A 102,287-nucleotide genomic window follows, 5' to 3' on the forward strand; every position below is an offset into this window, starting at 1 on the left:
GCATGAATGCATGGCAGGGTTTCCATTAGTTTGTAATTGGTGGCCTTTGGCCTATGCTACTGTTGATTGCAAAGACGGAGGCTGTTTAGATTGAAGTAGAACAACAGTTAGAGAGCCTATAGTGGAAAGCCTACAAGGCAGAGCTCCAGACTGCAACCATTTAGTCACATTTTGCGACCTTTTGACTTGGCTGTGCAAGTAAAAAAATGTATTGGTCGCATCGATGCGAGCTGCACATTCCTTCACATCACTCAAAACATACTATTTTTTAGGAGGCTAAAACCATGATTTGGTCAAACAGTAAAGTACAATATCCTCACTATTCCTGTAATGAAAGTGTCTGCCTGCCTGTAAGATTAATACATGGCTCATAGCTGTGGGTATTATCTGTAGAGATAGTGATCTAGTAGTTGGGTTTTGTTTCTACATTAAATGTCCCGTTTGATTAATACATTGCTCATAGCTGTGGGTATTATCTGTAGAGATAGTGATCTAGTAGTTGGGTTTTGTTTCTGCATTAAATGTCATGTTAGATTAATACATGGCTCCTAGCTGTGAGTATTATCTGTAGTGTTACTGAGCTAATGTGTTTTGAGTTTCCACTTACTCAGGTGCTGAATTATTAGTTTAAATTAGCCTATGATATTAGAGCACGTAAAGATGCAGGCAAATTCATCTCTGTTGAACAAGAAAATGCAGGCCACTGTGCAACTCACTATTCAGGTAGGATGCCATTTTTGAACTTCAATGTATTATTATTTTCGTATTTATAATAATTTGTTTAATCATTATTATTATTATTATTATTATTATTATTATTATTATTATTATTATTAGATATAATTGTTATTATTGTAGGCCTATTTATTAATCTAAACCAGTTATTTAAAAATGTTAAACATATTTTGTTTCAGTCTGAATTAAATTAAGTTCGATCTGTCTTTTTAATTGTGTATTCTTTCATTTAAGATAGGTTATAAGTAGGCATGTTGTAAAATAAATATCATTAGCCTATTGCTGTTATTTTTGGGGTACGGTAGGCACAAGTGTTTCTTGGTAATTGCTGCAAATTAGCCTGTTAAACTTTTGTTAAGGTTTAAACCAGTTCGGTTGAGCTATTTTCCTTGGCCAAATTAATGTTTGTGTTTGCCGCAATATAATATCCTTCTCGTATTTGTCCTATAGACAACGGCTTGACTTACTTTTGATATTACCTTAATACATTTTAGAAACCTTTGCAAAGTTTTGGTGTGGTGCGGCATTTAGCCTAGAGTCGTGGCCAAAAGTTTTGAGAATGACAAATATAAATTTTCACAGTTTGCTGCTTCAGTTTGTATGATGGCAATTTGCATATACTCCAGAATGTTGTGAAGAGTGATCAGATGAATTGCAAAGTCCCTCTTTGCCATGCAAATGAACTGAATCCCCCAAAAACATTTCCACTGCATTTCAGCCCTGCCACAAAAGGACCAGCTGACATCATGTCAGTGATTCTCTCGTTAACACAGGTGTGAGTGTTGACGAGGACAATGCTGGAGATCACTCTGTCATGCTGATTGAGTTTGAATAACAGACTGGAAGCTTCAGAAGGAGGGTGGTGCTTGGAATCATTGTTCTTCCTCTGTCAACCATGGTTACCTGCAAGGAAACACATGCCGTCATCATTGCTTTGCACAAAAAAGGCTTTACAGGCAAGGATATTGCTGCCAGTAAGATTGCACCTAAATCAACAATTTATCTGATCATCAAGAACTTCAAGGAGAGCGGTTCAATTGTTGTGAAGAAGGCTTCAGGGCGCCCAAGAAAGTCCTGCAAGCGCCAGGACCGTCTCCTAAAGTTGATTCAGCTGCGGGATTGGGGCGCCACCAGTACAGAGCTTGCTCAGGAATGGTAGCAGGCAGGTGTGAGTGCATCTGCACGCATAGTGAGGCAAAGACTTTTGGAGGATGGCCTAGTGTCAAGAAGGGCAGCAAAGAAGCCACTACAGAGATTGGACTGCTGAAGACAATTTCTCTGTTGAATCCCCTTTCCGATTGTTCCGAGAGCAACTCTTCCAACCATCCAGGAACAGTTTGGTGACGAACAATGCCTTTTCCAGCATGATGGAGCACCTTGCTATAAGGCAAAACATCAATATTTTTTCTCAATTCCCATTGAGAACTTGTAGTCAATCCTCAAGAGGTAAACAAAACCCCACAAATTCTGACAAACTCCAAGCATTGATTATGCAGGAATGGGCTGCCATCAGTCAGGATGTGGCCCAGAAGTTAATTGACAGCATGCCAGGGCAGATTACAGAGGTCTTGAAAAAGAAGGGTCAACACTGCAAATATTGCCTCTTTGCATCAACTTCATGTAATTGTCAATAAAAGCCTTTGACACTTATGAAATGCTTGTAATTATACTTAGTATTCCATAGTAACATCTGACAAAAATATCTAAAGACACTGAGGCAGAAGACTTTGTGAAAATTAATATTTGTGTCATTCTCAAAACGTTTGGCCATGACTGTACTATACTGCAGGCCAACGACATGAAGGTAGTGCGCTCTGACACAGCAACTGGCTCCGCTCCGTCAATTGAACTTGAGGTGAGGAAGAATGTTTTAGGCCTACCAGAGTTACTCAAACAAACTAACAATATAATGCTTATCTTTATAAAAAAATATTCTGATTACAATTTTGGGAATTAGCTTCCTTCTGTATACTTATATCTGTATAGTAGACGCAGTAGCCTGACAAGTATAAATAAATTAAATCATTGTTTTAGGAAAGTAAAAACCAATGAAATGATAGGCTATAAAGTTATGCATATTCTTTACCTTTATTTAACAAGGCAGGTCAGTTAAGAACAAATTCTTATTTGTAATGACAGCCTACCCCAGCCAAACCCAGATATTTCTGGGCCAATTGTGCACTGCCCTATGGGACTCCCAAGGACTGCCAGGTGTGATACACCCTGGAGTAGAACCAGAGACGCCTCTTGCACTAAGATGCAGTGCCTACGCCACTCGGGAGCCCCAAATGCATATGCTACACATCGAAACACAAGGAATAGTGTTTTTGTAATATATTATATAGTCTGTGAGGACATGTAAATGTGGCTCATTTATCCATTAATGGCACTGGCTGCGTGGCCTTATATGTTAAGCACCCACTGCATATGGATGACCGGGTACATTTCTCTATTGTCCGATAAATTAAAATCTTCCCCTGGTCACTTGTCTGGCGCAAAATTTTCCAGAAAACCTGGTGCATGTATGTATTGTGGCAAACCTCTTCAAGGTTATGAGCGTTTGTCACAAATTAAGTGGGAATCGTCCACCAAATCACCCCAGAATGAGAGTTCTTTCGAACAGGACAGTACCTGTGTGTTTGTTTCTCCGTCCTGGTCCACCCAAGCCGTAGGCAAGGTCAAGGATAGCAGGGTTCGGTACACGAATCGGGTTCTCAGTAGGTCCAGGACCAAACGTCAACAGGTAAGTCCAAAACAGTCCAGCTCATACACGGTAAATCCAGCCAATCTCTATTGTCTCTTTCTCTATGGTTCATAGATCCTTCCAGCCCTCTCTCTCTCTTCCTGGTTTTTCTTGACCGTTTATCTGTGGGTCGGCTCCACCTTCTGAGGGTTCCCCTTGCTTCTGGGACTTGTAGTTTTGGCAGTCAGTCATTTTGTGATCTGTAGTTCTGATCTGGGTGGCCATTTTAGTGATCGGGCAGAGCCCGTTTAATAGTTCTGCTCTCACATATCTGCCATTTATCACTCGACCCCCTTCTTTTCCACACATCTCCCCCCCTAGATCCGACCCCCTAGGTCGGGCTACCGCAGCAAAATATGCATGCATGCGGGATAACCCATCCACATTTCCCATTTCCTTACCTGCTCTGTGTTTTAAGTCAAAGTTAAACAGTTGGAGACTCCAAAACCACTGCATCACCCAAGCGTTCTTCTCTTTAGCCCTATGCATCCAGGTGAGTGGGGCATGGTGAGGGTGAAGTGGTGCCCCAGCAGGTAGTATTTCAGGCTTTCTAGAGCCCACTTTACTGCCAACGCCTCTTTCCCAACGACTGAGTAGTTGGTTTCCCGTGGTTCCAGCTTCCTGCTTAAAAACAGGATGGGGTGTTCCACCCCTTCTACCTCTTGGGATAGCACTGCTCCCAAGCCAACCTCTGAGGCATCCATCTGAACCACAAACTCTTTCTCAAAGTCTGGTACCACCAGGACAGGATTACAGCAGAGAGTCTCCTGTAATGTCCTAAATGCTTTTGTGGCCCTTTCATCCCATTTGACCATGTTTGGCCCTCTGGCTCTAGTCATGTCGGTGAGTGGGGCGGCTACTGGTGCATAACTTGTGATGAACTTCCGGTAGTAACTGGTCAGCCCTAGGAAGGCTCGAACCTGCTTCTTATTTACTGGTTTCGGCCATTCTCTAATTGCCTCCACCTTCTTACGTTGTGGTTTGATTAATCCTCTTCCCACAGTGTTTCCCAGATACTCTGTTTCCTCTAACCCCACATAACACTTGGCAGGGTTCGCGTGATCCCTGCCTTTCTAAGGGCGTCTAACACTGCCTGTACCCGGGGTAAGTGGGATTCCCAATCTGGGCTGTAGATCCCTAAATAGTCATCTAAATAAGCTGTGGCGTATGCTTGGTGCGGTTTTAGGACCTTGTTCATGAGCTGTTGAAAGGTGGCTGGGGCCCCGTGTAAGCCGAATGGCATGACGGTGTATTGAAACAAACCGCCAGGGGTTGCAAAGGCGGTCTTTTCTTTTGCCCTTGGGGTCAGAGGAATTTGCCAGTACCCTTTTGTCAGGTCCAGGGTCGTAATGTACCGAGCTTTACCAATTTTCTCCAGTAGTTCGTCTACATGGGGTAGGCATCAAACTTGGAGATTTAATTTACCTTCCAAAGGTCGTTACAGAACTACAAAGACCCATCGGGCTTGGAGACCATCACAATTGGGCTAGACCACTCACTATGTGACTCCTCGATCACTCCAGCTGTCAACATTTTCTCTGCTCTAATCGCGGCATGTCGAGCCTCGGGTACCCGATATGCTCATGCTCACTTTTCTCCCTGGTAGGGAAACGATATCATGAGCCGCAACCTCAGTTCGGCCGGGTACCTCTGAAAACACATCTCTGTTTTTCTGGATCAGGGTCTTTACTTCCTGTATTGGTGCTGGGGACAGAGTAGGTAAAAATTTACTTCAGCTGTCTCCTGAGTGTGTGTGGGGTATGTGACCATTAGTGTTTCTCTCTCTCTCCATGCTTTTAACAGGTTTATGTGATAGATCTGTTCCTGGGGCCGTCGACCTGGCTATCGGATCCAATAATTAACTTCCCCTATTCTCTCCAGTACTTCATATGGTCCTTTCCATGTGGGTAGTAGTTTGCACTCTACCGTGGGGATCAGCACTAACACCTTATCTCCCGGTTGAAATTCCCTCAGGGTAGCCTGCCGGTTATAAGTGTGCCACTGGTGCTCTTGTGCTTGTCTCGTGCTCGCTGACGATGGGCATGACTGTGGCTATCCTGTCTTGCATTGCCGTGACATGCTCTATGACACTAGTATACGGGTGGATTGGTGCTCCCAGGTTTCCCGGGCGATGTCTAATATTCCCCGGGAGTGCCTCCCAAGTACCAGCTCAAAGGGAGAAAACCCCAGCGAGGCTTGAGGAACCTCTCTAATGGCAAACATCAGATACGGCAACATGCAATCCCAGTTTTCCCATCCTTATCGATGACCTTCCTGAGCATTGACTTCAGGGTCCTGTTGAATCTCTCAACCAGTCCGTCTGAGGATGGTAAACCAATGTCCTCAACTTTTTCAACTACCACAATTTACAAAGGTCCGGGACATAAAGGGGGTCCCCTGGTCAGTAAGTATCTCCTTTGGAACTCCTACCCTGGTGAACAAGAGCACTAATTCCTTGGCAATATTTTTGGAAGCCATCGTCAATGGGAATGGCTTCTGGGTAGCGAGTGGCATAATCTAGAATGACCAGAATGTATTGGTGCCCTCTGGCGGATTTGGGTAGTGGGCCCACTATATCCATCGCTATCCTCTCAAATGGCGTTTAGATTATGGGGAGTGGCACTAACGGGCTTCTAACAGCTGGTCGGGGAGCTGTTATCTGGCACTCCGGGCCTTCTCCACAATGCCGAGCCACTTCAGCCTGAATTCCTGACCAGTAAAACCTCCTTACAATCCGGTCTCGGGTTTTAGCGATACCAAGGTGTCCACCCAGAATGTGCCCATGAGCTAGATCCAGAACTGTCCTCCGGTACCGGGTGGGGACCAACAACTGTTCACCCATATCAACCCCTATTTTTGAGACTCTGTACACCAAACCCTTTTTCATAATGAAGTGGGGAAAACTATTAGGCATCATCCCATCATTTATGGGAGTACCATCTACGACCTGCACGTCTGCTCTGGCTTGCTGCAGGGTTGGATCCTGGTTTTGGGCCATCCCGAAATTAGTCAAGGACCCTGCCAGGTCTGCTGGTTCTAGATCGTCATCCTCTGGTTTCAGATAAACCCCAGCCCCACTAGTACCGGGCTGTTCGTTATCAACGAGGTTTGCCACTTCATCCTCATCCTCCCCTACTAGCACCTGTGAGGTTGGCCCCTGGGAGACCTCTTTTCTTGGCTTTGGTTGAAGACCCCATGCTGCTTCCTGCTTGGTCAGGGTTGATGGCTTCTCAAATATGCCATTCTTTTGGCCTAACTTCGCAAAGTTAGAAAAGTATCTACCCAATATTACATCATATGGCATCTTTGGGACCATGCCGATCTCATAATCCAGCAGACCGTCCTCTGTTTGTGTGCTCACTAAGGCTGTGGGGTACAGACGGGTATCCCCATGAATGCATGTAACACTGATATCCTGACTTGTATCCAGTTTATGAGTTGGCACTAGGTTTGCAACGACCAGGGTTAGCATACTGCCGGAATCCAGCAGTGCTTCAACTTCTTTCCCTTCAACCTTCACCCTGCACATATGTTTGTTTCTTGATCTTTCAAGTAGAGTGGTTACAACAGGACATGCATACCATATATCATCTTCTTTTTCACCGAGGTTACATTGCTTCTTTAATAGGGCAGTAGGCTGCAATATGTCCTGGTCGATTACAATTGTAACAGATAATAGGGGTTCGGGGGGGGGAGACCTCCCGGTTTCCGTTTTTTTCCTTAGTTTCTCGGCCCGATTCTGATTTTTTCCTCATGGCCCCACGCTGCTCTCTTCCCCCTCCACCTGTTGGGACAGTCTTACGCTGTCCACTGGTTCGCCCAGGCCTGGGGAATGGGAATCTTTCATCCTGTGCTTACTCAGCTGTTCCTGCCGTACAATACCGTTCAACCAGGCCCACGAGATGGTCGGCGGGAAGTACCTCGTTCTGGCCAACCCATCGTCGCACTTCTTGGGGTAGACCTCGCTGAAACTGGTTGAGTACGATGGTCTCGACAATCTCTGCGGAGGAACGGGCCTCCGGTCGCAACCATTTCCGTGCCAGGTGAATCAAGTCGAACATCTGTGTTCGGGGAGGTTGTCCAGGTCGGTAGGACCACTGGTGGAAGCGGTGTGCCCTCACGGTATCGGTCACTCCCAGTCTAGTCAGAATCTCTCCCTTTAGTTTATCATAATCCTGTGCATCTTTCAACTCCAGGTCGAAATACGCTTTTTGAGCGTCCCCGGCCAGGTACGGTGCCAGAAGCCCTGCCCGTTCTTCTTTAGGCCACTTCTCCCTCTCTGCAGTCCTTTCGAAGGTGGTAAGATATGCTTCCACATCATCCTGTGCTGTCATTTTTTGAAGAAAATGATTGGCCTGCCTCTGGGTATTTGCAGCTGGTAATTGAGCTCCAATTTGGCCCGCTAGCCCCTTTAGGCCTTCTCTTAACTCCTGGGTGTTTCTCTCTTGCTCTCCTCTGAGCAGCTGGTTGGTCCGGTGCTGGACCTGTAACATGTCCTGGTACATTCGCATTGCATCCTGATGAGCTATTTGTTGAGCTCTAGTTGCCTCTTGTTGGGTGGCCGCCGCTTGTAACAGGGCCTGTATGGCTCCCTCCATACTAATTTTCCTGAGAAACTGTCCTAACCAAACAAACCACAAAAAAACTGACTCCCCTTTGGAGTGCTAACTGAACATAATTTTTTTCCTACCTAACCAGCGGTATGGTTAGTCCATTACCCGTATTCTCCACCACATGTGGCAAACCTCTTCAAGGTTATGAGCGTTTGTCACAAATTAAGTGGGAAACTGTCACCAAATCACCCCAGAATGAGAGTTCTTTCAAACAGGACAGTACCTGTGTGTTTGTTTCTCCGTCCTGGTCCACCCAGGCCGTAGGCAACGTCAGGGTTCGGTACACAAATCGGGTTCTCGGTAGGTCCAGGTCCAAACGCCAACAGGTAAGCCCAAACAGTCCAGCTCATACACGGTAAATCCAGCCAATCTCTATTGTCTCTTTCTCTTTGGTTCATAGATCCTTCCAGCCCTCTCTTTCTCTTCCTGGTTTTTCTGGACCCTTTATCTGTGGGTCGGCTCCACCTTCTGAGGGTTCCCCTTGCTTCTGGGACTTGTAGTTTTGGCAGTCGGCCATTTTGCGATATGTAGTTCTGATCGGGGTGGCCATTTTAGTGATCGGGCAGAGCCCGTTTATTAGTTCTGCTCTCACATATCTGCCATTTATCACTCGACCCCCTTCTTTGCCACAGTATGAATACTATTCTTCTCCCCACTATTTTTCTCCCCGCAGGGATGATGAGGTAATAGCAGCAGCCAGTCTGAACTATGACCCAGCTGTTTCTGCTGTGGCCGAGAGGTTCGCTACAGGAAACACCATCACTAAGAAAGAGGCTGAGTACGTGGCTACCCACATCCCTCTCTCTCACTGTAAACTCATTATTTTATTTTCTCCAGGCAGACAGACAGACACAAGCACACACGGACACACACTGTAATACAGTGCCTTCAGAAAGTATTCACACCCCTTGACTTTTTCCACGTTTTGTTGTGTTACAGCCTGAATTTTAAATGGTTTACATTGACAGTTTGTATCACACAATACCCCATAATGTCATAGTGGAATTATGTTTTTAGAAATCAAATAAAAATGTGTTTAAAAAGTCACATAAATTGCATGGACTCACTCTGTGTGCAATATTAGTGTTTAACATGATTTTTGAATGAGTACCTCATCTCTGTACCTCACACATACAATTATCTGTAAGGTCCCTCAGTCAAGCAGTGAATTTCAAACACAGATTCAACCACAAAGGCCAGGGAGGTTTTCCAATGCCTCACAAAGATGAGCACCTATTGGTAGATGGGTAAAAGTTTTTTTTTAAAGCAGATGTTGAATATCCTTTTGAACATGTGAAGTTATTCATTACACTTTGGATGGTGTATCAATACACCCAGTCACTACAAAGACACAGGCGTCCTTCCTAACCCAGTTGCCGGAGAGGAATGGCTGTGAAAGGAGCAAACTCAGGAAGGACCAACAACATTGGAGTTACTCCACAATACTAACCTAATTGACAGAGTGAAAAGAAGGAGGCCTGTACAGAATACAAATCCCCCCAAAAATGCATCCTGTTTGCAAAAAGGCACAAAAGTAAAGTAAAACTGCAAAAAATGAAATTAACTTTATGTCCTGAATACAAAGCACTATGTTATGGGCAAATCCAACACAACCCATCATTGAGTACCACTCTTCATATTTTCAAGCATAGTAATGGCTGCATCATGTTATAGTTATGCTTGTCATCCACAAGGACTAGAGAGTTTATTTCAATTTTTTATAAATAGCTCAGGCAAAATCCTATTGGAAAACCTGTTTCAGTCTGCTTTCCAAGAGACATTGGGAAACATCTTTCAGCAGGACACTAACCTAAAACACAAGGCCAAATATTCCCTGGACTTGCTTACCAAGATGAAAAGGAATGTTCCTGAGGGGCTTAGTTACAGTTTTGACTTAAATCAGCTAGAAAATCTATGGCAAGACTTGAAAATGGCTGTCTAGCAATGATCAACAACCAACGTGACAGAGCTTGAATTTTTTTTTTTATAATAAATGTGCAAAAATTGTACAATCCAGATGTACAACGCTTTTTGAGACTCGCCCAGAAAGACTCACAGCTGTAATCGCTGGCAAAGGTTATTCTAACATGTATTGACTCAGGGGGTTGAATACGTACTGTATCTAATTAAGAGTTTTTTTTAAATAAATGTTTTACAAATGTTTTTTTTTTTATCCACTTTGACATTACAGAGTATTTTGTATAGATTATTGAGAAAAAATTGACAACTATATACATTTTAATCCCAATTTGTAACACAAAATGTGGAAAAAGTCAAGGGATGTGAATACTTTTTGAAGGCAATGTATCTCTTTCCCTTCTCTTCCTCACAGATCAGATGACCTGAGGTGGCTGAAGCTGAAACTGTCCTGATCATCCCTCCTTCCACTCATCCGTCTCAACATCACTTCATCTCCGACACACAAACACAGAATGTCCCCCCTCTGTCCATCTCTCCCTCCCTCCTCCTCCTCAGGCATCTCTCCTCATCCCCTCTCTCTTCCCCTTCTTCTGAAGAACAAGTCGTCTGGCTGGAGGCTCGACAGACACAGAAGAGACCTATCAGAAGAGGACGACGTGACATTTCTGAGTTATAACCAGTAGTGTAGTGGAGGGTAATCGCATGTAAACGCCGTATTTGCACTTTTTTTCATTTTGTGCGAGCGTTTTCTCACCTTTTGCAGAAAAATGCATAGAAAGTGCACGGGGCGTTACTTTACCCACTGATAACGGCGATCAGCACCTATTTTACCACGACATCACTTGTTATGACATCAGCCATATAGCAGGACAACACTCAACAGTTTGTCTGTTCTGTTCTTAGCCAGTTTGTTTAGAGGTGGGGGGAGACAGAAAAAACAGTGATACCTCAGATAAACAGATTTTGTGGGTTTCAATTTTCATTTACAAGGATGAGTTTTATATGTTCTCCGTTTTGGGGAAACTACATGGTCATGGTGTCGCCAATGCCCACATGTTGATGTAGACATTTCTTACTTCACATTCTGAAAATGGAGAAGAAGAGATGACAGAAAGGTAGCCGTGTGTGTTCTACTGTAGATATGGTAGTCATGGTAGCTACCCACTGGGCACACACTAGTTGAATCAATGCTGGTCAAAATGAGATGAAAGTAGTCCTGGTTGATGATTTTTTTCAAATCCAATGTATTTTCCACGTTGATTCCACGTCACAATACGTTGACCAATTACGTTGAAACAACGTTGATTCAACCAGTGTGTGCTCAGTGGGTAGTGTTCTACTGTTGACACGATAGCAACATGATGACATGCCAGGTTGGAAGTCATGGTAGCTGGTGTTCTACTGTCAACATGTCAACCAGTGGTGGTGGCATAGTCTGAGTTTACACTTACTTTGAGTTCCATGGAAGGGGTTGCTAGGTAGGACGTTGCCGGGGTCACGGGCAGTGGAAAAACACAGGTGACCTTAATGGCCGCTGTGGCTATGTGGATGGACCAATCAGAACGCTGTTTGGGGGATTAGAGGGACAGAAGGCCAGGGCCGAGGTCTTTGAGGCAGGGATGCTGAATTAGGCAACCTGAACAAAACAGGCTGGAGAGAGAATAATAGACATGGACAAACACAACACAAAAAGATAACACCAAAATGCTTTCAAAAGAACTGCTGTGCTTCTCTCTCACCCATCTCTCTTTCTATCTCTTACAAACTCCCTCTCACCACACTGGGCAGAGAGAGCGTTCGCTAAGTGTGTTGATGAGGCACAGGCCTACAGTCGAAACTAATAGGATCGAAAGAAAGTTAGCGCGGCTCTTGGATCAGCTTTCTCCATTCAAATCTTACTTTAACATTCAAATTTTTGATGGGTCAGCTCCTAGAAAGATATTATCTATGACTGCAACTATTAGCCTACCCCAGTGGTCGCCAACCGGTCAATTCAAATCAAATCCAATCAAATTTATTGGTCACATACACATGGTTAGCAGATGGTATTGCGGGTGTAGCGAAATGCTTGTGCTTCTAGTTCTGACAGTGCAGCAATGTCTAACATGTAATCTAACAACTCCTCAACAACTACCTAATACACAAAAATCTAAGTAAAGGAAGGAATAAGACTATATAAATATATGGATGAGCGATGACAGAGCGGCATAGGCAAGATACAATAGATGGTATAAAATACAGTATATACATATGAGATGAGTAATGTAAGATATGTAAACATTATTAAAGTGGCATTATTAAAGTGACTTGTGATCCATTTTTTAAAGTGGCCAATAATTTCAAATCTGTATGTAGGCAGCAGCCTCTCTGTGTTAGTGATGGTTGTTTAACAGTCTGATGGCCTTGAGATAGAAGCTGTTTTTCAGTCTCTCGGGCCCAGCTTTGATGCCCCTGTACTGACATAGCCTTCTGGATGGTAGCGGGGTGGACAGGCAGTGGCTCAGGTGGTTGTTGTCCTTGATGATCTTTTTGGCCTTCCTGTAAAATCGGGTGCTGTAGGTGTCCTGGAGGGCAGGTAGTTTTCCTCCGGTGATGTATTGGGCAGACCGCACCACCCTCTGGAGAGACCTGCGGTTGTAGGCAGTGCAGTTGCCGAACAAAGCAGTGATACAGCCCAACAGGATGCTCTTGATTCTAAAAACTGTAAAAGTTTGTGAGGGTTTTAGGTGACAAGACAAATTTCTTCAGCTTCCTGAGGTTGAAGAGGCGCTGTTGCACCTTCTTCACCACACTGTCTGTGTGGGTGGACCATTTCACTTTGTCTTATACTACATAAGAAAAAATGTATAGTTACAGTAACCTCAAAACATTTAATGGATATGTATCTAGTGCTTGGATAGTTTCATCTGACCACTGGCTTAATCCCATTCTTTAACTATTATATTTGGTTGAGTTGGAGACATGACTCCAACATATCATTTGTTAACTTGTCAACAAGTTAATATGCTATTTATTGTATTTCGAAAGTGATTTTGAATTGTGTTTGGTTGTCAATGCAACCAAATATCAACATTTAAAGGAGATGTATCTTCCACTTGGATAGGTCCATCAATGGCACTGATTAGTCTGGCTTTAATTCTAGTTTGTCTTCAAATTAATAATTGATATGTTGGATTCACGTCAATTGCTGTTAATGACTTTTGCAAATGCTATAGGCCAAAATAGCATCATTGATGATATACAGTGCATTTGGAAAGTATTCAGACCCCTTCACTTTTTCCACATTTGTTATGCTACAGCTTTATTCTAAAATGTATTAAATAGTTTTTTTCCCTCATCAGTCTGAACACAATACTCTATAATGATAAAGCAAAAACAGTTTTTTAGAAATGTTTCCAAATGTATAAAAAATAAATAACTGAAATATTCCATTGACATAAGTATTCAGACCCTTTACTCAGTTCTTTGTTGAAGCACCTTTGGCAGCGATTACAGCCTAGAGTCTTCTTGGGTATGACGCTACAAGCTTAGCACACATGTATTTGTGGAGTTTCTCCCATTCTTCTCTGAAGAATCTCTCAAGCTCTGTCTGGTTGGAGGGGGAGCGTTGCTGCACAACTATTTTCAGGTCTCTCCAGAGATGTTTAATGGGGTTTAATTCCGGGCTCTGGCTGGGCCACTCAAGGACATTCAGAGACTTGTCCTGAAGCCACTCCTGCATTGTCTTGGCTGTACGCTTAGGGATGTTGTCCTGTTGGAAGGTGAACCTTCGCCCCAGTCTGAGGTCCTGAGCGCTCTGGAGCAGGTTTTCATCAAGGATCTCTCTGTACTTTGCTCTGTTCATCTTTCCCTCACATGTTGTGTTACCCGATCAGGAATGCTGTTAAATATAATTGATTTTAAGTTTTATTTGAAGCACATTTGTATTATTTAATTTATGCATAAGTCTTCATTTTACACATTCTGTCCTTGAGGTAAGGACCATATTGTGTTGGTTCTACTTGAGGATTCATTCAAACGCTGCATAGAATTTATTCACTACAGTACATAAATATTTAGCAGGACTCCTTCAGCTGTCAAAAAAATGCATAACAAAGCATAACCATAATTGTGTCTTGGGAAAAAGACACTGAAATAATAGACAAACACCTCTTGTAAGAACCAACTCTTCTCAATGCAAACGGACTAGGGGCTCTATTTTCAGCTGGTATTAAGCCAGAACAATTGCCAAACACACATTTGTTTGAAATTTCTATCTGTTAAAGCCTGCGTTCTTCTGTTTTCAAACCTTAGTGCCTGGATTGGTAATTTACTTGTTTACTATTTTGCTCTTTTGCACCAGTATTTCTATTTGCACATCTATCACGCCAGTGTTACTTTGCTAAATTGTAATTACTTTACTACTATGGCCGATTTATTGCCTTACTACCTCACGCTATTTGCACACACTGTATATAGACTTTTCTATTATGTTGACTGTACATTTGTTTATCCCATGTGTAACTTTGTCACACTGCTTTGCTTTATCTTGGCCAGGTCGCAGTGGTAAATGAGAACTTATTCTCAACTGGCCTACCTGATTAAATAAAATAGGCCTACTGATGGTCAATATTGATATTTAACATATAAATAGGAGACAGAAAGTCGGAAGACCAATTTCAAGTAGCTAGGCATACAGTACCAGTCGCAAGTTTGGACACTTACTCATTCAAGGGTTGATCTTTTTTCACAATTTTCTACACTGTAGAATAAACGTGACGATATCCACTATGAAGTAACACATTTTAAATCATGTAGTAACCAACAAAAGGTTAAACAAATCTAAATATACACTGCTCAAAAAAATAAAGGGAACACTTAAAAAACACAATGTAACTCCAAGTCAATCACACTTCTGTGAAATCAAACTGTCCACTTAGGAAGCAACACTGATTGACAATACATTTCACATGCTGTTGTGCAAATGGAATAGACATCAGTTGGAAATTATAGGCAATTAGCAAGACACCCCCAATAAAGGAGTGGTTCTGAAGGTGATAACCACATACCACTTCTCAGTTCCTATGCTTCCTGGCTGATGTTTTGGTCACTTTTGAATGCTGGCGGAGATTTCACTCTAGTGGTAGCACGAGACGGAGTGTACAACCCACACAAGTGGCTCAGGTAGTGCAGCTCATCCAGGATGGCACATCAATACGAGCTGAGGCAAGGTTTGTTGTGTCTGTCAGCGTAGTGTCCAGAGCATGGAGGCGCTACCAGGAGACAGGCCAGTACATCAGGAGACGTGGAGGAGGCAGTAGGAGGGCAACAACCCAGCAGCAGGACCGCTACCTCCACCTTTGTGCAAGGAGGAGCAGGAGGAGCACTGCCAGAGCCCTGGTAAATGACCTCCAGCAGGCCACAAATGTGCATGTGTCTGCTCAAACGGTCAGAAACAGACTCCATGAGGGTGGTATGAGGGCCCAACGTCCACAGGTGGGGGTTGTGCTTACAGGCATTTGCCAGAGAACACCAAGATTGGCAAATTCGCCACTGGCGCCCTGTGCTCTTCACAGATCCAAGCAGGTTCACAATGAGCACATGTGACAGTCTGAGACGCCGTGGAGAACGTTCTGCTGCCTGCAACATCCTCCAGCATGACCGGTTTGGCGGTGGGTCAGTCATGGTGTGGGGTGACATTTCTTTGGGGGGCCGCACAGCCCTCCATGTGCTCAACAGAGGTAGCCTGACTGCCATTAGGCACCGAGATGAGATCCTCAGACCCCTTGTGAAACCATATGCTGGTGCGGTTGGCCCTGGGTTCCTCCTAATGCAAGACAATGCTAGACCTCATGTGGCTGGAGTGTGTCAGCAGTTCCTGCAAGAGGAAGGCATTGATGCTATGGACTGGCCCAGACCTGTTCCCCAGACCTGAATCCAATTGAGCACATCTGGGATATCATGTCTTGCTCCATCCACCAACGCCACGATGCACCACAGACTGTCCAGGAGTTGGCGGATGCTTTAGTCCAGGTCTGGGAGGAGATCCCTCAGGAGACCATCCGCCACCTCATCAGGAGCATGCCCAGAAGTTGTAGGGAGGTCATACAGGCACGTGGAGGCCACACACACTACTGAGCCTCATTTTGACTTGTTTTAATGACATTACATCAGTTGGATCAGCCTGTAGTGTGGTTTTCCACTTTAATTTTGAGTGTGACTCCAAATCCAGACTTCCATGGGTTGATAAATTTGATTTCCATTGATATTGTTTGTGTGATTTTGTTGTCAGCACATTCAACTATGTAAAGAAAGTATTTAATATGAATATTTCCTTCATTCAGATCTAGGATGTGTTATTTTAGTGTTCCCTTTTTTTTTGAGCAGTGTATTTCAGATTCTTCAAAATAGGCATTCTTTGCCTTGACAGCTTTGCGCAATCAAACCCAGATTAGTCCGTCAGACTGCATGATGGTGAAACGTGATTCATCACTCCAGAAAATGCATTTCCACTGAGTCCAATGGCTGTGAGCTTTACACCACTCCAGCTGACGCTTGGTATTGCGCTTGGTGATCTTAGGCTTGTGTGCGGCTGCTCGACCATGGAAACCCATTTCATGAAGCTCTCAATGAACAGTTCTTGTGTTGACATTTCTTCCAGGGACAGTTTAGAATTCGGTAGTTAGTGTCACAAACGAGGACAGATTTTTATACCTTTCAGCACTCTGTGGTCCCGTTTGGTGAGCTTGTGTGGCCTACCACTTTGTGGCTGAGCCGTTGTTGCTCCTAGACGTTTCCAGTTCACAATAACAGCCCTTAGTTGATCCGGGCAGTTCTAGCAGGGCAGAAATTTGATGAACTGACTTGTTGGAAAGGTTGCATCCTATGACGGTGCCATGTTGAAAGTCACTGAGCTCTTCAGTAAGGCCATTCTACTGCCAATGTTTGTCTATGGAGATTGCTTGGCTGTGCTCAATTTTATACACCGTCAGCAACGGGTGTGGCTGAAATAGCCGAATCAACTAATTTGAAGGGGTGTCCCCATACTTTGGCAACGTAGTGTTTAATATGGTGGTGGTCAGAATACAGCCTATCTGTGGCAACGGCTTCATTTAGTCCAGCTCCACCCAAAATGAATAGCATGCTATTCTCAGGTCAGAATGTGCATAAAGGGAAGTACATTCCATTTACATGTGCATAACTCAGGTCGGAATCACAGCCATGGTGCAGACAAACTGTCCAAATCCTCTGTTAAACATTTAAACAAACCATCAATGCTAGGCAGGGTAACTGTAGCAGGCATGTTGGTCTGAAATCAATTTGTGGGGGATTTAGAGGCCTCATGTGAGTGTATTGAGTTGACAGACTGGTCAACCATTTCCTGCCCAGGGTGAGTTAAAGGAAATTATACAGGCAGGAAGCCAGTGCTATGGTAACGCTGTTGTATGCCAACAGTGCTGTAGTCCTATTGCATCCTCTGAAGGATATTTTAGGGACTACAGTGAACCATGTAGTCTTCTACATTGACCAACTCAAAAGTACTTTTTTAAACAAATGTTTAAACTAATTTCGTAACCAGAAGTTGATATTAAACACTTTTTAAAATCCTGTTTAAGGCACACTGAGATGAAAAGCATAAATGTACTTCAAATTCACATTTATGTAATTCATGAGTAAAAATCATATGGCTATAAATTAGTGGTTCCTCATTCTCTAGCACTGAAGTTCAGCCTTCACACTGCTAATTGATGATTCCCTGAGTATTAACTCTGTCCAAAGTATGCAAAACCAATCACAATGTTGATCACAAAATAAAAGCCTGCAGACGAGCGACGCTATTGGTGTTGCTGGGGTAAAGCAAGACCACTAGCATCGGCCCACAGCCTCTCTATCCTCTATACAGTATTCCCACTGCTCTCAGGATGGTGGCCTGAGCCCCTGCTGCCATCACCACCTGTCTGTGGAACAGGTAGCGCTCGCGTCCATTAACCTGGTACACCTCCAGCCTCTCCTCTGCCTGGTGGTCCTACAGAACACCATCCCACCTCAGGCTCTCCTTGGCCTGAGCACTGAGCTCTGACAACCCCCTCAGAGGATGGAGCTTGAACTCCTCTGGTGCCAATGGAGGCACTCTTCTCTGACACAGACATTTTTGTCATGTCTGTGCATTCCGCTCCTCCTCCTGTCCCTCTGCCCTTGGTCAGCTGGTCTTCTGACTCCTGAGGGGGCAGCGTTGGTGTGATGGTGGTGCAGTCTGGGGTTTCTCTGTGGGACAATGGTAAAGCGGATAAGATGATTACTGGCCCCAACTCAATAGGCTACTGCAGTGTGACAAAGCGCACTGCATCCAGCCATCAATTGCTTCCCAAATGGCACTACGTTTGACCAGAGCCCTATGGGAATGTGGCCAGTTGGGATAGACTTGTATGTGGTAGGAGGGGAAAGAGGCTTGCGCTAATGGATTAGGTGACACTAATGGGGCCTAATGACACTGGGGCTTTCATCTCTACAGGGACACCTGATCCCAAAATACTTATGTTCAGCTCATCAGCAGAGTTAAAGTCAGGACTAGGGTAGGGAGACCTGTACTAAATGATAGATCGGGAGATAAATAGTCCTGTGTGGATCATTTGGTAAAAGCAACGTCAAGGTTGAGTGTTTACGCAGGGATCACATACTAAACACTTTTTCACTCAATGAATACAATGTAGACTTATCTTTTAATATGTAATAAGGTGTCAAAATGAACCCAAATCATTGTACAGTGTTAAAATAATCACAAACCTGTCTTCTGAATTCAGGGGAGTGTCAGGACATTCCAGCACATCTGTTTTTCTTTGCTGGTGTCCTTCTCTTTGGTCTCCATGTTTGCGGGCAGCTGTGGAGTTCACACTTTATTCCCCCGCATCCCCCCGATACAAAATGGACTCAGGTGGACTCAGGTGGACGTAACATTTATCATACTATTTGGAGTGTTAGGTTTCATATGCTATATATTGTGTGGATGTCCATCCATTTTGTGTATATACAGTCAAGTCGGACATTTACATTCACTTAGGTTGGCGTGAATAAAACTTGTTTTTCCACCACTTCTCAAATTTCTTGTTCACAAATTATAGTTTTGTCATGTCGGTTAGGACAACTACTTTGTGCATGAGAAGTAATTTTTCCAACAATTGTTTACAGATTATTTCACTTATAATTCACTATCACAATTCCAGTGGGTCAGAAGTTTACGTACACTAAGTTGACTGTGCCTTTTAAACAGTTGGAAAATTCCAGAAAATTGTCATGGCTTTAGAAGCTTCTGATAGGCTAATTGACATTTGAGTCAATAGGAGGTGTGGCTGTATTTCAAAGCCTACCTTCAAACTCAATGCTTCTTTGCTTGACATCATGGGAACATCAAAAGACATCAGCAAAGACCTCAGGGGAAAAAAAAATGTAGACCTCCACAAGTCTGGTTCATCCTTGGGCGCAATTTACAAATGCCTGAAGGTACCACGTTCATCTGTGCAAACAATAGTATGCAAGTATAAACACCATGGGACCACGCAGCCATCATACCGCTCAGGAAGGAGATGTGTTCGGTCTCCTAGAGATGAACATATTTTGGTGCGAAAAGTGCAAATCAATCTCAGAACAACAGCAAAGGAACTTGTGAAGATGCTGGAGGAAACAGGTACAAAAGTATCTACATCCACAGTTAAACGAGTCCTATATCGACAGGCTGCTCGGGATGAAGAAGCCACTGCTCCAAAACCACCATTAAAAAAAGCCAGACGCTGGTTTGCAACTGTACATGGGTACAAAGATTGTACTTTTTGGAGAAATGTCCTCTGGTCTGAAACAAAAATAGAACTGTTTGCCCATAATGACCATTGTTATGTTTGGAGGAAAAAGCAGGAGGCTTGCAAACTGAAGAACATCCCAACTGTGAAGCACGAGTGGTGGCAGGATAATGTTGTGGGGGTGCTTTGCTGCAGGAGGGACTGGTGCACTTCACAAAATGGATGGCATCATGAGGTAGTAAAATTATGTGGATATGTAGACGCAAAATCTCAAGACCTCAGTCAGGAAGTTAAAGCTTGGTCTGCCAAATGGACAATGACCCCAAGATGGCTTAAAGACAAAGTCAAGGTTTTGTAGTAGCCATCAAAGCCCTGACCTCAATCCCATAAATTTGTGGGCAGAACTGAAAAAGCATGTGTGACACAAGGAGGCCTACAAACCTGACTCAGTTACACCAGCTCTGTCAGGAGGAATGGCCCAAAATTCATCCAACTTATTGTGGAATGCTACCCTAAATGTTTGACCCAAGTTAAACAATTTAAAGGCAATGCTACTGAATACTAATTGAGTGTATGTAAACTTCTAACCCACTGGGAATGTGAAAGAAATGAAAGCTGAAATAAATAATTCTGTATTCTGACCTTTTCACATTCTTAAAATAAAGTGATGATCCTAACTGACCTTTTAGATTGGGAATTTTTACTAGGCTTAAATGTCAGGAACTGTGACACAAAGTTTAAATGTATTTGGCTAAGGTGTATGTACACTATACAGTTGACGTTTGTGAACACCCCTTCAAATTAGTGGATTTGGCTATTTCAGCCACCTGTTGCTGACGGGTGTATAAAATCGACCACAAAGCCATGCAATCGCCATAGACAAACATTGGCAGTAGTTGGCCTTACTGAAGAGCTCAGTGACTGACCGGGACACTGTCATAGGATGTGAAATTTCCAACAGGTCAGTTCAGCAAATTTCTTCCCTGCTAGAGCTACCCCGGTCAACTGTACAGTTGATCCTTAAAGTTGCGGTACACCCTGCGTGCTGCTACATTTTGTGGCACATCATTTAATTCTCAGCCACTTCTGTTATTGCTAGTTTAACCACCAGAGGGCAACTTTGAGAAGCATTTTGTAGTCGCAGGTAATGTCAATACGGAATACTAACTTTTTTTCTAATAACTAGTATATTGGATTGATTTTATTTAATATTGTTTCCATTCAGACCATTTCGCTCTCGGTGCGTACACTGGACGTTCTAGTCTTTAAAAACTACAGTTACAACCCCAGTCAATCACCCAAGCTAATGTTGGCTAGCTACTTCCAGCCACAAATGAAACCACTCTGGTTCATTGGGCTCAGTGCTAGTAAATTATGCTCAACCTAAGGGATGTTTATGAGTCAAAGGTGAAGGTGATTAGCTCACTAAAGAACTCTGAAGCCAAAGGTGTTTGGGCTGGACTCTACCTTTCTTAACTACAAAGAGTCACTCATTGGCCCCATTACTAAGGTCACCAACACATCTATTGGTCTCGGGGTGTTTCCAAGGGTATGGAAGTCGGCCATAATAACGGCCATCTTTAAATCGGTCGACCCTGCTGACGTGAGTAACTACAGGCCCATTAGTATACTACTACCTGTGGTGTCAAAGGTTGTTGAAAAGTGTGTAGCAGAACAACTGATTGCCCACCTCAACAACAGCCCCTTCACATTACACTCCATGCAGTTTGGCTTCAGAGTGAAACACTCCACAGAAAAGGCCAACTGCTTTCTTCTGGAAAATGAAGTCCAAGATGGACAAAGGGGGCGTTGTTGGGGCTGTGTTTCTGGACCTAAGGAAGGCTTTTGATACTGTTAACCATGAGATTCTCATCACAATTGTCCAAGTTCAACTTTTCCCCTGATGCCTTGAAATGAATGAAATTATACCTTGACGGCAGAACTGTGTCAGAGTGAGCAATGAGCTGTCGCCCACTCTTAGCTACGATGTGGGCGTGCCCCAAGGGTCAATACTGGGGCCCCTCCTGTTCAGCCTGTACATTAATGATCTGCCTTCTGTCTGTACTGGGTTTGAAGTTCAAATGTATGCAGATGATACAGTGATTATATATGTGCATGCAAACAACAAGTTGCACAAGAACTCACTACTGTAATGGTCCAGGTTACAAAGTGACTCGTGTTTGCATCTCAATATGAAACTGTTTGCATGTTCTTCAGAGGGAAACAGATGGCTATGTGTCAGGGGAGAAGCTCCAGATGGTATCAGATTTTAAGTACCTTGGCATTATACTTGATTCCAACCTCTCTTTTAAAAAGCATGTGAAAAAGGTAATTCAAATAACAATTCAACCTAGCTTATTTCCGATTTATACGAAGTTGTTTGACTACAGAGGAAGCAAAACTGTACTTCAAATCTGATTCTCCCTCACTTAACATACTACTTGACTAGTTGGGCCCAAGCTTGCTGTACAACATTAAGACCTATTCAGTCTGTCTACAAACAGGCTTTCAAAGTGCTTGATAGGAAGCCCAATAGCCATAATCAGTGTTACATCCTCAGAAAGCATGAGCTTCCTGAGTTAGGATAATCTTGTGCAATACACTGACGCATGTCTTGTATTCAAGATCCTAATGGGCCTGGCTCCCCTTCCACTCAGTATTTTTGTTAAATAGAAAACCAAAACATATGGCAGCAGATCCACAAGGTCTGCCATGAGAGGTGACTGTATAGTTCCCTTAAGGAAAAGCACCTTCAGTAAATTTGTCTTCTCTGTGAGAGCTTCCCATGTCTGGAATACACTGCCATCAGACACACAACTGCACCACATATCACACTTTCACAAAATGCTTGAAGACATGGCTAAAGGTAAATCAGATTTGTGAACATGGTCCCTAGCTGTGTGTTGCCACTTTCCATGGCTGTCTGTTCACTTTGTTGCTTTTATGAATTTTGTCTTGCTGCTTTTTGTTCTATGTTGCTAGTCATATGTTGCCATTGTCTATATTGTAATTGTTTTTAATAACCTGCCCAGGGACTGCGGTTAAAATAGCTGGCTGGCTAAAACCGGCACTTTTACTGAAACGTTGATTAATGTGCACTGTCTCTGATTAAATAAACAACTCAGCTCTGACCATTTTACTCGCCCTAGCAGAGCTGGTAAGGCAGTTTTAGTGTTAACCAGCGCATTGGTGACTAATGGGTCAAAATACATTTTGAAATCTGTTATTCAATTAGTGTACCCACACTGCTCGTGCGCGCCAACGAGCTTCTGCGTTGCCAAGGGCTAGAATAGAACTCCTATTTCTGATGCAGATCGCGCTGCAAGAAGCTAAAACAAGAAGCTCAAGTCTGTTCAACACTGGTCCGACCAATCTGATTCCACGCTTCAAGACTGCTTAGATCACGTGGATTGGGATATGTTCCACATCGCGTCCAACAACATTGACGAATACGCTGATTTGGTGAGCGAGTTCATTAGAAAGTGCATTGACGATGTCATACCCATAGCAACGATTAAAACATTCCCAAACCAGAACCGTGGATTGATGGTAGCATTCGCGTGAAACTGAAAGCACGAACCACTGCTTTTAACCAGGGCAAGGTGACCAGAAACATGACCGAATACAAACAGTGTAGCTATTCCCTCCAAGGCAATCAAACAAGCTAAGCGTCCGTGTAGAGTCACAATTCAACGGCTCCGATGAGGTATGTGGCGGGGTCTACAGTCAATCATGGATTACAAAAAGAAAACCAGCCCCGTCGCGGACCAGGATGTCTTGTTCCCAGACAGACTAAATAACTTTTTTTCCCACTTTGAGGACAATACAGTGCCACTGACACGGCCCGCAACCAAAACCTGTGGACTCTCCTTCACTGCAGCAGATGTGAGTAAAACATTTTAAAAGTGTTAACTCTCGCAAGGCTGCAGGCCCGGACGGCATCCCCGGCCGTGTCCTCAGAGCATGCGCAGACCAGCTGGCTGGTGTGTTTACGGATATGTTCAATCAATCCTTATCCCAGTCTGCTGTTCCCACATGCATCAAGAGGGCCACCATTGTTCCTGTTCCCAAGAAAGCTAACTGAGCTAAATGACTACCGCCTCATAGCACTCACTTCCGTCATCATGAAGTGCTTTGAGAGACTAGTCAAGGACCACATCACCTCCACCCTACCTGACACCCTAGACCCACTCCAATTTGCTTACCACCCAAATAGGTCCACAGACTACGCAACCACACTGCACAATGCCCTAACCCATCTGGACAAGAGGAATACCTATGTGAGAATGCTGTTCATTGAATACAGCTCAGCATTTAACACCATAGTACCCTCCAAACTCGTCATCAAGCTCGAGACCCTGGGTCTCGACCCCGCCCTGTACAACTAGGTAGTGGACTTCCTGACAGGCTGCTCTCAGGTGGTAAGGGTAGGTAACATCTCCACCCCGCTGATCCTCAACACTGGGGCCCCACAAGGGTGCGTTCTGAGCCCTCTCCTGTACTCCCTGTTCACCCATGACTGCGTGGCCATGCACGCCTCCAACTCAATCATCAAGTTTGCGGACGACACTACAGTGGTAGGCTTGATTACCAACAATGACGAGACGACCTACAGGGAGGAGGTGAGGGCCCTCCGAGTGTGGTGTCAGGAAAATAACCTCACACTCAACGTCAACAAAACAAAGGAGATGATTGTGGACTTCAGGAAACAGCAGAGGGAGCACCCCCCTATCCACATCGACGGGACAGTAGTGGAGAGGGTAGTAAGTTTTAAGTTCCTCGGCGTACACATCACGGACAAACTGAATTGGTCCACCCACAGAGAAAGAGTCGTGAAGAAGGCGCAGCAGCGCCTCTTCAACCTCAGGAGGCTGAAGAAATTCAGCTTGTCACCAAAAGCATTCACAAACTTCTACAGATGCACAATCGAGAGCATCCTGTCGGGCAGTATCACCGCCTGGTACGGCAACTGCTCCGCCCACAACCGTAAGGCTCTCCAGAGGGTAGTGAGGTCTGCACAACGCATCACCGGGGGCAAACTACCTGCCCTCCAGGACACCTACACCACCCGATGTCACAGGAAGGCCATAAAGATCATCAAGGACAACAACCACCCAAGCCACTGCCTGTTCACCCCGCTATCATCCAGAAGGCGAGGTCGGTACAGGTGCATCAAAGCAGGGACCGAGAGACTGAAAAACAGCTTATATCTCAATGCCATCAGACTGTTAAACAGCCACATCTAACATTGAGTGGCTGCTGCCAACACACTGACTCAACTCCAGCTACTTTATAATGGGAATTGATGGAAAAATACCTCACTGAGCTCGAGCTGTTTTGCAAGGAGGAATGGGAAAAAAATTCAGTCTCTCGATGTGCAAAACTGATAGAGACATACCCCAAGCGACTTACAGCTGTAATCGCAGCAAATGGTGGCGCTACAAAGTATTAACTTAAGGGGGCTGAATAATTTTGCACGCCCAATTTTTCAGTTTTTGATTTGTTAAAAAAGTTTTAAATATCCAATAAATGTCGTTCCACTTCATGATTGTGTCCCACTTGTTGTTGATTCTTCACAAAAAAATACAGTTTTATATCTTTATGTTTGAAGCCTGAAATGTGGCAAAAGGTCGCAAAGTTCAAGGGGGCCGAATACTTTCGCAAGGCACTGTACATACAAACACCCCCACCCACAATGTATAGCCGGCATTAGCATGAGAAGAACTTACCACTCCAAACGATGTCCTCTCTGTAATACCTACATGGTTCAAGCAGACCACCATAGTCCCTGTGCCCAAATATTCCTCCATTTTGTAATCAAAGCTTAGCTAGCTAAATGAATCGTCCAACAATTTCTGTCTCACTTTCCCGATCAATTTATTCTAAAATTGTGTGTACATCTGTATATCTAGACATAGATTTAGCTTTCCCTGACTTAGTCGCCATAGTGATTGACATATAAACAGCTGAAGATGCGCTTTACCAAATAGTGCTGTGCGTAACATGCGCTCCTTCCAGTATGAATCTTCAATGGCGAATGACCCACTTTACGCCGGAGTTTACTTCTTGGGTTGGTCTTCCAACACAACCATTACATATTGCCGTTTACCTCAGCTCATTGGCTATCTACCCAGCTAGATTTCAAGATGATCAGTGGGCATTGGGTTAAAATACTGTCAATCAATGAAACAGCGGGCAAATCATTGGTGCACAATGTCATTACTTGTTGTCTTTCTTTCAGTCAATACGTCCCGCGAAATGACCCATCATGTTTGGTTGTGTTACAAACAAACCAGTTGATTGCAATAAAACCAAACATGACTGGAAAAGTCACGTTTAGTGTGTTTTTACATCGAATGTGTCGTCAAATTGAATGAGACGGAATTCACGACAAGCGGTTCACAAAATGTTTTGTGTTAGGCTATAAAAATGTATTTTATCAAACAGAAGACCATTCATTGTGTAACAATGAGCATTGGGATTGCAAACAGTGGAAGATCGTCAAAGGTAAACGCTTTATTTTATTGCAGTTTGATTTTGTTACACCTGTGCTGGTTGAAATAGTTTTTTATGGGGCTCTATCCTAAGATAATCGCATCGTATTTCGCAGTAAATCCTTTTTTAAATCTGACAACGCAGTTGGATTAGCAAGATTCTAGGCTTTCGAATCATGTGAGACACTTGTATTTTCATGAATGTTTAATATGACTATGTAGCGATCACCATATGTAGTCAAATTTAATCCCGCTAACGGGTTCAGTGCGCAGAGGTTAATGTAATTCTAAGCGTCACTCCAGTCAAAACAGGCTCTGCGAACGTTCAATTCCATTCATTTGCTATGGGCTCACGCTATTGTTCCAGTGTAGCCAATGTTAAGCTGTTTTTCAGCCTTGGGTGACCCGTTCTATTTTCCAGCCTGTTGATAGCCAGAGCGAATTTACGAAACCACCCAAATGTTCATTGAGAAAGCACAACGACTATACCATTTAGCTAACCTAAGAATGACGAGAATAATCAAGTCAATAAACGTTGGGTAGTTTGATAGCCTATAGTTAATATACTGGCAAGTTTGATGTATAACTACTAACGTTAGGTAGCTAGCTAACATACCGGTACATACTGCTGTAATGATATGCTATGTGGTTCGTAAGGACAGAGTAGCTAACATTGTCAGCCAACATAACGTAAGGTAACTTATTTGAAAAGTCATTACTTTATTACATAGAGTAGCAAGCTAACCCTTGGTCGTTAGGGCAAATCTGGTCTAATAGGTGTGAGAAAAAAAACTAATGTTAGCACGGCTATTAGACTATTCTTTAGTAAAGGTTGAATAGTCTATTGTTCAGCTGTTCCCATCTCATTATTTTCCCTTTTCCACGCATCATTCTGCTCCTGAGTGGCTCACTTGTGGGCGTGCTGGCAGGATATGGCAGCATCTTCAGTTGTCAAGAATTCTGCATACAGTAGCACATTTGTATGAAGGTGTGGTTATTTACAAGTAAATTGTTATATGCTATGGAGATAAATTTGTGTATTTGTCACAAGCAACTTTTTTTTATTTCCAATCAAAAATGATTGTTCTGAAACCAACTTTTTTCCAACCCAAAGGAATTCAAATCGGACACATACGAAGATGGTATCTCAGGTAAGCAGCACTGGGCTGTATTGATGTATCCTGAAAATGACTTCTGCTGCTTCACATTTACTTTTGCGTACGAGCATATCTTGGTTATCTTCATATCTATAAAAAAAGCAGTTCTCTTTCAGAGAGCGAGCTGATCAAGGGGTCAAATGTAGATATTGCCAGATGTTCACTGTCCAAGGAACAGGCCGTGGAAGCTTTATTACTGGCAAGTGTCCATAACAGGGGTAATTAAACTGTTCTGTTTTTCTCCATCTCTGCCGGTCTTGTTGTACATGGAACCTGTCTCACATGCATTCATTAAAAAAACCTTAATGTCAGCTGCTAATTTTCAGACTTGCACCACACAAACACAGTCCAGTCCAGTGAAAATGGCTATAAGTTATGACTTCCCTGCGGGTTAGCCTTGCAATAACTGTTGGATCCTGTGTTTTACATTATAGCCATTACCATATATATGATTGCATATTATCTGCTGTTGGCTTGTGTGGATGTATGTATGTGTTATGCAACATAGCTGACTTGAAACATTGTTAAAAGTGTCAGGGCCATGGGCCTTTCTCATGATGGAAAAATACAGAGTAGCATGAAGACGAACTGTTCAATGAGTTGGAGGGGGCACATTCAGAGTGAGGGGTTGCAGAACAAGCGGTCTTTTGTTAGATAACAGGAGCCAGGTGCGAGATAACGGTATGGAGCATGAGCGCATGGATGTTCTTCACAGCAACAGTTACATCTATCAACAGAAGCACCAAGAGGCGGGGACCCGCCTGAGCGCCTGCAATAGGCTGAGCAAGTTTAAACCACTGTTTACATACATCTTATCAGTTCCCTGTTCTGCCCTGCGTGGTATTACAGTGAGCCCGTATATACGAAAGTTGCATTTGCCATTTATTACTTAGCTAATAAAAAATACATAGTATAAAATCGGTGACTCATTGTTATATTTATCCTGATACCAGATTCGAATTTATGCAACCTTAACAGATGGTGACCCCGACATGATCTGGTAAAGGACATCGCTGGACATTGGTGTGCCAGCCGATTGGCCAGTTCTGTCGTCGTCGGACGGTGTGTCTCACAAATCCTGACCGGTCAACTAAAAAAGGTAAGCAGACACCTGTTGTGAAAAACTAAAGTTCTGCACATTGGAGTTATCCAAATTTAGTTTTGTGAGACACCTGTTTGATGTAAGTTACTAAATTTAAACTATTATGATGTGTGAGATTGTAAAATAGTTGAGAAAGTAATATCTCCATTGGCAACTGCAATTTTATTATTGATCAACAATACTTAATGATGCATTGTGTATGGGATGTACTAGTATGCCTGTCTGGTAGGTGGTAACAGAGAACACTTACTACATGTATGAATGGTGGGTAACGGGTGACCACCAAAGTGTGAATGGATAGTCTGGGACTACATGTATGATTCATTCTAGTTGATTATAAAAGTGTGACTGGATAGTCTGGGACTACATGTACGAGTGGTGGGTAACGAGTGACCACCAAAGTGCGAATGGAAAGCCATATGATGCGAATGTGATGTACTAGGCAGGGCCAAGTGTGAATGACGGATAATTAAATTGACTAATTGGGACTTGAGACTGATTTAGCCCTATGGAGAGGGTCTCTCTAAGGTCCTAACAAAGCATAGGTGTGTGTGAAGTACATCGGGTAGTAAAGTCGGCGCACTGACTACCAAATTTGAGTGAGGCATTAAGTTGTTCTAGAAACGTGATCCGGTCGACATATTAGTCACGTGGAGTGATTGTATTTTTTATTTTGTACATTTGGTACAGAAGTAAAGGTGATAATCCGGGGGACACTAGACTACTTAATACCCTAGGGGACCCACAGTGCATAATTGAGTTCTTACTTTAGACCTAATTGGGGGCCAATTTAGCCGTATGGAAAGGGTACCACTTGGGTTTGAGTAAAGGCATAGGTTGTTGACAGGATTGTTGTGTACATAAAATTCTGTTGGAAATAGAAAAGGTGTTGAAAATGCTGAAGTCCACTTTAAAAGTGAATGGAGGAAAAGAAAGTAAAGAGTGGAAGAGACGGGGTGAGAAGCTATACAGAGAATGGATAGAAGATGGTGCCATTGCGTCTCCTACTGGTCTGCTTACTGCAGTGAATGAAGATTTGTGTGTGTATGGTGTAAGTTGAAGCTTACTGGCGTGAATTAAGATTTGTGAGACTCAAATCGTGTGGATGAAATACGCTTGATATTCAGTCTAATATCGGTATGAATGAGGTCGGGGACCAAGCGAGTGTGGTACATTAGGTATTACAGTTGGAGCTGGTACCGGGGAGAATGTTTAAAAAGTTGTGGACTTGCACATGAGACGTTTGCACAGAGTTATATCATTGAATATTGAGGGGGTGTGCATGACTGTTGGAAAAAGTGTTCAACTCTATTAACGTAAAATTCTGTGTGTAGATTCATATCATGAGGTTTGAACTATACTAATATTGTAGAATTACATAATCAACATCTGAACATACTTACGTTAAACATTAATTGAGCCACTGAGTAATAGATAAGATGTACGGGAGACGGGGCGAAGGGTGTGGTCGACGTAAGACGGGAGTGGTGTTCTAACCAAGTGCTGAGAAATAAGGTAAGGTAGATTTATTTTGTTATTTTAATTAATTTATACAAGTACTTCCCGGTTATTGATTTTGGTTTGATTGTTCAGATAACACCATTGAAATTAATCGGGAGGTTAAGGTATACTAACATTAGAATCTGTTTTCATTATGGGGAACAATGAATGGCCCGCAGAGTGGATTGCAGGCTGATTTTATTTTATGTTAAAGGGACAGTGTACGTTTATCACAGTTGTGTGTGTGTGTCTAATGGCAGGGTATTTAAGAAGTATTTTGGGGAGACAATTTGGAGAAACAGGAATGTAAGACATGAAACATCGAGACAAATTGTTTGAGGGGATTATTATTAGGTTTTGTTTTTGTAGTAAAAGTTTGGGTTAAGGGGATTTCCATGTTCCCAGAGACATGATATCTTAAAGGGGTACACTCACATATGGAATATTAGGAGTTTTTATTTTCTGAGTCTTAATTAAATAGGTGAAATCTTTTGATAAAGGAATGTTGTTTAATATAGTAAGAAACACTTCTTTGGAGGGGTGGTATGACTTATGACCTCCATTGTAACTTTCCTTTGTGGTCTGATCAGCCTCATTGGAAAGCCATTTGGATGGAGAATCTAGGGTCATTTGTAATACTGATATTAAGGTAATTTAATTCAAAAAGGCAGTGAAATTTACATTATAGTGTCATTATATTTTCTCTGATGAACGTGGTGTGAAAATTAGCTAGGATAAGTTTTAATTATGGTAGACTCATGTTAAGTATTTGGGACATATTTTGAGCCAACAGGGCAGAGAAGAAATTGAGATATTTGTGTTTGGTTTAAACACCTGTGTACAGGAGTGCCAGTGTACCTGTGTAATGGGGGAGGGTGTCCGTATGGGGATTACATGATAACCAACTTGGGACAGTTCTAGGATTGGAGAAGAGGGTATCCTTATAGCATAGGGGATCCCACAAAGGTGGATAGGTTTTCCATGATATGGGGGAAACCTGGGAGCACTGTTGAACTTTGTAAAGGTGATGAAATCCTATTAACCATCAAAACTATTAAGCTCTCTGATGCAGGCACTTACACCATCGGACTACAAAGGACCAGGACAGACACGATGGGTGTGTTTTCTATTAAGGTGCTGCCAAAACCAGAGGTCCCAGATGAACCAGAGCCAGACACACTCCTCTACCACCCCTGGACCGAACCTGCCACCTACCACCACTGTGTCAAATCTCATTCAGGTAATTAACGTTAGAGACTATTCAGCTATTGATCAATTAGGCACTGAGACTGGTTTTGATGGTAGGGACAATTTGTGGCTGTCTTATATGAGGTATACAGCTAAGACCCTGAAAAGAAAGGACTGCATGAGTTACATGAAACATTGGTCATGCTAGACCTGTTCTGGCTACACACCCATTTGCTATAGGAGAAGGAGAGGGGTGGTTGTGTATTCTGAGAGGTTTTTACCAGGTTCAGCCCAATTCAACTCTCTGTTCCTCTTTGAGCCTTGTGTTTCCTACAGTACCTCCTCATCGGGCCCCTTGGGGTGTTAAGGCATATGGAGGCAATTACAGTTGCATCACGGGTACAGGTAATGGCATTGATTATGGGAGATTGCCTGAAGCTGATTGCAGTAGTAACATAACCATTAATTCCACTTGGCCAGTTACAGGCCTAAACCAAACTAGTGGTCTGGCTGATGTGTGGTGGATCTCTGGACCCAAAAGAGTGCTGAGACCCATTCTTAGAGGAGACTGGCAAGGTACGTGTGCTCTGACCAGTTTGATAATTCCACTGACCATTGTTGATGTTACTGCTGAACAGCTGTTGGGTTCTGTATCCAGGGGACCTGAAAACATTCCATCCCATGGGAGACATAGACGTAGTGCTCCATGGACAGAGGATGTAGTTGACATACACACTAACCTGTTGGGAGTGCCAGTGGGGGTTCCTCATGAGTTTCAGGCCTTGGGTAGGAATGATGGACTCTGGCACTTACTACCTATTATAGGTCCAGCCATAGTGGATGCAAGGCAGACTGCATGGATTAATTACATCTACTATAATCACCAGCGTTTTGTGAATTACTCCCGTGATGCACTCACTGGTGTGTCTGAACAGTTTGAGGCCACATCTAGGGTTGCCAGACAGAATAGACTTGCTTTGGATATGCTTCTTGCCAGTCAGGGGGATGTCTGCAAGATGTTCGGTGAACAATGTTGCACGTATATTCCTAATAACACCAGTCCAGATGGTAGTATATCTAAGGCCCTTAGTGGGCTTGATGCACTATCTGCTGAGATGAGGACCATGGCGGGGGTGGAGGAGTCTGGACTGTTCTCTTGGTTGGGAGCCTGGTTTGGTAAGTACACTGGTATGGTGGTTACTGGATTTCTGACCCTAATTATTGTATTTTTGTTATTGCTTATGTGTTGTGCTGCTTGCATCATACCGTGTTTTAAGAAGTCTGTTACAGATGTGGTGAAGGCTTCAGGCATGATGCCTTTGCTTGATGCTCCAGTTGGAGATGCTGATACTGAATCATGCTTTCAGGGGAGGATGGGACTGACTGAGGTTGACCCATGGTATGTTGTGGGTGAGGTAGTAGAATAAATATTACAACACCACATGTTCTTCACAGCAACAGTTACATCTATCAACAGAAGCACCAAGAGGCGGGGACCCGCCTGAGCGCCTGCAATAGGCTGAGCAAGTTTAAACCACACCCAGCCTCTACTGTGATAGGCCAACAGACGGGTTGGAACTGTCTATCACAGTATAAAGAATACCGTTTACATACATCTTGTCAGTTCCCTGTTCTGCCCTGCGTGGTATTACAGTGAGCCCGTATATACGAAAGTTGCATTTGCCATTTATTACTTAGCTAATAAAAAATACATAGTATAAAATCGGTGACTCATTGTTATATTTATCCTGATACCAGATTCAAATTTACGCAACCTTAACATAACCAAGTGATGAGACACATAGCCTTCTATATTTAAATGTTTCAGGTACACTTCAATAGGTGTCTGCGTCACATAGTATCTTCTATTGTTTGTCCTCATGTCTGTTTTTCAGTATAGAGTACTCTGTAGCCACTTAGTGTGGACACCAGGTGAGACCACACACAATCACTTGGTTGGGTCAACAGGAAGCATTATTAAAGATACTTTACATTGAAATACAGACAGATGTAGTAGTCCCAGAGTTAATGTTCCAAGGTCAGTTTGGAATTTCACCTCCTGATTTAAGATGACTGGCCGTGTTAGAATAAAACAAACCGGGTTTAATCATGCTCTCTCTCTCTATCCATCTGTCTCTCGTCTGCAGGTATGTTTTGATGTGAGGAAGCCAGTCCCGTCATTGCCACCTCACCCGCTCTTAAGATAACCTTGGGCCCCTAGTTGGCCCGACGGTTGGTTAGGAGACACCGCAATTGTGATGAACTGAGAGAATATTAGGGTAGCACTGTAATTCATTAAACATATGCTGTCTGCCGCTGTTCTTACCTCTCCCCACCGAGTCTTCCTCGGTTTATAACGCTGTTTCTAGTCTATTGTATAGTTACAATATGTAATCATTGTCCCAGGAGCAGCAAACACTGAAGTGTAGAATTGTAATGCAGATACAGTATCATTCAAATAATGGAATTTGATATGACTGAAAAAATGTCTCAGATTCATACCTGAACCGCACTTTTATTTGCCAAGGAAGAGTACACGAGCAGTGAATATATTCAATGTACAGGCTACGATGTGGGAATCTCATGCGTGGTAATAACTACAGTACATGTATATAGGACTTGCATCCTTGGCACAAAGTTATTATATTATACTCTAGGCCTATCCATAGGCTTCAATGCCATTCAGACTTGAAGTTGATACAACTATGATAGCTGAGGTTTAGGTTCTGAACTAATAGTCATACCAATCTAACATCTTTACAGTCCATACACAGATCAGCTACGTACTGTAGCTAGCTACACATCCATAGGCAGTTATTTTTATCCTCCACTACACAATAAGCAAGTAAATAGTTGGCTACCTTACTTCAGCTGCATTGCAAGGCAAGCTTATAAATTGTACATTCAATGCTTTAGCTAGCTAGATTCTTTACATCTACTGTTTCACAAGACAGCCTGGTTTGCTGGTTTTTGTGTCCCTAAAACTAACACAAATTACAAATTAATTCTAACACTAGCTAGTCAGGTAACTTGCTAAATGGAGGTTTTCATGAACTATGACAATATGCACAAACGTCTCTACATTAAACATTCCTCTCAATTGTACTTTTTTTTGCTTGACTCGACTTCATAAAAATGTACATTTAGTTCCCCCGTAATGTTTTGTCAGCCATCTTTGAACGCCGCAAGGGTGGCTCGCATCAAAATTTGTCATTGGAACCACTGTTCATAAAAAACCGCAACTTTTAAAGGAGGATCACTAAGTGCTGTTAATGTGAAGTGGAAATGTCTAGGCGTAACAATGGCTCAGCTGAGAAGTGATAGGCCACACAAGCTCACAGAACGGGAGTGCTGAAGCGCATAAAAATCATCTGTCCTCTGTTGCAACATTCACTACCTAGTTCCAAACTGCCTCTGGACGCAACATCAGCACAAGAACTGTTCGTCGGGAGCCAAGCAGCCGCACAAGCCAAAGATCACTATGCGCAATGCCAAGTGTTGGCTGGAGTGGTGTTAAGCTCGCAGCCATTGGACTCTGGAGCAGTGCAAACGGGTTTGGCAGATGCCAGGAGAATGCTACCTACCCGAATGCATAGTGCCAACTCGATAGTTTGGTGGATGGTATGGGGCTGTTTTTCATGGTTCGGGCTAGGCCCCTTAGTTCCAGTGAAGGGAAACTTTAACACTACAGCATACGCAATTTTGTGCTTCCAACTTTGTGGCAACAATTTGAGGAAGGCCCTTTCCTGTTTCAGCATGACAATGCCCCTGTGCATAAAGCGAGGTCCATACAAAAATGTGTAGAGAGGTGTGGAAGAACTTGATTGGCCTGTACAAAGCCCTGACAACTCCATTGACGCAAAGGGGGACCAACTCCATATAAATGCCCATGATTTTGGAATGAGGTGTTCAACGAGCAGGTGTCCACATACTCTTAGTCATGTAGCATAGCTAGACACACACACCTCTCCAGCAAAACCAGAATACTGGACACCAGAATGTGTCAGTCTGTGTACACGTACGAACAATGCTACAGCATACAATGACATTCTAGACATTTCTGTGCTCCCAATTTTGTGGCAACAGTTTGGGAAAGGCCCTTTCCTGTTTCAGCATGACAATGCCCCTGTGCACAAAGCAATGTCCATACAGAAAGGGTTTGTTGAGATTGGTGTGGAAGAACTGGCCTGCACAGAGCCCTGACCTCAACCCCATCGAACACCTTTGGGATGAATTAGAACTCCGACTGCGAGCCAGGCCTAATCGCCCAACCTCATTAATGCTCTTGTGCCTGAATGGAAGCAAGTCCCCGCAGCAATGTTCCAACATCCTAGTGGAAGGCCTTCCCAGAAGAGTGGAGGCTGTTATTACAGCAAAGGGGGAACCAACTCCATAATAATGCCCATGATTTTGAAATGTGATGTTTGATGAGCAGGTGTCCATATACATTTTGTCATGTAGTGTATGTTATGAATTGAAATTCATATAATATGTTACGAGTTCGCAAAACGTATTTGACTAATTCCAATTTGTTTTGGCTAACGTTAGCTAGGTATAGTCTAAAACCAGAATGCCCGACGGGGATTGTGCAAAGGTAATTCTCTTTGCGCACCCAACAGCATCCAGGTCTCCACCGAATATGGATGGGAGCCACAGCTGTTGACTGAGGTAAACAATGCAATTGTATAAACAATTATTGCATATACTGTAGTCTTTCAAATTTGTGATTGACTTGGAGTTGTTTGTCTTACTATTTTAGTATAACGTACTTTCAGATCACTGAAACCCCACCTGATGTGGGAGTTGTCGAACTACACTACCAGTCAAAAGTTTGGACACCTACTAATTCCAGGGTTTTTCTTTAATTTTACTATTTTCTACATTGTAGAATAATAGTGAGACTTCAAAACAATGAAATAACACACATTGACACATGTAGTAACCAAAAAAGTAAACGTGTTAGCCAAAAGCAGTGGTGGAAAAGGTACAAAAATCTCATACTTGAGTAAAAGTAAAAAATACTGTCATAGAAAATGAGTCAAGTGAAAGTCACCCAGAAAATAGTACTTCAGTAAAAGTCTAAAAGTAGTTTGTTTTAAATATGCTTGAATATTAAAAGTAAATGGAGCTGCTGAAATATACTTAAGTATGAATAATAAAAATTCCATTAATGCAAACAAGACGGCACACTTTTTCTTGTTTTTTTTTCTCGTATTTACGGAGAGCCAGGGTCATACTCCAACACTCAGACAGAATTTAAAAACAAAGCATTTGTGTTTCGTGAGTCCGCCAGATCAGATGTAGTAGGGATGACCAGGGATGTTCTCTTGATACGTGTACGAATTGGACTATTTTCTGTCCTGCTAAGCATTCAAAATGTAACAAGTACTTTTGGGTGTCAGGGAAAATGTATGGAGTAAAAAGTACATCATTTTCTTTAGGAATGTAGTGAAGTAAAAGTAGTGAAATATAAATAGTAAAGTACAGATACCACAAACTACTTAAGTAGTACTTTAAAATACTTTACACCACTGGCCAAAAGGCCTGGTTCCACCCTCTTCAAAAATATCACTCACACTGGACCAAACGTATCTATCATAACCATGTCCTTAAACCAAATGCCCGACTCGATATTAAACTTCTCCAAGCCAAAATATAATTTTAGCCCCCTCCAGGGACATGCTAAACCCAGTAGTCCTTCCACCTCAAACACTCATTAGTTCAACACTCTAAGACTCCAGTGCTGTGGTCACTAGTTACCACAGAATTGGCCTTATCGTAAAAATGTATGATTTAAAAAAAATAGGTCTTAATTTAAGATTTGGCATACGATTAGCAGTGTGGTCAAGGTTAGGTTTAAAATCAGATTTTAAGATGATCAATTGTAGAAATAGGCAGGGTTTTTTCCTTTGTGGCTGTGGTAACTAGTTACGACCCTGTGCTGTGGGAAGGAACGGACTGATATTTGATTGATGGAAAAATTCAGCCAATGGTTGCAGCAATAGGCGGCTGTGTCAGGAAATGTATTGGTCAGGAGTAAAACGTCCTGTACCCAGAGCCATCGTGGATTTACTAATGCAGACAGATTACAAGCAAAGGCATGCGTTACAGCTGTGCAAACCCCGGATTTACAACTACAAACCATTTTGAAACAAATTAGACGTTCAATTTGTCAACCCCGAGCTTCCAGATTCGGCATGTGCAAATATGTTTTATTCACAGAAGATTCATAATTCAAAGTTTTCTAAATGAGTTGAACGCTTGCAAATGTGAAATTACATTTTTCACACATGATACAAGGTTTCGAAATTAAATGACAAATTTGCGAATTATGATACAAACTTGCAAAATGAACTAACACATTTGTTTATCGGATCTCAGGGATCTCAATGTGCGACCAGGAAATTCAACATGTGCGTACTTTTAGTATCCGGTGTCCCAAACCTTCCTCGAGGACAGTTGGACTGCGCGTGCGCGCCGTGCTGCCAGCCCACGCGCGGTCCGGAGGCGGTAGTGACGCCTGACTGAAATACAGCAGCAGAAAACAAGATGTCACCCAGCAGGGTCTGAGCAAAAACAAAACATTTGATCGGCTTTTTTATTATCGCAGAACAAGGACTATGAGACAGATCATTCATAGAAGGGTGAGTTGATCTTGTTTTGCCATAAAACGAAGCGGTAATGATGACGATGTGGCTGCAGATTTATTTTTGTGCGCCTCCCGTCTGTCTCAAAATGGCGAAGAGGCTGTTACAGTAACATAAGGTTGGGAAACTGATTCTTGTAGCTAGATAATGTCATGATCTTGCTCTGATACATTTCTTATGTTGCCTCACAGTGAATGTTTTGGCATTTGCATCGAGTTTGTTTACATGGCACGTTAACTGGATGGATTTTAAACATGGCTATTTATATAGCAATTAACCACGGTTCAATTGGTTCACTTTAATGGTCGGGAGGTGATTGATTAACTAAGATATTTATGTACGTTATGTGGAAACGACAATGTCATGTTTGACAAGAGGACTTTGGTAGTAAAATGGTAACGATTCTTTAGCCATCCCGTTAGGTGGCTAGTTAGTTAGCTGGAAGGGCGTGTTAATTGGCTATCGCTGCAACCTTGTCCCAGCTGGCTAGCTAACGGTAGCTGTTAACATTCCTTCGATGTTAGCTATATCATACACTGGTAAATTGGCTAAACCACATATTTTAGTCTCACCTTTGCAGTAATGCAAATGTTTAATCTTGCTAAGGAGTTGCCGACTTATGTAACGTTAACCACTAACGTTAGCCACCTAGCTGGCCTTTTGGAAAGTTCATTTCAGAAGGTTAGCTAGCCATCTAAATGGTTTCCTGTTAACGTTAACTAAATTAGTAACATACTTTCTTGCTTTGGCGGTGGTTCATCATAAATAAGTTGCACAGAACGTGGTCCTGTGGTTGGCTGGCGGCCACCTTCCAGAGGAAGAGCGGTACATCTCGGCAGAAAACCTGTCTCCCTCCAGCAGGTGGCGTTTCGCCCACCAAGCAAGGCGTTTTGGTATGGAGGGCAATGGGTGTCAAATTTGGTAAACAACAAAACATGTATGGCTTGTTTGCTATGGGATTTTTATTTGCTCAAATAGACATTTCGTAATGTTTAAGTTGTGAGCAGTGTACTGATATAAGTAGGACGCAACATGACGTCAACTGTCAGAAAAAAACACTCGAGTTGTCTTGAGATTCAAGGAATGAGGCTTGATTTGATTTATTAGGATCCCGATTAGCTGACCCCAATGGCGACAGCTAGTCTTGAAAAGGGGATTACATACATTGAAAATACAATTTACATACATTTAAAAACAATTTAGTGTGTGTGTGCATCTGTTACACATACATGTCAGTATATAAACAGAAGTATGTCACATGGGGGAGAGGCGTTGTGCCGTGAGGTGTTGCTTTATTTCTTTCTTGAAACCAGTTTTGCTGTTCACTTGTACTATATAAGATGGGAGTTCCATACACTCATGGTTCTGTATAGTACCTTACATTTCCTTGAATTTGTTTTGGACCCGGGGACGGTGAAAAGACTCCTTGTGGCATTCTGGTGAGGTAAGTGTAAGTTGAATATTCAATACATTTTGGAATTTGTAACATTAATGTTTCTTATAAAAACAAGAAGTGACACAAGACATGCAGTTCTGTTCTCTGCCAGCTGCAGCACTTGCCCATATGACTGGACAATAATCAAGATGAGCTAAAACTAGAGCCGGCAGGACTTGCTGACCATGACAGTTTTACAATCTGTCTAATGTCATATCTAGGGTGTTCCTAATTTGTGGTGTGTTGCTTAGGGCACTATCCCAAGTTGATAACTACATAAGTCTACAGCTGAAAGGCACCAGCTTCAGGCAGTCTACAGGGATGACCTATTGACCTTGGAGTAAATTTTCAACTTTACTAAGGCTGGTATTTTGTTCAGACCCTTAAGTGATCCGAGCATAAATCCTCAGTAAATATTCCATTGTACGTGTGCGTTTATGTTTACATAAGCGCACATGCCAAGGGAAAGAACCAAGTATCCTGATGGATTCATTCTGAACAGGTTGCAACCTGACTTCATCAGATAATTTCCATGTCGATGCCTGGAGGTCAGTAAGAGTTTACGTCAACCTCAGCACATATGTTAAGGTGTCCGGTAGTAGTTTTACTGCACATTAATGTGTCTTACACCATTATAGACGCCTTCATACCTATCACCACTATCTCATAGCCATGTTATCCACGGAGGAGCTAACCTCATGACGGAAGTACTCTATAAGCACTGAGCCAGTCGTACGCGGTGTGATCATGGTTCATGACTCCTGAATGGAGGGTTCTATTAGTGGTATGTGTGTTGACCATCAGAAGTGTGTTCTGGAGATTCTATTCCACGTGTTGCAATCTGAGTGACTAACTCATCTGTCGCTATTATCAATAGCGATTTGACTTGTGCAGTCTCTAATCCTCTTACTGGTTGTTGCTGGACTGACTGGTAGCATTTTTTTTATTTATCAACTAGGTAAGTTAGTTGAGAACAAGTTCTCATTTACAACTGCGACCTGGCCAAGATAAAGCAAAGCATTGCTACAGAAACAACAACACAGAGTTACACTTGGAATAAACAAGCGTACAGTCAACACAATAGAAAAAAAAGAAAGTCTATATACAGTGTGTGCAAATGGCATGAGGAGGTAAGGCAATAAATAGGCCATAGTAGCAACGTAATTACAATTTAGCAGATTAACATTGGAGTGATAGATGATCAGATGATGGTGTGTAAGTAGTGATACTGGTGTGCAAAATAGCAGTAAAGTCCATTAAAAACTATGTGGATGAGGTATGTAGATTGGTTGGGCTATTTACAGATGGACTATGTACATCTGCAGCGATCGGTTAGCTGCTCAGATAGCTGATGTTTAAAGTTAGTGAGGGAAATATAAGTCTCCAGCTTCAGTGATTTTTGCAGTTTGTTCCAGGAAGGAAGGAAAGGCAGCCAAAGAAGGTGTTGGCTTTGGGGATGACCCGTGAAATATACCTGCTGGAGCACGTGCTACGGGTGGTTGTTATCGTGACCAGTGCGCTGAGATAAGGCGGGGCTTTACCTAGCATAGACTTATAGATGACCTGGAGCCAGTGGGTCTGGCGACGAATATGTAGCGAGGGCCAGCCAACTAGAGCATACAGGTCTCAGTGGTGGGTGGTATAAGGTGCTTTGGTAACACAACGGATGGCACTGTGATAGACTACATCCAATTTGCTCAGTAGAGTATTGGAAGTTATTTTGTAGATGACATCGCCATGGTCAAGGATCAGTAGGATAGTCAGTTTTACTAGGGTAAGTTTGTCGGCGTGAGTGAAGGAGGCTTTGTTGCGAAATAGAAAGCCAATTCTGGATTTGATTTTGAATTGGAGATGTTTGATATGAGTCTGGAAGTAGAGTTTACAGTCTAGCCAGACACCTAGGTATTTGTAGTTGTCCACATACTCTAGGTCAGAACCGTCCAGAGTAGTGATGCAAGTCGGGTGAGCAGGTGCGGGCAGCGAACGGTTGAAAAGCATGCATTTGGTTTTGCTGGCGTTTTAAGAGCAGTTGGAAGCCACGGAAGCAGACTTGTATGGCATTGAAGCTCGTTTGGAGGTTGGTTAACACAGTGCCCAAAGAAGGGCCAGATGTATACAGAATGGTGTTGTCTGCGTAGAGGTGGATCAGGGAATCATTCGCAGCAAGAGCAACGTTGTTGATATATACAAAGAAAAGAGTCGTCCCGAGAATTGAACCCCGTGGTACCCCCATAGACTACCAGACGTCCAGACAACAGGCCCTCCGGTTTGACACACTGAACTGTCTGCAAAGTAGTTTGTGAACCAGGCGAGGCAGTTATTTGAGAAACTAAGGCTATTGAGTCTGCCGATAAGAATGTGGTAATTGAAAGCCTTGGCCAGGTCGATGAAGACTGCTGCACAGTATGGTATTTTATCGATGGCGGTTATGATATCGTTTAGCATTGGTACTCAAGGGGACCAGTTGTCCTACCGATTTTATTCAGAAATGTTATCCTACAGGAACAGATGATATGGAGCATTTTACTAGTTTTATTGTAGTTGAATCTACACATGGCAAGGCATGACTATTTTTGCTATTTGTTTTGGAGGTGGAAGTCCACTGGACTTCTTTTACAACCAGTGTAGGACACCTCAGTAATATCTTAGATGTGTTCTAAGATTACCCCTGTCTAGGGGCCTGTCTGCTCCTCACTGTTCTCATAGGGGAGTTTACAACTAGATTTGTTTTCCGCTCTGGCGGCCTCGTACGGTGATGCACGTAGTCTCGACCACCACCACCAGCGGTTGGTATCACAACCAAAAAGGTTGGACCCTATGTACAAAATGTCAGCGGCCGCATAATGAGAATGACTGTAACCTTTCAACCAAATCACCTGGTGTTTGTGCTTCAAAATGCTCAGTGGCTGTTTCAGATTTCAAAAGCAGTTCCTCGGCAATGTTTTCATTTCCTGCTTTTGTCAATAGTTGCTCGGTTCTCTTCATGTCAGCCATGTCTTGCACGTGCTTCAGCTGTGCACTGCAGTATTGCGATCAATCCTTTTTGGGGTGGAGGTTCACTAATATGACAACCAGCCCATTCATGAGCTTTCAATACGACTTTCCTCAGTACAAAATCCTCGACGACCCACTGTGCTGTCAGACTCGGCATGCTCATGGGGCTGATATCGCTGGTCCAATTGTCAGTCGTGATGCTACTACTGTGTAACTCCGGTAGGACAACATCTGAAAAATAGTTTGCTTGATAGTGTACCGGTGCTTGACCAGTCGGCGAAAGCCAACATCGCCCACGACAGAGAACAGTTGATTGTTAAGGAAAGCAAGAGCAAAGAAAGAATTCGGCAGACAGGGTGGGCGGGTCGTCACGTGTTACAAGTGTAGCGCAAAATTTTACGTGGTGTCATTACGTCATGTACCTATGTTATAGGTATGCATGTCTGCTTTGACATTAGTTTTGCACATTGCTGTTAAACTAGACATCGGGGTCGATGTTGGCAGTTTTGGCTAATATCGGATGATTCCGATATGTTCACCTACTACGCATCCCCAATTTATTACTACGAGGTAGGATACAAAGTCTGAAAATTAGGCTTTTCATTTAACCAGATTTCATAGCTTTTGGCAATGGCTCACAGAACTTGTTTTTGTTCTAACATCTGTCCCCCTGTGTTTATGACTAAGTCGGAAGTTTAATGAAACAATATCAAACCATTTTTTTTGTCCATTGAGTGCTAGTGTAGAATTTTACAATGTATTAAATATAGAATTTAACCTTCTGAACCACCCATCCCGGATCCGGTATAACTCATCAGCAACGCTGAATAGCATAGCGCCACAGTCAAATAATATTACTAGAAAATATTCATGAAATCACAAGTGCAATATTGCAAAACACAGCTTAGCCTTTTGTTAATCCACCTGTCGTCTCAGATTTTGAAATTATGCTTTACGGCGAAAGCAATACAAGCGTTTGTAAGTTTATCGATCGTTCGAAAAAACAATAAGCACACTTAGCATCAGGTAACTTGGTCAGAAATCAGAAAAGCAATCATATTAATCGTTTACCTTTGATCTTCGGATGTTTTCACTTTCGAGACTCCCAGTTAGACAACAAATGTTCCTTTTGTTCCATAAATACATTTTATATATCCAAATACCTCTGTTAGTTTGGTGCGTTATGCCCAGGAATCCACAGGAAAAAGTGGTCATGACATATGCAGACAAAAATTCCAAATTATATCCATAATGTCCACAGAGAAATGTCAAACGTTTTTTTATAATCAATCCTCAGGGTGTTTTTCAAATATCTATTCCATAATATATCAACCGGGACAGTTGGCGTTTCACTAGGACCGGGAGTCGCAATGGCCGCCTTTCTCTTTTGCGTTCAACTCACTCTGAGAGCCCCCACCTATCCACCTACGCAATGTGGTCGTTCACGCTCATTCTTCAAAATAAAAGCCTAAAACTATGTCTAAAGGCTGTTGACACCTTAGGGAAACCATAGAAAAAGGAATCTGGTTGATATCCCATTGAGTGGCTGCTGCCAACACACTGACTCAACTCCAGCCACTTTAATAATGGGAAATGATGTAAAATATATCACTAGCCACTTTAAACAATGCTACCTAATATAATGTTACATACCCTACATTATTCATCTCATATGTATATACTGTACTCTATATCATCTACTGCATCTTTATGTAATACATGTATCACTAGCCACTATGCCACTTTGTTTACATACTCATCTCATATGTATATACTGCACTCAATACCATCTACTGTATCTTGCCTATGCCGCTCTGTACCATCACTCATTCATATATCTTTATGTACATATTCTTTATCCCCTTACACTTGTGTCTATAAGGTAGTAGTTTTGGAATTGTTAGCTAGATTACTTGTTGATTATTACTGCATCGTCGGAACTAGAAGCACAAGCATTTTGCTACACTCGCATTAACATCTGCTAACCATGTGTATGTGACAAATAAAATTTGATTTGATTTGAAATGGGCAATAGGGATGCATAACAACAGAGGTTTCAAAAACAGGGGCACTTCCTGATTGGATTTTCCTCAGGTTTTAGTCTGCAATATCAGTTCTGTTTAACTCAGACACAATTTTGACAGTTTTGGAAACTTTAGTGTTTTCTATCCTAATCTGTCAATTATATGCATATTCTATTATCTGGTCCTGAAAAATAGGCCGTTTACTTTGGGAACGTTATTTTTCCAAACATAAAAATAGTGCCCCCTAGCTTCAAGAAGTTAAGAGACACTGGAGCTTTAGATTCTTTCTCTAAAGAGTCTGATACTGGCAGTTGTGTAATGGTATGTGGTATGGGTTTAGTTCCATTCTCTTGTCCTTTACATGAAGTTACCCTAAAATGTGGTCTGGTAGAGGGTGATGTAGATGTTGGGGTTAGAACCCAGTTGCCAGTAGAGGGAGTCCATTGTTTAGGGTAATACCTGATGCCTTAACATTACCAAAATACACATCTGACTTTGTAGCCTTTGAGTTTGTTGGCAAGAAGGTTGATTTTACTTCTGTGGCAATCACCCTCCTCCCTCTCATTTTGTGTGGATTAAAGATGTTTTTCACTTTAGTAAATTGGAGAAGATAAAATATACCCTATCTTCTGACAGATTCTACTGAATATGGCCACCTTTCTTTGCTTATTTTTATTTAAATTGGCAAGTCCGTTAAGAATAAATTCTTATTTACAATGATGGCCTACCCCAGCCATCATTGTCCGGATGATGCTGGGCCAATTGTGCACCACCCTATGGGATTCCCAATCATGGCTGGTTGAGATTTTATTTATCGGACATTTGAGAAATTTACTGCTCATCCATATGCAATGGGTGCGTTCCCCAACTAGGGGGCCGCGTACCAAATCTGGTTTGCGGTAGATTTTATTTGGCACCAAGTTTTCTGAGCAAAACAAATATATATTTTATTTTGTTGGACATAAGACTATAAAATCACCAACAAATAAGCTCCAAGTGATTTTAATTTTGGAAATGTGTTCCAAAGTATTCCCACGCGTGGTGTATTAGGTACACCAGTCTAATACCAGGTCGGACCTCCCTTTGCGTCCAGAACAGACTGAATTGTTGGGGCATTGAAACGTTGCTCAATTGGTATCAAGGGACCCAATGTGTGGCAGGATAACATTCCCTACATCACATATGTGAACAATATATGTAGTCAAAAAACAATTGCATTTTGTCATAAGTTAACAAGCAATATGTGAAAACTGTTGTGGAAATCTGCAGCGCTCAGTCGACTACAAAACTCAAAATGCAATGCTCTCTAGAATGTTTGCTGGCTAGCTAGCTAGAACACGTAGCTACACACAATACCAAAGTCAATATCAGCATGTGAAGTAGTTAGCGAGTTGTAAAATCCCTGAAAAACTGCAGTATCAAATGAGGAGTTACATTCTCACCATATATGATCCATCTTCATAATCAACAGTAGCCTAGGCGCCTGTCGCGCGCCGTCTCAGCAGCAGGTGAGGCATGCCTGTAAGGCAGCGTTCAAGGAGTGAGAGTGGTTCTGAATCCCGGAACATTTGTCTGGCTACAATTTTATTTATCGACTTTGATTGGCCAAAAGCCGGCAATTACCGGTTAACGGAAACCCTGTGTGTTTTAAAACCAACCAATAACTCTCTGTCCACATATCACTCACTTTATACAAGATGTCACCCTCATTCGCATCTCACATAGTTTCCTAGCTCTCTCAACATGCAGGTGCCGGTCTTTTAACATACACATACAAGATGCAGTGTACACACTGACTAGATCCTATTGTACACTGACTCACCCTAGTTTTGCTATGTCTGGATTCACCTCATGACCCATTATGGCTTCTCGTAGCTTTTTAAGCTGAGAGAAGAGGGATTTGGTTTGGGAAATGTGTGACAAGACAGTGCTGTCTCTGCAGTTTTAAAGGCTGTTACTGTCTGACTGACTACCTGACCGGGGGCTTTAAGTGAATAGAGGTGGGTGGTGGTCCAGGCTCGTGGTGGTGGGGCAAACATTCAAATAATCAAATCTTGATGATGAGTTGGCTATTTGAATCAGCTGTGTAGTGCTAGGACACAAACCTGGCTAGTACACAGACACAATCAGATGGACAAAAGACAAACAACTGGCCAAGTCCTACTTTGAAATGATATGTCAACTTTTGTTGCACTGAAAGTTTGACTGGAAGGGATTGGACTGCAGTGAAAGTTATTCACACGTGTACACAGATTTACTTCCAGTGTGATAAGGGTAGTGCTCCATAGTATTTTGATTGACTCAACATTGAAAGAGTGATTCGTTTTATTGAAGGATCATGAAAGTCATGCCTGTTTCTCAAAAACATTGCAACTTTAACAGTTTGTTAACGTTATATTTAAACTTTCTTGTCCACAAAATACGTGTGAGTACACCCACTTATTACTCAACCCCACACACACACAAACACACCAGTCCTGGCAGAGCTGAGTTGGCTCTTGCAGGTGTCAGAGCTGGCATAGGCTTGGTGACAATGTCATATGTGAGAGGTCAGGCTAATTTGGTTAGCGGCCTATTTATGAGCTGGACAGTCAGTGCTGCCTTCCTGCCTGCCTTCTCACCTTTCCCTTGTCCCCTCCTTTCTCCACAGTCCCCTCTTGTAATAAGCCAGCCCACGACAGTTTGTTTCACAGAATGAATGACTTGATGGCATAGTTTATTCTCGTGGTTCGGTGTCTCAACATGAGACAACAGACAAACAAACCGAATTCCACCTGTGAATCCTTGTGGACCTTTATTTATTTATTTATTTTACCTTTATTTAACCAGGCAAGTCAGTTAAGAACAAATTCTTATTTTCAATGACGGCCTGGGAACAGTGGGTTAACTGCCTGTTCAGGGGCAGAACGACAGATTTGTACCTTGTCAGCTCGGGGGTTTGAACTCGCAACCTTCCGGTTACTAGTCCAACGCTCTAACCACTAGGCTACCCTGTTTCTGGTGTGTTGTGGTCTTTACTTAAACCCTGTCTCATTCTTTTTGTGGATCTGTCAGCTGGGAGAATGGACTGTCATTTCTCTTTGCTTATTTGAGCTGTTCTTGCCATAATATGGGCTTAGTCCTATTTGGTAAAATACCACATTCTGTATACCACCCCTACCCTGTCACAACATAACTGATTGGCTCAAATGGATTAATTAAGAAGGAAATAAATTCCACAAATTCACTTTTAATGAGTCACACCTGTTAATTGAAATGCATTCCAAGTGACTACCTCCATGAAGCTGGTTGAGAGAATGCCAAGTGTGTGCAAAGCTGTCTTCAAGACAAAGGCTACTTGAAGAATCTCCAATATTTTGATTTGTTGAACACTTTCTTGGTTACTACATGATTCCATGTGTTTATAGTTTTGATGTCTTCACTATTATTCTACAATTTAGAAAATATTGAACATTTTAAGAAAAACCTTTGAATGAGTAGGTGTGTCCGAACTTTTGACTGGTACTGTACATTTATTTACACCTGTCTGGAATTTGCCTTCGTGAGAAAGGTGCCCGTCAGCATTAAACCAACAGAATACAGACAAGTTCACATAGACCTCATACAGAATATACAAAATCGGAACAGTAAACTTAAAACATAACTCTGGCATCATTGTTTGGAACATCAAATCGCATTAGAATTGCAGTATCACATCGCAATAGAATCGTGATACATATCGTATTGGCACATACTGTAAGTATTGTGATAATATCATGAGGTCTGGCAATTCCCAGCGATACTCCTCAGTCCTGCATTGTCAGCTGTCTGGACGACTAGTCTCTGGCACACACACACGGATCCCACGCATACAAACATTTCTACAAAGAGGATGGCACCCCCACATAAACACTTGTAAGCATGTGTACACACACAGACAGACTCTTTGTGGTCTAGCCAATAAGCAGCTTAAAGCCACTGTCACCCCAGCTACTAGCAGTCTTATGGCTCAGGACGTACATGCTTTGCTGCAGAACCACAAATGGCTGTGTTGGTTTTGTTTCTGTTTATTAGTAGATTAGGCTACCCTATCAATATGCCGTACTATTAGCCTAAATATGTTCCACACCTGTCAGAGGCCAGAATGAGAGAAGTGAGCCTTGCCATTAGGCAGAATGGCAGATATCATTGTGTTTGTACCGCGTTGATTAGTAATCAAATTTTTCTGTCAATAACCGTAAACTAATTTAATTTTTCCTTCTTACTCTCCCTCCACCTCTTTGTTTTGCTCTCTCCCCTTATTCTCACCCTTGTATCCGCCCTTCTGTTTGGAGTACCAGTTGTAGTCTCTGAGGACTGAGCAGCTGACCTGAGGACCCCCCCTACACCCTCACCCCTAGTCCAGAGGGCGAGAGCAGCCACTACAGCCACCATGGTGCTGTCACAGAGACAACGAGATGAACTGTGAGTACACACACACACACACACGACACAGGGTTTGTACGGTCATAAATCCTGGATAAGTTATGGAAAATGACTTGTTTTCCAGGCTTGTTGGACATTGAGATATTAAAGACATGATCGATCAGACGCATAGTATATAAAGGAGTGAGATCTGTAGAAAGACAGTGTGGCTGTGGAATGTGCTGGGTGGAAGGGAGGAGATCACAGGATTGCTATAGGGGAAACAGATGGACATCTGTGGATTAGGTGGAGGGTTTGAGGTCAGGTCAGATCCCCTGAAGGGAGTAATAAGGGTTTAGTATCCTGTTACCCTCTTCCTGTGGAACCTTAAGATGTAAGGAGTGTCCAGAAGTCTCCAAAGTGGGGGGGGATATATATATATATATATAGACAGACAGACAGACAGACAGACAGACAGACAGACAGACAGACAGACAGACAGACAGACAGACAGACAGACAGACAGACAGACAGACAGACAGACAGACAGACAGACAGACAGACAGACAGACAGACAGACAGACAGACAGACAGACAGACAGACAGACAGACAGACCCACCCTTGCGAAAGTACGACCTTTTCTGCAAATCTACCAAGACCTGGCCGTCCCTCTAAACTTTCAGCTCATACAAGGAGAAGACTGATCAGAGATGCAGCCAAGAGGCCCATGATCACTCTGGATGAACTGCAGAGATCTACAGCTGAGGTGGGAGACTCTGTCCATAGGACAACAATCAGTCGTATATTGCACAAATCTGGCCTTTATGGAAGAGTGGCAAGAAGAAAGCCATTTCTTAAAGATATCCATAAAAAGTGTTGTTTAAAGTTTGCCACAAGCCACCTGGGGAGACACACCAAACATGTGGAAGAAGGTGCTCTGGTCAGATGAAACCAAAATTGAACTTTTTGGCAACAATGCAAAACGTTATGTTTGGCGTAAAAGCAACAGAGCTCATCACCCTGAACACCATCCCCACTGTCAAACATGGTGGTGGCAGCATCATGGTTTGGGCCTGCTTTTCTTCAGCAGGGACAGGGAAGATGGTTAAAATTGATGGGAAGATGGATGGAGCCAAATACAGGACCATTCTGGAAGAAAACCTGATGGAGTCTGCAAAAGACCTGAGACTGGGACGGAGATTTGTCTTCCAACAAGACAATGATCGAAAACATAAAGCAAAATCTACAATGGAATGGTTCAAAAATAAACATATCCAGGTGTTAGAATGGCCAAGTCAAAGTCCAGACCTGAATCCAATCGAGAATCTGTGGAAAGAACTGAAAACTGCTGTTCACAAATGCTCTCCATCCAACCTCACTGAGCTCGAGCTGTTTTGCAAGGAGGAATGGGAAAAAATTTCAGTCTCTCGATGTGCAAAACTGATAGAGACATACCCCAAGCGACTTACAGCTGTAATCGCAGCAAAAGGTGGCGCTACAAAGTATTAACTTAAGGGGGCTGAATAATTTTGCACGCCCAATTTTTCAGTTTTTGATTTGTTAAAAAAGTTTGAAATATCCAATAAATGTCGTTCCACTTCATGATTGTGTCCCACTTGTTGTTGATTCTTCACAAAAAAATACAGTTTTATATCTTTATGTTTGAAGCCTGAAATGTGGCAAAAGGTCGCAAAGTTCAAGGGGGCCGAATACTTTCGCAAGGCACTGTATATATCTCTATCTCTACTATTATTCTGATATTTCACATTCTTAAAATAAAGTGGTGAACCTAACTGACCTAAAACGGACTAGGATTAAATGTCAGGAATAGTGAAAAACTGAGTTTAAATGTATTTGGCTACGGTATATGTAAACTTCCGACTTCAACTGTATATTCCCGTTAATTCCCACGGAAAGTTTCCACCTTCTGAATATTCCCCAAAATGTGGAACGAGTCAAGGGGTCTGAATACTTTCAGAATGCGATGTTTTTGACAGTGTCTTAAACATGCTCATTCTGATACTATAAAGAAATCAAACTGTTACTTGCATGTGACTCTGATGGAGGATTTTATAAAGTGATGCTCCTTTTCCTGTCTGTCAATTACAAGATGTTACAAGATCTCTTCTTGTCCAATTTGACAACTGAAAGTACTGCCACTCATCAGACTGTCAATTTAGTCTTGCCTATAGGCTAACTCTCATTATGTGTGAAATTCTTTTTTGAATAGTTTAGGTGTAGTATTCCTGGGCTGTGCAGGCTGACTGGCATCGTTTTGTTTCCCCTTGGTCATCAACTTGGATAAAGTCAAGGATATGTTTTGCATTATTCTAAAGGCTTACTGCAACACGTAGCATGTTTTCCTTTCCCTTACAATAAATGTAATTTAGTCATAGCATTATAGTAAACAAAACAGCCCCGTATCAACTTATTTTTACAAAGTAAAGCGTAACAGAGAATGCATCAACCCCCAAGTCGGTTGTGATATTAAGATGAGCGCCAACGATAAATCCGCATCATTACATGGTTGTTCTAAATTATATCAACCTCTTCACCCTGTACAATTCAGTTAGGCCTCATTTTAAATTTGATTGTGAAGTAACGTGCACAATTATCGGCCATTCGTCATCCATTTAGTGGGCTGGCATCATTTGCTTTCTTTCGCTCGGATAGAGTCAAGGATAAGTTTTGCATTATTCTAAAAGCCTACTGAAACACCTATCATGTGTTAGTTTCCCTTTACAATCAATTTGATTAGCAATAACGTTATAGTAAGTAAAAGTCCCGTCAGTTTAATTTTACAAAGTAAAATGTATATTAAAATTATATCAAACCACAAGGCGTACGGTCAAATTATTTGCTATAAACATAAGTGACAAAGCTGATGAATATGTGAATCATTACAGTATAGTCTTTCTGAATTAAGTCAACCTCGTATCAGTTAGTCCTAATTTTAAATTAAATTGTAAATTAAGTGCACAATTTTCACCCATTCATCCATGTGTCCATTCAGTGAGGTGAGGGCGAGGGAGACTCATTAGCGCCGGGCTGTGTACCAACGTCCTACAGCACGTTGTCTTGGCGGGTTAAGTTGGCAATAGGTCTCAGGTGAAGAAAAACGGTAAAGTTCAAAATACTTTTCTGTTTGTGATTTCAAAATTCTGACATGAGCTATGTAAAATATTTTTTTACATTTACAAAATCAAATGTCAGTGGCCGTTGGCCTTTGGCGGTTCTAGTGTTAAAGAAAGATTTTTAAGCCTTGAGACAATTGAGACATGGATTGTGTATGTGTGCCATTCAGAGGGTGGATGGGCAATACTACAGATTTAAGTGCCTTTGAACGGGGAATGGTTGTAAGTTCCAGGCGCTTCTTGGTTTTAGTTGTGTGTCTCTGTAGTGTAGTACAGTCCAGTAGCTCTGCAGACAGGAAACAGCCTGTAGAAACACACTGCTCTCTGATGGCACACTGGGCCAAAGGTTGACCTCATAGACACAAACCACATTCTCTCTGAAAGTGTGCCCAGCCGCACACATACTTGAACACACTCACTCACACAGGTTACACTGATCCAGCAGCCACTTGAGGAGTGCTGATGTCCTGCTGCTCATAAAACATTTAGCCCACATCAGAGAACGGAACCATGCTGCCACTTTATGCTTCTTCTGAGTGTTCCATCCCTCCAGCAGTCGTCATGTTTCCATGACCACCAGAAACACTGGCTGTGATTCATTCTTCGGCATTGTTTTCCTAGAGGAAACATTTCACTGGACACACACACACTTTTCTGATACAGTATTTAAGGAGTTATGGGAGCTACCTGCAGTCACAACACTGACTGAATGAAACATGCTGGGTTAAAACTGGATTTTGAGATTGTCACATACCCTGCATGATTATGAAGACAACCTTGGAATATAATGTGCATATTGACGGTTGTGTTTTGTGCTCTTTATTCTCTCTCTCTTTCTCAGAAACCGAGCGATAGGAGACTACCTCCGCTCAAACGGCTATGAAGAAACCTATTCCACCTTCAAGAAAGAGGCGGAGTTAGATATGGTAAGCAAACGAATGCACACTAACTTGCCCCAAAACTGCCACACTAACCTATTCTTTGATTTCCTTGCAATTATTTGAAACCTAGAAATCACGCTCTCATTTTTCAATTTCTGTCTCCTACTCCCACAGAATGAGGAGCTAGATAAGAAGTACGCTGGTCTTTTGGAGAAGAAATGGACCTCTGTCATCAGATTACAGAAGAAGGTGAGTTGACGTCACTTTTATGGTGTTATGGTATTTTGTGTGTGTGTTTTGATTTTCCATCCCATATTGGAATTGCAGATGGTTTTTAAGCTCTGATGCACTTTGCACCATTTTAAGTTACCACAAAATAACTTTTTTTTTTTATGTGTTTACTATATTATACACTGCTCAAAAAAATAAAGGGAACACTTAAACAACACAATGTAACTCCAAGTCAATCACACTTCTGTGAAATCAAACTGTCCACTTAGGAAGCAACACTGATTGACAATAAATTTCACATGCTGTTGTGCAAATGGAATAGACAACAGGTGGAAATTATAGGCAATTAGCAAGACACCCCCAATAAAGGAGTGGTTCTGCAGGTGGGGACCACAGACCCCTTCTCAGTTCCTATGCTTCCTGGCTGATGTTTTGGTCACTTTTGAATGCTGGCGGTGCTTTCACTCTAGTGGTAGCATGAGACTGAGTCTACAACCCACACAAGTGGCTCAGGTAGTGCAGCTCATCCAAGATGGCACATCAATGCGAGCTGTGGCAAGAAGGTTTGCTGTGTCTGTCAGCGTAGTGTCCAGAGCATGGAGGCGCTACCAGGAGACAGGCCAGTACATCAGGAGACGTGGAGGAGGCCGTAGGAGGGCAACAACCCAGCAGCAGGACCGCTACCTCCGCTTTTGTGCAAGGAGGAGCAGGAGGGGCACTGCCAGAGCCCTGCTAAATGACCTCCAGCCGGCCACAAATGTGCATGTGTCTGCTCAAACGGTCAGAAACATACTCCATGAGGGTGGTATGAGTGCCTGACGTCCACAGGTGGGGGTTGTGCTTTCCAGCCCAACACCGTGCAGGACGTTTTTCACTTGCCAGAGAACACCAAGATTGGCAAATTCGCCACTGGCGCCCTGTGCTCTTCACAGATGAAAGCAGGTTCACAATGAGCACGTGACAGTCTGGAGACGCCGTGGAGAACGTTCTGCTGCTTGCAACATCCTCCAGCATGACCGGTTTGGCACTGGGTCAGTCACGGTGTGGGGTGGCATTTCTTTGAGGGGCCGCACAGCCCTCCATGTGCTCGCCAGAGGTAGCCTGACTGCCATTAGGTACCGAGATGAGATCCTCAGACCCCTTGTGAGACCATATGCTGGTGCGGTTGGCCCTGGGTTCCTCCTAATGCAAGACAATGCTAGACCTCATGTGGCTGGAGTGTGTCAGCAGTTCCTGCAAGAGGAAGGCATTGACGCTAAGAACTGGTCCACCCGTTCCCCAGACCTGAATCCAATTGAGGAGATCCCTCAGGAGACCATCCGCCACCTCATCAGGAGCATGCCCAAGCGTTGTAGTGAGGTCATACAGGCATGTGGAGGCCACACACACACTACTGAGCCTCATTTTGACTTGTTTTAAGGACATTACATCAAAGTTGGATCAGCCTGTAGTGTGGTTTTCCACTTTAATTTTGAGTGTGACTCCAAATCCTGACCTCCATAGGTTGATAAATTTGATTTCCATTGATGATTTGTGTGACTTTGATGTCAGCAGATTCAACTATGTAAAGAAAAAAGTATTTAATAAGAATATTTCATTCAGATTTAGGATGTGTTATTTTAGTGTTCCCTTTATTTTTTTGACCAGTGTAGGATGCTTTCTTGGCCAGGGCTCACTTGTACAATAGATGTAATTCTCAGTGTGACCTCTGGTTAAAAAATCAATAAAAACGTGTGTGGAGTATGAGTGAAATAAACAGAGAACTGAACTATCACGTCTACTACTCTCTCGTCATCTTTTCCACACCTTTATGTTCACTCTCCTACCTTCTCCCATCCCTCTCTCCCCCAGGTGATGGAGCTGGAGTCTAAGCTGAACGAGGCCAAGGAGGAGATGACTCTAGGGGGTCCTGTGGCCCAGAAGAGGGATCCTAAGGAGTGGATCCCCCGTCCCCCAGAGAGATACGCCCTAAGCGGCCACCGCTCCCCCGTCACACGGGTCATCTTCCACCCGGTCTTCTCTGTCATGGTCACTGCTTCTGAGGACGCCACCATCAAGGTCTGTATGTGTCAATCATTTTATAAGAGCTTGGTGTACCAGGGAGCCATAGCTCTATGTAAGATACAAGTTTATTTTATCTAGCACATATATACAGTTGCAGCCAAATATATTGGCACCCTTGCACTTTTCTTCAGTAATTCCCTATTTCTTCTAAAATAAATTGTAATTTAAATAATTGCTCTCCACACCTTGTTGGGTTTTCAACATTGCAGAACCAAATAGAATGTTGTAAAGGTAAGTTTACAAATTTAATTTAGAAAATAAAGACAGGCACCCTAAATCTGGGGGAAATGTTCTGTGACCCAATAAAACAACATGTTAGCTCTTAGGTAGTACAGCACTGTGTTTACTGACGACTAAATTAATCATTCAATGAAAAGAACGCCCTCCTACAATCAAACATGGAGGTTTGATAATGCTGTGGGGCTGCTTTTGCCACCTCTCATACTGGAGGCCTTGAACGTGCACAGGGAATCATAGAACGAGATTATCAGATCTTTTGGAGTCCAATATTCAACCCAGTGTCCAAAAACTGGGTCTCTATTGGAGGTTGTGGGTGTTCCAGCAGGACATAGACCCCAGACACACATCACAAATCACCCAAGAATGGTTTAAGAAGAAACACTGGATTGTTCTGGAGTGGCCAACCAAGAGTCCAGCTCTGAATCACATCCAAAAACCTATGGCGAGATCGGAAAACAGCAGTTGGTGGAGGGCACCCCTCAAACAGTGAAGAATTAGTGCAGTATGCTGCTGAAGAGTGGGCCAAATTGCCAGTAGAAATGTGCAGCAAGCTCATTGAAGGCTACAGGAAGCGTTTGCCTGCACTTATCTTGCCCAAAGGCTGTGAAACCAGGTACTAGCTCTGGGGTGCCAATAACCTTGTTCAAGCCATTTGTGTTCATTTTTTAAATTAAATTTGCAAACTTACGTTTTATAAAACATTTATTTGTTCTGCAATATTGAAAATCCATTACAAGGTGTGGAGACTATTTATTATTTTCAGTTTCAACTTATTTGTAGAGAATCGTCTAAGGAAAGTGCAAGGGTGGCAATATATTTGTCCGCAACTGTATGTCAGTGACTGTCACATTAGATATCTCTGCAGCTGCTATAGCTGCTATTCCTCCCCTTCATCTTCTCGATATCCTCTCTTCTACTCTCTCTCCTCTTCCTCTCTCCTTTTCACTCGCTCCCTTCTTCCCTCCGCTCTTGTTCTTCTCATGCTCTCTCTCCTTATCTTTCCTCTTTATCACTGTCGAGATGGGGTGATGCTCTGGTAACCGGGACTACGCTGGCAGAGCATGGAGCACTGCACCCTGGGATGCATGTGAATCTCATCCTGCTCTCAACTTCTTCCTCTTTGCTTTGTGCTCTCTTTTTCTCTTTTATTTCTCTTGTAACACTCACTCTTATGCATTGACCCAGAAGAAGTTTATTGCCCTGTCATGTTGAAAAATGTTTCAACTGACTATGCGTTTGTGTGTCTCTCGCTCTAGGTGTGGGACTATGAGGCAGGGGACTTTGAGCGGACACTGAAGGGTCATACAGACTCTGTCCAGGACATCTCCTTTGACCAGACGGGCAAGCTGCTGGCCTCCTGCTCTGCAGACATGACCATCAAGCTGTGGGACTTCCAGGGCTTTGAGTGCATCCGCACCATGCACGGTGAGGGTCTGGGTGGGTGTCTGTTGTGTTCCTCCAAGTGGTACAACGGCAAACAAGCACTATTACCCAATGTGCACCTACCGGACACTGTTAGTGTACTTACGTGGTTACTTCAACAGTGTACTTATGTGATAGAAATAGAATGATTCTATCTTTGGTTACTACAATGTGATTACTGTGGTGTACTAGGTATTGTAAAGTCATATTTTTTTTGTATTAGCCTTACTGATGTCACTTTCCTGTTTCCTGTGTCTGTTTCAGGTCATGACCACAACGTGTCTTCTGTAGCCATCATGCCCAATGGAGACCACATAGTCTCTGCCTCCAGAGACAAGACCATCAAGATGTGGGAGGTGGCCACTGGGTGAGACACACACACTTATCAGGTGCTGAAATACTGTATCTCTTGTTATATTAGTCCAGTGAAGAGATGTTCCAATGCATACACAGACTGACACATTCTGGTGTCCAGTATTGCGGTTTTGCTGGAGAGGTTTGTGTTTGTCTAGCTACGCTACATATCCAAAAGTATGTGGACACCTGTTGAAAATCTCAATCCAAAATCAGTTGCTTCAATGGAGTTGTCAGGGCTTTGTCCAGGCCAATCAAGTTCTTCCACACCGATCTCTACAAACATTTCTGTATGGACCTTGCTTTATGCACGGGGGCATTGTCATGCTGAAACAGGAAAGGGCCTTCCTCAAATTGTTGCCACAAAGTTGGAAGCACAGAATTGCGTATGCTGTAGTGTTAAGGTTTCCCTTCACTGGAACTAAGGGGCTTAGCCCGAACCATGAAAAACAGCCCCAGACCATTATTCCTCCTCCACCAAACTTAACAGTTGGCACTATGCATTGGGCCAGGTAGCGTTCTCCTGGTATCCGCCATACCCAGATTCGACTGCCACATGGTGAAGCATGATTCATCACTCCAGAGAACTTGTTCCCACTGTTCCAGAGTCCATTGGCGACAAGCTTTGCACCACTCCAGCCGACACTTGGCATTGCACATGGTGATCTTACAGTAGGTTTGTGTGCGTGCGGCTGCTCGGCCATGGAAACCAATTTCATGATGCTCCTGACGAACAGTTCTAGTGCTGAAGTTGCTTTCAGCGGCAGTTTGGAACTCTGTAGTAAGTGTTACAACTGAGGACGGACGATTTTCCTCGATTTACACACCTCTCAGCAACGGGTGTGGCTGAAATAATAGCCGAAACCACTAATTTGAAGTATGTCCACATACTTTTGTGTGTAACTTGGTCGAGTCGGTTTCTTTCTCTAGGTATTGTGTGAAGACATTCACAGGCCACAGAGAATGGGTGAGGATGGTCCGGCCCAACCAGGATGGTTCTCTTATCGCCAGCTGTTCCAACGACCAGACGGTGCGTGTGTGGGTGGCCACCTCCAAGGAGTGTAAGGCTGAGCTGCGGGAGCACGAACACGTGGTGGAGTGTATTGCCTGGGCCCCCGATACTGCTCACCCCACTATCCTGGAGGCTACTGGCTCAGAGGTGAGGAGAACCTCTATACTATGTGAGGTATTTTGAAATGATGACACGTGTTTCGGCAATACAACTTGTTTTTTGTTCATGCTTATAAGCATCTTTTCTTTACTCTCTGTAGAGTAAGAAGAGTGGGAAGCCCGGCCCATTCCTTCTCTCTGGCTCTAGAGATAAGACCATCAAGATGTGGGACATCAGCACTGGCATGTGCCTTATGACTCTGGTGAGTGTGTGTGTGCACCTTTTACTATACTTGTGAGCACCAGAAGTCCTCAAGAATAGTAAACCAACACAGTTAGAGAAGTGAGGACATTTTGCTGGTCCTCATTTGTAAAAAGGCTATTTTGGGGTTAAAGTTAGGGGAAATAGGATTTTGTTCGTTACCTTCCCCTCAGGCAGCACGATTGGTCATGATAACTGCGTATGTGAGGATGTCCAAAGCGGGTTTTGTTTCTCAGGTTGGTTGTGTGTGTTCTCCCTCTAGGTGGGTCATGATAACTGGGTATGTAAGGATGTCCAAAGCGGGTTTTGTTTCTCAGGTTGGTTGTGTGTTCTCCCTCTAGGTGGGTCATGATAACTGGGTGCGTGGTGTGTTGGTGCACCCTGGAGGCAGGTTCATAGTGAGCTGTGCTGATGATAAGACTCTGAGGATCTGGGACTACAAGAACAAGCGCTGCATGAAGACCCTCTGTGCCCACGAACACTTTGTTACCTCTCTGGGTAAGACTGTCTGTGTGTGCATTCCCTTAAATATTGTAGTACTAGTCAAAACCACCTGTTTGTGTGTGCGTAATCTCCAACACTTCCACCAGTTCCACAGTTCTACCTCCACCCAGTCCATCATCAGGGTTCGTACGGTCATAAAAATTCTGGGAAAGTCATGGAATTTTTTTATGGTTTCCAGGCTTAGAAAAGTTGGGGAAAATTATAAAATCCTAAACGTTTTGGAAAAGTAATTAACATACATTGCTAAATTTTCATGTCATTTATTTAGACACAGTTTAAATCTATATTTTTATCAATCAAATAAAAATCAACATCAGCGAGGATCGGAATTACACTTTACCACATCTGTGTTTGCGCGCGTCACCTGCATGTGTGAGAGACGAGTGGGCCGTTGCTCATGTGAATCGAAATAATAATTTGTGAATTGCGAATCATAGTTTCTGGAAAAAACGATTAATGTTGTCTTCTGGATTCTGTGGCTTCAACTTGTTTTGTAGATACTTCCAGTTGATTTGGGCATCCAATGAATGGGACATTGCCCCGCTTTACCGTTTCCAGGTTGTTAAAGCCTGAATTCAAAATTCATTACATTGAGATTTTGTCACTGATCTACACCCAATACCCGTAATGTCAAAGTGGAATTTTGTTTGTGGAACATTTTAGAAATTAATAAAAAATGTAAAGCTGAAATGTCTTTAGTCAGTAAGTATTCAACCCCTTTGTTATGGCAAGCCTAAAGTTCAGGTGTAAAATGTGCTTAACAAATTGCATAATAAGTTGCATGGACTCATTCCGTGTTCAATAATAGTGGTTAACATGATTTTTGAATGACTGCCCCATCTCTGTACCCCATATGTACAATTATCTGTAAGGTCCCTCAATCGAGTAGTGAATTTCAAGCACAGATTCAACCATGAAGACCAGGGAGGTTTTTCAATGCCTTGTGAAAAAGGGCACTGATTGGTAGATGTGTAAAAATACAATAAAGCAGATGCTGAATATCCCTTTGAGCATGGTGAAGTTATTCATTAATTTCACCTTGAGGCCAATGGTGATTTTAAAACAGAGTTTAATGGTTGTGATAGGACAACTGAGGGTGGATCAACAACATTGTAGTTACTCCACAATACTAGCCTAAATCACTGAGTGAAAAGGAAGCCTGTACCGAATAAAAATCTATATTCCAAAACATTCCTCATGTATGCAACAAGGCGCTTTGACGTGTACGATCACATATTTGTGATCATTGTTGAGTGTTCCCTGCCATTCTGAAAAGCATCTAAACAATGTTTTGTACTGATTGGAAATAAAGGTCTTTACAGCAAAACACAAATGAGCAAGCTTATAGCTCGACTTGTTTACAATGTAACACATCTCTGGTGAGCACAAGGGAGAAATGTAATATTGTTTAGAAAAGAGATGCGTGTCAGCTAGGCTAACAGCAGATACATTCTTTATGATGGCAGCCATTTTAAGTTTGACAAGCAAAAACTCCCTAACCCCAGAATGCCATTCACTATAAAATGCAAATAAGTCAAAAATGGCTGTGCCCATTGCCTTAAAAATATGAACTTAGTTTGGCCACTTTTCAGCATATTCCAAATCTTCGATGTACATGTTAGTGTATACAAAACCGGAACACGTGAATTGACGAGTCGTTTACCATTTTTGACAAATCACAAAACAAATAAAATGTTATGGCCTCGCAGATCATCATGCTAAATACAAGCCTACTGCCTAGCCTAACCGTAGCGCGAAAGCTAACCGGGATAAAAACTTTTTTTTTTTGGTTGGGGGGGGGGGGGGGGGGTTCATTTAAATTGTGGGGGGTTTTCAATTCCATGGGGGGTGGAAATGGGGAAGGTATGATTTTAAGGCAATATATCAATAAATGGGGGACAAACAGGAAGTTTATATGCCAAATTAAAGTAAAACCCCTGGTAAGGGGGGTCTGATCTGGCATAGTTAAAATCTCATGCCACATTCAAAGGAACTGGGAAATTTCCGACTTCAGTGCGTCCAAGACAACTGGGAACTCGGAAAAAAACGAGACTGGGAAAATCGTTATGAATGGTAATCCAACTCAGAATTCCACCCTGAGCTCAGGCCTCTTTCTACAGCTCCAAATTGAAGATCACTGACATCATGATTTGACTTTGTTTATTTCCGAATTCCCAGTTGTCTTGAAAGCACCATAAGTCGGTCGCGTGAACAATCCCTTGTTGTAACATCTTTGGTCTGACAGACACTTACGTGACAACCAGAATGTATTGTATGATGTCAACAAACATGACGCCCCACATAGCTGGCAAATAGCTTAGCATTTGCTCATCATAATCAGTAGAACTTTAAAAAGTATTTTACATACAGTGCCTTGCGAAGGTATTCGGCCCCCTTGAACTTTGCGACCTTTTGCCACGTTTCAGGCTTCAAACATAAAGATATAAAACTGTATTTTTTTGTGAAGAATCAACAACAAGTGGGACACAATCATGAAGTGGAACGACATTTATTGGATATTTCAAACTTTTTTAACAAATCAAAAACTGAAAAATTGGGCGTGCAAAATTATTCAGCCCCTTTACTTTCAGTGCAGCAATCTCTCTCCAGAAGTTCAGTGAGGATCTCTGAATGATCCAATGTTGACCTAAATGACTAATGATGATAAATACAATCCACCTGTGTGTAATCAAGTCTCCGTATAAATGCACCTGCACTGTGATAGTCTCAGAGGTCTGTTAAAAGCGCAGAGAGCATCATGAAGAACAAGGAACACACCAGGCAGGTCCGAGATACTGTTGTGAAGAAGTTTAATGCCGGATTTGGATACAAAAAGATTTTCCAAGCTTTAAACATCCCAAGGAGCACTGTGCAAGCGATAATATTGAAATGGAAGGAGTAACAGACTACTGCAAATCTACCAAGACCTGGCCGTCCCTCTAAACTTTCAGCTCATACAAGGAGAAGACTGATCAGAGATGCAGCCAAGAGGCTCATGATCACTCTGGATGAACTGCAGAGATCTACAGCTGAGGTGGGAGACTCTGTCCATAGGACAACAATCAGTCGTATATTGCACAAATCTGGCCTTTATGGAAGAGTGGCAAGAAGAAAGCCATTTCTTAAAGATATCCATAAAAAATGTTGTTTAAAGTTTGCCACAAGCCACCTGGGGAGACACACCAAACATGTGGAAGAAGGTGCTCTGGTCAGATGAAACCAAAATTGAACTTTTTGGCAACAATGCAAAACGTTATGTTTGGCGTAAAAGCAACACAGCTGAACACACCATCCCCACTGTCAAACATGGTGGTGGCAGCATCATGGTTTGGGCCTGCTTTTCTTCAGCAGGGACAGGGAAGATGGTTAAAATTGATGGGAAGATGGATGGAGCCAAATACAGGACCATTCTGGAAGAAAACCTGATGGAGTCTGCAAAAGACCTGAGACTGGGACGGAGATTTGTCTTCCAACAAGACAATGATCCAAAACATAAAGCAAAATCTACAATGGAATGGTTCAAAAATAAACAGGTGTTAGAATGGCCAAGTCAAAGTCCAGACCTGAATCCAATCGAGAATCTGTGGAAAGAACTGAAAACTGCTGTTCACAAATGCTCTCCATCCAACCTCACTGAGCTCGAGCTGTTTTGCAAGGAGGAATGGGAAAAAATTTCAGTCTCTCGATGTGCAAAACTGATAGAGACATACCCCAAGCGACTTACAGCTGTAATCGCAGCAAAAGGTGGCGCTACAAAGTATTACCTTAAGGGGGCTGAATAATTTTGCACACCCAATTTTTCAGTTTTTGATTTGTTAAAAAAGTTTGAAATATCCAATAAATGTCGTTCCACTTCATGATTGTGTCCCACTTGTTGTTGATTCTTCACAAAAAAAGACAGTTTTATATCTTTATGTTTGAAGCCTGAAATGTGGCAAAAGGTCGCAAAGTTCAAGGGGGCCGAACACTTTCGCAAGGCACTGTATGTGTCCATTACAGTCTATGCAAGAATTGGAATGCATGACTTGTCACCAGTACTTGAAAATGTGAATAAAACCGTAAATACATTATGCTCCATACATATGGTATGCTACACTAGAAACAACAAATTGATATACAGAAAATAAGCAACTTCCTTTTTGATAGGAACGCACACATTTGTAAGGAAAACAACAAAGAAGACCATGCGGGCGCCAGCCATAAAATGTGCTGGGGGAAAAAGTTTGCACGGCCTGTTCTGATTAGAGATGCGCAATGTCTTCATACATGATCTGGGGAAACACTAGGGAAGTGCTTTGGCTCTCATTGAAGAAAGAAGTTTGTCCGGCTCAGTAAAGCCTCAAACATAAATTGTCCACAACAGTGAAATGCTTCTCATGTGAATTAATGGGGTGGAACACACCTCAATTCAAACTGTTAGAAAATAATTTTAAATTGACAAGTTGAACAGCCTAAAGATAATTAGCAGGCAATGTGCCTTGGTTTGAGGGCAATGCGGTTTATAACTGTCCTGGCACCATCCCTACGGTGAAGCATGGTGGTGGAAGCATCATGTTGTGGGGATGTCTTTCAGCTGCAGGGACTGGGAGACTCGTCAGGATCGAGGGAAAGATGAGTAAAGTACAGAGATCCTTGATGAAAACCTGCTCCAGAGCGTTCAGGACCTCAGACTGGGGCGAAGGTTCACCTTCCAACAGGACAGCGATCCTGAGCACACAGCCAATACACTGCAGGAGTGGCTTCGGGACAAGTCTCTGAATGTCCTTGAGTGGCCCAGCCAGAGCCCGGACTTGAACCCGATTGAACATCTCTGGAGAGACCTGAAAATAGCTGTGCAGCGACGCTCCCCACCAACCTGACAGAGCTTGAGAGGACTTGCAGAGAAGAATGGGAGAAATTCCCCAAATACAGGTGTGCCAAGCTTGTAGCGTCATACCCAAGAAGACTTGAGGCTGTAATCGCTGCCAAAGGTGCTTCAACAAAGTACTGAGTTAAAAGGTCTGAATACTTATGTAAATGTTATGTTTTATTTAATAGTTTTTTTTGCTGACATTTCTAAACCTGTTTTTGCTTTGTCATTAAGGGGTATTGTGTCCTGGGGGGGGGGACAATGTAATCAATTTTACAATAAGGCTGTAGCGTAACAAAATGTGGAAAAAGTGAAGTCGTCCGAATACTTTCCGAATGCACTGTTTCTATTTCATTTTCAATGAATATGGAAAAATGTCTAAATGTTTTCACTTTGTCATTACGGGGTATTGTGTGTAGATAGGTGAAAAAAATTATTAGATATAACTAAAATATGTACGCAACATGGAACAATTTCAAAGATTTTACCAAGTTACAGTTCATATAAAGAAATCACTCAATTGAAATACACTGCTCAAAAACATATTTATTCTTTACATAGTTGAATGTGCTGACAACAAAATCACACACAAATTATCAATGGAAATCAAATTTATCAACCCATGGAGGTCTGTATTTGGAGTCACGCTCAAAATTAAAGTGGAAAACCACACTACAGGCTGATCCAACTTTGATGTAATGTCCTTTAAAACAAGTCAAAATGAGGCTCAGTAGTGTGTGTGTGTGTGGCCTCCACGTGCCTGTATGACCTCCCTACAACGCCTGGACATGCTCCTGATGAGGTGGCGGATGGTCTCCTGAGAGATCTCCTCCCAGACCTGGACTAAAGCATCTGCCAACTCCTGGACAGTCTGGTGCAACGCCACGTTGGTGGATGGAGCGAGACATGATATCCCAGATGTGCTCAATTGGTTTCAGGTCTGGGGAACGGGCGGGCCAGTCCATAGCATCAATGCCTTCCTCTTGCAGGAACTGCTGACATACTCCAGCCACATGAGGTCTAGCATTGTCTTGCATTAGGAGGAACCCAGGGCCAACCACACCAGCATATGGTCTCACAAGGGGTCTGAGGATCTCATCTCGGTACCTAATGGCAGTCAGGCTACCTCTGGCGAGCACATAGAGGGCTGTGCGGCCCCCCCAAAGAAATACCACCCCACACCGTGACTGACCCACTGCCAAACCGGTCATGCTGGAGGATGTTGCAGGCAGCAGAACGTTCTCCACGGCGTCTCCAGACTGTCACGTCTGTCACGTGCTCAGTGTGAACCTGCTTTCATCTGTGAAGAGCACAGGGTGCCAGTGGCGAATTTTCCAATCTTGGAATGAAAAACGTCCTGCACGGTGTTGGGCTGTAAGCACAACCCCCACCTGTGGACGTCGGGCCCTCATACCACCCTCATGGAGTCTGTTTCTGACCGTTTGAGCAGACACATGCACATTTGTGGCCTGCTGGAGGTCATTTTGCAGGGCTCTGGCAGTGCTCCTCCTTGCACAAAGGCGGAGGGAGCGGTCCTGCTGCTGGGTTGTTGCCCTCCTACCGCCTCCTCCACGTCTCCTGATGTACTGGCCTGTCTCCTGGTAGCGCCTCCATGCTCTGGACACTACGCTGACAGACACAGCAAACCTTCTTGCCACTCCTCGCATTGATGTGCCATCCTGGATGAGCTGCACTACCTGAGCCACTTGTGTGGGTTGTAGACTCCGTCTCATGCTACCACTAGAGTGAAAGCACCGCCAGCATTCAAAAGTGACCAAAACATCAGCCAGGAAGCATAGGAACTGAGAAGTGGTCTGTGGTCCCCACCTGCAGAACCACTCCTTTATTGGGGGGTGTCTTGCTAAATGCCTATAATTTCCACCTGTTGTCTATTCCATTTGCACAACAGCATGTGAAATTAATTGTCAATCAGTGTTGCTTCCTAAGTGGACTGTTTGATTTCACAGAAGTGTGATTGACTTGGAGTTACATTGTGTTGTTTAAGTGTTCCCTTTATTTTTTTGGGAATGTGTTTTTCACCACAAAAGGGCTTCATTACAGACCGAAGTACTCCTCAGTTTCATCAGCTGTCTGGTTGACTGGTCTCAGATGATCCACCAGGTGAAGAAGCAGGATGTGGAGGTCCTGGACTGGTGTTGTTGCACGTGGTCTGCAGTTCTGTGGCCGGTTGGACGTACTACCAAATTCTCTAAAACAATGTTGGAGGCGCCTGATGGTAGAGAAATTAACATTAAATGCTCTGGCAACAGTTCTGGTCGATATTCCTGCAGTCAGCATTCCAATTGCACACTCCCTCAAAATTGAGACATCTGTGGTATTGTGACACAATTGCACATTTAAGTGGCCTTTTGTCCCCAGCATAAGGTGCACCTGTTTAATGATCATGCTGTTTAATCAGCTTCTTGATATGCCACACCTGTCAGGTGGATGGATTATCTTCGCAAAGGAGAAATGCTCACTAAGGATGTGCACTAATTTGTTTACAAAATTTGAGAAATAAGCTTTTTGTGTGTGTGAACATTTCTGGCATCTTTTATTTTAGCTCAGGAAACATGGGACCAGGACTTTACATGTTTATATTTTTGTTCAGTATGTTTTATTCATATTTATTTCAGGTTATTCCACATTTTGCTGTGTTACAAGTCTAGGGTTAGGAATATTTTTCTGAAGGCACTGTATACATCAAGGGTGGTCAACCATCTTTCCGGAGAGCAAATAGGTGCAAGCTTTTATTCCAGTCTGTATTTGTATTTCTTTCTCTAGATATGCACCGGACTGCTCCCTACGTGGTGACAGGCAGCGTTGATCAGACAGTCAAAGTGTGGGAGTGTCGCTGAGTCTGCCTGCTACCTCCCTCTCATCTTCCTCTCTACCCTCCAACCACAGCCTTATACACCCCCCCAACCTCCTGCTCTTCTCTTCCAGAAGGAGCATTAGTGCTCCCCTAAATAGCAGCCTCTCCTCCCCTACCCACCGCCTCTATCCTCCAACCACAACCCTATACCCCCTCCTACCCACAATCCGACACTTTCTCTCTGACACTCACCTAAGCCCAACCTCTCGCACTCTATACCATTGTTATCCAGGCTTTGCCCCTCATCTCCCGGCCCTGTTTTAAAATAAATATTGATTGTCCTTTTATGTAAATTATTCTGGATGTAGAGTATGCTTAATAAATATTACACACACACACACATTCTCTCGCACACACACACTAAAAGAAAAAATCAGTATTCCTTGGCTGGTGATTTCCCCAAAAAACGTGCATACTGTAAATTTGCCATGACGTGGGGGTCAAAGGGTAAATGGTTCCTGTGTCCTTCCCCAGTGGATGCTGGGTAATTGTGACTGTGCACATAAACCAATCACGTCTGTTCTTTAAGGGTTTGGTTTTGGGTTTTATTTTGTTTCTTCCTGCTACTTATTCTGACGCTACCTAGGAGAGAGAAAAGAGTGTGAAAGGAAGAGAATTGTGACGGAGGAGTAGAATAAGAGATGACTGGTAGTGTCTGTGTGTACTTTGTGTAGTCTGTGTGTATGGCGGTAGAGAATAGAGGTTGTGTGTGTGTGGAGGCAAGGCTTTCTGTCCCTCTGTTTATACTCCCTCTCACTTACTGGTAACTGACTGGCTTCTAGTAGATACTCACAAGGATCTTAAAGATCCCTATGCTGTAAAGAACACACACAAATGAAGACTTTATCTCGCTCCGTCATACACACACTTCAAGGAAGATGCATAGATGAGCAGATATTTGTGTTACACACACACCACATACATACACAAACTTCTGCTGTCATGTGTCCCAAGAGCACCCCATGCCCACTCATTCTCTGCTGTCTCTGCCTTGTTAACCCTCTTGAGGTCTCCCTCACCAAGGGATTTCCTTCTGCTTTCTGTACTCTTACTGCTCTATTTGTCACACTCACACAGATGCACATAAGCACAGTAAACTTGTGTTCCAATATATCTGTATGTGATTGTTTGCAACATAAAAATATCTGTAAATATAACATTGGCCTTGTCATGTGTGCTTTTATTTTTATTATAAAGAGGTATGCACATTTTGCACAGCCTGGGGACGCCAAGCTACGCAAGTGGTGAAGGTGGAGTTTGCTGTTGTAATCGAGTACTGTAGAGCTCAGAGGCTGAGCCTGTCTCCACTAACTAAAACAAAAGATAAGGAAAAAGTGTCAGATCAATAAAGAAAAATAATTATTTCTCAGACAGCGCCATCAACTTCCATTTGCCTCATGCAAATTGCTGTGGAAATGTTATAATGTAGGTCTCTAAGCCCTTTATATCGCAATATCTACTAAGCTAACATATGGAGTTATTTCAAGATGGTCATAATGTATCATATAGCCAATAGATGTTTTATTTTAGAACCTCTGAAGGTAATAAAAACAGAATTTGGCCTTTACTGCTACAGCCCAAAGAAACACGTTGAATAGCACATTTTTACATGGCAAAACAGACTGCCGTAAAGATTTAGTGATGTCAGAGCAAAACCCCCGACACTGTTGTGTTCGTGAGTCATCTTTCAATGGCGGTGCTTTATTCGTTTGTAGCTCAAAATATATATATATATTTTTTTACCGACTTTTGGTGAGTATGTTCTTGTCTGGTTTCTTTTGTGTAGAAAAATACCTTTCACAAGCCCCATGTTATGAAATAGGCGCGAGCTTTATATCGTCGGAAAGCGTGAATTGAGCTGCAGCCACTACACGAAACGGTAAGTAGCATAAACACGGGGAGCTATTCAAAATGTTACTAACGCTGTCTAGCGTCACAATCGACTTCAATGGCCAGAAGGTAGCTTGTCTCTACCACCATAGCCGCGGGAAGTAGGGGTGCTGCAACACCCCTTGAAAAGTCTGAATTATTTTTTCTTTACAAAAGCAGTGCACTTGCAACATAAAAATATGTTTGTGCCATTTTTTCAGAATGGCACAAATTCCCCGATATCAGGGTACTCATGTCAACATGTTTGCTTTCAGAGCATATTTGATCCCAAATTATAAGGGGGAGCGATACCTCGGTGTCTCAGGCATCCATCGCTCATTGAATACATTAGTGTGACTAGTCCTGTATTAGCGAAAGTGTAACCCCGATTTTTTTTTTTTGCCCGACTGTGGTGCTCAACCTGTTTTGTTAGAATTTGTGATCACAACAAAACTACATATTTTACTCAAGTAGAGATAATTAAATTGTGTTTTCTTTGAAAAGATGGGCCTGGCTGAGAATAGAGTGTGGCGCTGTTAACCACAATTTTCCGGGATTATCTTGTGACCAGAACAAAACAACATTTTTTCATGGTTTTTCGGCTGTCCCCATAGAAGAAACCTTTTTGATTTCAGGTATAACTATTCTGGGTTCCATATAGAATCCTCTGTGGAAATGATTATTCAAAGAGTTCTCCTGTGGGGACAGCAGAATAACCATTTTAGGGTCTAGATAACACCCCCCCCCCCCCCCCCCCTAAGAGTGTAGAGATATAAATACATTGTGTTTATTTGATAAGATGGGCCTGGCATAAAAAATACAATAAAGGGAAAGGCTCAAGAAATAGGCTGATTATCTTTTTTGCATATCTCTATTTCCAATGCTGGCTGCCATGGTTAACACAATGCAGGACCATGAATTCTACCTGAACTGACTCAAATGTAACATAAGTAGACCTACAGTATCACAGCGAGGTCAAACAGTTGTGTTTTAGTCAGATTTATCCAGTGCCCACAGCAGCACTATTGATTATTCTCCACATCCCGTGCATGTGGTATACTATGCTCTTAGTCATGCTCTCACTAACTCCCAACTTTTTTCTGTCTCCCCTTCTGGATGGCCTGAGGCTCTATGACGACAACTGAGGACACCCTGGCCTTACCAGGATGTGCCTGGTCCAATCCCACCTGGCTCCCATCTAACTGCTACCTGCCTGTTGCTGCCTCCGCTGGTTCTTTCTTCCCAACAAGTCACTGAAACCTGAGCCTAATTTAGCTTTGAGCCTCTTTGCAGATGTCTTCAATACATAAAATGTATATGTTATGGCTTTACATCCCCTGCTATATTGTGGATAAAGAGTTACCTGTCTAACAGAACACAGAGTGCGTTCTAACACCTGGATATGTTTATTTTTGAACCATTCCATTGTAGATTTTGATTTATGTTTTGGATCATTGTCTTGTTGGAAGACAAATCTCCGTCCCAGTCTCAGGTCTTTTGCAGACTCCATCAGGTTTTCTTCCAGAATAGTCCTGTATTTGGCTCCATCCATCTTCCCATCAATTTTAACCATCTTCCCTGTCCCTGCTGAAGAAAAGCAGGCCCAAACCATGATGCTGCCACCACCATGTTTGACAGTGGGCATGGTGTGTTCAGGGTGATGAGCTGTGTTGCTTTTACGCCAAACATAACGTTTTGCATTGTTGCTAAAAAGTTCAATTTTGGTTTCATCTGACCAGAGCACCTTCTTCCACATGTTTTGTGTGTCTCCCAGGTGGCTTGTGGCAAACTTTAAACGACACTTTTTATGGATATCTTTAAGAAATGGCTTTCTTTTTGCCACTCTTCCATAAAGGCCAGATTTGTGCAATATACGACTGATTGTTGTCCTATGGACAGAGTCTCCCACCTCAGCTGTAGATCTCTGCAGTTCATCCAGAGTGATCATAGGCCTCTTGGCTGCATCTCTGATCAGTCTTCTCCTTGTATGAGCTGAAAGTTTAGAGGGACGGCCAGGTCTTGGTAGATTTGCAGTGGTCTGATACTCCTTCCATTTCAATATTACCGCTTGCACAGTGCTCCTTGGGATGTTTAAAGCTTGGGAAATCTTTTTGTATCCAAATCCGGCTTTAAACTTCTTCACAACAGTATCTCGGACCTGCCTGGTGTGTTCCTTGTTCTTCATGATGCTCTCTGCGCTTTTAACGGACCTCTGAGACTATCACAGTGCAGGTGCATTTATACGGAGACTTGATTACACACAGGTGGATTGTATTTATCATCATTAGTCATTTAGGTCAACATTGGATCATTCAGAGATCCTCACTGAACTTCTGGAGAGAGTTTGCTGCACTGAAAGTAAAGGGGCTGAATAATTTTGCACGCCCAATTTTTCCGTTTTTGATTTGTTAAAAAAGTTTGAAATATCCAATAAATGTCGTTCCACTTCATGATTGTGTCCCACTTGTTGTTGATTCTTCACAAAAAAATACAGTTTTATATCTATGTTTGAAGCCTGAAATGTGGAAAAAGGTCGCAAAGTTCAAGGGGGCCGAATACTTTCGCAAGGCACTGTATGTGGTGGAGTGGGGGCCTGAGGGCACACTGTGTTGTAAAATCTGTGAATGTATTGTAATCTTTTTAAAATTGTATAAACTGCCTACATTTTGCTGGACTCCAGCAATAGTAGCTGTTTCCTTGGAAGATCTTTTCCCATTCGGATGTTTCCCACACAGATTTTTTTCCCATTCGGTCAAACAAATAATGCCTTATTACCATCGCTAAATTGTAAAGACATCGATGCCGGTGTTTGTACTTGTTTGCAGACTCTTTTTTTTTTTTTATACAACTTTGACAGTACTGTTGATCATAGCACTTGGCTTGCACTTGCAAATTCAGCACACACAACATTCTATAATAGAATTGTTTTATTTGATGCATCAAAGTGTTATTTGTTGTGTATCTTTTTTGACACACAAAGACCCAAACGGCGATCCGTACGCAAAGACCCAAACGGCGTTCCGTACGCAAAGACCCAAACGGCGTTCCGTACGCAAAGACCCAAACGGCGTTCCGTACTTTAGTCTCTCCTCTGTAGTTTCCAAGCTGGTCTCCAGAAGAGGAAAGAACTGATCCCAGCCATGAAAGCTGCCAGAGCGCGTGGGGACATTGCTTACATCCGCTATGACAGGCTCATTGTTCACCCTCCCTCCTAGAAGCCTGGAAGGGATGAGAGAGCCAAGCCTGGGTTCGTAGCCTCAACCCTGCAGCACACACACACCAAGTGATTAATGGACTGCTGAATTTTATTTTATTTAGCTTTGTCTGCTCTTTTCAATAGTATGTCTATCTCTGATAAGCTACCCAGGAAAGGGATGGAAATAGCCCATATTATTATATGTGGCCTTAGAAATAAGGTTCATGAAATCAAAACTTGATAACATCAGATAACACTCTTATATTAGCCATTTCTGAGACTCACTTAGATAACTCATTTGATGATACAGCAGTAGCAATACAAGGATATAACATTTATAGAAGAGACAGAAATGCTTATGGGGGTGGAGTTGCTGTATATATTCAGAACCATAGCCCTGTAATACTTAGATAAGCTCTTATGTCAAGTGTTATTAAAGTGTTGTAGTTGCAGGTTCCCTTGGCACATCTAAAGCTTTTTCTTTTGGGGTGTTGCTATAGGCCACCAAGTACTAACAGTCAGTATCTAAATAATATGTGTGAAATGCTTGATAGTGTATGTGATGTAAACAGAGGTCTACTTTCTTGGGGACCTGAATATTTACTGGTTTTCATCAAGCTTTTATTTTTATTGGCCAGTCTGAGAGATGGCTTTTCTTTGCAACTCTGCCTAGAAGGCCAGCATCCCGGAGTCGCCTCTTCACTGTTGACATGGATACTATTGTTTTGCGGGCACTATTTAATGAAGCTGCAAGTTGAGGAATTGTGATGCGTCTGTTTCTCAAACTAGACACTCTACTGTACTTGTCCTTTTGCTCAGTTGTGCGCCGGGGCCTCCCACTCCTCTTTCTATTCTGGTTAGAGCAAGTTTGCGCTCTTCTGTGAAGGGAGAAGTACAGTCGTGGCCAAAAGTTTTCAGAATGACACAAATATTAATTTTCACGAAGTCTGCTGCCTCAGTTTGTATGATGGCAATTTGCATATACTCCAGAATCTTATGAAGAGTGATCAGATGAATTGCAATTATTTGCAGTCCCTCTTTGCCATTCAAAAGAAATGAATCCCCCCAAAAACATTTCCACTGCATTTCAGCCCTCCCACAAAAGGACCAGCTGACATCATGTCAGTGATTCTCTTGTTAACACAGGTGTGAGTGTTGACAAGGACAAGGCTGGAGATCACTCTGTCATGCTGATTGAGTTCAAATAACAGACTGGAAGCTGCAAAAGGAGGGTGGTGCTTGGAATCATTGTTCTTCCTCTGTCAACCATGGTTACCTGCAAGGAAACACGTGCCGTCATCATTGCTTTGCACAAAAAGGGCTTCACAGGCAAGGAATATTGCTGCCAGTAAGATTGCACCTAAATAAACCAATTATCGGATCATAAATAACTTCAAGGAGAGCGGTTCAATTCTTGTGAAGAAGGCTTCAGGGAGTCCAAGAAAGTCCAGCAAGCGCCAGGACCGTCTCCTAAAGTTGATTCAGCTGCAGGATCAGGGCACCACCAGTACAGAGCTTGCTCAGGAATGGCAGCAGGCAGAGGGCAGGAGGCGTAGACTTTTGGAGGATGGCCTGGTGGGCAGCAAAGAAGCCACTTCTCTCCAGGAAAAACATCAGGGACAGACTGATAGTCTGCAAAAGGTACAGGGATTGGACTGCTGAGGACTGGGGTAAAGTCATTTTCTCTGATGAATCCTCTTTCCGATTGTTCGGGGCATCCGGAAAAAAGCTTGTCCGGAGAAGACAAGGTGAGCGCTACCATCAGTCCTGTGTCATGCCAACAGTAAAGAATCCTTAGACCATTCATGTGTGGGGTTGCTTCTCAGCCAAGGGAGTGGACCCACTCACAATTTTGCCTAAGAACACAGCCATGAATAAAGAATGGTACCAACACATCCTCCGAGAGCAACTTCTCCCAACCATCCAGGAAGAGTTCGGTGACGAACAATGCCTTTTCCAGCATGATGGAGCACCTTGCCATAAGGCAAAAGTGATAACTAAGTGGCTCGGGAAACAAAACATCGATATTTTGGGTCCATGGACAGGAAACTCGCCAGACCTTAATCCCATTGAGAAGTTGTGGTCAATCCTCAAGAGGCGGGTAGACAAACAAAACCACACAAATTCTGACAAACTCCAAGCATTGATTATGCAGGAATGGGCTGCCATCAGTCAGGATGTGGCCCAGAAGTTAATTGACAGCATGCCAGGGCAGATTGCAGAGGTCTTGAAAAAGAAGGGTCAACACTGCAAATATTGCTTCTTTTCATCAACTTAATGTAATTGTCAATAAAAGCCTTTGACACATATGAAATGCTTGTAATAATACTTCAGTATTCCATAGTAACATTTGACAAAACTATCTAAAGACACTAAAGCAGCAAACTTTGTGGAAATTAATATTTGTGTCATTCTCAACTTTTGGCCACGACTGTACAAAGCGTTGTACAAGATCTTCAGTTTCTTGGCAATTTCACGCATGGAATAGCCTTCATTTCTCAGAACAAGAATAGACTGATGAGTTTCAGAGGAAGGTTATTTGTTTCTGGCCATTTTGAGCCTGTAATCGAACCCACAAATGATGATGCTCCAGATACTCAACTAATCTTAAGGCCAATTTTATTGCTGCTTTAATCAGAACAGTTTTCAGCTGTGCTAACATAATTACAAAAGGGTTTTCTAATGATAAATTAGCCTTTTAAAATGATTAACTTTAGCTAACACAATGTGCCATTGGAACACAGAAGTGATGGTTGCTGAATATGGTGCCTCTGTACACCAATGTTGATGTTCCATAAAAAATCTGCCGTTTCCAGCTACAATAGTCATTTACAACATTAACAATGTCTACACTGTATTTCTGATGATAAATGATTTTTATGTAACAAATGTTACATTAGTTATTGATTTATACAGATTTAAAATGCATTTTAAAGATTGTATGCATTTCCATCAAAACTGGAATTTTTATTCAAAAACAAAGGTAAAAGTATGCTAGACATTTATAGAATAACTATATATATTATGTTTCTGTGACAATCAATTCATTAGTTATTGATTTTTACCATTTTAACTGGCCTTTGGCACATGTTGAATGTGTGAATATAAAATCGGTTTAGGGTAGGGGCGTCCAACGGATCCCTGATTTTTTGTTTTTTGTTTATTTAACTAGGCGAGTCGGTTAAGAACAAATTCTTATGTACAATGACGGCCTACCAAAAGACAAAAGGCATCCTGCGGGGACGGGGGCTGGGATACATTTTTTTAATCTAAATATAGGACAAAACACACATCACAAGTGAGACAGCACTACATAAAGAGAGACCTGATAGCAACGACTCTGGTTAGAAAGCAAGGTCATGGCTAGAAGGAATCCTGCTTTTATCAGAATGTACTTTTCGTAGCAGATTGGGATAATTAGGCTTAGAAAAGGCTACTACTTTTAATGAAAGCTCGACCCATGTAGACATGACCGATCAACAGAGGCGCACAGTGATGACGTAAGAGACAAACTACAACGTTCTGTTAGTGTCCCTCCGACATACATTTAAATAAAAAGTACATTGTAGAATTATTCAAACAAAAATGATTTTATAAGCCCATTTTTTGAAAATATTGCCGTTTGTCTGACTCCTTATTCATCTTCTGATTTTCTCTCGGGGGAAAAAAAATATTTCAACGTGCATGGATCTATCAAATACTCAATGTAATGCGGTTTCCGCCCTTTTCTGTCCTCTTTTTCCGCTGGAAGGTAACGTGGTTGTTTGGTGTTCTTGTAGTCGTATTAAAAATGTCGAACAATTTGACCTGTGCTATGTTTAGATTGCTAATTGTTTAATAACAGCGTACGTTTTTATTACATAGGTGTGATATTGATTGTAGCGATACTTTTTATAGACATTTCTAATCGAACTATTTCAAATCGGTCAGCCTGCTGCTAGGCCCTAAATCAGTCTGCCATACTACGAGGTAAAGTTAGCTGGCGTGGTTGTTTGTCCTATACAGAGCACGGGGCTTCGACGTGCGCCCTCATTTGTAATCTGGTGTAGCTAATGCTTGTCAACTTTATATATTTTGCATATTGTAAATCCCTTTAATCGGAAACAGTTGAAGAGCTTAACACGCGATATTCACAGTCCCACTCAACTGGACCATATTCATGCAGTTTAGGTACCTAACTTCCTATCCTAGCTATTTAGCTAATTTAATTAGTTTGAGGTAGCCAATTACTAGTTGGGTACATTTTTGCCAACTATAGGAAGGTGACAAAACGATCCTGCCAAGTTGCTATGTTTTATAGCCTGGCTTTTAGCTAACGTTAGCCAAACAAACAATGCACTTGTTCTATTAACGTTCGTTTTCTGCAAAATGTGCCTTTGATTCCCGTGTTACTTGACTAACTTGTATTCAACGGCCTCATTGCCAAAATCCATTTATCGACTTTACCAGAGTCCGATAAACTCGTGGGTACCATTTGTCTGTCCAGTATGGAGGAAGTGCGCTAGTTTCGCGAGCCAATTTTAACTAGCCTTGGCGCAATGACTGGAAGTCTATGGGTATCTGCTATCCCTTTAACGCTTATTGTCTGTCCCAGGTTCGTCAACATGTCTTCTCATCTGCAGTGGATGGTCATTAGGAACTGCTCCAGCTTCCTCATCAAGAGGAATGGACAGACTTACAGCACCGTGAGTACAACTAACGGCCAAGAATCAGTGGTCCTAGTAAATGTACCCCACATACCCGGTGGATCATGAACTAGGTCATGCTTGCAGTCAGATGTTCTTTGAGTTTGTTGAAATGTTGAGAATTCATCTGTGGTCTGTCAATTCTTTAGTCACATAACAAAGAGATGAATGTACACTGAACAAAAGGATAAATTAACATACAATTCTGGCAACAGCTCTGGTGGACATTTCTGTAGTCAGCATGCCAATTGCATGCTCCCTCAACTAGAGACATCTGTGGTGTTGACAAAATAGCACATTTTAGTGGCCTTATTGTTCCCAGCACAAAGTGCACTCGTGTAATAATCATGCTGTTTAATCAACTTCTTGATATGCCACATCTGTCAGGTGGATGGATTATCTTGGCAAATGAGAAATGCTCACTAACAGGGATGTAAACAAATGTGTGATCCCATTTCTGGGATTTTTAATTTCAGGTCATGTTGCGTTGATATTTTTGTTCAGTATACACATGGATTGACCATGTAGGGTCGTGCTGCAGGATTTGTCAATGCTGCAGATTGAGGATTTAAGAAACAAGTTTAATGGGATTTGTTAGTCAAATGTAATTTGCATTTGTTTAACAGGAGCCCAACAACCTGAAGTCCAAGAACTCCTTCCGTTTCAACGGGCTGGTGCACAGGAAGACTGTTGGTGTTCAGCCTGCAGCTGATGGAAAGGGTGTCGTTGTCGTGCTGAAGAAGCGTGCAGGTAAACATGGTTCTCCATAATACCAACCAGGAAATGAAGTACAGTTCCACCACATACCTGTTTATGGTGATTCTTCAATACTTGTCATAATCCACCTCTTGTGAATCACCTTAATTGTCTTGCTGTAAAGATATTGGTAGCTGTTGTACCTGTGAACCTGACTGACATGTCATTAATTTAGGTCAAAGCGTACTCTAAGAATGTGAATTGAGGGAGTTTCGGCTTGTTTTATTACTCAGGCCAGCGCAAGCCTGCCACTTCATATGAGAAGATCACCATCAACAAGAACTCGCGTGCCACTCTCAGCAGCCTGAGGCACATCATCCGCAAGAGCAACTACAGAAAGGACCTGCGCATGGTGAGCACACTCTACTAAACCACTTGTTTCTCTACTGGTCTTCAATATTTGTGCAAGGGACCAACCAGGCTTTTGACAAAAGTCTGTAAACCCTGTTGGATTCAGGACTAGGATTGAAGACTTCTGTAGTCCCACACAAGTTTGCATTTTAGACGATGATGGGCCGATTTTCCCATCAAATGTGTGCTAGCCGACATCCACATAGAGGTTGTTTTTGCAGTGTAGGAAGTGGAACTGTGTTAGTGGTCAAATCCACAAGTGGCTCCTTGCGTTCCCTTATTGCGGACACTGCCACTATTTTCCGTGAAACCACACACAACTTTATCTGACAACCCATGCAGATGTCTTACAAGTTCAAACACTCAAATGTGTGATGTTCAATCGTATACACCTTGATATACACTGATTATACCCCATTCAAATAAACATGCATTAGAATACACTTTCTTTCTTTGTTTTGAACTTCTAACACGTTAGGGATAATACGGTAGTGGTTTGACATGAGCAGCTGCTCACACCACAGACACCGCCAAAATATCCCCTATGCGGATTAGAGGACGACCGATTATGATTTTTCAACGCCGATACCGATTATTGAAGGACCAAAAAAGCTGATACCGATTAATCGGCCAATTTTTTTGTTTTATTTGTAATAATGGCAATTACTACAATACTGAATGAACACTTATTTTAGCTTAATATAATACGTCAATAAAATCTATTTAGCCTCAAGTAAATAATGAAACATGTTTAATTTGGTTTAAATAATGCAAAACAAAGTGTTGGAGAAGAAAGTAAAAGTGCAATATGTGCTTTGTAAGAAAGCTAATATGTCAGTTCCTTGCTCAGAGCATGAGAACATATGAAAGCTGGTGGTTCCTTTTAACATGAGTCTTCAATATTCCCAGGTAAGAAGTTTTAGGTTGTAGTTATTATAGGACTATTTCCCTCTGTACCATTTGTATTTCATTAACCTTTGACTATTGGATGTTCTTATAGGCACTTTAGTATAGCGCGTGCTAACTAGATAGCCATTTCACTTCGATTACACCAGCCTCATCTCGGGAGTTGATAGGCTTGAAGTCATAAACAGCGCAGTGCTTGACGCACAACAAAGAGCTGCTGGCAAACGCACGATAGTGCTGTTTGAATGACTGTTTACGCGCCTGCTTCTGCCTACCACCGCTCAGTCAGATGCTTGTATGCTCAGTCAGATTATATGCAACGCAGGACTCTAGATAATATCTAGTAATATCATCAACCATGTGTAGTTAACTAGTGATTATGATTGATTGTTTTTTTATAAGATAAGTTTAATGCTAGCTAGCAACTTACCTTGGCTTACTGCATTCGCGTAACAGGCAGTCTCCTTGTGGAGTGCAACGAGAGAGGCAGGTCGTAATTGCGTTGGACTAGTTAACTGTAAGGTAAGATTGGATCCCCAGAGCTGACAAGGTGAAAATCTGTCGTTCTGCCCCTGAACAAGGTAGTTAACCCACCGTTCCTATGCCGTAATTGAAAATAAGAATGTGTTCTTAACTGACTTGCTTAGTTAAATAAAGGTGTATAGATACAAAAAAAATATATATATATATATATAAAAATAAAAATTTTGAAAATCGGCGCCCAAAAATAAAGATTTCCGATTGTTATGAAATTTTGAAATTGGCCATTCCGATTAATCGGTCGACCTCTAATGCAGATGTCTGCCAACGCGGGTTAAGCTCAATCTGATTGAAATGAGGCCCGAGTCTTGTCCTGGACTAAAGTATGTCTAATGGAAGTTCTCCATTGAAAGTGTTTTTTTTTAGTCCAGCTCCAGCTTACACGGAACCCAAACTGGCTGCGCGCATGTGCCATCGTGCATAAATGTATTTTGGCCCCCCACACCAAACGCGATCACGACACGCAGGTTAAAATATCAAAATAAACTCTGAACCAATTACATTAATTTGTGGACAGGTCGAAAAGCATCAAACATGTATGGCAATTTAGCTAGCTAGCTTGCACTTGCTAGCTAATTTGTCCCATTTAGCTTGCTGTTGCTAGCAAATTTGTCCTGGGATATAAACATTGAGTTATTAATTTACCTGAAATGCACAAGGTCCTCTACTCCGACAATTAATCCACACATAAAACGGTCAACCCGAATCGTTTCTAGTCACCTCTCCTCCTTCAAGGCTTTTTCTTCTCTGGACTTTATATTGTGATTGGCAACTTTCAGAAAATAGGTGCATTACCGCCACCGACCTCGTTCGTCTTTCAGTCACCCACCTGGGTATAACCAATGAGATGGCATGTAGGTACCTGCTTCTATAAATCAATGAGATGGGAGAGGCAGGACTTGCAGCGCAATCTGCGTCACAAATAGATCTGGCTTCTATTTTAGCCCTTGGCAACGCAGACCCTCGTTGGCGCGAGCGAGCAGTATGGGTGCAATAATTTAATAATATAGATTTCTACATTTATTTTGCGATGTGAGCCGTGTAGTCGGGGTGTTAGTGTACAGGAATCTTACCCTTGCAGTGGACATAAATAAACATATAGGGCTTAAATTTGTGTAATGGGTTAATGGTCAGACTTGTAGCAAGTAAAAGATGGATCCAAGTATAATATCTTAAAGTTGAAAGATGTCTTATGTTTTCCCAGGCTGCTCTGCGTCGTGCCAGCGCCATCCTGATGAGCCAGAAGCGTGTGGTGGTGGTGAAGAGGCGTTCCAAGGCTGCCAAGACTGCATAAAGTTGGCGAGTTATAAGAAATAAAAATAAAAAATTGGTTTGAGAAACACTACCCTGTCAGTCTTCAATCTTTGGGTCGTAAGAATAAAGAGCAATGCCTCAAGTTGGCGTAAGTGGCTATAACACCACTGTATCATGTGTTTGATGGTTCCTAGGAACACTTATTTTCCTTTTGATGGTGTAATTTTGTCTTTGGCAGGCCTAATTTAAATGGTTCTATGCAACATACTCTGTTTCTGATTCATTCAATCTGGTTATTTAAACCCACAGCCCATTTCTTGTTTTCCCGATAGCGATGGAACTTACGAGTGTTTTAATGATGCATCTTTCCTACAATGGCCGAATATGTCACATGCGTTTCCCTAAATGCCATGCATGGAGAACGGTCGCTTAGTGTGTCGATATCAGGGGTTGGAATACATTTCTAGAGAAACTGGAACGAAAGTGAACAGCAGTTATTTTAAAGCATGGGAATCGGTTGATAACTTTGTTCCGGGCAATTCTTTTTTTGTCCAACAATGCATATGCCAAAGCCCTCACTCTCACAAACTACTCTACCAGCTAAAAGTATTTGCCTGTGTGTGCTGGTAGGTAATGTGCCCTTCCCCCTCAGAAGCTTAGACTACTGTAGCCTGACAGTTTTCATTAGAGAATGGATTACATTTTCAATGCTAGTTATGGATACTATAGTTTCACATAGGATTTATTAACTACAAAAATAAAATATGTGTTTTTAATTCTGGTGCCACTCTCCGCACACAAGCTTGTTAGCTAGCTCTGGGATGTTCAAGGACACTAAAAGTTCCTCCATAGAAGCTGCTCCTCCGTAGGAATGAACCGCTTAGCCAAATTTAAAGGGTAATTCTCAACCCCATTTTCAGCCTTTGCCCATCCCCTTAAAAAAAATGCATTCAGCTGAGAAGTTGTGGTTCGAGGGAATTGCTCATAAATGTAGTTATGAGGCCAGCACTTTCTCACGAAAGCATACTTGCCACACGTCCACTGGCACACTGATAATTGTCGCCTCTTAGGTTTTGATTGGACAATGCATGTTAAGTAATTTTTTATTTCTACCCCTCAGTATTCCTGAGTGAAATTTGCCAACTCTGCTGAGAACGCCATTGCCTAAATGTTCACCAGATGGCGTTGCGATCAGTTTCGCTATTTAGCTTGCTAAATGTTTTTTTAATATTATCATATAGGCACCTATTGAAATGACCAAGAAATTCCACAAAGTTGTCAACACTTGAATCACAGAGAAAGATTCATTATGACCACTTCCTTCCGTTTGTATATCGAGAAAGGTGTTGATTTGATTAAAACAATGAGGGAAAGCTGACAAAATGGGGCTAATAAAATTTATGTTGGAAGGAGAAAATGGACAAAGGATTAAAGATCATACAGTCAAAGTGAAAAAGGAAAATTGCCCTGCCAACTATTAACCCTCTAAAAAACAACACCCCATTGGGCTTGGGCAGTGTGATGGCAATTGCGTCGTCTGTGGACCTATTGGGGCGGTAAGCAAATTGGAGTTGGTGGAGGTGATATGGTCCTTGACTTGTCTCTCAAAGCACTTCATGATGAAGAAAGTGAGTGCTTCAGGGCGGTAGTCATTTAGCTCAGTTACCTTAGCTCTCTTGGGAACAGGAACAAGGGGGGTGGGGGGCTTGGGGGCGATGAGGGGGAAAAAGACAGTGAGGTGCCCCCCCTGTGTTTGCACGACTCATCTGTGCCTCTAGAGGATATTGACAGTACGATCTCCACTCTGTCTATGGCCCTGGGGGAAGAGGGGCTGCAGGGGTTCTTTGTGAAACCGCAAGCCTGCGTCCCAAACCCAATCCCGCTGTCATGGGCAGAGGACCTGGGGGAAGGGGCAAACATGGAGAGCCTAGTGGGTGGCGAGCAGGTGGCCTTTTCTGAAGAGGACCTGTATTCGTCGAACGAGGGGAGCATCTTTGCATCCCTGTCGGAGGAGATGGAGCAGGGGAGCATCGGGTGAGCCTCCTGTTTTGTTTTTGGGGAGTTAGGAGAATAATATTTTTGTTTCCTTATGGATACAATCACTTTTGTTAGTGTAAATGTAAGGGGGTTGAGGGATAGGGTAAAAAGAAGTGCGGTTTTTTGTTATTTAGAGGGTGTGGGGTTTGACTTTTGTTTTTTACAGGAGGTTCACCTAAGGGATAGAGGGAATGTTGTGAGGTTTGAGTGGGATAAGGGAATCAGTTTGGGGTATAGGGGGGGTTCACTCTTCGGGGGTAGGGATTTTGTGTGGGCATAGGGAGGTTGAGGATACTTTTGTTGTTATGCAAGGGAGGGTTTTGGGGGTGGATATCACTTTTAGGGATAGTAGTTATAGGTTAGTGGTGGTGTATGGGCCACAGGTGGCGGCAGACAGAAGGGAGATGGTGGACTGTCTGACGCCCTTGTGTGCCACAAATAAGCAGTTGGTGATAGGATGGGATTTTAATATAGATTTAGGGGTATGGGGGGATAGCAGTGCAGGCGCCATCACCGGGCTAATGGCTTGCCATGGTCTGGTTGATGGAGGCCTGCACACTACTCCGACAATGGCTGGCCCCACTGGGAGTTAAGCAGAGGCTTGACTATATTTCTCTATCTAGGTCTTTGGGTCAGATGTCTGGTTGGCTGTTGCCTGTCTTCTTTTCAGATCACGACGGGGTGCTCCTGCAGGTGAGTTCTCCAGTCTGCCTCTTCGGTAGGGGGTACTGGAAATTAGATCGGGATGTGCTGGATGAGCAAACTTTCGTTAATGCCTTTATTGGTGTGTTTCGTGGGCTTGAAGGCCTCCGGTCCATGTGCGAGGGGGTGTTAGAGTGGTGGGACTTAGTCAAGGTAATGATTAGGGTCTTTATTATAGGATATTGTAAGAGGAGAAAAAGGGAGGAAAGGAGGGAGGTGGATCATATCCAAAGGTTGCTCTAGCTCGAGTACGAGGCAGGCAACGTCGGCGGGTCGGTCGACTGGGAGAGATCCACTTCCCTGAAGGAGCAACTCAGGGAGCTGCAGGAGCAGAAGGCTTGAGCTTTCCTGGAGCGTGCACATAGTGGCTTTTTAGAGCATAACGAGACTTGTTCCGCTATATTCTTTAAAGACGCATTTTCGACTTTTTCAAAAAAACACCTGTGTGTCGCCGGGGAAACGTTGGGTGGGGAGGAGCCGGCTTTTGCCAACCCGCTGAGGTCTGCCGAGACCCCCGGGTGCCCGGCGGGTGCAGGGTTCCAATTTGTGTGTTATCGCTTCTCTGCCTTTTGGCTCAGATCAAGCTTGGTACCGAGGTGCCCCAAATCCTGTTGAATCAAAAGGTTGAAGGCAGGAGGGAGGTTTATTGTTTTGTTTTGTAGAAATTGTTTTTTTTAGTATTCCTTTTCTATCAGAGGCTTCTTTTTTTGAATAGAGCTTGATGCCTGAGAAAATGACGAAGGATGTGCCAAGAAGAGTGGTTCCTGGGATTGGGCTAGCGAATACCATGAGGTTCGCATGGAGAAAAAAGGACACGGAGCCATTCGGGAGAGAGATGTTTCGCAGAACTGTCTTGATGGGGACACTAAAATTGGCAGTTAAAGACGTTTTGTGCTTTCAGGATAACCCGTTGGAAAAAGCCTTTGATGTTACGTTTTACACATAGGAGATGCATGAAGACATCATGGAGAAGGTGAGGGCTGTAGGGGGTGAGAGTCCTATGTGTAATTACGAGGTCACAAGTCTGGCCAAGAATAATTTTAGGGTGGTGACAGTGAACATATATAAACCCCATGTCAAGGACGAGGAGGTAAGAGCATTTCTGGGGAGGTTTATGGATAATGTTTCATCGGCAAGGCTCCTCAGGGACTCCCTGGGGTTTTGGACTGGGAGGAGGTATTTTCAGGCCTTCCTCAGGGAGGACCCAAAGGGGTTGGAAGGTTACCTCCATCCTCCAGCGATGTTCTCCCTGGGGGCTGGCAGGGAGAGTGGAGGGGCCAGAGAAGAGAGCGGTGGAGAGGATGGAGACAGAGAAGGTATCGATGAGGATGGAGACAGAGAAGGTGCCGGAGAGGAAGGGGACAGAGAAGGTATCGGAGAGGATGGAGAAGGCATCGGAGAGGAAGGAGACAGAGAAGGCATCGGAGGTGGGACCAGAAGGAGAGGGTGTGAAGGAATGGAGGGACAGCAAAGTGGTGAAAGAACGGGTGGAGGAGTTAAGAGAAATGGTGGAGGGACTAACGGACAAGGATGGGGATGTGCCATGGTCGCGTCCTCCTCCAATCAAGAGACCTAAGAAGGGGGAGCGCTCGGACATCAGGAGGAGGAAAGGTGGTAAGGGGGGGGGAGAGAAGTTTCAGGGCCCTCGTGGGCTCCCTCTCTTTCTTCTTCGTTTACACCCCTGACTGAGCTTGATATCCCAGGCATGGCCCAGGGTTGGGTGATGGAGGGAGGATCAAGCTTCCTCTTTGGGGACGTGGGGTCCCCAGTCCAGAGTAGGGCAGGGTGGTAGACCTGAGCGTGGAGAACACGCAGTGTGCCGGGTGGGGGGATGGGGGCTGACGGGGGGGAGTCAGGAGGGGAGATGGCGTCCCCATTAGTCGGGATGGAGATAGGGAAGGTGAGATTTTGTTGTTGTTTCTTTTGGTGGGTTTATGTGTAGTTGGTAGGTGGGAAGGGGAGGGAAGATGCTCCCATGACTTTTGGTTTTGATTATTGTTTACTAGTTTTGAAATGACATTTTTTGTGTTATTTGGCATTTGAGTTGATTGAATTATGGACGATTATTGGTTGAGTTTGAAAGTAATAAATATATTTTATAAAAAAAAAATCTGTTCTTATCAGTTTAATATCTGATACGTCCCCAATCGGGGGACTACATATTAAATGGATTTTTCGAACAGGGATTCGGAAATGGGGCTTGCTCCGACCGCTCCACGCATCGACCCGGTATTGCAGTATCTCCGGGAACGGTGCAACACTTTTCTCCCATTGTCAAGGAAAAATAAAAATTCACCAAGCTATGTAAACAGCTAGCTAGCAGAAGAGAAGGAAAGAAACATCCAAACTGAAAGAAGGGCGAAGCGCCCTTCAATGGGTCCCCCGTTTCCCTCCATTTGACTTTAAAAAAAAAAAATTGTCCTGGATAGAGTGTGTGTGTGTGTGTGTGTCTCTGTCTGTCTGTAACTTTTTACCCACAGCCCTCGACAACTTGGAAGAGTGGGTTCCGGGACCACCCGCGGGAACCCGGCCTAGAGTGCACAGAGTGTGTCTCGGGCCCCGACCTCTGACTTCCATACGACTCTGGTTTCTCTTCATTACGCACAAGCCTTTCGCCTTTTACTAAAGACTTCCGTGGAGAGGAACACTTACGAGTTCAACATATTTTTGGAGGGGCTTTGCTTCTTGCAGAGCCCGGTATCTTGTTTCAAGAGAAATTGACAGAGATGACGCCGCCGCCGAGGTTTTTTGCTTAGCCATTTGACTTCAAGCCGGCTGGTTGGCTGACCGGCGTATTTTTCCACTAGAAGTAAGTCGTCGCTCAGGCAATTGAGTTCAAGCCCAATGACCGACGACTGGCTGGCGTATTTGCCGAGGGCTTTGAACAAATAGTGGCACTAGGCGTGAAGAGCTAGTGACTTAGACGCATCAGCGACTTTAAAAAAAAAACACCTGCCTGTCGCCGGGGAAACATTGGGTGGGGAGGGAGGAGCCAGCTTTTGCCAACCCGCTGAGGTCTGCCTAGACCAAGCTCGGTACTGCGGTGCCTCAAAGCTTGCTGAGTCGAAAGCCGAAGGCCGGATGGCGTAAATGGCATTTTCCTTTCTTTTTTAGGTAAAGTTTGGAATCTTCAGTTTTTTTCCGTGAGGAGATGGCCAACACTAACGGTGGAGCTGGGTCGGTCCCTAGGACTGGACTAAAAAATACCATTCGTTTTGCTTGGAAGGAGGATGAGGGCCGGATGCTGTTATATAAATAATCTAATATCAAGCATTACTAGCAGACCAAAGCTCTGGTTAAACCAGATGCCCTCAGATAACTCTGGGCCCAGTGTCCTCAGTCAAGTTTAGATGATGATTATCCGATTATTATGGATCGAAGGACACACAGCTGCCATCACACAAATATACTCCCCTGTAAACTACAAAGAACATCCTGCAACACTAACGAGCTTAGAGTGCCAAACTATCTCACTGACATTGACCCTTGCATGCACTCCTGCAAAGAAAGGAAACACCTGAGCCTAAAGCAGACATTACCAGTCCCTAAATCCACGCTTCCTTGACACACATACATTTCATGAGCACTGTACACTCACACTCTACCCCCCCCCCCCCCCTACTGGTCGGGTGCCAAGAGCAAAGGACTTTGCTGTGCACCAATGGGGCTCCTGCAGGCCCGCCTCCAACTCTTCAGGACCAGTCAGAAGACCAACACGACGAGACTCCACCTACATTATTCTGTGTATACATTCTGCTGTAAACTCTGGCTAAGCACCCCTTTTCTGGGCTGACTCCTTCTGAGCCAAAGGAATAGGGTCCGTGCACGTTAAACTGCAGGACAAGATATCTTTTGACTCAATAAACTGCCTTTTTACTATACTTGATTACACTCTGTCCAGCGTCCATGTATTGTTCTCACTCTCCTGTTTTACAACACCAACAAATTGGTAGCAGAGGATGGTTATTCTTCCTGAATTAGATCCACGATAGGTCGGTGTGAGAGGCGAGACAAATCATACGGTTCGAATCAGACGGAAGGATTGACCTGTAGTCTAGGAGACTTTCAACCGTCGACTTGCCTCAGGAAACTGATCAGAGATCTCAACCAAAAGGTAAGCAGAGCCTGTTAAATCAAAATCTGCATATTGTATCTTAGTCTACAACCAAATTTTGATCAGTAGTACTGAGGGTGGGTATGAATCGTTGCTAAAATTGATACTAAACTGTTGAAGGCATAGGTCAAAAGATATCTTGTGCATAATATAACTTTTTATGATTTTGTTAATGTGAATAATTGATCAACTGAAATCTGCATAGAAAACCGTCCTATTTATTTTTTTAATAGGTTGTGTATGAAGTGAAGTTGTGTAGTAGACTGAAATCTGCATAGAAAACCGTCCTATTTTTTTTTAATAGGTTGTGTATGAAGTGAAGTCAGGTAGAATTAATATAACCAGATTTGACGTTCCGCGATTCCGTGACTGGGGATGCATTTGTGCCCAATTCAGAGAAAACATTTGTTGGGGAATAATTGCCATATTGTGAATACATAAACGGTGTAAAATTGACGGCCGCTGAGCCCAAATACTGCCCATACCAGCCGTCGTGCTGAATGCTGACTGGCTGCCATCTTACTTTTTCTGCTGTGGGTATTCACCAGATGCTAATATTATTCTGATAATTGTTACACACCTGCCTAAATTCACTAATATATTGTTCCAAAAGGAAATTACTGAATTAATTCTAGAAAGTACTTAAATAAGCCGCAGAGCTGAGCACGGACTTTTGAAAGAGCCGCAGAGCTGAGCACTGCCTTTGATTGACAAGCCGCCGAGCTATACACTGATTTTTAGTTTTTAATTTCTATCGATATTTCCTAAAGAGATATAATTATTCTGACAATTGCTATAGAACCGCTTGAATTTGCTAATATATTGTTCCAAAAGGTGATTGCTGAATTATTTTTAGAAAGTATTTAAATAATTCACTGAACAAATCCGAATAAAAAATACCGGTTCCCAAAGTGATACAATTATTCTGGCAATTGTTATAGAAGCGCCTGAATTCACTAATATATTGTTCCAAAAGGTGATTGCTGAATTATTTTTAGAAAGTATTTAAATAATTCACTGAACAAATCCGAATTAAAAATACCGGTTCCCAAAGTGATAAAATTATTCTGACAATTGTTATAGAAGCGCCTGAATTCACTAATATATTGTTCCAAAAGGTAATCGCCGAATCATTTCTAGAAAATCCCTAAATAAATCGCTGAACAAATTCAAATAAACTACCGGAGAAACACACACGTGGCTGGCACCACATACTGGGAAACCTTTGTATGCGAGGGTGGGGTGCAAGAGATAAGTCTGTGCCGACAACCGCGAATACATCCCTGGTTTCGACCAAGGACGGGCTAAGTATACAAAGATAGAAATGAACACATATACACTGAGGACTGACTGAAACCTAGAGGACACATTACAGACATTACCAGATGAGCTAGAATAAGGACTAGGAGCCAAATAAGACCTTTTTCAGATAACCACTGCCTTAGTTATATGCTGCCTAACCGCGTTAATAATTACCTTAGCAGTTCACGTAATTATTTTGTGATAACATGTCTGGCCCAAATACACCCAAACTCAAGTTCAATGAATACTTAGAACAGTGCATGACTGATAGAGCGGGAGGAAAGGAACAGTGAGTGTACTGGCTAAAATGCCTACCCACAGGGCCTGCCACCCCTCACATCCAGTTTAAGTTCAACCAACTGAAAGCTCAAATCTACACTCTGCACCCATATAAGACTCCCCAAGCTGAGACACTGATGACTGCCCCTACACTGAAGACTGGGACGAAGACATGATGCACCTGACCCCACCTATCAGGTGTTGTACCATTGTGTGTGGCCCAGAGGGGGTGGCAGCACCGGTCATCCTACAACCAAGGAACCTCCATGCACCCCTGACCTGGACGGATGAAGCATCAACAGCTTTTGCACTCCTGAAAACAGATCTATCAACGGCAGCAGCGGTGATTGCACCTGACTACAACAACAAGTGAACACAGAGAAAAATATGGCAGATGCACTCAACGCAGAAGAAGGACTGACCCACTCTTGTGCGAAAGAGCGGTACAAGAACTAAAACTGAGACCAGACCTGAAGAATTAACCACTGACCAATCCCGACCAATGGCTGTACACTGATGGCTGCTGCTACAAAGGAGAAGGAAACATAGCAGCCTATGCGATGGTGCAGCAACTCCCAGACGGTTCACATGTCACCCTTGAATCAGCCATCATCCCTCAACCAGCATCTGCCCAATTAGCTGAAATCATCGGATTGACGCAGGCCCTCATCAGAGGAAAAGGAAAGACTGAATATCTATACAGACTCAGCCTATGCCCATGGAGCAGTCCACACTGATGGACCCAGAACTTTTACGAGAAGCACATGGCCCCACACACGAAGGCAAACTAAAAACCCTTCAAAAGGTCTCGCACATCTGGTGGCACCCTCACATGAAAAATATGACTGACTTATTTTATGACGATGACTTATATTATGACGAATGTAATGTTTTTGACAGCCACAACCCGAAGAAGCCATATCAAACATACCTAATGCATATTTTCAGGACAGTAGCATAGAACGCTATCGCTTAGTTATGGTAGATAGGTGTCCAAATGGTTAGATGCAATCAATACCAACAGCAAAAGAGAATGCTAGGTCAGTCATTAAGTGGCTACAAACCAAACTAATACCCAGGTATGGCATCCCAAGACAAATCAAATTTGACAAATGGCTCACATTTCAGTAACAAACCCCTGAGACAGGTGGAAGAAAGATTTGGCATAACCCACAGATTTGGATCTGTGTACAGGCCCCAATCCCAAAATCTGGTGGAACGTCAAACAAAAAGCAAAAGCTAAGATAGCTAAAGTATGTGCCTCATGGGATAATGACTGGTAGAGTCATGCATGGTCCACCAAGGGAGGGAGGTCATATGCCGACCTTGATGTACAACAAATTGTAATGTCTGATTATGTGAAAAAACTGACGGTTCTCTCTGCAGCACTCTCTACCCAGGTTCACAAGGTCCAGGAGGGGGAGCTGCCGGGGGACACGCCACCACTGAAGGTAAAGGTTGGTGACTGGGTGAGGGTTAAAGTCCACAAGAGAAAGTGGCTGGAACCCAGGTGGACTGGACTGTACGAAGTGAAGGAGGTTACTTCACACTCAGTCCAGGTCAAAGGTAAATCAGGCGCACCTTGGCACCACCTTACACATTGCACCCCAGCCCCAATTCCTTCCAGAACACTGACTGAAGTCTGAGCTGATTTGAGCAGCCTAATTCGATACCAAATTAAGACACTCCTGACTCAGGTGATGGAGTATCAAACTCCATCTCCCCTGACAAAGGAACCTCGCCCAGTTAGAGGGATATTTCTCTCTCCCTAGGCAAGGCTAGGAATATCTGGGCCTTTGTTTGTGATATTCCTACTGATATTTGAGGTGTCCCTGGGCACTTTCACATGGTTAATAGAACAACTATCACACCCTACCACATCACGTACACTTACCCAGTCCCCTATCCCTGACACCGTCCCTAACATCACTCACTCCAATCACTCCCGTCCCAAACGCAGAATTACACCTACAGACCAACAATGCACTCCATACAAGGTTAGAAGCACCACCTTATTGCCTAGTTTCGCTGCATAATAGAGGGGGCTTCTTGTTTTCGTTATATCCTCCTTCTCGTTTCAGCTATAGTTTTCACGTCTTAAAAGACGTGAAGAGGGGGACTCAAAAATGTGGTTCCTACCAAATTGTTTGGTTGCTTCATATTTTAGTTCTATTGTTCACATCTTATAGATGTGAAGAGGGGGATTTGTCATATATACATATATTCATACACATAGCTCATATATTATACAGCGCCAAATTAATCTGCCTGACTCAAGTCATTGCACGCACCCCTGTCCGAACAGGAAGCACCCTACCCCCAGCCGTAACTGCCAGTTTCAGTTCCTCTTATCTCACGACCCCAGGACACACATAGACATTCCATCGCACGATCACACACCCAGCTATAAAACTGCCCCTCTCTGTTGTCCTGCCTCACGATCTCCTGACACACAAACATCTTCTTGCATAAACACACACATCTCACCCCCCTCTACTGGTCGGGTGCTCAGAGCAGAATACTCTGCTGTGCACCATTGGGGCTCCTGCTCTGGCTGGTGCAGGCCCGCCTCCAACTCTTCGGGACCAGTCAGAAGACCACCACGACAAGACTCCACCTACATTATTCTATGTATAAAAACTGTTGTAACCTTTGTTTAGGTCCCTTTTTTCACCTAACTCCCTACTGAGTTATGCGAATAGGTCCGTGCACGGTAAAACGGCAGGACAAGATATATTTGACCTTAATAAACTGCCTTTTGTTACAACTGAAATCCACTCTGTCCAGCGTCCGTGATTTGGTCTCAACTCTCCTGTAATTCAATCATCAACAGATTGCATCGTCTGATGACCTATTTGGGCGGTAAGCAAATTGGAGTGGGTCTAGGGTGTCAGGTAGGGTGGAGGTGATATGGTCCTTGACTAGTCTCTCAAAGCACTTCATGGTGACGGAAGTGAGTGCTACGGGGCGGTAGTCGTTTAGCTCAGTTACCTTAGCTTTCTTGGGAACAGGAACAATGTTGGCCCTCTTGAAGCATGTGGGAACAACAGACTGGGATAGGGATTGATTGAATATGTCCGTAAACACACCAGCCAGCTGGTCTGCGCATGCTCTGAGGGCGCGGCTGGGGATGCCGTCTGGGCCTGCAGCCTTGCGTGGGTTGACACGTTTAAATGTTTTTGAAAAGGCTGATGCTGATCCAGACTATGATGTTGTGAACTATTTGAAAATCCATGCAGAGCTAGGGTTTTCTGAAGAAAAAAAGTAATGTTTAGGTGCTATTGTTATGAGTAAAGCACAGTACGCCTTGGAGGGAAAGAAATGTACTTCCTTTTTTCTGGGGCTTGAAAAACGAAAGCAATTTAAGAGTTATATTGTAGAATTGGAAAATGAAAAAGGTGTAAAGGTAAATGATTTTGTTGACATCGTAGATTCAGTTGAATCCTTTTACAGAAATCTTTATAAAAAGAGTGATGTGGATAAAGTGTGTGTTGAAAATCAGTGCCAAAGTATCTCAGGCAGATAGAATGATGTGTGATGAAGAGATTTCAATTATGGAAATCAAGGAAGCAATTGAGAACACTCAAGGAAATAAAAGTCCAGGTTTGGATGGTTTAACAAATGAATTCTATGAAGCTTTTGTGGATATTTTGTCACCCATTTTATTGAAGGTTTTTCAGTATATGGAAGACAATAAGGAAATCCCTGAGTCTATGTCAATTGGAATGTTAACCATCTTATTTAAAAATAGAGGCAGTAGGTTAAAGTTAGAAAATTATAGGCCTATTAGTCTTCTAAATTCAGATTATAAAATACTGACTAAAGTTTTAGCTAATAGGATGAAAAAGGTGATTGGAAGTATTATTACATCAACACAAGCCTACGGAATACCTGGAAGAGATGTTGCTGATGTAATTTGTACAATTAGAGATGTTGTTAATCAAATGAAAAATGAAGGTGGTATAGTTTTAAGTTCAGATTTTAAGAAAGCTTTTGATAAAGTGGGACATAGTTTTCTGCTACAGACTTTGGAGAGGTTTGGTTTTGGACCAAAATTTGTATCTTGGATTAACTTGTTGTATAGCGGAGCAAAAAGTTGTGTTAAATGTAACGGAGTGTTAACAGATACTTTCCCTATAGAGAGGTCAGTAAGGCAGGGTTGTCCTTTATCAGCTCTATTGTACAGTGTTTCTACGGAACCTTTAGCTGTTTTAATACTTGGAGACAAAGAGGTGAGGGGTGTTGGAATCCCAGGTGGTGGTGTCAGTGTTATACATCAGTACGCTGATGACACTACTTGTACTGTGAAGGATGTAGGTAGCATTGAAAGCATTATGAAAATCATAGATATCTATTGTAAGCCATCGGGGGCTGAAGTTAATATAGAGAAGACGGAAATTATATTTTTGGGGGATATCAATGCAAATAAGTGTGAGATTCCATTTAAGGTAGCTAAGGATTTTATGAAGGTGCTGGGAGTAAATATTGGTGTAGAGGAGAAAGAGGCAAGGGATATAACTTGGATGGGGATCCTCAATAAAATCAAGCTAACTTTGAATTTCTGGAAAAATAGAAAATTAAAGTTAAACGGTCAAGTAATTGTAGTAAATGTTTTGGGAGTTCTAGACATGCCAGAGTGGGCTCTAAATGAATTGAATAATGTGGTGTCTAATTTTATATGGGATGGTAAAGGTGTTAGAATTGCGCAGAAAACATTGATAGCAGACTATGATGGAGGTTTAAAACTTGTAGATTTTGATGTTAAAAGAAAAGCTAAGAGGATAAAAACAGTAAAGAAATATTTGTATGACAGCTTAGATTATGCTGGAAACATTTTTTCAAAGACTATTTTGATGAGAGTGGTGGATGTGAAGATAATGGTTTGTTGATGGGTCTTGAAAGAAAAATGTGTGAAAAGGTACCAGATTTTGTATAAAGAAGTGCTAAATGCATGGGCAGAGTTGTTGCCTAATGTGTATTATGAGTGTGGGCATATTGACCTAATTATGAATCATCCTGTTTTTCTGAATGAGAAAATTAAGTACAAAGAAGGGGTGTTATATAGTGAAGTATTCACGAGTGCAGGTCTTAGACAGATAAAAGATTACACATATGAGGTAATTCCAGGTTTTCTTCCTGAAGAAGCTATTTTTGACACCATCCATGAATGGGATGTAGAGGTGGGTAGGGGAACAGTGAAGAATATGTACGAGAAGATAAAATAAAGTATACCAAGCACATGGGTGGAGTTAATAAATAGTGAAGTTGTTAGGGAATATTTATTTGTCTTTCCTAATTTGTTTATTGGTAACAGTAAGGAGAAGGCTAATTTATCTAGTATCCCGGTGAAAAGATTCTATAAAATAATGGTAGAGAAAAATGTGAAAAGGCCAGCTGTGGAGAAAGTTTGGAAAGGAATTTTTCCAACTTTGGACGTAAAAAAGATATGGAAAACTTTAAATGTAAAATATAATAGTATGGAATGTGAAAGTAACGATTTTAAAATAAGGCATAATCGTATATATACAAAGGTGGTTTTACATCAAATCAATAGGGAAATAAAAAGAGAATGTGACTTACTGGAAAATTTACTGCATTTGTTTGTGGAATGTGAGGAGTTAAAATATTTATTTTGTAAGGTAAAGGGAATGATACATAGAAACTGGAGGGGTGATATTTTGAAAAAATATGTGTGGAATGAATTGGTGTTATTTGGCGTGGCTGGTAAATGAGGGTGTTAATGTTGTTTTGTTGAATGTTGCTTTGAGTTTTGTTAGGTATGCTATTTTTTGTAGGAGGAATTATGTTTTTTTTGAGGGGAAGAGGGTAAGGGTGTAGGATATTTTTGAGTTTTGTTAGGTATGCTATTTTTTGTAGGAGGAATTATGTTTTTTTTGAGGGGAAGAGGGTAAGGGTGTAGGATATTTATGTAGTATTGTTTAAGAAGCATATAGATATGTTTCATTGTTATGCAAGGGAATGTTTTGATGAAGCTTTTGTGGAGGGGAGTGGATTGATTTGAAGGGTGGATGGTGGAAGAATTAGTTACAATTTTTGAAAGTATTGGTATGTTAATTTCCTTTTGGCTTTATAGTTGTTCGGGAGTTGATTTCAACATGCCTGTTTTGTGAGATTTGAATTTATGTTTTTATTAGTTTTTGTTGTATTTTATTTATTTGAGTTATTTGATTTGATAGGGGGTGAATTGTTCACCTGCCTATGTTAGTCTCGGTTTTTGTGTATTGTACATTTTATGAAATATTGTAATTGAAACTTTTTTATAATATAATGTATATATATTTTTTTAAAGTACGCCTGATCTCGTCTGATCTCGTCTGATCTTGGGAACTACGCAGGGTCGGGCCTGGTTAGTACTTGAATGGGAGACCGCCTGGGAATACCAGGTGCTGTAAGCTTTTTGTCCACGAGGGGGTGCTCTTGCATCATTTCATCAGCATCACTGCCTTGTGGAATTTAACCTCTAGTGACACCCCATCCTGGGTCCGGGAGCGTAATCATCGACTGACACTAATTAGCGTAACGCAACTGACATAAATATTACTAGAAAATATTCCTATTCATGAAAATCACAAGTGAAATATATTGAGACACAGCTTAGCCTTTTGTTAATCACCCTGTCATCTCAGATTTTCAAAATATGCTTTACAGCCAAAGCAAGACAAGCATTTGTGTAAGTTTATAGCCTAGCATAGCATTATGTCCAGCTAGCAGCAGGTAAGTTGGTCACGAAAATCAGAAAAGCATTCAAATTAAATAGTTTACCTTTGATGAGCTTCGGATGTTTTCACTCACGAGACTCCCAGTTAGATAGCCAATGTTCCTTTTTTCCCGAAATATTATTTTTGTAGGCGAAATAGCTCCGTTTGTTTTTCACGTTGGGCTGAGAAATCGACCGGAAATAGCGGTCACGACAACGTAGAAAAATATTCCAAATTAGCTCCATAATAATCGACAGAAACATGGCAAATGTTGTTTATAATCAATCCTCAAGGTGTTTTTCAAACATCTATTCGATAATATATCCACCGGGACAATTGGTTTTTCAGTAGGACCGATTGGAAAAATGGCTACCTCTGTATTTTACGCGAGAATCACTCTGAGAGCCATCAGGTGACCGCTTACGGGTATTCTTCAACATAAAGGCGTAAAACTACGTCACAATGCTGTAGACACCTTGGGGAATACGTAGAAAAAGTAATCTGGTTGATAGCCCATTCACTGCTCAATAGGGACCCATTGGAACACAGAGCTTTCAAAACATGAGGCACTTCCGGATTGGATTTTTCTCAGGCTTTCGCCTGCAATATCAGTTCTGTTATACTCACAGACAATATTTTTATAGTTTTGGAAACTTTAGAGTGTTTTCTATCCTAAGCTGTCAATTTTATGCATATTCTAGCATCTTGTCCTGACAAAATATCCTGTTTACTTTGGGAACTTTATTTTTCCAAAAATGAAAATACTGCCCCCTAGTCACGAGGTTAAACTCTTTGTTAGTTTTTTCCCACAAGGCCCTCACTTTGAAATAAGTAAGCAAGGTTAGTTTGTATTTCATCCAACGATCTGTGCTACAAAGTGATGGCTACAGTATACGCAATTTCTTCCACTTTTTGAGTGACAAAAAGATACTTATCTAAATGGTGAAAATGCAACATCTGTTAATCAGACTCACTTTGATTTTATATAGTGCACCAAGAAATAATTTCTCCCTTACGACCATACTGGCCTGAGTACGCACCTGTTGTTGGGTAATTGACACAGGTGTGAGTGATTGAGCTGAGGTTGAGTGTTTGCTCTAGAGAGTTTGTGTTTGAGTTTTGAGCTTTTTGAAGTACAATCTCTTTTTTTGTGAATTGATTAAGTTTGAGTTATAGTTTGGGGTTGTTCCCCGGCAGCATATTGCTGTTTGGGGGACTTTCCTCCTGTCGTTTTTTTGGATGTAAACAATGGCTTTGACCCATGCTGGCAAAAAGATGACTAACAAAGGAAACATGGACAAGACAGAGGCAAAAGTATGAAAATAATTTAACAGTGGCTGTGGAAATTATGGGAGAGGAGAAAATTACAATGATGGAGTCATTGAGAGGGATTAAAGAAGTTTGTGGACTGGTATGCGGATGTCGGGTTAAAGATGAAAAACGATATGAAGTGACGCTGTCAAGTGCGAGAGGGAAGGAAAAACTGATGGATGGATGGATTTAAAATCCGGAGCTGTCGAATCATGGCAAAGGACCTATCGCTTGATGAGATGGTTGTATCCTTCTTAAGCCTCCCAGTATACATTACAGACGAGGCCATCACAGAACGGCTAAGAGCATGGGGTGTGTCTGCTATATCACCGGTGAAAAGGGTCTACTGGCCGGGGACGGACGTTGCAGATGGGACGCGCTACTGCAAAGTAAAGTTCCCAGACACTGTGAGCTCGCTGCCATATTCGGCCAAATTTGAAACGATGGATGGGGCTGAGTATTTCAGAGTGATACACAATCGTCAGGTCAAGGTCTGTAGGCTGTGTATCCAGCCAGGGCACGTGCTACGTGAGTGCCCTGATTTCACATGTCATAATTGTGGTGAGCAGGGGCATTATGCACGAGAGTGCATTGGGAGAAGAGAGCGCGGTTGGGGGTGAAGTGGAGATCCCGACTGTGTCTGAAGTCCAGGGAGGCTCCTCTAGGGTGGTAGATCCTGCAAGGGATGACTCTTGCAAACGTAAAGGGTCTGAAGAAGAGCTGACGGAGGAAGAGATGGAGTACATACAATCTCTGCGGAGGGATAGTAAAAGGAACATGATAATCAAGAAGAAAAAGGTAAAAGATCAATCATGATGGACTGTATTCATCTCCTCCTTTATGTTCATAATGGTGAGAGTTGTATCTATCAATACCAATGGACTTCGTAGCAAAGAAAAGCTAGAGCTGGTGTTGGAAGCCTTCTCTGCGGACATATTATGTCTACAGGAGACTCATTGGACTGAGCCGTATATGGATAATGTAAGGCAGAGATGGAATGGACAAATGTACGTGAGTAATGGGACTGTTAGGGCATGTGGGGTAGCTATTTTGGTGAAACAATGTTGTGTCTAATTTAAGTTTATGTGCTGACACTGTGGGTCGAATGGTGGGAGTAAGTTTCACTTTTCAAGATGTAGAGTACTCCTTGTACAATGTGTATGCTCCTAATAATGAAATTGAAAGAAGGGTTATGTTTATGTCTATGGGGGGATTATGTGGGAAGAACTGTCTGCTTGTTGGGGATTTTAATGTATGGATGGATAGGCTTGATGCCTCATGTAGTGCACATTTTGGCTCTGACTCATCTTGGGGAGCGCTATTAAGGATAATGCGGGATGAGGATATGGTGGATATATGGAGGGAGAGGAATCCAGATAAGCGGGTGTTCTCTAGAAGACAAGGGGTGAGGGGTGAGCTCAAGCAGTCACGTATAGATTTGTGTCTCGCTCACAGAGAGGTTGCGCACTTGGTTGCGGGGGTAGAGTATTCACACACATTTTTTTAGTGACCATGATGCTCTGCTTTTCCGGCTGGGTGCATCAGGGGAGGGGAGGGGGGGTGGTTTGTGGTGTCTTAATGCCAGACTGCTGAAGGATGAGGGGTTTAAGGCAGCAGTGAAAGAGTGTGTGAATGACGTCGTGTCAGATCCTCTATTTGAGTCTGATGTGAGTGTGTGGTGGGAAGGATTAAAAGGGTAGTTCAAGCGGCTGGCAATATCTAGTGCAAGACAGGCAAATGTGTTGAGGAGGAGGGAGGAGGGGATTCTTAAATCCCGCCTGTTATTGGAGTTAGAAAAGGTAGAAAACTGTCCAGGCTATGATGTTAGAGTACCTGAGGGCGAGGGAGGAGTTGAGGGACGTAGAGAGGCACAGGTGTATGGGGGCAGTGGTGAGGAGTAGAGCACAGTATGTGGTGGAGGGGGAGAGGAATACTGCTTTTTTCCTGGGGTTAGAAAGGCGGAAGCAGGAAAGGAGTTTTCTAACTGAGCTGTTAAATGAGAGGGGGGAGAGGGTGACAGATCTGAAAGGTATTTTGAATACAGTGCATTCTTTTTATAAAGGCTTATCTACGTCAGGCGGGGTAGATGAAGTGTGTATGAGAAGAGTGCTAGACGCAGTGGAGGCTAGGGTGTCGACCTGAGGATGTAGAGATGTGTGATGCTGATTTTACATTGGCAGAGGTTAAAGCTGCTATCTTGGGCCTGAACTTGAATAAGAGCCCGGGTTCAGATGGTCTTACTGCAGAGTTTTACCGTGAGTTTAGTGACATACTGGCACCACTGATGCTGCGTGTGTATGTGTGTATTGAGGAGAAGAGGGTAGTCCCTGAATCTTTAGCTATGGGTGTGTTGACTGCTATACAAAGGGAAGGGGAGCAGACTGAAATTAGAGAACTACAGACCAATAATCCTTTTGAACTCAGACAATAAGGTGCTTGCTAAGATAATGGCCAATAGGTTGAATAAGGTGATGGGAAGCATCATAGCACCTACTCAGGCCTATGGAGTTCCGGGGCGGGATGTAGTGGACACCCTCTGCACTATCCGGGATGTAGTGAAGCAAATGGGGGAAGTGGGTAGGGCGGTGCTCTGTCTAGATCTGAATAAAGCCTTTGATCGGGTGGAGCATCGGTTCCTGTTAGAGGCCTTGGCAAGATTTGGGTTCGGGCCTCGTCTTAAAGAATGGGTGAAGCTTTTGTATGGGTCAGCTTGCAGTTTAGTTAAATGTAATGGTGTGCTAACTGATCCCTTTCCCCTGGGCAGGTCTGTTAGGCAGGGTTGTCCATTGTCTGCATTGCTATACAGCATCTCAGTAGATCCTTTAGCGGCGTTTGTAAAGCGTGATGGAGTGCATGGAGTGGACCTCCCGGCGGGAGGCGTCAGTGTACTGCATCATTATGCTGATGATACCACCTGTACTGTGCGGGATGGAGGAGTGTGAACTGTCTGAAGTGTTTTGATGTGTATTTGAGAGCTTCTGGGGCTAAGGTGAATGTAGAAAAGTTTCAAATGTTATGTGCTGATGATACTGTTATGTCTACATGTAACATTCCTTTTAAGACTGTAAAGGGGCATGTGAGAATTTTGGGTGTGAATATTGGGGTAGATGAGCAGGAGGCGAGGGACTTAACTTGGACAGGGGTGAATAATAAAATAAAGACGACTTTGAATTACTGGAAACAAAGGAAATTAAAATTGAGGGGGAAAGTGGTGGTGGTGAATGCATTGTTGATGTCAAAATGTGTGTATACCTTAGGGGTTATGGACATGCCTGTATGGATTCTGAAGGGAATTAATAATTTAGTGTCTGATTTCCTGTGGGGTGGGAAGGGGGTGAAGATTGCTCATGATGTGATGATAGCAGATTATGATAGGGGTGAGTTGAGATTAATAGATCTGGAGGTGAAGTTAAAAACCATGAGGGTTAAGAGAGTGCAACGGTTTTTGTATGGGGAGGAGGGTCAGGGGTGGAAGGAGTTTTTCAGGCATTGGTTGCATAGGAGTGGAGATTATGGGTTGGTAATGTGTTTTAAGCCTGGCATGTATGCAGAGGTGCCTGAGTTTTACCAGGAGGTGTTCTTACTGCAGGTAAGTTTTGAGTGTGACTCTATTGGGATGATTTCGAATATACCGGTTTTTCTGAACCCAATGCTGAAATCAGAGGGAAAGATGCTGGAGAGTAAGGTAATAATGAAGGCGGGTATGAGAAGACTGAGGGACTTTAGGTATGAGGTGGTGCCGGGGTTCCTGCCTGATCAGGCGATCTTAGATACTGTCTGGGGTGTAGATGAGGATGCATGAAAGGGACGGTGTTGAGAATGTATGAGAGGATAAAGGAGTGTGTTCCAGGGGAGTGGGTGAGGCTGCTGGACAATAATTTGAGTAATGGAGTCTTAGAGACCTTGCCTGAGATGCAGGTGAAATGTGGGGAGACTATGCAAGCCTTATCCTCTACCCAGGTGAGGGCCTTATACTGGGCTCTTATTACCAGGAAGGTCAGGGCGCCTGCGTCGGAAAAAGTGTGGGGGCAAGTTTTGCCAGGGATGGAAGTTGAGCGGTTGTGGGAAAACATGTTAGTGAGGCTCAACAGTCTTGAATGTACCCATTTTGATTTTATGTTGAGGCACAACCGTGTTTTTACCAAGGTGGTGTTACATCAGGTAGACAGGTCAGTGTCTCGTGTGTGTGATGTATGTAGAGATAAGGATGAAAATCTGATGCACATGATGTTTGAATGTGTTGATGTAGCTGGGTTCTATGTGAGGTTGAGGGACATGTTAGAAAGGTACTGGGGAGAAGAGTTAATAGGCGGGGTTGATTGGAGGTGTTTGGTATTGTTTGGAGTGGGTCAGCATGTGAGGGGGGTGAATATTGTATTATTGAATTTTATGCTGTCACATGCGGTATATTCAAGGAGGAACTTGGCAAGGTTTCAGGGAAAGAGGGTGACAGTGTGGAAGGCGTTTGAAGGTTTGGTAAGGAAGGATGTAGGATTGATGTATAGGTCTAAGCAGGAGGATTTTGAGAGGGTGTTTGTATTTCATCCAACGATCTGTGCTACAAAGTGATGGCTACAGTATATGCAATTTCTTCCACTTTTTGAGTGACACAAAGATGCTCATCTAAATGGTGAAAATGCAACATCTGTTAATCAGACTCACTTTGACTTTATATAGTGCACCAGTAAATAGTTTCTCCCTTACGACCATGCCGGCCTGAGTACTCCTGATCTTGTCAGATCTCGGAAGCTTACCAGGGTTGGGCATGGTTAGTACTTGGATGGGAGACTGCCTGGGAATACCAGGTGCTGTAAGCTTTTTGTCCACGAGGGGGTGTTCTTGCATCATTTCATCAGCATCACTGCCTTGTGGAATTTAAACTCTTTGTCTGTTTTTTCCCACGAGTCTGAAATATGTGCCCTCGCTTTGAAATAAGTAAGCAAGGTTAGTTTGTATTTCATCCAACGATCTGTGATGCAAAGTGATGGCTACAGTATATGCAATTTCTTCCACTTTTTGCGTGACAAAAATATGCTTATCTAAATGGTGAAAATGCAACATCTGTTAAACATGATTTAGACCTTGTTTATGGAAAGTGGTTATTTCTGTATTTCAATGTTGCAACTTGCTGAAAATTGCCCATAGTGGTTATAACATCTCAAATAAACAGTACTGGAATAAAATTACATTCAGAGTGCATCAAACATGATTTAGACCTTGTTTATGGAAAAGTGGTTATTTCTGTATTTCAAATGTAGCAACTTGCTGAAAATTGTCCACAGTGTTCATATCATCTCGAATAAACAGAACAAATTGTTTTTTACATCCAGAGTGCATCAAACAAGATTTAGACCTTGTTTATGGAAAAGTGGTTATTTCTGTATTTCAAATGTAGCAACTTGCTGAAAATTGTCCACAGTGTTCATATCATCTCGAATAAACAGAACAAATAGTTTTTTACATCCAGAGTGCATCAAACATGATTTAGACCTTGTTTATGGAAAAGTGGTTATTTCTGTATTTCAAATGTAGCAACTTGTTGAAAATTGTCCATAGTGGTCATAACATCTCAAATAAACAGTACTGGAAAAAATTACATCCAGAGTGCATCAAACATGATTTAGACCTTGTTTA

General features: G+C 42.7%; 3 protein-coding genes, 1 long non-coding RNA gene, 1 other non-coding gene and 1 pseudogene across 11 annotated transcripts in view; all 6 read left to right on the top strand.

Annotated features, from left to right (window-relative positions):
• Positions 1-12,313, top strand: part of aifm5 (apoptosis inducing factor mitochondria associated 5) — a 20,495-nt gene extending 8,182 nt beyond the window's left edge. The window contains exons 16-17 of the mRNA XM_036950260.2: positions 8,765-8,869; positions 10,424-12,313. Coding sequence (XP_036806155.2) covers positions 8,765-8,869; positions 10,424-10,463 — 145 coding nt within the window. The 3' untranslated portion in view covers positions 10,464-12,313. The remainder of the gene's footprint in view (positions 1-8,764; positions 8,870-10,423) is intronic.
• A 13,781-nt stretch (positions 12,314-26,094) lies between these two features.
• LOC149985139 (uncharacterized) lies at positions 26,095-29,430 on the top strand. Its single transcript, XR_016487063.1, has 2 exons — positions 26,095-26,288; positions 27,390-29,430. It is a non-coding gene; the product is annotated as an uncharacterized LOC149985139 (long non-coding RNA).
• Positions 29,431-37,245: 7,815 nt separating this feature from the next.
• LOC110491314 (lissencephaly-1 homolog B) lies at positions 37,246-69,877 on the top strand. Of its 4 annotated transcripts, none has more exons than XM_036950263.2 (11): positions 37,246-37,866; positions 48,642-48,765; positions 52,682-52,766; positions 52,896-52,970; positions 54,804-55,010; positions 56,513-56,681; positions 56,943-57,045; positions 57,963-58,191; positions 58,304-58,405; positions 58,746-58,902; positions 69,628-69,877. In XM_036950263.2, exons 2-11 carry the CDS (start codon positions 48,734-48,736, stop codon positions 69,756-69,758), a joined length of 1,290 nt encoding a protein of 429 aa, XP_036806158.2. In that variant the 5' UTR covers positions 37,246-37,866; positions 48,642-48,733; the 3' UTR covers positions 69,759-69,877. The 4 variants fall into 4 exon arrangements, with proteins under 4 accessions (XP_036806158.2, XP_021420355.2, XP_090057808.1 ...); XM_021564680.3 differs by lacking the exon at positions 69,628-69,877 and adding an exon at positions 66,542-67,789; XM_090201682.1 differs by lacking the exon at positions 69,628-69,877 and adding an exon at positions 66,542-67,789 and having other exon boundaries at positions 37,263-37,866; positions 48,636-48,765.
• Positions 69,878-75,191: 5,314 nt separating this feature from the next.
• rl28 (60S ribosomal protein L28) lies at positions 75,192-80,277 on the top strand. Of its 4 annotated transcripts, none has more exons than XM_021617634.3 (5): positions 75,192-75,448; positions 76,292-76,382; positions 77,009-77,132; positions 77,372-77,490; positions 80,140-80,277. In XM_021617634.3, exons 2-5 carry the CDS (start codon positions 76,302-76,304, stop codon positions 80,227-80,229), a joined length of 414 nt encoding a protein of 137 aa, XP_021473309.1. In that variant the 5' UTR covers positions 75,192-75,448; positions 76,292-76,301; the 3' UTR covers positions 80,230-80,277.
• A 4,740-nt stretch (positions 80,278-85,017) lies between these two features.
• LOC118944199 (U2 spliceosomal RNA) lies at positions 85,018-85,191 on the top strand (annotated as a pseudogene).
• Positions 85,192-85,506: 315 nt separating this feature from the next.
• Positions 85,507-85,623, top strand: LOC118944142 (U5 spliceosomal RNA). The gene has a single exon (XR_005039449.2). It is a non-coding gene; the product is annotated as a U5 spliceosomal RNA (small nuclear RNA).
• Positions 85,624-102,287: the final 16,664 nt, after the last annotated feature.

This window comes from Oncorhynchus mykiss, chromosome 2 (assembly GCF_057628025.1).
Source record: "Oncorhynchus mykiss isolate SJ-2025 chromosome 2, ASM5762802v1, whole genome shotgun sequence".
Taxonomy (NCBI): Eukaryota; Metazoa; Chordata; class Actinopteri; order Salmoniformes; family Salmonidae; genus Oncorhynchus; species Oncorhynchus mykiss.

What these genes read in the sequence shown, in the direction of transcription:
- rl28 (XM_021617626.3), top strand. An exon ending in ATGGACAGACTTACAGCACC is followed by an intron (nt 76,383 to 77,008) that starts GTGAGTACAACT and finishes TTTGTTTAACAG; the next exon opens with GAGCCCAACAACCTGAAGTC. An exon ending in CGTGCTGAAGAAGCGTGCAG is followed by an intron (nt 77,133 to 77,371) that starts GTAAACATGGTT and finishes TTTATTACTCAG; the next exon opens with GCCAGCGCAAGCCTGCCACT.
- LOC110491314 (XM_036950263.2), top strand. Translation starts at nt 48,734, where the DNA reads ATGGTGCTGTCACAGAGACAACGAGATGAACT. An exon ending in CAGAGACAACGAGATGAACT is followed by an intron (nt 48,766 to 52,681) that starts GTGAGTACACAC and finishes TCTCTTTCTCAG; the next exon opens with AAACCGAGCGATAGGAGACT. An exon ending in ATGTGGGAGGTGGCCACTGG is followed by an intron (nt 57,046 to 57,962) that starts GTGAGACACACA and finishes TTCTTTCTCTAG; the next exon opens with GTATTGTGTGAAGACATTCA.